General features: G+C 45.6%; 2 protein-coding genes, 1 non-coding gene and 1 pseudogene across 4 annotated transcripts; 2 read left to right on the top strand and 2 right to left on the bottom strand.

Annotated features, from left to right (window-relative positions):
• Positions 1-12,649: 12,649 nt before the first annotated feature.
• On the bottom strand, positions 12,650-15,870 carry LOC146180055 (uncharacterized; annotated as a pseudogene). The gene is made up of 5 exons (XR_014700949.1): positions 14,061-15,870; positions 13,823-13,969; positions 13,450-13,623; positions 13,117-13,305; positions 12,650-13,056 (listed from the first exon to the last, which is right to left on the bottom strand). The product of XR_014700949.1 is annotated as an uncharacterized LOC146180055 (transcript).
• Positions 15,871-19,545: 3,675 nt separating this feature from the next.
• Positions 19,546-44,769, top strand: LOC146180054 (uncharacterized). The gene is made up of 5 exons (XM_084579405.1): positions 19,546-19,703; positions 27,594-27,720; positions 30,745-30,884; positions 31,898-32,000; positions 44,241-44,769. Exons 1-5 carry the CDS (start codon positions 19,646-19,648, stop codon positions 44,632-44,634), a joined length of 822 nt encoding a protein of 273 aa, XP_084435531.1. The 5' UTR covers positions 19,546-19,645; the 3' UTR covers positions 44,635-44,769.
• Positions 44,770-60,037: 15,268 nt separating this feature from the next.
• LOC146180053 (uncharacterized) lies at positions 60,038-105,838 on the top strand. The gene is made up of 5 exons (XM_084579403.1): positions 60,038-60,321; positions 78,654-78,789; positions 90,029-90,177; positions 103,496-103,601; positions 105,474-105,838. Exons 1-5 carry the CDS (start codon positions 60,249-60,251, stop codon positions 105,685-105,687), a joined length of 678 nt encoding a protein of 225 aa, XP_084435529.1. The 5' UTR covers positions 60,038-60,248; the 3' UTR covers positions 105,688-105,838.
• A 24,062-nt stretch (positions 105,839-129,900) lies between these two features.
• Positions 129,901-129,973, bottom strand: TRNAK-CUU (transfer RNA lysine (anticodon CUU)). Its single transcript has one exon. It is a non-coding gene; the product is annotated as a tRNA-Lys (tRNA).
• Positions 129,974-134,651: the final 4,678 nt, after the last annotated feature.

Raw genomic sequence — 134,651 nt, 5'->3', positions numbered from 1 at the left:
CCAGCTCTTACAAGGTCTGCGCCCTCAAATATGCTTGTATCAAACCCCCTTGTTTATGAACCAGAAACTGGAGAAAAAAGCTCAGCGGCGTACGAATACTGCTCAGAAAGCGAACACGTGAGATTAAGAGTCCAGTCGCAATTAAACGTAGCTCGACTAATAAAAAAGATGTCCACCGTTAAACACATCGGAAGGCGCACAAATACATTCTTCAGTTATTGTGCACATGGTCTTGTGTAGCCAGGTAAAGTCCCGCGCCGCGTTTCAGGACATCGTACCTCCACAGACACTAGAGGACAGAGAGAAAAATAATCACGAACTTTCTGCAAAATGCGAACGGTAACAGGGGAGAAGCAATGCAATAGCCAGACATATCTAAAGCCGATCATATAGTCCGGGATCCTTAAATGTTTCTTATCAATGTATTTCTACAAGACAAAAGAATCGCAAGTGCTGCAGATATCATCGTCAACCGTAGAGATAAATGGCGCCGCCAAGCTAATAGAATTTTGGGAGTTAAAGACAACATAAATACGCCATTGTATCCACAAGAAGTAGCTGCATTAAAGCTCCGCATTCAGACGGCTCGAAAAAGCCCACTTCGAACGTTTTAACGCAACGAATGAAATTATAAGGAATTCTTTTTTTATGCTAATGAGCTCTTTTATTTACTGCATAAATATATTGATATGTTAGATCAAACTATAAATGTCCGCTTAACGCATCAAATATGCTTGTTTATGCGTCTAATGGGAGCTATAATCTCTAATCCTTTTCACGTGGAAAATCCGCGTCTAACGCGTTTGTTTTGTGGCTGAATTACTATTAAGGGGAATTTTATGCTTAACCTTGTGCAAGGCAATATTTTGCAGGAAGAAGAAGTACGACTCAGCTTTATTTTGGAGAATAGTGGTCTCGTACACGATTTCCTGACCTTGACATTACCGCAGTAGAGTTGTCATGGTTTTGCAAATTGAACGTTATATCACATCACGTCTCTGTCTCCTTCCCCATAAGGTGTTTTACTCTCAACGGTGATGTGTCATTTCTATAGCAGCTAAATTCTACTATAGCGTTGCTATCAGAGTTGCATAATATTGGTTAATTATATCTGCATCTCACAATCAGAAGGCAGTTCGCCATCACAACTTAAAGTATTGCCTTCAGAAAACACAGTCAGCCGAAATCAGTGGTTCGACATAAAACATAGTGTACGCATCGACGAGGTGCTTGTTTCTGCGGCTGGTCCGGAATATAGGGTTGAAGCGGCACGCAGCAGACATTATTTCATGATATTTGCAGCAAATAGCCACTAAGCTATTTTTTCCGCGCGTCAATTCTTGCTTACAGAGAAAGAAACACAGTCATCACTTTTGCGAGCTAAACGTTTCTGCGATATATTGATTTATTTTTAGGCGGCTGTATACAAAACTCACTTGCAGTTGTTTAAGAAAAAAAGAAGCAGCTGGTTCTCGAACAGATGCTCTCTTTGTACATTATAATGGTTACACTGAATTGAGACGTCATGAAGCGTACATTCAAAGGGTCATCGTCCTCAGCCGGTCTATACCCACACCAGGGCGAAGGCCTCTCCCATACTCCTCCACTTCACCCGGTCCTGTGCTAACTGCATCCACTTCGCCCCTGTAAACATCTTAACCTCATCCGCCTACCTAACCTTCTACCGCCCCTTTCTATGCTTAGCTTGCCTTGGAATCCAATTGGTTACTCTTAGAGACCATCGGTTGTCCTATCTTCGAACTACATGCCCTGTCCTTGTCCATTTCGTCTTCTTGATTTCCATTCGAATGTCATTAACTCGTGTTATTTCTCTGACCCACTCTGCGCTTAGTGATGAAGTCACAAGGCGAAGTTTACCCCTCCGGGAGTTTGATCAAGGCGTCCGTGCGGCACCATTCATTAGGCGCTTTTGCAAGTGCTGTACCACACATCATATAGAAAGAAGCACACTCACTGCAGCAGTCATCAGCGGCGTTTCAGATTGGTTTGCAGGAAAGATATGGCGCAGTATGTGTCACAATTCTCCGCGGATACCTTGACCGAGACGTAAAAAAAGGGAGGAAGGTGAGAAAAAATAGAGTGAAAGAGGGTGCCGTACAGAAGGTTCCGTACTACCGCGCAACAGACGCTTTCACGTCATCGCCATTTATTGGCCAAACGTTCATCCTATGGCCTAAATAAAGCTGAAACCATAGAGTAAACTACTATGTGCAAAAGCAACGTATTTACTTTCAAGCCGAACCTAAGCATATCCATGCTGACAGCTGTAGCGTAACTACAGGTTTAACCAATAGCTAAACCACAGTTTATTTTATTTTAATATTTATTGCAAACAATACGTAGGTTAAAAATTACTTCATCCGTTGGTTCGAGAGCCAAATCCATGCTGAAATAACTTCACTCTCCTGAGCGGCATTCTTAAAATGGAAATAAATTACCGCTGCACTGGAACGAAAACACGAGCAAAAAACGAATATTAGACCTGCTGGAGTGTTTTTTGCTTTAGAGAAAATAATTTGGGAGCGCGTGACTAGCTATAGAGCTATTAACAGTTTCTGTTTCTCCGTCAACAATCGCCGGCATGCCTGTGGTTTTCCGACGGCTGAGAAAATCCGCTTTATTTTGGTAACTGCTTACCAAACAATGTTCTGCGGTTGCACTAGCAGTTCATATTCTCTGGCGCAGTTCTTACTCTTTCTAAACAAAGCACGTTAATATTTGCCGCCTCCTTAGTCAACATTCCTTAGTATATTGACCTAGCTGTTGTTTCCTGCGAGCTGTTTAGAGTGTCTTAAACGAGGCGCGCGTTGAAATTAATTTCAGCACGTTGAACGCCTTTATTTGCATGAACATGTCTACTCCAAAAAGAATTCGGGACGTCGTTTAGATCGCGCTGTCTTTGAGGAAAGGCTAGCATATAAATTTATTTACTGCATCGTTCGGTTTAAAATGGCTGCCGCACGGTAAGGCACTATTCACTGCGCTGGATTGTGAACTTGTATTTTACTTTATGCTGCTTACTGCAGTTGAACCAATTGTTGGAAAATGCAGTGCAGCTTCGTCGTACGAGTAAGGAAAGAGCTTCCTCAATATGACAAATCATATTCTTGATTAGAAATCCTGAATATAAGCCTTACCGCCTTCATTATTTCAAACTACGAAAGCCGGGTAAAGAAACTAACGATTCTTAGACTCAATCCTGCGTTAAGTGATTTGAGACTAGTTTGAAATCATTTGAGAACTCTACCAACTGGCATAAACAAGCTTGTACAGAAAGGGCTAAATAAAATCAAGCTGTATTCAGTCACGTTCGGGATAAGAGAAAAAGCAGCCGGGAAGTGATCGCAACGTAATCATTAACTTGAGATAATTTTTCTGTATGCACTTTTTCACTTGATGCCCGGTCTTAATAGAATAGACAGGACAAGCGCTTTCGTCCTGTATTTTATGCTCTTTTTTCATCGGTGAGGATACGTCAACATTATTCCGGTAATTACTTTCAGTCAGTCATTTGCAGCAAATTGTGCGCATATTTTACACTTAGGTTAAACGCCTTCATGAGAGACAAAATGACGCGACGTCAATTGGGCGACGAGTTTCGCGCCTTAGGTCATTGAAAACTATTCGTTTGTGAAACTCATGCTGCTTATAGTAATGGCATAACCCCGCCGCTGTGACTCAGTGATTAAGACGCCCGGCAAATGAAGTGGAGTTCCCGGGTTCAAATACGACCCCCGGCAGCTACGTTTCGATAGACGCGAAACGGAGAGGCGTCAAGGAGCCGTTCTATATCCTTTTTTCCAGCTTAATAATGAGAAATCTACCTGCGGTTTGGGTTATCATCCCACATATTATAAGCTCAATTTTGAGGATGATATCACGATCCTGACAAATTAGGGATTGCGCGGCGAAATCTGTGAAGCCCAGCAGAGGTAGTTCAGAATTTTGTGCGAGACAACAGTCTCACCTCCTTGCCTCGAGGCTGAAAAAAAAGAAAAACGAACGAGCAATAAGACCATGGAGAGCATAAAAATCACTGCGGGTGGAAATCCTGTGCAGGGTGTCAGATACGTTAACCCATCGTAACAAGTACGATGGAGAAGGCATCAGAAGACAAAAACCATGCTCCAAACTTGTGCACTCCTTAGGAGAGGGGCCACAAAACACCGCGTTCTGTAGGAGAACGATTTGTGCATTTATCGCAATCACACTATACCCTACCAAATGATCATCACGTAACACCGGTGCGCAGGCGCGTACGGAACATCATGCATAGATATGCAAACTTTTTGTCAGACAAGTGGATCGAGGTTTTCTTTACACACGAGCTGGATTCCTCTTAATACAGTAGGCCTCGTACACTTCTCTACTTAGTTTGGACGCGACCTTTTTCGAGCTTATTGTCTCGCTGAAGGTTATAGTGTAATTGCGATGAATGTATAAATGTGACGCACCGTTGCAATAAGCGAGTTGAAGTTCCGCGCTTTGTCCTCTTGGTTTCTTCCTTGTCCCTTGCTTTTTACGTGGTTTCATGATTCATTCTAATCAGTTAAGTTCAGTCGTTCGGTCGTGTCCGACTCTTCGTGACCCTAAGGACCATGTCACGCCACGCTTTCCGGTCTCTCACTATCTTCCTAACATCGCATAACTTCATCTGCAGTGCCTCGAGGATGCCGTCTAACCATCGCGTTCGCTGCCTACCCCTTCTTTTCCCAACATCAAATCTTTCTCCAGCGACTCCTCTCTTCTCATCAGATGACCAAAGTAGCTGAGCTTTAACTTTAGAATTTGACCCTCCATGAGCATTCTAATACTAGTCATCAACTAGCCCGCCTCTCCCGAGAATGATTTGTGTATGCTTAACGAGGCTTTTCTTATTAGTCGAATCACTTATTCCTTCCCATACTATCCTCTTCGTCTTAATGAGTAGGAATTTCTGAATAATGTCATAGCACGGCATAAAATGGTGCTTTCAGATTGCCCAAATTTGCCGCCACTGAAAGTATTCTGAGGCTAAGAGTATATAGTACCCCACATGAATTCATTAACGCTCACAAGACATCACAAATTGGAAGTCCCTCTGGTAACGAAGCTGTGAGACACATGCTAATCAAAGTCAACATTAACCCTATATTGGACTTTGTGGAACAACACTCCTGGACCCCTTTCGGAATCAATTATTCATCAAACCGATACCTAAGTATATGCTTCGAGACAGACGCGATGGGAGACGAACAGCACGAGATTAAGCGTTGCAAGTTAAGTATGACTGCAATATCCTTGCAGTATAGTAGGTGCAGTTAGGCAAACCCACCACACATTGCACTGTGTGCGCTATCCTCGGCAGGAAGAATAATTACAACAGCGGCACTTAAAGGATCCTTAGTTTCAGAATCCTAAAACGTTGCCGTTACTCTAACCATCACGAATACATCTACGCACGCTGTCTAAAGTAGCGCCAGGCGTGCCGTTATAAATTTGTGCAAAGGCGCGGCAGGCAAGGGGGCAGCAGCAGATTCTGCGGTGCTGTGCTCCACAACATTTAATAAAATTGGTATGGGTCCCTGCTCACTCAGGGAATCTGAGGTACTAGGAGGCAGATTATATAGCCCGAGGTCTTGCGAACCAGATCAGCTCCTCAAGACTCGGGCGTCCTAACCATGTACCATGAGATAACTAGCTACTATAGGGATATAAGGCGACGTTTTCCGGTTACGCATGCTGACCCTACCACAGCACCGGCCACAATGCTAAGAAATATCCAGGCTTGAGCTCAAAACCCCTCAGATTTTCGTTTGTTATTAACGGGGAGTGTAATTTCGCATGCCTAAATTGCTAGGAACTGGCACCACAAGATCACATCTCATGAGGATGTGACATCAAGCTTCCATCTAGCATGCTCATCCTAGCTCCCTCCGGAGAGCTGGAATCAACTGCTCCTCAAGCAAGAAAAATAACCAGGAAGCTCTTCTTAACTAGACCTTGAAGGCCACCTTGGTATGGTGGCCTGCCGTGCTGTCACCCACAATCTTCTAATCATTGAAATTAAAGCTTTTCTCTCTCTCTCTTTGTGTGTTGTGCGATGTCACGTCACAATAAAGTCCCCAAGTGGTCGAAGTTACTCTTTAGCCCTAGGCTAGGGCACCTCTTTTTCTGTTGTTGCGAAGGCAACATTACGCCAGGTTTCTCCTCGTCGCCTAGCCGCTGGCCGGATGACATGAATGGCCTTGAACAGCCGTTGCATAACAACCGTTTCAGCCGAGTTCCGCCATATGGCGCCGCAGTCGACGCGGCACCGCTGCCGCTTGCTCCCGCCAGATGTTTTTCCACATGTCTTGAACTGAATGTCAAGGTCATCGCTGGACCTTTACCTGTCCCAAGCTTCTTTAAAGGGATCAGGTAAGAATTCTGAGGCAGGCTTATAGGCTTTGCACGCCCACATCATATGCTCGAAGTTGTCTTTCTCCTCGCAAAAGCGGCAGATGCGAATCACATCTTTATTTATGAATTACGGTACGTAGTTTGAGTTGGAGAAGGTCCCCATCTGTAGTTGTCTCCATATGACTTGTTGTCTGGTCAGGGGTTTATCGGGTGGTGGAAGTCTTCTTATTGCTTTGTAATGAGCGGTGAGGTCGTGGTATGATACGACTGGCTCACCTAAGGGTTCTGTTTCCTGATTTTGCGTCACCGGTCGGCCGGCTCATTCTCATGCTTATTGGTAGGCAGCCTCCTTTCACAGATTGCTCGCATGAGCTGGGGTCTATAAATTAGTTCGATCTCTCTCATGAGAGGAGATTCTCTCATTTCAGTGAGTATTTGTGAGGCGGGCCTGGAGAGTCTACCTCTAGCAAAGCTACTGATCGCCAGTTTGGAGTGTCTTACTATGGTTATTGCATTAGTAAATGCGATGGCCGCGGCGATGGCGGCCTCCTCCGCCACTTGAGGTCTGGATGTGGAAACCGTCTCCGCCATAACGAGTCTCACTGGGTTAATGCTGGGGTATGTGACTCCACATATCGCATATTTAATAAGGTATTCCGAGCTTTCTGCGGCCCCGACGTAGATCACATTCTGTAGCTGGCTTAGGGTCTTGTACAGGCTCTTAGCTCGTGCTTCTCTTCTGCCTTGATGTGCGTGGGAGTTCATGTTCCGAGGAAGATGTTTGATGGTAATCCTCTTTCGGATATCTCGTGGAATAGAGCGCCCTCAATATCTGTCTGCAGCAGTGGCGTAGCGGTAGAACATCCGCCTCGCATGAACGAGGACCGGGGTTCAAATCCCGGTGCCGCGTTATTCTCCACCGGATGAAAAAAAAAGAGAAGAAAAAAAATCCGCGTGTCGATGGAATTGCATAAACAGGTTTGGGGTGCGACCCGATGCCGGTGAACACCTCCGGCAACGCACTCCCTCACCAGAACAGGAGTTGGCCACCCTGGTGCAGTAATTGGCCGCAACCTCCTATGATAAGCTCCATAAAACCCCGGCCCTCAGTCACCAGCGGCTGCGGAACAACTGACCACGGCGGCGGTCAGACCTGTGACACAGCAGGGGGTGCTAAGAAAGCCTGGCTCCGCTGGACAGGCCGCCATTGGAAACTGACCTTGGCAACCTTTAATGCTAGAACCCTAGCTAGTGAAGCTAGCTTAGCAGTGCTGTTAGAGGAACTAGAGGGCATGAAATGGGAAGTCATAGGGCTTAGTGAGGTTAGGAGGCCGAATGAGGCATATACTGTACTGAAGGGTGGGCATGTACTGTGTTATCGAGGCTTACCAGAGAGGCGACAACTAGGAGTAGGTTTCCTTGTAAATAAGTATATAGCGGGTAATATAGATGAATTCCATAGTATTAATGAGAGGGTTGCAGGCATCGTAATTAGGCTTAATAAGCGGTATAAACTAAAGATTGTACAGGCCTATGCACCTAGATGTAGTTATGATGACCAGGCAGTTGAAAGCTTCTATGAAGATGTAGAATCGGCAATGCGAAAAGTAAAGACGCAGTATACTGTACTAATGGGCGATTTCAATGCCAAGGTAGGGAAATAACAGGCAGGAGACAAGGCAGTAGGTGACTATGGCATTGGTTGTAGAAATAGCAGGGGAGAGTTACTAGTTGAGTTTGCAGAGCGCAATAACCTACGAATCATGAATACCTTCTTCAGCAAACGGAAGAACCGGAAATCGACATGGAAAAGTCCTAACGGAGAGACTAAAAATGAAATCGACTTCATAATGTGTTCAACACCCTCCATTATGCAAGATGTAGAGGTAATCGGGAAAGTGCGATGCAGTGACCACAGGATAGTGAGGTCCCGAATTAGCCTAAATCTGAAGAAGGAACGCAACAGATTAGTAAGAAAGAAAAACCCATCAACGAATTAGCAGTGAGGGGGAGGGCAGAAGAGTTCAGGATCTCGCTACAGAGTAGGTTTTCAGCTCTAACTGAGGATAGCGACATTACCTTAGAGGCAAGGAACAATTATTTCAGAGATATCATTACTCAGTGCGCGGTAGTAGTAGGCGGTAGGATAGTTACAGAGGATACCGGCAAGCTGTCTAAGGAGACGAAATATTTAATTAAGAAACGCCAGAGTATGAAAGCTTGCAATCCAACAGACCAGATCGATTTGGCCGAGATATCAAAGCTAATCAATAAGCGCAAGGTGGCCGATATAAGGAAGTATAACATGGAGAAAATTGAGCATGCTGTAAAGAACGGGGGAAGCCTTAAAGCAGTAAAGAAGAAATTGGGCATAGGCAAAAACCAGATGTGGCGATAAGGGACAAGGCGGGCAACGTCATCACTAATATGGAAAAGATAGTTAAAGTAGCCGAGGAGTTCTATACAGATCTCTACAGTAGCCAAAGTGGTCAGGACCGTAATGAGATTGGCGGTAGGGAAAAACAGTCAGACGTTCCACCAGTGACAAAGGACGAGGTCAAGAAAGCACTAGAAACTATGAAAAGGGGGAAGTCAGCTGCAGAGGATTAGATAACTACAGATTTGCTGAAGGACGGGGGGGATATCGTGCTAGAAAAACTGGCCACCCTGTATACGCAGTGCCTGGTGTCATCGACGGTACCGGAACCATGGAAGAATGCAAACATTATCCTCATTCACAAGAAAGGGGACTCTAAGGACCTTAAAAATTACAGACCAATCAGCTTACTGTCTGTTACGTATAAGGTATTTACTGAGGTAATCGCTAATAGAATCAGGACAACTTTAGACTGCAATCAAGCAAAGGATCAAGCAGGGTTTCAGAAACGGTACTCTACTATCGATCATATTCATACCATCAATCAGGTGATAGAAAAATGCTCGGAATATAACCAGCCCTTATACATAGCATTCAATTATTACGAAAAAGCATTTGACTCGGCTGAAACATCGGCGGTGATGCAGGCATTGCGAAATCAGGGGGTAGACGAGCCATACGTGAAAGTGCTGGAAGATATATATAGTGGCTGCACAGCAACCATAGTTCTGCATAAAGAAAGTAACAAAATTCCCATAAAGAAAGGTGTAAGGCAAGGAGACACAATCTCCCCAGTACTATTCACAGCTTGTTTAGAGGAAGTATTCAGATACTTGGAATGGGAGCAGTTAAGGATAAGGGTAGATGGAGAATACCTCAGTAATCTGCGATTTGCTGATGACATTGCCTTGCTAAGCAACTCGGGGGATGAACTGCAAATATTGATTGATGACCTAGACAAGAAAAGTAGAAAGGTAGGCTTGAAAATCAATATGCAGAAGAGTAAGGTAATGTTCAACAGCCTCGGGAAGGAACAGCAGTTTACATTAGGTAGCGAAGTACTGGGAGTAGTAGGCGAATATGTCTACTTAGGACAGGTAGTAACCGCAGATTCGGACCAGGAAAAGGAAATAACAAGAAGAATACGATTGGGATGGAGCGCATTTGGCAAGCACTCGCAGATTATGACTAGCAGCTTACCGGTATCGCTCAAGAGGAAAGTATACAACAGTTGCATCTTGCCTGTACTCACCTATGGGGCTGAAACGTGGAGGCTAAGCAAGAGAGTTCTACTTAATTTGAGGACAACCCAGAGGGCTATGGGACGAAAAATGGTAGGGGTAACATTAAGAGATAGAAAGCGTGCAGAGTGGGTCAGAGAAATAACTCAAGTTACCGACATTCTAGTAGAAATTAAGAAGAAGAAATGGACATAGGCAGGACATGTAGTGCGAACAGAGGATAACCGATGGTCGCTGAGGGTAACAAACTGGATTCCAAGGGAAGGAAAGCGTAGCAGGGGGCGGCAGAAAGTTAGGTGGGCGGATGAGATTCAGAAGTTCGCAGGGGTCAAGTGGATGCAGCTAGCACAGAACCGGGTTAAGTGGAGAAATATGGGAGAGGCCTTCGCCCTGCAGTGGGTATAATCAGGCTAATGATGATGATGATGATATCTAGTCTTTGAAGTATTGTTCTACCGGTGGGCGTGCTAGACAGATGAATTATTTGGACAGTTTGTTGAGCTCATTTCAGTTCCTTGTAGGTATTGTGGAAGACGATTTTAGAAGCTCAGGTTGCCGCTGCTACGCCGTGCACGTGAAGAGGCACAGCTACATAAAAAAATTGGGGGAATCGAACCTCCATCACTAAGATACTGGGATCCCCACCCAAGAGATTTAACGAACTGAGTCATACCTGGGACAGTTTTTTCTGACATGGTTTTTATTACCTGGGACTGGGATGAGCGCATCTTAATTCTCCTTCTCTATCGTGAGGATGATACTAGTGAGGATAATAGGCTAGTCAACGGCGTATTTCGGCGTGCGTGTACTCAGCAAGAACTCTCATTTGGGCCTTTCTTTTCATGTGAGAGGGTGCCGTTTTAATCACCCTGTCATGACATTTGAATTCACGTTACCCCTATGCCACCTGCTGGAGCTGCCAATTCGGGTCGCTTCTTTCACACGGGAAGGTGATATCAGAATGAGCCATGCCAGAGCCATTTGCATTCTCGTTACCACTATGACACGAAGGCACGTGCATACGGCTTGAGTGAAGCGTGACTTTATATGTATGACCTTAAGTGTCCCCTAATGTAACACCTTACACGGATAGGGCGTGACGGGGGAATAATATAGCCGGTAAAATAAGCTTCCGCCTTGCTTTCGCAATTCAACTATGGTTAACCGGAGATAATCCACAGCCAACGTTTTTATTTCGATAGCAATACTCCGTCAGGATTTGGCGCGTCGCGTCGCCCGAGAAGGGCCGTGGTTGACCTTGAACATCCGCGAGGAAGAAGATGAAGAGAAGAAGATGACGAAGATGATGAAGATGACGAAGAAGATGAAGAAGAAGTAGAACGATCTCTCACCGGCCAACGTTTATAGATACTTTTTTAGTTCTATAACTCCTCGCAGCGCCCGTAGGAAGCAGACGGCCTGTCGCCGTCCCCGCCACCGCAGCGCTGCAGTCGCGGATTGAGCTAGGAGCTTGAGTGTCGTCTGCTAGCGCGCAGCATTTTGAACGGACATTCGCTTTCGAATCATCGTTGCGCGACTGCTGTGTTTTGTTTTCGGCTCTTGCCCGGATGTATTTGATAACGTATGTGTACTTAGTGCATTCTCGATCTTAGGGGCCCTATTCTGAGCAGTGCCAGAAGGGTCCGTTTTGTGCAATGACGAAGTGCATGTTTCTAGTCTGCTTCGCATGAGATGAATTGAAGCTTGCTACTTCAATGGATTCGAAATATCCACCAAAATAGTTTTCCGCGACAGGTTGCAGTGTAGCGCGTTTCGCGCAAAATTTCTTGGTTTTATTGCAGCAATATTAGTGAAAATGAAACCCCGCCGCTGTGTATCAGTGGGCGAGGCTACTGTCCTGAAAGCCGCGAGTTCGATTCTGGTGTAGGCGAAATTCTCTCAAGAGGCCCGTGCACTGTGCAGTACAGGTACACGTTCAAGGATCCCATGTGGTCGAAAATTATCCGGAGCCCTCCATAACGGTGCCCCTCATATCCCGGGTGGCTTTGAGGCATTAAACCTGACGATGTTGGCGGTGAATATAAAAAGTTGCAAAGTGTGGTCTAGCCGATTGCTCACCATAACACTGTGCACAATAATTTTCAAAGGCATTTGTCATAATCTATGTGGAGCACTACTTAGTATTCAATAAAATATATTAAAATCAATGTTTACTTTTACTAATTTGAATATTATTGTACGAGAGGGGCTCTTGGATTCAAAATAGAGAAATTTCATTTACAAACACATCGAACACCATTGAGAAATTTTGCTGCCAACTAATTTTTCACACAAGCTTGGCCTTCTTCGCTCCCTTTGAGCTCTAATGGCACTACTATTTAGCAAGCACTTTGCGCGCGCAAAGAAGTGCATGCGGGTCACCAAGAAGAAATGAATCAGTTCAGCGGTGAACTCCTCAGCATGCTCTGGGCAACCAACATGGTTTGTACCTTTTTTCGCCAGGGAATCCATCACGGTCTAAAACAGGTCGCCGATCTCCTCGCCCTTGCTAGCCTGTTTTATAGTGCGTTCTACCGTGTTTACACAGGCAAACATTTTTTCAGAAGGGTACGCCAGGCTGCCACGGACGTACTCACGCTCAATAATGAGCATAGCCTCACGCGGCAGGGAATCCTGCCTGCCAAGTGCATCTGCTCTGCAGGCTTCACATACTGTTTTCTTTTTCAGTTTAAAAGCCACATAGCCTGCCAAGTAGTACAAGGCTGTCTCTTCTGGTGATGGAACACTGTATTCATGGTCATTGGAAGCACTGGAGAGCTATATCAATGGTATCGCCATCACCTCCTGCTAGACCCGTTCTTTCATGGTTTTTTTCTAGATGAGGTCCTCGCGACGCTTTTCACCTAGGCTCTCAAAAGCACTAAGCAAGACACGATCAGATCCCGCCTCACAGTTCCCTTTCACAGCCACTTTAACAGGCGTGTAAAGGGAAAGCAGCCTGAAAAATTGGCTAAACTTGGTCACTGTAGGGTGGTCCTCGTCCCCTCCAAACGATTTCACCAGGCCGAAGAATCTCTGCAATAAAAAAAAATCATATTAGCATTTTTAGGCTTTTCAATGATGCAGTCTAATTACCTCTAGTGGGTCTTGGTTTAACTTCGCTGTGAGAATATAGCTGACACCCTTGTTATGTAGGAAGTCTATAAGGGATAGCACTGACATCAGTGTAACCCTCAGTGACTCAATTGTTTGATTTTTTGCAATGAGTTTTGCATTTCCCCTTGCTTCCGTCCTGTTCATCATGTCCAGGAATTCTTCCAAAAACTGAAATAATGTGTGTAAATGCAAAAGAAAGCAAATGTTGTTAAGCTACAACAGAAATGGAGCACTATACTATAAAAACACTTCCGTCTCCTTATAATAAGATTTTTCTGATTCCTTTATATTCAGTACACATAAACTACTTACCTTAATTTTAGGAGAACCTTTTCTTATTCCAGCCTGAGGAATCTTGGCATTCAGAATGTCGAAAAGATCATTTAGCAGCAAAGTGACTTTCTCAGTACTTGCTCTGTCAGCAAAGCCAGGTACCTTCAGCTGCCGGTAAACTTTTAACCCTGTCGCCACACTGCGGCTGAAAAGCTGAAAAACAGTTTCGTCATGTTACTGTAGCCACAAGTCAGCAAGCTGCAGAATACAGAAGCTTAACGTGTAGTCTGCCAGTCAATGAACGTTACCTACACTGATAATAGAAACTGTGTCGTGGTAGAATGCATACACAATATTTATTCTAGAAATATCAATAACAGTTGAGTGAGGAAAGGCATCTGAAATATCTTACTTGAGTTGCCAGACGAACATTCATGGTCTGAAGCCTCTGTGGTTTGACATGATATTCTGTCAGTTTTGGCACCACCTTAATGTCAGCCTTTTTCTCTGCCTCATAAAGCCACTCGTAGTGATGATAGTCCAGTTGATGGTCACCGATCTGCAATAAAATTGCATGCTTGCAGGGAAAAAAGTAAGGCGCGCATGCACTTTCAAGAGAAACGTAACAAGAACGCTTGGTTATATCTTACCTCTCCATACTTGTGCTTCATTAGGGGATTTCGGATGCACTTCATTATATGCAGCATGTCACATATGAAATGCAGAAATGCCGCATCAGGAAGGCACGGGTGCTCCATCTTGCATTGAGTCTTGCCAAGCTTTCCACTGACCCCAAGGTGCTTCCACATTGACTTATTGTTTCCAGCTCCATCACTGATCACAGCCAATACCTGTTCATCATGCTGGTGAAGCTGCAGAACTGAGTTTACCACTATTTTCGCAAGCACCCAGCCTGGTGCTGCTCCCTTGGTGGCATAGCTTGCAATGGGTTGGACCCATGAATCGAACATTGGATTGTACATTATGACTAAAGCATGGTCTGCTAGTTGTCCAGCATCCCCTTTGGCAACATCATCATAGTTACTAAATCTATCGAATTTGTAAGATGTTCGGTTGAATTCTGTTGCTTCTCGCAACTTCACCTCATCAATTATTATACATCCATAGGTTTGTTGTTCTGGTTTTCAAGTCATTTGCAGCTGAATGCTTTCGAGGGCAAATTTATTCAAACCATATTCACATGGCAGACCCCTCAGCAGCTGCACGAGACGGCACGTACTTGGGAGGGGCAGAACTTTCATACTAGAAAGGTCATTGTAGCCCTTTGGGCTTGTTAGCCGCAAGAGTAAGCAGACCATGAGCCAGTCGGCTGTGTATCTGTGACCTCGAGGAGATTTTGCTGCCTGCTGCATTACTGCTGTGCGGAGGGCCATTTTTTGCATCTCTGGCAAATCTTTGGTGATGTCATCCAGAGTTTTTGTCACTGCATTTTTCAGCTTTTCGCTCAGCCGCTTTACATCTTGTTTTTTTCGCTCTCGTGCTGCAGTGGCACGAATTAATCGCTTGCGCAGCACACTTGCTGCCACAGGCACCTTTTTCTTCGGTCGTGTAGACCTTTTTCTCTTCAAGCACTTTGACAAGTTGATGCACATAGCACATGTTTCTTTGTCTGCACTAGTCAAAACAGCACAGTCATTGTGATGGAGCGTGCTTCTAGCATTTTGGGTCACACTGCTGCGGTTGGCGACATCGATGTCAGAGCAACCACGGCAAAATTGCTTTGTGTGCACAATCCGCAAAATTGCCTCGACATCTTTGAAAGAAAAAACCTGAATGTCAGCATTCCACTTGTGCAGCAGTCTTCCATTTGCTTGGACAGCGTAAGTCAGGTCCTCACGGAACACGACACGTTTCAGAATGGTGTAAACACCTCCCTTCATTCCTGCGTCGTAAAATACAACTTCTTTGTACTTGCCCGCCTCCTCCTCAAGGGCCGCCATTCTCCAGTTTCTCGGGAGCTGTACTGACGCGCTTTTTTTTTCAGAATTTGTGCGAAAGAAATGCTTTGCACGCCCTCAGGCAATGTCTCGGCTGGGACCTCTAGGTGGGACTCCTCAAATGGGGCAATAGGATGCGCCGCATTGTTTTTTGTACGCTGGATCTTTTTTTTGGCGACCGCCGCCTCTTGCGATCTTTTGATAAATAGCTAGGAACGTTCGGGAATCGACACGGAACTGCGTCAGGTTTCAACGCCCAACACCCACGGTCCATCGCAACAATCTGGCCGTCAATGACATGCTTGTAGGTCTTAACAATGTCATCTGGCACAAAATGCACGTCACACACCTTGCAGGTCTTGCTGAGCCCTTTGTCTGCGCGTGGAATAGCTCGCACCCCCCTTCCGTGTAGCTGCGGATCAGATGGCGGCACAAAAAAGTGACGTTTCTCCGGGTTGTTCTTGTACCCGCTGGTTCAGCCGGGCACGAAACAAGTCGGCATTGTCGCACTTGAAAGCTGCTTCACGGCAAGCAGCCGTTCGTTGTTTTCAGTGCACTGTTGTTGTTGATACGGTCCACGTGTTCGCCGAGCGAACAGGGAAAAACGGATAAAAAAAAGCAACGACAACCACGCGCACAGGCCAACGAGTAACCGCAGGAAAGGAGTTGGGGCGCGCGTCTGAGGCAGCGCAACCAAGGCGAAACCCTCTACTGCAACGCCCTCTCAGCGCCCCGGTACAAGCAGCTTTCAGAGGGGGAGTTATGGAACTAAAAAAGTATCTATAAACGTTATCACCGGCAGCTAATGCTCTCGCTCTACATTCGATTCAGCTGTATTGAACCCTTCTCATTTATATGTGGGCTGGTAGCTTACGCTCTCGCATCAAACTCTTGAAGGATGACCTTATAAGTGTCCCCAATAACGTAGTCCCTTACACTAATAGGGCGTGATAGGGGAATAATGTAGCAGACAAACGAAGCTTCCTGCCATTGCTATCGCAATTCAGCGAGGGTTAACCAGAGTTAAAACAGCAATTTTTTTTCCTCTGAATGTTGATGATATTGTCCTTGCTGTAGTATTTCAAAGTAGTTACATGCATTCAGAACGATGTGTAACATTTTGGGTGCGTTCTAAGTGTTGCTATACTACACTATACGACTGGATGGCGATATTAAAGGGAAAGAGCCTGATATGGCTTGGAGGTGTTTGTTTCGTTCTCGCTGACTGAGCGCTTGAGTTTGCGACGCAGGTGTAACGTTTGCTGTTAACGAAACAAAATATGTCGGTTACGTTTCATTTTTTTTTTTATAGACCAAACGTACGAAGGAGGCCTTTTGGATATGTTAGGCTGAAGAAAGGCGGCTCATCCTCAATGTCTGCACGAGCGGTTGATTTGAACTTCGTGAAATGCTTTTTCGGAACCTATGAAAGTTATATAGAGATCTTGGTTATACTGCAAGATTTTTTGTCACCTAGTTGAGAGTGTGAATACGATCTATTATCAAGTATATTTTGCAGAAGTCTACTTAGTCCTCTGGCTTACTGAATAATAAGGTTGTCCTGGTTCTTTTAGCGGTTACGCTAATAAAAACCTTGTATTGTAAAGAACAGTAAGCTGATAGGTTTTAACCTTAATGTCCTTAATGTCATTGTTTACGAATTAAGATAATGTCAGAGTTACTTTCGGGGCAATGAGGCATTGGAGTGGCCAATTGTTTGTATAACAATCTCTTCACCGCCCTTCTGGAAAACTGCAGTTAACTGGTGCTCCTCATCACCTTTCTCCATTTTATTAGCGCCTCAGGCTTTCTTTACTTCGGGTTTCGTTACCGAATAAATACCTAATTGCTCTGCATTGAAGCCACTGTAATTAACACCCTGAGTATTTCAGCAACTGGACAGATTTGTTTATAATTCTGCAGCTTCTTCCCCTCCTCCTCGCTTCAGTGTATAAGAAGTAGTTGAATTTATTAACTATTAATGTCTCCCCACAAAAAAGAATTGTGTCTAAATTGATAATGAACCAGTCAGCGGGCCAAGTCAGCAGACAGTACACATAAATAAAAGATCTTCGGGAAATAAATATTGTGTTAAGGTTGGTTACTGTCCTCACCAATACTTCGACCAATATTTATCCTTCATCGCTAATTTTTCGGTCGAGCAACTAACGTATATGTGACACATTGTGGCCTTATAAGCATCAAAAGATGAGCAGTACCGGTGGCTAGAAGTAGCTTAATCAGGCTGACACATGAACAACGTGATGTAAGTCAGGACATCACAACAAAATTACGAAAAAGTAGAATGGAGTGGGGTCACAACAAGTCGTTGATCCAGTTCTGGAAAGTGGATAGCTGGCTTGAAGCTGCACACCTCGAGGTAATCTAGTGAATAGGAAAAATGATTTCATTGAAGCCATCACAAGTCCTTCGGTGGACTAACTCGCTCTACATTCCATTCAAAACTAAGGTCTCGAAGGGCGCAGTTATTTGATACGAGTGGGCAGTAAACATGATCCACCGACACATTCAAACGAGCCTTTAAGAAATGTAACAATTGGCTGAGTAAAGAGGCAGATTAGTGAAATACGATTTTTCATATTACACTACCGACGTATCAACTGATTTGCTTTTTTTGGTGATATTTAAAACACAACGCTGAATTCTATGCACATGCATAGGCACAGTCATTTGCTCGGGGCTACGGCGGCTCTATATTTGTTGTTCGCTTTTATGAGTGCAGGAGAAATGGAATGAGTCACGCATGGACGAGGAATGTTTTAGATAGTCGTAAAGTGTGTTCCTTCAAAGAAAACACAGCAGAAATATAGTCTAGAGGTTGAAACATGCTATGTTTGCTTGAAGAATATATGCACTTTTGTCGGAGCTACCTTCTACACAAATCAAAGTTAGGCAATTGGAGCACCTGGAAACAGTTGAACACATTCCTTATATTTGAGGCAATCTGCAGTCGTGTTTAAGAGTCATTACAAACAGAAATGCTGGCAATGTACATAAGGTGAATGTTAGCACTGGGCATATTCTACAACACTAAATAATTTCGGCTTAAATTCTAAACTATCTGCAAGCGAAACAATTATTTCTAGCGCACTGACAATGAAAACCCGGTTGATGACGGAGAATCATGAAAATTAAATTTTTTCTGGTTTGTCAGATCGACTCGTTCAATTTGCATGCACTGCTGCTGTAGTCACGTATTCGCGTACAGGTATACAAAAGTGTACTAATCAGAAATTCTGTTTGGCCGAATTGGTGGATCTTGAATTTAGACAACGCAAAAGCGCAAATACATGCTAGCATAAGACACAAGGAAACACCATGTAGCACAAGCAGATATGAGCGCTCGCCCAGAAAAAAAATTTAGTTGGAAGTCAGCGCTTGTGTCACGTGGTTCTCTCTTGAGTCTTGTGCTTGCATGCGTTTGTGTTGTTCGTTTCGTAAATTAAAAAATATACGCGTGCACTGCGAAGCATTGACTATGTGGAATAGCTCCTTCAGCAAAGAAACCATCAGTTATAACAGTAACTGGCGACTCCAGTGATGTTTAAATCCCCAAAAATGAAACGCTGCAATAGTCCCCCCAATCACAAAGGTTTCCTGGCGATAAAATGAACATCGACATTGAAGCCAAAAAACGTAGCTGATGACTGAGAGGGTTTAAGGGCTCAAGACGTCTGCAGCGCCTCGTTTGGCTGAACTAGGGAGGCCAACATTAGCCGAGAAATTTCCTAGTTTTTTGCACCTGTTATAACTTGCTTATTGAGCGTTTCGCCTTTGGTGCTGACATTTCGCTCCCATAAAGAGTCTAAGCATAAAGTGGGAGTAGTGCCAATGGCCAAAGACCGCGCTTATGAGGCCACTCCTGGTGCCTCAGTCCAAACGGTGAGGCCGAAGGGGGTCATTATTCGGAAGCACGCGGCAACTGCAGCCGCTTATGAGACATATAAGAAGTGTTCTTTTTGTAGCCACCGGCGTACTCCGCCCCCCCCCAGAGACATCACTTCATATGTAGCATATCTATGACGAGCTACCGTGGCTAGGTTATCACCTACGTGAGTGGGCGAGCTTTGGACAACGAGAGCTTCCTTTGTTATTTGATAACAATGCATGATGTAGATACATCCCGACGACCCGCATTCCTCACTATCATAGTGGCGACCCATTTAAAGCTTCATGTTAAGCCCCCGTTCACAGTGCCCCTCAGCTACTCGCCAGTGCAGTATCGCGGCAGCCGTCCCTTGAATACATCGCCTGTAATGGCCTCCTGGACGTCCACAGGAGCCGTGTTGGTGCTGCTTGCGGGAATTCAAGCAGGTACAGTGATCTCTTATCCCCGAACTACCGTTTCATTTTGTCCGGAAAGTTTTAAGTGCCTTTTTGGGGGGCCAGTCAGGAGAGGTAATTAGAAAACGCTTCAGCATGCGCTGGATTTAATGGAAACTCCGTCCAGGTGCAATGATTAGCAAAAAGCTCAATTAGTATCCATATCATGGCTGACTAGATCCTGCTGGTAGCAAATGCACTTTTTTTCTATTCAGCAATGTCTTCAGCAATGGCCGTTGATGAACCTCAGGGGGTAAATTTGCGTGCTTTGTGAAGACAACTTGTATGGGGGCATTGGGTGGAAAAAACGAGTTTATTATAAATACTTGGAAGGCGCTAAAGCGCAGAGGGCGGACAGATACGCCTCGTCCAGCCCCTCCCCCCACCAAAAAAAGAATGAGAACGCATAGGCAGAAGGGTTACAGGGGAGATAATAAGGGATCAAACAAATTGCAAGCAAGGGCAGGAAGTTGATTACACACTCAACTACTTATATTTGTATTAATTATGTGACATAGTATATCACAGTCTTATCAGTCATTAAAGTGAAATTACATGAATGGTAGGAGAAAAGGAATGCCTTTTTCAATGTGCTATCACCGCTGGCCACCTTGAGTTCGCTAGCTTCAGTATAACTGCCACCAGAATTTGCTTGTAGTCGCAGCTATTTTTAGGACGTAATAACTTGAAACGCAAGCGATCGGCACAACTACGAATGATATATTTGAACAGGGGATTCCTGTGGGGTTGTGGCAGGAAGACGGATACGAATAGATCTGGATTCCAGTGGAAACGTTTGTTAAATCACAAAACCCGAGATGGAATTTACAAAAAATAATTGAAGTAAACATTGAGAATGTGTGAGAAAACGCCTGGAGTACGCTGATATCTCTGCTAAACAAACCTACATCATTTTAACAGCTCGCCGCGACGTCACACCTTCGACTCAGGTTATACTCCGCTAACCTTACGATGGTTAGGCGCGACGTAATTAATCAATGTACCACGATAAAAGACTACTTGAAAAGTTTACGAGAATAGAAGACCGGGATGGAAACTATTCCCTTTCAAAAAAGTGCTACCACATTTATCTATTTTGTAAACCATGCTAGCACTACTAGACTAGCTGCTCACGTCAGGCGGAAGCCTCTGTGAGCTTATACATTTCCACCGCAGGAGAGGTAGCAAGTTGTATTATTTGGCGGCAACGCTTCTGAAGAAACGCACTTGGAATTATATGATAGCGGTAGTTTAGTTCGTGCTCAAGTATTGCGTAACTCATAGTTTATTCCACACAAACGAATGCTCAGTGCATCTGTGCTTTCTGTGAACAAAGTGCTTATTCAGCTTCCTATAATGACCCCGATGAATTTCTACTCGTTGCTCTCGCTGAGAAAGGGCAAAACGCACATGTGATGGGCAACATTTACAAAAAAAAAAGCGGGGCTGCTTTTCGATAAAAAACAAATCCACTAGTGTATGCGACCTCGTGACAAGACTATGTAATGACGACTGTTATTCCATGCATCCGTACCCTAACCGCTTCTTTTACTAATGAGAAAACATTTCTCGGAGCATCAGGGACGTGACCAGAGGCTGCTATCATCACATCCTGTCATCAGGGCGTTACCGCACAAACTGACACTCATCACCTCCAGGAATCGAACCACAATTCCAGAGAGAACTATACTATCGCCGTTTTATTTTTAAAAATACACTATCGCTGCAGCATATCACGCCTCATGTAAAAGGGTAACACAACTTCGCGCTGCGCAGTGACCAAAGTAGTCTTAATGAGGTTCCCTCTGCACAGCTCCTCAGTTATTCAAGATAAACACGTCATACTTATAAGCATTCTGGCCAAGTTCGGTCAAGGCTCTGTAGTATCGGCCGGCTCCACCAGGCGGTGTGATAAATTTGCAATGCATTCTTTTTACGGAGCATAACCAGATTTAAGTGATCTTTTGAATGTTTCTAAATTTCGATTCTACTCGGGGGATGAGAAGCCCCTCAAAACTTTAGACCCGCTCAATATGACGTGCGCCACATGCGTGCTGATTCTTTTGGCACATACAAATTTATTAGTTAGTCGGGGCCCACTTTTGTAAGGCGTACTTGGAACGCTTGGCTGAAAAAGTGGCAAACGGACAACTCCCGTCCTCCGGCACACCTTTATGACACTTTCAATATTGAGTAATTGGATCACAGGTTTCAAGTTTCGTCATCAACAGCGCCATGATTTCCGTTTAAGGGGGATTGAGGCACATATGGATATTTTAATAAGCAGATGAACGGCGCGAGCTATTGGCTTTGCTCATTGGATCGGGCAGGTACAAGTATATTGAAGAGAAGTCGAGCCACGAACAGGCCGCAATAATATGACACCTGTATCGAGACTCTTAAGTGTGGCTCTGGTATACACGATTTTACAAAGGGATGAAGGGTGCTGTCATATTGGGGAGTTGGGCTGCTCAAGTAGCACAGGAAATCGTTGACTTCTCCCCTTAAGAGCCCAGTCATACCGGTTTCCCCAAGGGGCGTAAAATGGTGTACAGCTTCAGCATAAAACAATGTACACATCCCGTCAGGTAAAATGCCCCATCTTTCACTCCTTTATGACTTTTGTTGGAGTTATTGTTCCATTGTCTATGATTATTAAGAGCGTTATCTCCTTTGTTCGAAGAACTCTCGTCCGGTGTTTGTGAGCGCTGATATGGCGCCTCTCATGGGCCACATCGTAGCCTCTTCTTATTGTGTTCAGTGAGAACGTCTGTCTAGAGGTTATCATCCACAATAGCACTGCCCAAGAGGCATCCAATAACACTGCACACGTTAGGAAAAACGCCTACTGTAAGAGCTCCAAGGAGTAAGAAAATTTATGCACCGTCAGAGGTAGCACACTGCTAGAAAATATCGCCCAGAGTTTGGTTAAACAATGAAACGAGATTTTTCTAGAGAGGACGAGAAAAGGGACAAATTCATTTAAAAAGAGGGCTTTAGGGCCTCTAGGCTTCAATAAAGTCGCTCTCAGCTGCAACCCTCCCTACGGTCATATCCCTGATCGTCCATTTCGTTCTCTTCTGATGAAGGGAAGAACAATCAGCAGTTGCCCATAGTTGTTGAAATACGAGTGGAGATGAGCGTTACGCAGGCACAAAGTTAATATATTAAAGTTATGAAGACGAAAGTTTGGAAGAAGGACACTCGCTCCTAGTCTCCTCCATCTTACGCTATAACCTTCGGTAAAACGGCGCACACATGAGCTGAATTAAACCAAGAATAGATTATCGAGACACCGTATTGAGTCTCTCAAGTAAAAAACGGGAGTTGGGTGTGCCTGCGTCTAGCACACCTGTACCTGATAGAATCACTCTACGCGTTTTTTTTTAGAACTGGTTTCGCAAACACGTTCCCTTGGCTCAGCCTCATGTCGCATCTGAACTACACCTGCCGTTGTTATTTACAGGGATATACTGTAACATTTGCGACTGAATAGCATTCTAAACATGTTTAAGTTGTGCCTTAGGAGTTACTGAAAAGAACAGGGAACGCCTGCAGGTATACAATGGCACTAGAGGATTTTGGCAGCTGTTATAATTAGACGCATGGACTGATAAGTGCATATATCTGCTTTCGTGCTTTGTGCAGCAATGAGCCGTGACATACTTTGCAACACAGCTAGTCCCGTAATATCATGAGTTTGTTAAGTCCACCATTCTCATACTGTGCATAAAACATGAGGCAATATACAGTTTCTTACATACACGTGACATTACGCACTGCTGCACGTTAATAATGAAACATGTTAGTGAACATTAGCTGCAGATGAAATTGCTAAAGTGAATTACGCATGAACAGGCACAAGGAGCACATCCCTTCATCAGAAGTGATGCAGTGACACAAGGAATCCAGCGCGGGGAAGTGCGCTAATGTGTAGAGTTGAAGCTGGTGCAAACTCCAATTTTTTGCATGGTGCCATGCAATATAGCAGAAAACTAAACGCTCCACTCTCCGCTTGTTTTAGAACAAGCTAGTGGTCACTGCACTGGTTGTGTGACAAAGGGGTGGCGCGGTTTTTAGTGAACACGTCGACATATGCTCCTGGTTGTTATCGTACTTTTATTCGCAAGGTGGTTAAAAAGAAAGTTATCGTTGGAAGAAAGTTGTGTGCTCTTTCTTTCTCTTTCGCCGGTAATTGTGATTTGTGCTAATCCTTTTGGTCGCTACGAGTTCAGCCATGCCGGCATGCCATGAACTTTTGAATTTGAAGGCTTCTTTCTGGTTTGTTGAAGTGCACTTTTTTCATGATTTGTTTTGGCCCTACACTTAATGTTTTGGGCGGCTCACTTGTCTGTCTCTATAGCTAACGCTAAGAGATTTTATACGGACCTACAATGACTTTTAGACCGCACCCCATCATCAGACGTTGTTTTTCTCATAGGAGACTGGGATGCTAAAGTAGGGAGGGAAGAAATATCCGGAATTACAGGCAAGTTCGGTCTTGGTGAGCCAATTGAAGCTGGGCAGAGGCTCGTAGAGTTTTGTCAAGAAAACAACCTGACCATAGCGAATACTCATTTTCAACAGCACAAGAGGCGCCTGTACACATGGACTTCACCGGACGGTCTGTACAGGAATCAGATCGATTATATTATTTGCCGGCAGAGATGGAGAAGCGCTATACTAGCAGTAAAAACAAGGCCTGGGGCCGATTGTGGCACCGATCATCAGCTTCTTGTTGCCAAGATTAAGCTTCGATTGAGGAAAATGCAGAAAACTAGAAGGCCTTTCAGGTATAATCTGGATCAAGTTCCATTAGAATATGCTGCGGAAGTAAGGAATGGATTTCAAGAATTGCATCTAAAAGACAAAGAGCCCGAAGAGATGTGGACTGATGTTCGGGATATAATACAAGAAGTTGCTACTAAGGTAGTTCCAAAGCAAGAGAAATGCAAGAAAGAAAACTGGTTATCTGAAGAGGCTTTGCAAATAGCTGAGGAAAGGAGGATGGCAAAAGTTATGGGGGAAAGAGAAAGATACAAGGTTCTCAATGCGGATTTTCAGACAATAGCAAGGAGAGATAAGAATGCCTTCCTGAACATACAGTGCCAAGCAGTTGAGGACAACAGCCAATTAAGGAACACAAGAGCTCTGTATAAGACAATCAAAGATATCAAAGGAAGCTTCTGTGCTAAGCTGGGCGTGATAAAGGACAAACGAGGCAAGGACCTCACTGAAGCCGAAGAGATAAAGAAGAGGTGGCAGGAATGCACAGAAGAACTGTATAAAAAGGACCCGAATGTGCAAACCCAACATAAGACGGTTGTGATCACTGATCTCGAGCCGGGCATCCTGAAGAGTGAAGTTGAATGGGCCATAGCCAGCCTTGCTAAGAACAAAGCTAGCAGAATTGATGGCATTCCAGCTGAGTTGCTTCAAAGCCTCAACCATGATGCTGTTAACATTCTGCATACATTATGTCAGAAGATTTGGACAACCCTGCATTGGCCACAAGATTGGAGGAGGTCAGTTTACATCCCCATTCCAAAGAAAGGCAGTGCCAAAGATTGTTCCAACTACCGCACGATCGCGCTTATTTCGCATGCTAGCAAGGTGATGTTGAAAATCCTGCAAGGTAGGCTGCAGCAGTATGTGGATCGGGAGCTTCCGGACGTGCAAGCTGGGTTTTGCAAGGGCAGAGGAACTAGAGACCAAGTTGCCGACCTTCGCTGGATCATGGAAAAAGCAAGAGAGTTCCAGAAACCCATCTACTTCTGCTTTATTGATTATGCGAAAGCGTTTGACTGCGTAGATCACAGCAGATTGTGGCAAGCTCTCCAAGAGATGGGAGTTCCAATTCACCTCATCTGTCTCCTCAGGAACCTGTACGAAGGGCAAGAGGCCACAGTCCGAACTGGGCATGGTCTTACTGATTGGTTTTCGATTGAGAAATGAGTGAGGCAAGGCAGCATACTGTCGCCTTGCCTATTTAACCTATATGTAGAGTGCATCATGAGGAAGGCCGGTCGGGATGAGTCTTCAGCTGGAGTGAAGATTGCTGGAAAACGTATCAACAACCTTAGATATGCGGATGATACCACTTTAATGGCAGAAAGTGAAGCGGAACTCAAGAGACTTCTGATGCGCGTACAAGAAGAGACTGAGAAGTTTGGGCTTAAACTGAACATTAAAACGACAAAGATCATGGCGTCTTGCCCTATCAAGTCCTGGAGCATCAAGGGACAAGAAGGGGAAGCGGTGACAGATTTTCTCTTCTTGGGCTCCAAGATTACCTCGGAAGGAGACTGCAGCCATGAAATTAGGAGACGCCTGGCTTCTGGGAAAGAGAGCAATGGTTAGCCTTGACCGCCTAGTAAAGAGCAGAGACATTAGTCTGCCAACCAAGATCCGTCTTTCCAGTTGTGATGTATGGATGCGAGAGTTGGACTGTGAAAAAGGCTGACCGCCGAAGAATTGACACGTTTGAATTGTGGTGCTGGCGAAGACTCTTGAGAGTTCCTTGGACTGCCAGAAGATCAAATCAGTCAATATTGTCGACCATAAACCCTGACTGCTCATTGGAGGGTCAAATTCTAAAGTTAAAGCTCAGCTACTTTGGTCATCTGATGAGAAGAGAGGAGTCGCTGGAGAAAGATTTGATGTTGGGAAAGGTTGCTGCTCATTGGAGGGTCAAATTCTAAAGTTAAAGCTCAGCTACTTTGGTCATCTGATGAGAAGAGAGGAGTCGCTGGAGAAAGATTTGATGTTGGGAAAGGTTGAGGGTCGCCGGAGAAGGGGTAGGCAGCGAACGCGATGGTTAGATGGCATCCTCCAGGCACTGCAGATGAAGTTATGTGATGTTAGGAAGATAGTGAGAGACCGGAAAGCGTGGCGTGACATGGTCCATAGGGTCACGAAGAGTCGGACACGACTGAACTGAACTGAACTGGTATCATCGTTGGGACTACGCACCGGGGTAAATATTTCGTGTTATTCCGACGTCTGTGAGGCTGCTTTAATTTCGGCCAGCGTGTGTGTGCAGTGCTTGATATCGGGGTTAGACACTGGTGGTGAAGCTAGTGGCGGAGGGGGAAGAAGTTGGTTCATGTTACTGAGTAAAGAGTATGGAAGATAGACGAAACCTTCATTTGCCCCCACGAACTAACACAGTTAAGCACCCATTTTGATCCTCGAGAACCTGTAATTGCATTGACATGATTATGATCGCTGTTTCTTTCGCAGTGCAAGCTTTTCCTAACCGTCAATTAAGTATTATTTTGCAGTCTGGACAAGCGTAGGTTAAGGATGGCTCTCTCCAGTCACGGTTTGTGACCAAATGATCATTTCCTTGTCCACAGTATTCCACGAAGCACGACACTTAAATGCGCTTGCATTGAATCCAGATTTACTAATTAATAAAGACTGCTCAGTATCTTGCCTACAAAAACTAAACTAAATTAAAAAATACTGTTAAGGCGCATCTGTTTTGAATCACTTATTATTGAGATTTGCTTCAGTTATCACTGATGATTGTTTTGCAGTATATTCAGTACTTTTTGTATAAGCGCCAATCAATGTTCTGTTAAGTTTCTTGATAATCTGTTCGTCAAGACACATTATTTGTTTCTATGCTTTATTGTATTCCAGTATCTCCAGTGAGAATATTCATTCGCAGAGTGCCTACATTTAAGCGCATATTTTAAGTACAACAACACTGTTTAACCTGAGTTTTTAATCTTAGCGTGTAGGTACCACGGACGGAAGTGCTCGTGAAGACTGCTGCTAAAGCCATCGCTTGGATCAGCAGGCCTAAATAGTTCTTGTATTTCTTTAGTGATGATAAAATTAGTGTGTTATATTTGTTGAAATTTTAATTTGCAGTGGCTTGCGACAGACAGTGCAACTTCACTAAGGCCACTACATGCTACTGGAACCTGGCTCTCGCTCATGGAGTCGAGGTCTTTAAGCCGGAGCACAGTGTGGACTTCCTTCACAACATCTGTACCACGTAAGTTGAACTACATCAAGCTGAAAATGAAGTGCGACAATGAAGCGCTTTTGTTTCTGTTTTGGGTTTCCTCTGCTCCTTTGAAGGCTACATTTTCCTGTGATTTGTGAAACTTAAGATTGTAGACGCCAATTTAAAGAAAACACAACAGCCATTTCGCCTCCTGTACCCCAGCCTTGTTCACAGCAAAAACGAGAAGCGGAAACAGAGGCACAAGTTTAAGTATGCTTGAAAATGAGCACAGGGGGCGTGCGCAAGCTTTATTACAGATTTCCACAGTTTAGGTTCAAGGTGAGACTGGTCGTTTCTATCGTCAGTGCCCCACCGCGATGGGAAAGGGGTTAGGGAGCCCGGCTGCTGTGCCCAAGGATGCGGGATTGTATCCTGAAATCGGAGACCGCTTTTGTATGGACGCCAAAAGAAAGGCGCCCGTGTGCTGTGCGATGCCGGTGCATGTTAAAGGAAAACAGGTAGTCGAAATTTTCGGAGCACTCCACTACAGCTTCCCGCATAGCCTGAGTCGCTTTGGTGATGTTAAACACCATAAAGCAGCTAAATCTTTTTTATCATCAAATATGCCATGTGAAGGTGACGAGGGAACGTCGCTTGTGTTTTTTCGCCTGTCTCTGCAATGTAAAGTTTTATGATTAACTCAGACCAGAGAAGGTTTCACGCAGCTTTCGATTTAATGAGGTTTGTCGGGCGCTTTCATTCTTGTTAAACCTCAGTGGGCCCAGATGCGCCGAAGGAAAGGAAAAACCACCTTTTGCAAGAGCGCTGTTTTATTCTCGGAACGTTAGTCACCCTTTATCGAAAAAACAACGCGGTGGTTTTGCAGTCCTCTATCGTTCGTAGCTTCGCAGCTTGGACAAATTAAAAGCGTGATTCCTGGCAGGCTTTCACTGCGAAAGCTTTAGTAATGCCATGTCTGAATCATCAGAGCCATGAAAAACTACGAACATGCCTTTTTCAGTGGATAGTAACCAGGTGACAGACAGCGAGACTCTAGAACCTCGAACAGACTAGAAAAATGACGAGCGCCCCTCTGCCAGGTGACGATTTGCAGGTGACATGACCGAGAACTGATAGGTCGGAGTTGGAACGCCGTGCTATCGTGTTTGAATTTGCGGTTATATAATGAAAACGCGCTGGGAAGTCGGCTTTTGTAAAATTTAATTCTGTTCGTTGCGAAGAAACGTAACCTAAAATTCAGATATCATTTAGCGTAAGTATAATTTTGCCTCTAGTTGGGGCGTATTGTACAGCTATTGACAAAATGTTGCGAGATGCTGGAGCACCGTTTTGAAACTACGTTGCCGTCACAAGGCGGCGATATGATAGCGTCGAGATTACGCGGGGTTATGACTAGGCGCTTGCGCGTCCTGTACACGCCAACTTGCTAACCTGATGGCTCGTATCGCTTGAGACTACTTTTTCCGTGTTGGCCGCTTTTCGCCGCACGCGGCCGTCATTCGCCATTTGTAGTATGCCTCGATGTTGCCCACGCGCCGCTTTGAACGGCGGCGCGCGGGCAACATTGAGGCACCTTAGCCATATGGCCGCCGTACTCGGCTCACGGCCCGGCGACTGCAATCACGCAAACATTCATAGCGCACATCGCGTTTAATCTTTTTAAGGAAATAAAGAATTGTATTTATTTTCGCTATAGTGATATTTAACCTCTTCCCTGAGAGTGGAGCCGGGTTTTGAAAGTAGTCCGGTGTAGTATGATATCAGTCTGCTTTGTAGTCGATTAGAGTTACGATAAGGAAAAAAAAACAGCTCTTTATTCTCGCCTTAGAAAACAGGCTAAAACGCGATAAACGCCGTGAAAGCACCCGTTATCGCCGGCGCCGGGCCACGCCTGCGGCTACGCTCAGAAAAAGCATCTGCCCATGCGAAACGAGCTATCAGGCTGGCAAGCGGATACGCATAGGATGCGCATGCGCCTAATCCTCACCCAGCGTAACCTCGACGCTATGGTATCACCGCCTAGTGACGCCAACGCAGTTTTAAAATGGTGCTCTGGCATCTCGAAAACTTTTGTCCATGACTGTACAGAACTGCATTTCTGACAGAGGCGAGGGAGGCCTGTAAAGCAGTGATGACCGCTGCAAGTTGCTTTCACGTGATGGTTGCAAGTCCGGTAATAACAATTGAAGAGTATAGGAGTCTACTAAGGAAACTTTTATTGGGCTGACTTGACTTGGGCCCACAAAAGAACTAAGCTATTCGGCGGCGATGATAACAGCGAACCTGCTTTGCGGTCGTCGAATTGCAAATACCCGTTGCATTCAGCACTGCTCAACCTAATGTAGGCGTCGAAACATCTATATAAACCAGCCGAGAGATAATGGAAAAGTCCGGATTAATAACGATGCAGTTGTATTCGCCGGCGATCCTTACAGACTAATCTTGCAGCACCCAGCGCTACAAAGGAAGTAGTCAAGGTGCTTTTCCCGATAACGGGCAGGAATAAACAAATAATGCAAAATCGGTCCGTGCACTACAATAGCCGTGATAAGGCCGTACACTTTCAGCTTAATTGGTTCGTGGTCAAATTTCGTTCTAGTAGCAGAACTGTGACCCCACCGTGCAAAATTGAAAACATCAATTAATGGCGTACAGTTTACTCTAGTTCGAAAGAATAAATTACAAAATATTATTTTTCGTTTGCATGCGTAGTTTGTGAGTTAAGTGGTGTATTAATTTGCACTGATTGTGAATATTGCACGTATATGCAAATGCGCCGAGCGTGGAATGATAGCCGTGTGTCAAGCACAGCTTTCCAAAAAGCTGAGCCAGCCAGTTGAAATCAGCAAAGCGGAGGCATGATTAAAACATAATTACTTTGCACTCAGATATAGGCGGTATATGTTTTTTAAGTGAAAGGCAGAGCGAAAATAAACAAAAAATACAGCAAGTCTACAAGTGAATAACACTCTGGGCGAAACAAAAGGAATTCGCTCAGAGATGTTCGACACTAGAGTTGAAGCTCATTTGTTCCTGTCTCTCTTACTGCAGCGAACAGGACCTGCCAGAGGTTTCTGAATGCAGCGGTTTCTACGACGGCTGCGGCAAAGAAGAGAAAGAGTGGTTCAGAGACCAAGAGAACGGCTACAGATTGATGCAGAAAAGAATGACAGATGCCATCATGTGCAAAGGTTAGTGCACCAGAAGTTTACTCAGAAGTGAAGTCATCTTCACTGAGAAAAATAGTCATCTCTATTAATGTGCTTGCTTATCTAGACAACAAAGCGATAGTCTCTAAAATGTGTTATATATTACACTTTGCTTTACACATTTAATATTGTACGGTTCGTTTTGACAGTCAGAAGAAATTAGACCTTTTTAGCGTTAGTGGTTCCCTGAAAATAGTGTATATTTTGAAAAAAAGAAACTATACAGAGCGGCAGCGAGCAGTGGATGACATAGGAATATTCAAAGGTGAAAATATAATACAAGAGCTTCCATTTTTTTTTTTTTCAGCACGACTTCAAGTTGATATATTGTCTTAAATTGAGACCGTTGGAGCATTCGAAATCTGATTACTTAGATTTCTGTGAATGCTGTGTAGCTTTTCTTCCAGCCGTATTGAGTAATTACTAACGAGTAATAAACATCACTGCGCTAGAAATATGACGTTGGTATTTCCAGGAAAACGTTCTGCGCAGGTTCCATACATTCACTTGTTAACACTTCACCGGAAGGCCAGAGGTAGCTAGCCGTTTTGCTGACTAAGTTGCGCCTGCACCCTTACACAAATTGTTTTATTTAAGGTGGTCTCATAAAGTTTGCAGTGGATGCTGAAAATATTCGTGCATATAACATAGCCGGTTTGTAATTGAAGACAAACGACAGCTCATATGCAAGCATGGCTGATATTTGCTCATGGGCCCGACCGCACCTACATGGAGCCTTTCTACTAGCACACTTTCTTTCGCTTTTAAGACCTCTACTTGTTACACCTCGAGAGCGAGCTACGAAACTAAAATCTTCAGCTTCAAACACTGTGCAACTTGATTCACGCTGATACTCTGAATGCCTTATGACGTGCGCTGTGTGTCCCGAATGCATGCGACGAATCTGTTCATTTTAAGTGATCAAACTTTGCTCCTTGAATCGCAGTTGTCTCTACTGCGGCAATATATTTCTCTTATTTTCTTACCTTGAACAGAAGCACGGCAGCTGATTATTTGCATCAACACGACGGCACTGGAGAACTGTGAGGTGGCGTTTGCCGCCGAGTACTCTACCGAAAACGCCCGGCACAACGACATGTAAGTCGATATTCCGTTGAGAAGGTTCCAACTTTTTGAAATTATCGCTAACTTGGAAGCACTTGTGTGATTCCAGAACAGCTTGTCGTTGTAGCTTGCTCAGAGATAAGCGCTCAGGCTGCAGCCGACGTGCAGGTAAGCACGCTGTTTGCAATATATGACCCTTAACCCGCAGCCTGCTGCAAACCGAAGCTCTGTCGTGAGCAGAGACCGCAGTCATATGGTATTTTTTAGCATGCTTGTAATTCTGCCGAATACAAAAGGCTACCAACCTTAAAGCCACGTCATCGAAAGCACTTGGTTCGACTATAATACGATTCACAAGCTGCTGGCAGCACTACGAAAAATAAGGGCGACATAGGCCAATGAGGGTGGTGAGCACTGCGTGACTGCGCTTGTAATCTTCTGTGCCGTCGTCAGCGATAGGCGCGTAGCATCACAGTCATGCAATACGTGCTATCGTTATTGGCCTATATCGCTCTTACCTTTCGTATTCCTGCAAACAGCTTGTGAATCAGAGTATATATTCGTCGCGCTTTACAAATTCTCTGTTCACAACCGGGCGTTCAAAGCGACATTTAGAAAAAGTTAACTAGTTTTTGACGATCAGCTGTTCAAGTAGGTGGCATTAAAGAAAACAGTGGGTATCTTACGTGACTTCTAAAAGCACTGAACTGTATCAAGGTCTTAAGAATGCTTGAAACTTTCAAAATCTTGGTGAATCTTTGCTGAGAAACTCTGTATATACATCTGCATGCTGCTCAAGTCTGTATACGCAAATTGGAGGCATATACCAGGAGGTCAAGGAAAAAAGTACATGCACGCGAACCAGGATTCGCACAGTGGCGCCATTAACTATTTAGAGCTCAAGTGTCTCTTAAGTGTCTTGCAATTGTTTTTCTCTGCTTTACTAAAGGGAAATAAGCAGATCAATGCAATTTAAAATAAAATATATGCATGCAAAATTTTTTTTTGAGTTCAGGGCAGGATCCGCACCGAAGATGTGCGCAAGCCTGAGCGTTGCTATGCTGTCCACGAGATGTGTCAGCGGCATTCCACGAGTGACAGATACTGCGTCTTCCCTTTTCTATAAACTGATTACAAAACACCTGTAACTTTGATGCGTTCAACGAAACGCTGGTTGTGTTCGACAGAGGGCCCGCAAAGTATAGTATGCAGCACCAACGCTCAGGTTTTCGCATTCCTGCACTTAAGCTTCTGCAGGGCTCTCAAACTTTTCAGGCTGATTTTGGTTCATTAACCTTCTTTACAAGCTTTCTAACCATTCCCACTCATTTTTTTGTACCAAACCAGACCCTTTCCCACTCATTCACGATCAAACATTTCAAATGTATCGCCATCTGAAGTTAGGCCTACATCACCGGAAGTCGAGTAGCGCGTGACCCCCTTTGGACTTCGACATCCCTGCCTTTCCTCCTTATCTTCCTTCTCGTCCTAGCCTCCCGGCTATTCCTTCTCATTGACTTAACTGGTTCTCATTGCGCGTACGGCCCACCCCTCACGTTATCATGGTTCTCACGTCTGATTGATTCAAAAGATGAATTCCACACAAAAGCAGCGAACACTCTATAGAAACCCTGGATATAAAGTCTTGCGCAGTGAATAATTTGCAGTACATAATAAAATTTAGTGGCTAGAAACAGATTTTACAGGCGGTCGCTCAAGCAAAAAAATAGATGTCTATTCCACACCAGCATATTCAGCAGGCATCGATCTCCACATTCCAAACCATAGACCGCGACTCTTAGACCGGTTGATTCGAACACCTGACACTGAACCGGAGCCCTTTGTTAAGCGATAAATCTCATCAATGCTTCGCAATTGTAAACGCAGAAAAATGCGATGTCATCTGCATAAGCTAAAACCTTCAGTTTGTGACCCATAATACGAAAACCACTAACTGTTTTGCTTGCTGTTCATGACACTTATACAAAGCGGTTCCAAGTATAGAGCGAACAAGAGCGGGTACAGTGGTCATCCTTGTTTAACAGAGGGCTCGATAGCGACATGTTGTGATAGACAGCCATTTACAATCGATAGTGCAGGCCATTCTTTGCAACAAAGGCGTATTTCAGTAGAAACAATTTAACCAAGATTGGCATGAACCAAGAGAGAAAAGAGGACGGAATCAGACACACTATCAAACGCCTTTGCCAGGTCAATTGGTCAACTGCTCGTGAGCGTCACTGTAATATTGCAAAACGGTATGCGCCACATGTAGAGTAGACTATATTGACTACCTCTCAAGCCACATGTTTGACGAGGTCCAATGAAAGTAGACATTACAATTGTAGCCGATTTAAGAGGATTTCAGCGAAAAACCCGTAATCAACCTTTGAAAGCGTGATAGGCCTGTAGTCGTCCACAAATTGGTGTTTGTTTTTATCTTACGTTTTTGGTAATAAGGCAATATGGCTTTTGATAAAAGATTGAGGAATAGACCCGACATTAATACTAGTCTCAAAAATTTGTAGTAGGACGCGGGAGAGAGCAGATATCATACACATACAATTACATACGATTGCTCAATGTATTGTAAAGTACACCTGATCAGGACCCAGAGTTTTGGAAAGCGGAAAATGGTCAATTGCAATTTTCACTTCAGTTAAGAGGAACGGAGAACGTATCGCCTTACATCCATCCTCAGAAAGCGGCTTAATCATAGAAACAAGGCTGTCTACATGAACGTAATCAGCATTACTTGTAGTGGCAAAAAAAGAGGTGTATTGATTTGCAACTCAGTTACTATTGCATCAGAATTAGTGAGCAAGGCTCCACTACAAAAGAATTCAGACTCGTTTGGCAGCCGCATGACGACGCTCATCAAGCAATTCCTGTCTAGTTGGCTCCTCAGACTGCAAATAAGGATTGCTACGGGACAGCACACGGGCCGCCCGAAAGCGCTCCACGTCGAGCTTTTGAAGGTGGCATTTCACAATACCGATTTCTCCTGTGTGTAAGCCAGGAGCCTCACATTCAAGCTTTTCAAATTACGAACGCTCTGCAGCAGCCATTTTTCTTCGCGGTTTTTGAAGTAAGACCAGACTGAAAAAATCTCTAAAGCTATGTCCCGAAATTGTTGCTTAAACGATTTCCAAGCCGCAAATGAATTTCAAATGCAAAGGCTTCCCAGTTAACAGCAAAACATTAAGGTTATACAGCGTCCACTGCGGCTGAAATTTTGGACGGGAACTTCCCCAATCCGCGCAGTGACCATGCAATGATGAAGAAAGAAATCTGCCTGTGGTTGCATGAAATGTGCCGTTTAAGAAGGTCTGCGGGGATGTAAATGCGATCAAAGCTTGAATGTGAAGCTGCTCTAATATATGTGAATGTGAATGACAGTCTAGTATCAATTAAACCTGCGTTTGCAGTGATACATGATGAAATACAAGGGCTCCTACCAGCATTTTTACCAGGCACAGTATGGTCATGTGGGACGCATTATCAGTTAAAGTCACCGATCAATACCAGATACGATCGCAATCAAGAAAATGAGCAATATCATTTAAAAAAGCCTATCTTGCCTGATTATTTGAAGCATCAGTTCAGTTCACAATGATAAACCGCCACGATTAACCATGCAGCCCAAACTCAAAACATAAGACGCTCTTCTTTGTCAACCTGGTGCATGTAGTCAGAAACAGACGGAATCTTTTTAAAGAACAGAAAGAAACCCACAGAAAGCATTACCTAGAGAGACATGCAGACATTTAAATTTGTTAAAAAAGGCCACAGGGCTGTCTCCATGCCCAGTGCACTTTATTTCTTAGTCTCCTGAACTACGATGATGCCTAGTCGACAGCCCGAAAACAGCGGACGCAGCTGTAGCTGTTTCTGCCTAAGCCGGAGGCAACACCCGTAGAGAGTTGCAACAATCAGGTGCTGAACGCTCGCCATGGTGACCAAATTGCAATTATGTCAAGTATCCGCGATGTCTGGTGCCAACGTGGCAAGTGCTCTACCCTTGAACTGGCACCCTTTCTAATCGACTTGAAGTGGCGAGGAGATTTCTCCTCCTTCGACTTCCCGTGGAGGGAATTGTGTTGTGTTGGAGGCAGAACTCTCTGCATGCCACGCTTGGAGGCCACACTTGAACATGGCACATCCAAACTGCACTTGACGTCCCTACAAGGCTGGCAGCTAGCTTCCTTGTGGGTGCATCAGACAGTGGCATTAAGAATGTCAGCAACGTAGACACTCGGCACCGGAGCCACAGCAGCACATTTGTCTTTTGCCTCGCGCACAGCACATGCACGTGCACCAGACGCCTAGTCCGTTAGGCTCTGGCACACATCTGCTGACCGCGGGATCGTGAAACGCACATAATTCTCCTAGTACCCTGAAGATGATAGCAGCGATGACAATGACGCTGCCGTTAGTGATAATGATAATAATGACGGTAGCGATAATGGCGGCGGTGCATTTATTCGACAATGACAATGAGAGCAAACGTGATGCACTGTGTGCAGCAGCAACGCTATGGCATTTGCATTTTTGCTGTATATATTCCACAGTGCTCTCGGAATTTGTTTTGATGCTTGAACGTGCCCAAGCCTTGGTACGTTTCTCTCCTACGTACGATGAAGTGCGCTGTATCTCCGTCGCTATAGTGTCGCGCCTACTGAGATTGTTTAGTTTGCAGGTTGTCATCTTCGCCAGTAGACACTTGCTCTCTTATTCTTTTTTTGCTTTATTCCGTTTATGATCATTGCAGTAAGTCTTTCTAATCCATGAGAATTAGAAGACTCATTAACACAAAAAATGTGCGGCTGAAAACTTAAGCTCGGCCGTTAAGAGCATGACGCGATACCAAAAATTGTAGCTATCAGCGACTTTTGATAATCCTTCTTCACGTTTCATAACTTTGCTACTGTAGCATAGCCGCGGCCGATAGGCCACGGCAAGAACGGAACGCGCGTACTCGCTTGGGAATGACGCATTTAAGACACGGCGTTTATTGCAACAGAGGGTGGTTATATATAATCCAGGGGCGAGAGAGAATGGAAAGGGACCCCCCCCCCCCCATGGCGAGATAGCAAGAAAACTTCACGCTTGCGCAGTGTGTGACCCGCACTTGACACAGCACTGTGACACAACACTTCTCCTCCTAAAATCGGTCAACTGGTTTCCTCGTCCGCGTCGAGCGTCGTAGGACTTGAGTGGGTTCGCTTGACGCTACTGCCCCGGATGACGGAAGTGACGGGAAGGCGCCGTCAGCACGGTGATCCCCAACTGCAGGCGGCGAAGCAGATTCTTGGAGTCTCACATACAGCTGTGATGCGGATTCCTCTGGCCTGAATGTAGCACCGTCCAGGCGCGCGTCTTCCGCAGTGTTGGGTGACTATGTTTCTGTATGCCGAAGACGTACCTGGTCCACGTGCAGCCGGACAATTGCTCCAGGCGTTTCTACTGTAACCATTCTGGTCTCAGGCGTATATGGCACATCACCTGGTATCCATTTTTCTCCTGTTCCGAATTTTGCGAACGTGCACATGACTCTTTAGTTGGGGCAGCCACTCCTGGCTATCCAATGGTGCGTCTCCGCTACCCTTCGGGAAACACGTATCCAGGCGCGATCTAATCTGGTATCCTAGAAGCATCTCTGATGGAGACTTCCCGCTCTTCTGGGACGTCCTTCTGTAATTGATGAGTAGGCGCATAAGTTTGTGCTCCAATTTGCCTGCCTCCAACTTTCGGAGACCACCTTTCACCGTTCGGACAGCTCTTTCGGCAGCCCCATTAGACTGCGGGTGGAAGGGGGTGGTCCTAACGTGCGACATGTTGTTGTTCTCGACAAATGTTGCAAATTGACGACTAGTGAATTGTGTTTCGTTATCGGAAACTCTCGTTCTGGGCACTCTAAATCGGCTGAATATGTCTCGCAAACAGTGGATTGTAGCTGTCGTGGTTGCTTGCTTCAGAGGGAACGCTTCTATCCATATGGTGTGCGAATCCATTAGCACAAGCACCCTCTTGCCTTCTATCGGCCCGGCAAAATACACATGGATGCGTGACCATTTCTCAAACGTTTGTGGCCAGCTAGCTGGTGGAGCGGCTGGCGGCATGGGCAAGTTGTCGATGCAATTTATGCACTGAGCCGGCATTTCCTCAATCTCTCGGTCTAAGCCTGGCCACCGAAACAACGATCATGCAAAAGATTTCATCGGCGAAGACCCTTGGTGGGTTTAATGCAGCAGTTGCAGCAATCGTTTTCGCGCACCGGCAGGTATAACCACTCGATGGCCCCAATAAATTAACCCATGTGCCAGGCAGAGCTCAAGTCGCCGGTGAAAAAATGCCGCCAGGCACGGCTCAAGGCCTTTCGAGCTTCTAGGCCAACTTTGTAGCACGTAATGCTTGACGCGATCTAGGATCGAGTCGATGGCTGTAAGGTCTTTAAGCTCTCGTGTCGTGATTGTGCCTTCGTCCAGGCTGTCCAAAGACAACACGTGCTCTTGCAGCTTTTGGGGCTCGATGCTAGGACCGAGTGGTTACAGCGGAAGCCTGCTGAGGGCGTCCGAGTTCAACAGTTGCCTTCCGGGAGTGTACTGAAGTTTGTAACGATATCCTCCGAGATAGAGTGCCCAACGTGAGTGCAGGCTGTAGCCATAGAGGGTGTCGGGCGGTCGGCCCTTAGCAATCCGAGGAGAGACTGGTGGTCTGTAACCAAGTTGAATTCACGGCCCAAAAGATAGTCTCTGAATCTCGTGACCCCAGGCAAGCGCCTCTCGCTCCAGCTGTGAGTAATTCCGCTCAGCTTTCGTGAGAGTCCTTGAACGGAATCCGATCGGCCTGTTGACGCTACCTACTGTGTGAAACAGTACTGCGCCAATGCCGTGTGGGGAAGCGTCGCATTCTAGTTTCAGCTCCTTTAACGGGTCAAAATGGGCAAGCACTTCGGCATCCTTGGCATTGACGAACGCAGTTTCCTGGGTGTGGTTCCACAGCCATCGCGCATTCTTTTCTAGTAACTGGTATAATGGGGACAACATGGTAGACAGGTTCGGCAGAAACCTTGCATAAAATGTTAGCATTCCGACAAAAGAACGCAGCTCGCTCACGTTACGAGGGCTTGGTGCTTTCATGATAGCTTCCACGTTCTTTTCCGTCGGGTGAAGACCGAGACGATAGTAATGGTGTCCAAGATAAGAAACCGATAGCTGGCTGAGATTGCATTTGTCGTATCGCAGCTTTACTCCGTGCTCTCGAAATCGCTGCAACACTGTTTTCAGCCGAGATCCGTTGTCTGCCGCCTTTTCAGACACCAACACGTCATCTAAGTATGCCTGCACTCCAGACAAGCCCACCAGAATGGTATCCATCTTCCTTTGAAATATAGCAGGAGCAGATGAAAAGCCGAACGGCACCTGTTGTAACAGAAGAGCCCTTTGTGCGTATTAATCACACATAGCTTGCGTGAAGCTTCGTCTAGCGGCACCTGGTTGTAGGCATCTTTAAGGTCAAGTGTACTAAAAACTTCACCACCGCTCAACGACGCTAACAGGTCTTCAATCACCGGAAGGGGATACTGCTCAAGTGCACAAGCCTGATTCAAAGTGGCCTTAAAATCCCCGCAAATCCGGACTGTGCCATCTTTTTTAAGCACTGGTACAATGGGGGTCGCCCAGTCTGAATATTTTACGGGCGATATTATGCCTAGTGTCACTAGCCGATCCAACGCTTTTGCCATTCTGTCTCTAACGCTCTTAATCTCTAACCTCTTAATTTTTGTGCCTCTATAGTCCTGCATATGTTCATTAATATAGCGACATTACACGGTTATGTTAACGATAAATCAAGGATTTACAGAGCTCCGCTTTAAATCAGCCGCGTTTCCCAAAGGTCCTGGAAGGTTATACTCTCGCCTCACCCTCCCAGAAGATGTGATACACTTGGGTTAACAGCGCCTGCCACTGAGAACATGTCATTTGATCCCTTGACGTCCCACAACTGGTAGAGCATATAGGACACGGCCATGCGACCTGCCAGCTACCGCCAGCAGTCCTCATCATGCCCATTGCTTTTTACGCACAACGCCGAAAGCGAATTTTCCGGGGAAAGGTCTTTAGCACCTTCGTGCTAAACGCGCCCTGATTTGGTAACGCCGAGGTGAAGAGAAAGCGAGCTGAAGTGAAGAAAATACCCTCCTTATTTTTGCGGAGGCGAGGGAAAAACATATCGAGAGATTACGAACGCCTACGTGTATGAAGGCGAGAGCTCGCCTCACCGCGAACGCCGATTCCCACCCTTTCTCCTGTGGTGCGCGCCACAACGCTGCCGGCAGCGTCATGCTCTCTTCGTGCTCCACTCACAACGCGTATTGCAACCCTCATCTGCAAAACGCCAACTGACCTAGGCCTCGTGGTGTAGTGAGCGGTTAGGGCACACCACCGGAGGCACATACGTCGGTTCGAATCGCTGTCGCTATCTACGAAATGGATGCGAATAGGGAAGCAAAATGGCACGACACCACCAGGAATGCTATGCGAACAAAGGATGCGTCACAAAATTTAATGCTAAGGAGGTCATAGATTGCGCCACGTGGAGGGCCTTTGGTTATGCTTTGAGAGCAAACGGCGCACAAGACGGGACAAGAAGGAGAATGGTCCGAGCTTTTTGTGTCGGCTGTGCATGCCGGTTATCCCACTCGCCACTTCTTTAGCTCGGTAACAGCTGGCGCAGTTGCTGAGGCAACTTTGACACGAGCGAGCAGCGACGGATGAGGAGCGAGGAAGGACGGGATATTGTGAAGAACATGTGATAATTTGATAAAAGACGAAGAAAACCACGTTTGGAGAAAGAAGAAGAGGAAAACGTGAAGGCTGGCTCGAGGAGCGCTCTGGCACTCCCGGGCCCGACCACCGATCCGAGTTTATTGGACGACAGGAGAACAGGACAGGGTACGGCCGGCAGGCCCCTCGTTTTAAATCTAATAACGAACCATATATTAAGCACCCGAACCATACCCCTTAGGTCTGGATCCCCGGGTCAGGCCTGGCAGAAGACGCACCGCTCCGAGCTCCTTGGACAGCCGATCGGCTCCGCTGCTCGCCTGTTCTCCCCTGCCCGTGCCTTGCGCTCCTCGAGCCAACCTTCACGTTTTCCTCTTCTTCTTTCTCCAAACGTGGTTTTCTTCGTCTCTTATCAAATTATCACATGTTCTTTACAGATATCAGGCATTTATTGGGCCTCACTTCGACATACTAGGACGTCATATACGTTTGCCCAATTACCACAATTAATGAGAAGAAGGTGTGCAACACAGTCAGCACAAAAGGAAGACAGACAACTACAAACGTGCAGTTGTCGCCGTCTTTCTTCCTTTTCTGTTGCCTGTGTCGCGCATCTTTTTTTGAGACGATGAACCAACTAGCCCCCTAGGGTGCATTCCCACAAATAATTCGAAGCGTGATGTCACATCCACTGACATGACTTTTGATATAGCCATTTCCGGCGACATGTTCTGCCTTACTTGAGTGATATAAAGTTTCCGCCCTAATAGAACGAAAAGGGATAAGTGAAACATGGTCTCCAATTAAAGGTGACGGGTACAAGAGAGGGAAACGTGCGCAAGGTGCCTCACAATGATTGGGGAACTCGTCAATGTTACCGTGTCGTGCAATTTTATCCTTTACAACAGCTGCTTCAACCGGGGAAAACACTCATAATAATGCATATCATGTCCGATGAATTGCTTCGAATATGGGTAAGTTCGACAGCAATAATGTGCCCATTCGGCCTATAAGCAGATGGCGCTAGCAATCGGCACCATTGGCGTGTAGCAAAACTCCACATTGGCACATTATCCGAAACGATTAGCGTCCGGCGTGGTACCCAGAATAACAGATAAGTCAGTAAATCATTAGATAGGTTGAGATTAGATGAACAAAACGGTAACCAGATGGTCATAGGAAATGTTTCTTCAATCGCATAAGTTTTCGGGATGTGCAATTCTAGACGGAGCATTGCAAACATGCATTGACGCGGCATCTGGCGAACACAGCGTGGTCTGGATGCTGTCCTTTCTTTGATACTAAGTCCATCTCCTTTACTCGCTCTTTCAGATGTATTTTTAACAAACCAGGCAGTCACTAAAGGATCGACTGACGCAACTCCTTAGAATGACACAGCTCCTGAGGCTTTATGAGACGCAAAAATGTTGTATGGATGAATGTTATCTCCCAAGGGCTGTTGCTAGTTGAGCATATCACCTTTGCCCCATTGGGGCTTCTTTTCCACATTTGCACATGCCCTAGTACAATTTCACCTTGAAATTTGCACTTGAGTGCCTTGGGTATTGTCTTTCACGACTGGCGTCGCCATGGAGACCTCTGTGTGGCATGCATTCCGCAGTTAAGCATGACGGCAAGATAAATTATGGTGGCGGCAGTCGAACATTTGTGAAGCCAGAAGGCGAAAAGAAGCCTTGTGCCGCACGGTGATATAAAATGGCAATACATAAGTGCCTCTGGTGAATGAATACCACTATAATAGGCGTGCTGATATTTGAAGCGTACCTCCAAACTGCTGCGTTCATAGTAAACGTACTCTGAGATCGCATTAGGCCGGTCTCTTGGTAATGGCAAGGTTTGCTTTTATTTATGATGTTTAACGACCCAAAGCGACTCAGGGTATAGAGGAACCTTCGCGGACGGCTCCGGATATTTATACTACCTGGGGCTCTTTAGCATGCGCTGACATCGCACAGCATACGGGGTCCTTGCTTTTCGCTTCCAGCCAAAAGCAGCTATCGCGGCAAGGGATTCGATTCCGCATGCGTGGGCACAGCAGTCCAGCATCCTAATACTGCACCACAGTGATGTAGCTTATTAAGAGAAGGTTGATCTGTTGTAAATGATAAGCCACGCACTTTAGCTTCAATAAAAAAAAAATGAAAATTAATTTCATGATAGACAGGCATGTCTAGAAAGATAACACGCATTAAGGCAGCATTGCCTTCAGCAGACGCGCGGCAATGGATCAGGTTGAGCCTGTTCGTTTGAGTTTAGCATTGCTGAAACTCGTGCATCGAACAGGACAGGAGGCCGCATCTTCCTTTTTTTTTGTCCTCTGCACAATTCTCATTTTTGGGTGGTGATGGTCACGCGATGCCGAAGCGTGGAAGGTGCGTCACGGGAAAGTGAGTGGCCGGACATGCTTAATAGCGAAGTAAGGATAGGCAAGAGCAAAGGGTGCCTTTAGCGCAGTTCCGTGAGCTTCGACATGGCGGTCTGTGACAGCAAATGGCGCGGCAGTGCAGTTTTGCTTAAAGTCACTGACTTGAAGTGTCTTTAGTTTAGCTTCGCTCCGTTAAGCAGTGGCGATACCGCTAACGTTAGCGGCCTTGAGTACGTGTATAAATTAAACTTCGATCAAAGAAAATTGGGTATGGGGTGCAGGGGAGTCGAACACATGATCATTGGATCCCAAATCAGACCCAACAACCCAAAAAGATGCACGTACGTTCGAAAAACTTAGTTAAAGCAGGTATTTATCAGCGGCGGTCCCGTATAACGTGGTTAACATGCAAATGCACACAAATGAGAATATGAGATTGCAGATGCGTAACTTAAGAGATCTGTGTTTAAGGTAGGAAAACTGCATGTAAGGGAAATGAATTGGAGAACAGGCAGAGCCTAGCAAAATTGTATAGCATTTCCGTGTTCTGAAATTGGCGTTGCGTTGTTTCGCCTGGGCAAGTAAACCTGTTTCCTACCCACTACCTCCCCCAAGCAATATCTCGGAGGCAACACGCAAACACCGAAGTGGGTACTTTCGCTCGTTATAACCAGGCTTAAATAGGGTTAAACCTCACCCATTTCATCATTTTATCTGTGAGTGCCATCTCTATTTAAAGTGACGGAATGTTATGAGTCAGAGGTATTTCATGTTCGCCATCAGGTTCACCGCCTGTCCATTGGATATTTGTTATAGTTGGCTTGGTTAAGGGTGAGAGCTAAAGCAATTTCATGCTTAAGAACCAGAATATTTTAGGAACATGCCTGTCAATTCGCTCATTGACTACATTAAGTCTAAATGATTTTTAGAGCAGCACCAACAGGTTATGGCAGTGTATCAATGAAGGAAAAATCTGTTGTGTTGCTCCTGCTTCTGAGTGTAATGAACAGCTGCATTACTGCCCGCATAATCGAATGTGCTCCATATACCTAACACCAAAATATTGTGTCATCCGTTTCACTATTCCTGTCGTTACAGAGCTGCGAAGAAGCTGAGCAAGTGCTTTGACTATTCGCTCAAGACGTGCACTCAGAAGAAGATGACAGCTGTCGAGGAGTACCTAAAAGATATCGCCAAAGGTGTCACAGAGCTGTACACATACAAGGAGCCGTTGACAACTCCAGTCCCTCATTCATCGACTACTCAGGCTTCCACCACCACTGAGTCTCCGGCTTCAACTACTGCGGGACCCACATCTCACGAGCCCACGACTGAGGGATCCACAACTCACGAGCCCACGTCTGAGCGACCATCAACTCAGTCTCCGACACAGGCTCCGACGACCCCGACACCGCCTAGTGCCGCCCCCAGCATGCACGCAGTGGGCGCATTTAGCTTCATCGCTTTCGCTTTGTTAGCACGTGGTGCGTAGGGACTCTAATGGGTTTAGCGGGAACTTTGGCTTGGACTGCCACAGATCCTTGCGAATATTATGTCCATCTGCAAACTATCATTGTTGTGAGTTGAAAGGTTTATTTTCACACAATAAAACTGGAAGTACAAATGACACGATTGTATTTATGTCGCAGTGAAGTTCCGTGGTTGGATCGTTTTGCCTTGTGCATCAGGGCTGCGCCGTTAGAGAGGGTATACGTGTGGCAGTGGAGGTTTCTTGCCCCAGAGGCGCCCCGTGACTGACAGTATCGAGCGAAAACTTGCGTACAGGAGTTTGCGAGAAGAATAACTGAATATTTATATACACAGCAAACATTTACAACATGTACAACAAAGATACAAGGTGGAACTGGCTAACAGGGAGATATTCCCACCTCGATATAGCCGAAGATCTAGAACATCTAAACCTGGCCTAGAACTCCGGAATAGGCCCGTGGTTGCGGTTTTACACCCCCTGACTGTAGAGTCCTAATTTTGACAACGTCCAGTCAACACAAACGTCAACCTGATTTGTTCGTTCGACGTACCGCTCCCACTTCAACCTTAACAGGACTAAATTCTCGCCCCCAAAATAAGCACACTCAGAAAATCATCAAATTGCTTACAAAAGAATGTCAACGGGAGAGAAAGCCAAGGTGATTTGGCTGCCGAATCACGCGTCCCCTCTCTCAGCGGTAGAAAAAAAAGGAAAAGCAAACCTACTAGGGTCACATCCTTTCTACAATCCACTGTACACCTTGCCGTTGCAACGTCAGAGTCAATGAGTACAATTGCTACCCCTGACCGACAACCGCCGTCTCTCACCCCTCGCCTTCCTTGGCCTGCCATGTTCGCTACCTGACTTAGCAGGGCAAAAAAATGATAAAAAGAGCGGTCAGTGGTCTGGCCATCGCTCGCCTGTCGCCATGGGAGCACCGGTGCTTGCCACCGGACTCCATCAGGCGCTTGCGTGAATGGGCTTCTTACCTGCAACTGCGGGGTCCAGAAGGCGCGCGCAAGCTGGTATGCGCAATGCCGTCTGTATATCCCAGTTCGGGGACTCACTGACTGTCTTTCAGCTAGTAATGCTCGTTTTCCTAAACGGCTTTGCGTCTTCGCCTGCCGCCTCGCGGCGCCCTCCTGTCTGTGCACCGCCTGCGTCCTTTCATGCTACAAGACTGACAAGAGGCGCTGGGCTCCTGGCCATATCCTTTCCCCGACTTTCCGCACTAATGCGTTGGGCCCGTTGGCCCCTTACAGTCGCTTTTATTGCGAAAGCAATAAAAAAGCAAGAGAAGAAGAAGAACGCTCGGTCACCCGCAGCTAGTGCTTTCGCTCAATACTTGGTTCAGCAGCGTTGGACCCTTGTAATTTTTTTCAATGTCCCCCAGTGTGTTTTTAGCTTTTGGCAGAATGCCTACAAGCATCACTTCTGAAAACAAGCGCACGCGAGCGCTACATTGTACATGGCTTCAACTCAACCTTGTTGTTTTAATTTCCTATTGCCCTTCTATGTATAAATTTAACCCCTGTTTAGAGCAGCTAGACCAAGAGTAAAGTTCAAGTGTTAAGAGTATGTAGTAGAGTATGGTTGCGAGAAAGGGTGGATGCAGCGGAGGAAGGAAGTGGGCTTGAAATGCTCCCCCAAAATGCTGCAACTAAAAGTGCCTCAGGGGACAAACGCTTCCCGCACGTTTGGCACAAGCGCGCTGCGCGACACGATCCCGATACGCTTAGATTGCGAACCACTGACATTAACTGTGGAAAAATTTTAACTTAATCATTATAGTGTCATGCACCTTATGCAGTGGTTTTAGTTTTCGCGAAGAAGTTGTAAGTGATCCCTCTACCCCGGAAAATCTCTAAGACTGACTAATCAATTAACGTCCCTTACCCCATTGAAGATGGCAACATACGTAATTTCATAAAATGTTTAGTTTACCAACACACTTATTGATCTCAAAATAACGAAGTTAGCGTTCGTTAAAAGGCGCCGTAAAAGGGCTGCAGTACAGGGTCTTACTTTGTGGGATAGCTCCTCATTTTCAGTTATGGGGTGACCTCGAAAAAGTGCCTTTCCGCAAGTCTAGAGGTAACGAAATTGCTGCGAGTGACGTTTGTATATATATCGGCAACATAAAAAGGATGAGTATTCACCAATGTCATGGGCTTGTCTTGATCAAAAGAGGAAACCTATAGGATTTTGTAAGTCATTTGAGAGAATGGTTTTAGTTTACTTACCTGGAACAGGCGCTTTTTTCCCTCCAGAAGCCCGGACTGGAAGCGCAAAGGCTGAAGTGTGCGAATTTGTATTGACAGCTGGCATTAGAATGCGGGATTCCAGTTGAATACAGGACTGCGTTTGCCAGCCAGGTCGTTGAGCTAGCGACTGGTGATACGTTTTCTTCTCGCTTCTTTATTATCTGGTTAATAATGAGCAGTAGAACTGCAGTTAAGGTGTCCTAGAGCATAATGACACTAAGTATTTGTGAACTCAAATATGACATTACACATTGCGCTAACTTGTACCAGTGCCCACAGAAGCTTGGTTGCAAGCAGAATGGTTTTAAAGCTTTTGTCTGTGCAGCTAAATCACAACCCAAATAAACATGTTCAGGCCACCGCCTCTAAGTGTCTCTTTTCACGTTTTGAAAGTAGTCCCATTTATGTCTCTTCGATTTTCCTCCTGCGTGCCGACTCAAGAGATACGATCACCTAAGTGCTTCTAACAGTTATGCAACTGTCATGCTACATACAATAAAATTATGATACGTTTAATCGACTGCGATTCAGAGCTACATTAAGTGTATTACAAACTACTCGCATCCCGCAACTTTTTGGGGCAATGTTCAGGATTCAAATTTGTATAAATGCTTAAATTTTAATTTGTGTAAACTTCTTCGGCAGCTCAAGCTACGCATGAGCGTACGCGGTAGCAATCTTATAGCAACAAAAATACGTCACCTTTTCTGTACAGTAATCAAGAAACTGTGTAGGGCAAGGTACTCGCTCAAAGTCTGCGTTTATCCTCATAATATGTGAGCTCCTTCACGGTGTTAAGGTAGCGTGTCCGGATGAAAACGTGGAGATGAACAGTGAAATTGCTTGCCTGTGTCCAAATACAGCATATAGTAATGTTGGAGCGATGTTAGAACGTAGAAATGACGTCAAAAGCCCACGGACAAGGGCAGAAATCTGTGGGAGCTATGACGTCATGAATACGTCAAGACAATCCTGATTGATTGGCCTTATCGTGACACCGACGCATGACACAGACGCGGTTTTTGAAGCTATCAGGTTTTAATACTATCGCATTACAAGCACCGAGTTTAATTTGACTGCACATGACCTGTTGTATTCTGTCCATCCCTTCCTGCACAATTTCGCAATGTTTTTGTAGCATGTATTAGGTCGGCAAACTGCATTGCTTCTATATAGCTGCGGTCTCAAGTAGACTGTTAGCAATACGGCGAAGCGAGCTTCAGGAGCATGGATTGATACGGATGTCTGCTTCGGCACTAAAATCCCACATAGGCGTCCCTACGTGGCTTCAAAGGAGACGACAGAATGCTTAGGAGGTGTGGGCAGGTGCCGGCTAGGATGATTAATTTGAGATTGTGGCCTTGTCTGCCGCCAGCGATAAAAAGTATTTTGTTTGAAAGGCATTTCACAAGCTTTCGCATCTGTGACAATCTTTTGGCATCGGGAGGGGCTAAAAAGTGCAGCTTAAAAAAGAGAACGGCAGGGTACTGAATGAAGTTGAAAACAATGTGGAATCCTGTATCGGTACAATTCTCCGGACAAAAGAAGGAAGAATGGACTAGACTAAAAATTACTACATAGAGTGTTAAATTTTTAAAATACTCCGACAGCCAAGCCTCTTTCTTGGATTCTAAAAATACTAATGGGGCATGGGGTGGTGATGGTTATGATGAATATGCAAACCATTTATTTGGTCCAATCAGAAGGCTGCCGATTTTGGAGGTAGAGGCCTTAGTCCATGGCTCTTTGGGCGGCTTCCGGCAGGGCGGAGAGTGCACCCTCATTAGCAGCCGTTCTATATCAATCCAATGCTGAAAGAAAAGGTGCAAGAATGGCAGAAGGAAGAAAAAATTGCAGGGGTGCACCTAAGCCTGCTTACGTGCACAAATGGGAAAGCATTTCGATTTCCGGGCTTTGGTATCTGCGTCACGATGCTCCGTGCTATTACCTAGTTGCTGTTTCGAATGGTCCAATTCAAACGCCGTCAAATTTTGAGGCAAAGGAATCAAATTTCTGCGGTAACCCACCTACATTTGGTAGTCGACATTGGGTTGGCCATAGTAAAGTAGGTTAAACAACGATTTTGGTCAAATTTAAATAAATTCAAATTTTGGAGGCCCAAGATTGCCAAGATTATGGGTGGTAAGCCTAAATTTTCAAGTAACCGCTAAGTTGGTCATGCATGTTGACGAATTTGGACAGGGTCAAATCTCCGCTGTCAAGGGAGGCCAAAATTCGGGGGTGACCCATCTGAGTTTGGATGTCAACACTCAGTTTGCCATATTCATATTAGTTTAAAGATTGATTCTGGTTATATATTGAAGAGGTCAAAGTTTGAGTTGTTAGAACCGATGCTTGGGCGAGTTTGTATGTCATTTCGAAGAAGAGCAGCGCGACTTAGACGCCGACGAACGACTTAGAAACCCAGACGACTGAGAAAAGGACAAACACAGACAAGCGCTGACTTGCAACTGATGTATTGTGCTTGAAATATGAAATAAATACACCCGGTTCCAAACAACAAATGAAAACAGTGGGGCGATCACACATGTTCATATACGTCCAAAACGCATAAATGATGCTGCATCATCACGTCCCAGCAGCTTGAAATTCTAGTTTTTTAGCTGACACTGCCAAGGAGGGACTGCTGACAAAGGCTTCCTTTGACCAGGTGATCTTCGCGGCTTCGAAAATTTGTCGAGTTAACTTGTTTTTGTGGCAGTGTGGATACTCCAAACAACTGCTTTTGTCCACATGAAATTTGATGCTCCAAGTTTAAGTAAAAACAAAAAGATGGAGCTGACAGAATCTGCCAGGGTAAAAGAAAAGACAATAATTGTTTTATATATCAACAACTTTTCCTATAGACAAAAAAGATTATCAATCAAGACAACGTCAGCGTTGCTTTTTCGGCTCCCGAAAAGATTGTTAAGTTGTGCAGATTTATTAATGCCGAATTCGTACCACAAACGTGCCCCATAGAGCATGAGAATCATTTCGTTGCATGACAAGAAGGTGTCATTTGCTCCATCCCTCTGTCATGAAGTAAACGTTACGCCTGCTAGACTGGGAGATGCTTTAACGAGTGCCTAAGGGAGCACAATGGTTTCGATAAAGTTAAAGGGAATCTCGGCATCCACTCCAGAGACTGTGACAGTAAATATTGCCAGCCATACTTGCATCAAACAAATGCAAGAATTGAAAGTAGTTAACTCGAGAAATTGTTGAAGCCGCGGATATCACTTGGTCAAATGACGCCACTGTCAGCAGACACTCCTTAGCGGTATCAGCTAAAGAATTACAATTTTTAGCCGCTGGAACTTATAATGCTGCATCGTTTGCGTGTTTTCTCATGTGCATGAACAAGTGTGATCGCCCCTATGTTTTACTTTTGTTTAGAGCCGGGTTATGTATTTCCACGTTTCAAGCAATAAACATCACTTGCAAGTCAAGGCTTGTTTTGTGTGTCCTCCTTCTGTCCACGACTAGGTCGCGCTACTCTTCATCAAAATTTCGCGTGTCCGGGGGGCGCATTTTGTGCGTATCCCAAGTCGATTTGGAGGTCGCCATTCAATTTTTCGTATTGTGAAAGAAGGCCAGGTCCAGACGGCAAGGTCGTGAAGGCAAGGCAAGGTATGCCGTGTCAGCGTTTAATCTGATGGAGAAAACCCAAGCGTGCGCCAGAGCCGGCGCCGCGGGACGATGATGGGGGTATGTACAAGAGGAAGAAGAAGATCATGGTATGTACAAATGAAAGAAGATCCGTGGAGAGCTCACACAATCTGCGCGGGGGAGGGGGGGGCGGAAGCGGCCAGCCTGGTCGCTCCTAACAAACCGATGTACCGCGGCGCACAAACGGCTTCAAGCGAGATACATGAACAATTTCAGTTCCACGGTGGAGTCGGTCAGCTGGGGGATCAACAGGTGTGACTTGGTAGTTTACTGGGGAAGTTTGGTTGATTACCTTGTAGGGACCAAGATAGCGGTGCTGAAATTTATCACTAAGGGCAGGGGTGCGCAGTGGTGTATAGAGCAGTACTTCGTCACCAGGACGAAAAGAGACTACGCGATGCTTCGAATCGTAGCGACTCTTGCGGTCTTGCTGGCACGCTTCTGTGTTGAGGCGGGCAAGATGACGGCATGTGGCCACACGGGATAAGAACTGGGCTGATAATGATGAGGTGTAGTCGGGCGTAGAGAAGAAGGAAGTGTCGAGGATTGTAGTGGGAGGACGGCCGAAAACGAGGAAAAGTGGGGAGTAACCGGTAGTCCGCTGTACTGCTGTATTATAGGCGAATGTGACGAATGGTAGAATAGTGTCCCAATTTCGATGATCTGGTGTGATGTACATTGATATCATGTTCGACAAGGTGCGATGAAATCGCTCAGTCAGACCGTTAGTCTGGGGATGGTAGCTTGAGGTTGTCTTATGGAGGGTCGATGACGCACGAAGAACTTCGGATACGACTGTCGATAAGAAGGCCGTCCCGCGGTCACTTAGAAACACCCGAGGAGCGCCATGACGCAATACAATTGACCGCAAAAAGAAATTAGCTACCTCTTCAGCGGAACCAGTCGCTACAGGGGCCGTCTCAGCATAGCGTGTAAGGTGGTCGACAGCTGTTATAATCCAACGGTTACCACCATTGGAGAGAGGTAGGGGACCATATAAGTCGATGCCGACTACGTCGAATGGTGTGGCGTGACAGGGAAGGGGCTGTAGAAGACCAGCGGGGAAGAGGTCGGCCGCTTGCGACGTTGGCACAGGTGGCAGGAAGCAACGTATTTAGCTACGGTGGTAGACAGGCCAGGCCAAAAGAATCGTCTTTTTACGCGGTCGTATGTTTTGTTAAAACCAAGGTGACCTGCTTGTAGCGTCATCGTGGAAAGCCGCTAGTATACGTGGGCGAAGCACACGCGGTACGACTGGGAGCCAGCGAGTTCCATCAGGATAATACACGTAGCGGCGTAGTATGCCATCTTCAAGCTTGAAATTGCGAAGCTGTCGGCGAAGCCTAGCGTTGGGTGGGCTCGAAGCGCCGATAAGGCGGTCGATGATGGGCCGACAGTAGGCATCAGCTAATTGCTGTGAGCGGAGAGCGTGCTTGTTCTCAGAGTCGTCAAAAGAAACTGCCGTAGTATGCGTCGGTGGAAGCGATGATCGGCTGTGGTCAGAGGTGGAAATGCATTGTGAAGAAAAACAGCAGGCTGATTCCGAAACCGGGCAGCGAGAAAGAGCGTCGGCGTCTTGGTGTTGGCGGCCCGATTTATAAACGACGTTGAAATGGTATTCTTGCAGGCGTAGAATCCAGCGGCCAAGTCTGCCTGTCAAATTTTTCAGCGAAGGTAACCAGCAAAGAGCATGGTGATCGGTCACAACTGTGAAATGCCGACCATATAGGTAAGGGCGAAACTTTTGAAGAGCCCAGACGACGGGGAGACATTCCTGCTCGGTAATGGTGTAGTTTTTCTCAGCTGGAGCCATGGTCCGACTGGCGAAGGCAATCACTTTCTCACGTCAAGTTGCATCGCGCTGCAGAAGTACAGCGCCAAGACCGTGACCACTGGCATCAGTATGCAGGATGGTAGGAGCGCTGTCGCTGAAGTGGCCAAGAACTGGATCTGATGTGAGGGCGTGCTTTAGGTCGTTAAAAGCAGTGTTGCACTGTTCAGTCCACACGAAAGGGCTGCGCGCTTTAAGTAGTTCATGAAGTGGCGCAGCAATAGTTGCAAAATGTCTTATAAATCGCCGGAAATAGGACGGCAGGCCGAGGAAACTGCGCAAATCTGTAGTCCGTTGCGGACGAGGAAAGTTCAAGACCGCGATTATTTTTTCAGGGTCTGTGCGAATGCCGTCATGGCTAACCAGATGTCCTAATATTTTGATTTCCTTCTCTGCAAAGTGGCACTTCTTGGTGTTGAGCTGAAGGCCCACTGAAGCAAGACACGTGAGGACTTCATTCAGGCGCGTGAGATGGTCAGTAAAAGTTGACGAAAAGATAACAATGTCATCCAAGTAACATAAACAGGTTCTCCATTTGAGACCACGAAGTACAGTATCGATCATTCTTTCAAATGTTGCGGGTGCGTTAGAAAGGCCGAAGGGCATAACATTAAACTCGTAAAGTCCGTCGGGAGTTGCGAAAGTGGTTTTTTCTTTGTCATCCTCATGCATAGGTATTTGCCAATAACCTGAGCGGAGGTCCAATGTCGAGAAATATTCGGCACCTTGGAGAGAGTCAAGGGCATCATCAATACGCGGCATCGGGTAGACGTCTTTGCGGGTAATTTTGTTGAGTGCGCGATAATCAACACAAAATCGCACCGATCCGTCCTTTTTTTAACTAATACTACTGGGGAGGACCATGGGCTTGTTGATGGACGAATAATATCGCGACGGAGCATTAATTTTCTTTTACTTTTCTTTCCGAGAGAGAAACTCGATAAGGTCGTCGGGGTACAATTGAGTTACCTTCGATAAGGATGCGGTGATGTGCAACACTAGTCCGTCCCAGTGGTGGGGAAGTGGCATCAAAAATGGCTTGGTGGGCTTGAAGCAATTGCAGCAATTCTTGTCGTTGGTGTGGCATGAGGTTCGGATTGATTGTCTTCGACAGCATGGAAAGAGAGACTTGCGACGAATCACGTTGCGGAGGTAGCGGGGCAGTGAGCACCATCATGGATATAGGGTGAGCATCCACTACGCATGGCAGGGATGTTCCTTTAGTCAGCACGAGGGATTCACGGGAAGTGTTCGTGGCAGCTACTATTGCTGAGCTGCTGCGGAATCGTACAAGACTTGATGGGAAGGCGATTCCACGTGCAAGATGACGATGAGATGGTGCGATGAGTACATCCCCGTCACTGATGTGTTCGGAAACAACGGAGCTCACAGTATTTCAATTAAGTTAAAAATTATTTTGGTTAAATTCTGACGAAGTTAAATATTGAGACTATTAAGGCCAACTTTTTTGGTGATCCATAGAAATTTCGAAGTCACCATCGTGTTGTACATACTCTAAATTAGATTGCTTGTCAAGTTTGTATTATACAGGTTGCGCATCCTATGAATATCTAAGCGTTCGTGGGGAAACACTCTGCCGACGCGCTCTGCCCACGCCACTCATGACTCGAAAGTGTTTCGCTTTAAAGATGTTAGAGGATCAACTATCCTTGAATCACGTTTCACGAACGTAAGACAACTGCTGCAGCCGCCGTCGCTGCCGCCGCTTCAATCTTAGCTCGCTTCTGCGCTTGTTAATCCACTCGGCAACGCAGTTGTCTGGTTTCTTTTTGCTCGATGGCCTCGGCAGCCTGTTTGGCACACAGCAGCGGTCTCTGTCTTTCACAACAGACAGCACGCTGCCTTTTATTGTCATGCCACCAGGTGGATTCGTACGATACTATGCTCGCGAACTTCGCGCACTCTCGCTCAGATGGCGCATGTGTAAAGCGTATTTACGTAGGTTAAATGAAGCAGCGGAGCAGTATTGTTGAAACCCTCCGCCGGGCCGGCGCAGTGGTTACGGCGCTCGACTACTCTTCCCAAGGACGCGGGATGGAATCCCGGCCTCGGCGGCAGCTTTTCGAAGGAGGCGAAAAGCAAGGCGCCCGTGTGCTGTACGATGTCAGTGCACGTTAAAGAACCCCAGGTGGTCAAAATTTCCGGAATCCTCCACTACGGCGTCTCTCATAGCCTAAGTTGCTTTGGGACGTTAAACACCACAAACCAACCATGAATGAAACTTAGTGAAGGCGCTGATATTCAGAGCACAGCGGGAGAGTGCGTTGCAGTCGGAGCTAGACCCAAGCACATAACAGTTTAATGAGGAGGACGGACGATGTTTACTGCACAGTACAATATTGTGCTGCAGTTTTACACGATGCCCGATTAGCTGCGGTGGTAGATTCTGGAGACAGGCCGCTGAATTGATGACGTGTTGAATCATTTCCGCTTGGATGATGAACGTGAGCGTGTGACTGGGTGGAAAAATGTTCGGTACATTCATTTCATTTTAATATTTGCGTCTTTGTTATGATTATGACGGGCATCGCGTGTTTTTATTGATCATTGTTAAATTTCAGTCCCGATTGGAAAGTCAAATCAGAAGGCAATAGATTTAAGTTAAGGTCGTTAGAAATTAAACGACCAGTTTTTGGGTGATGAGGTTTTTAGAGCTTCCTAATGATTCTTTTGGAGAGATAAAAACACATCCAGAAAAAAGAATTAGGAAGCAGATGACAAGGGCGTTCAAGAGCTGGAAGCACTTCGATTTATAGCTGTAGAAAATAATGCCGGAGTTCTATGTAACCTGAAAGGGCCATCAGGTTTGCGTGGCATGTAGAAACGACGAATGGCATTTCGCACATCCTAAGGAGAGTATTTTGGGGTTCTGTCCGACATATAGATGATGTTTTGAAACCTTAAACATGTGAATTTGGGTTTACCAGTCTATTAAAAAAAGTGACCAATTTGAACTCCTTATATCTATAGGCAATGCATGTAAATGACTCATTTTTTACAATTAAGGCGGCATGAAGAAATACGCAGCTGAACAGACAAAAAACACAGAATTGAAGAAAGACACATAAAGCCCAAAGCTGCACTGACAACTTACTATTCACAAACGGGTAACTTCCTTTTAGTGCGTCGTACCTAGGCCAGAGGAGCTTATCTGTTCATCATAGGGCGCGCTCAGATTAAGTCGCGGTAATGTTTCTTGCGGTGCAGCTGCCGTGAGGCGCAGATTACACTGACGCATGTTCAGTACCTACTTGCGCAGATGAATGACCTTCGAGAATGAAGACAATGGTGTTTGCTGCACATCAGAAGAATTTAAGATCAAATGTTCGGGAGCTGATGACCGGGAGGTTTGGCATCGGAGAAGTCGAGCTTAAGATCTTAAATTAGGGAGCGGTCCCTTACGTCACATTTTGTGATGCAGGAAACGAGCTTCGCTCCACTGGGTGCGGGCGAGCTCTGTTTACTTTTCTCTGCAGCACGCAATCTTTGCCGGCCCAAACGGGATGGGGTTGGGTGGACGGCCGCCCGCCTTTCCCCATCTGAAGTAATTCCGCATCCGTTTTTGGGTTTTCACGGCGAATAAAAAAGAATTTTTGTGCGGTACTTTTTTTAAACAGGATAAACAAAAAAACTCCTAAGCTTCACATCTGCGGAACCTTCTCGGATTTGGGTTAGGCGCTGACCGTAATACTGTTGTATGACGTTATCCAGCCAAGTCCTTCGACTGCCAGCCTGGTGTTCCGTTGTATTTTATGGCTCCGGATGACCACAGGACATGGCAGACCATCGGGGAAGGCCTTTGCCATGGTCATCCTGCCTGTGCGTTGCACGGAGGCATTACAGCCGCGGAGCGCTAATGTACTCTGCAGCTAGAACAATGTCTTCTTAACTGCAGCAAAACAAGGAAATGACAGTGGTTATCTCTGGTAGACCAATTATAGTGTATTTACTGGCCTTATTTCGTCTTTTTTTTTTGATTCGGCGTAATTAACGCATCTTACACTATAGTTAAATCGGTTCAAATTTTGCGCCACTTTGGGCCTGTTGCGCGGTGGTTTCTGGTGTACGTGCAGCACCATCTCAGAGCCACTGCGTCTAATGGCTTATATTTGACCGCAATTAGCTGCAGTGCAAATGCCCGCTTGATTGCAGAGGCCCCGAGTTTAAGCCTATTCATTGTTCCATTTGCGAGCCTCACGTACAATGGCGGGGTTATGCCCTGCTTGAATCTGATTATAACTCAGCGCCCGCCGCGATGGTTCAGCGGTTAGGCGCTCGACTGCTTAATCCAAATACACGGGTTTGAACCCAAGCGGTTCAAAATCACTGCAGATGTTTTCACTGTGAAAACACTACAATAGGTTATGTCGTAGAAAGAGTGTGATTTTTAGGATATTTCTAAGAACAAATAGTTATGACATAAAATTCAAAGAACCCGTCAAAAAAAGGAACAACACTCAGGCTAAAAGCAAGATTTGTGATGCCACGACTTTATTCCAATTACGGGAAAAGAATTCGAAAACAGTATGACCCACCATTGTATAAAAGCTCACCTAAAGACCTTCTGGAATATTGCCTACCGAAATAAGCAGCTAAAGCTTACGTTTTAAGAAATAGGGCACTTTCGTCATGCATTGTGTTCTTTCTTGCATTTGGTTATTTGCCTCTTCCTTGTCAGCATATTCTGCCATGTGAAAAGTATTGCAATTTTCGTGATCTCTCACTTTCATATTCTCTCACCTTTTTCTCATTCCAGTGACCATGACTTTCACTTTAGTTACGAAAAAAAATCTGACGTTGCGTTTCAACCCCGCCGGGGTGGCGCAGTGGGTACGGTGCTCGACTACTGCTCCCAAGGATGCGGGACCAAATCCCGGCCTCGGCGGCCGCTTTTCGATGGAGGCGAAAAGCAAGGCGTCTATGTGCTGTGCGATGTTAGTGCATGTAAAGAACCCCAGGTGGCCGTAATTTCCGCAGTTCTCCACTACGGCGTCTCTCATAGGCTGAGTCGCTTTGAGACGTTAAACCCCACAAACCAACCAACTAGACGTTGCGTTTCTGACTTGATTTCTTTTGAATTGTATTTATGTGCCTTTTATTTCAGCTTTTCATTACTCACCAGAATTGTGCGTGAAAACTGATACTAGGTTCGTTGATATTTCTTCTTTGTGTACTTGTACTTATATCTTTGTAGCTCATTCACATGAATGTTATCGATATTGAGGAGGATCACGCTAGCCTTTTTTTCTCGTTATGTGGCATCAAACTTATATTATCTGTATACATTGCGCTGGCTTTTCATGGCAGGCACTGCTTTTGCTGGCCCGCCCAGAAGCGCCGATGTACTGCTTAGATTCGCCAGAAAAACACTAAATGTTGTGTACAATGAGGCTTTACTATTGGTGTTATTACTACGCCCAGTTACGTTATTCTAAGATGTAGCACATTTTAAAAGCGGCGCTTGTATTATAGTCGGTATTCAACCACGGAAAGCTGTAATTACCATAAAATACCCGTGTGAGACAATGGGCTGCTTCCAGCATTAAACTTCGCTATCCCCGCGTAGTCTCCTCTTTTTTTTTTTTTTTCGAACGGAGCAGTCGTGTCTTGCTTCAAAGTTAACATCCGCCGAAAGCGCTTATCTCAACTATGGTTAAGCACTGGATGGAGTCTTTGCTATCAGTTCCTGCGGCGGCCGGCTACAGTGAGCCGCATTCGTTGTTTCTTTTGTTCCTGTCATTTTTGCAATAGTGGAAGTATGCTACCCTCGTGGTGCTAGAAGGCCTTATTTGGAAATATTTGCTGGCGTGCATGCTTACGTTATGTTTATCGTAGTTGCGGAATAATGGTTCCTTAGATGCAGTAACTGGTTGTTAAATTGTTAAAGCATAAAATCCTACTCTATACAAAAGACAATAAATTAAAACCAAATTCCAGAACCTACATTGGTAGCTTAGGAGGAAAAGGATATTGATTCAATAAATTACGAAAAAACAAAAGCCGTTAAATATTACCATCACCAGTCATTATCGTCGAGGCGTTGCGATTAAACGCAAAATAGCAGCTGTGAATGGAAGCGTGGAACAGAAACTGAGTGGGAGTGCAAGTATACATAGCGGCGGCCGCTATGTCTAGGCACTGTGATTTGAAAGACATTGTTCAAGGAGCAGCCTCTAAATATCTGATTTTGCGATATATGTTTGAGAAAGTGATGGTTGTGAACTTTTTGTACATCAACATCAGTATCAATCGCAGTTTGCTAAATTAAGAAAACTTGATTATGTAGAAATATAGCGTAGCTTGCAGGCATGATGCTTAATTGAAGATATGTACGCGAACGCAAGTACCTTAGTGCAGCTAGCCAAAGTGATCAATTAGCCTTCTCTCGATACAGCTTTGAGTTTGTAGTAAAGTCGTCTACAAAGTTTTTATTCATTCTTCACAGGTTAACCATCCCCTCACCTTCTCGTAGGGAAGCCTACCGTCATTGGTAATGCCCAATGGATTCTTCTAGAAAGGCCAAGTACTTTCTTCGACCATACTCAGCCGTTTTTGAGCCATGTGGAAAGTGCATTACTTAACACGCGTTATCTGCTACGTGCCCTCCACTTCCAGATTCGGGGATTTTTCTTGAAACTGCTGGAAGTATTTGTAGCACTCATCGCCGATATATTCTTTGCGTTGCATCGGTTTCACAAATGGTCGACGGCGTTTGTGGCATGTGCATAACTTCAATGCCTTTTCAAATCGAACGAAAGAGGAATAGCGTCGCCAAACGAAATAATGCATATATACTGTCGCACATTCCTACAGTGGTCGGACAGGCGCTGCAGTCAAAGCAACAAAGTTCCCACAGCAACGAAATATATGGATGAAGTCTTCGATTTTCACAAAAAATGTCTACTGTACACCTCGCCATTAATTAATTTATTGATGTACAAATTCTGCTATATCGTAATAATCGGACATTGCAAGAGTGGCAACAGAATTTTTACAGGAAATACAACAGCGGCAGAATGAGGCAGATGATGCCACAAGTGGGCACAGTAATTGTCATAAGAAAATTGTATTAACATTATATTTGCATCAAGGAAGTAAAAATGCACAAATGTGCTCGAACTGACTTCCGAAAACTAATGTAGCTCACCATCTAAGTTCTTCCAATTGATCAGAGGTATGATTGTTCATTTAGGTCGGTATTATTTCATACTACGTTAAATTGCCTCTGACTTATCCTCTTGGCTCACCAAAGTCGATCTGTCATTGCAAGTCAGCTTTTCTGAACTGCACACCCCTTCTAGAGAGAGCATATTGTGACCTTTACGCGTATTCGTGGCTCGCGGTTGATAAAGATAAGTGCCGGGGTATCTTTTGGATTTTTTTTTTTTGTGTTTTTCCTTGGCTCCTCTGAGTAAGTGTGTACGCCTCCATACGATGCGAGATAATGTGACATACCTGCTTATCAGCTCTGGCCCAGAACACCTCGCAACGTTCGCAAAAAGGTCAGCAATCTATGGTGCGTAATGCGCTATCTCGATATCCCGCTTGACGACGCAGCTATTTCTCTGGGAACGCCGTTGCTAAGCGCGGTTTGTTCGAAGAGTGCGTCACATCAGCGAATTGCGCGAGGACGCACCCTAAAAGGTAAAACGCACTTTAGAAATGGGGCCATATATCGCAAGTTAACGGTGACACATATTCCTCGTACAATTTCCGTCGAGTGACCTCATCTACGAGCGACTCGGATTGTGCTACGTTAATATCGGCGAGTGCAATTATTCAACGAACACTCAGTCACAGACATAACAGACACAGGATCTCGTTTTATGATGGCGGCATCGGTTGTGGCGAGGCTTTCAAGTGCAGCTCTGATTTTGGCGACGGTCGTACTGGGCCAAGGTAAGGAAAGGTTATCAATTTGTCTTCCGATCTTGCTGGGTATCCGTCTTTTTCTTGCCAGGATTACATTTGTGTTATCAATAGCGTGTTATTGGTGGTATATGTATTCAACGTTCTGTTGATAGCAAAGTCACAAGAGGGCGTTTCATGCTCACGATGGGAGCAGTAATAGGTCAAATGAAACATTTTCAACAAATTGCTGAAGAAACAGGATAAAAGAAAGTGAAGGCAATAAATTTTGCTGCTAAATTGGGTATACGTTTTCTTTTTGGCGATTTGATGTTAGAGTGCTTCCCAGGCAATGAATACTCAATATAGTGGATAGCCCCACTGCAGTGGCGCAGTTGTTAGGGTACTGGATCACGGTGTTCAAGGATGCGGAATGAAATCATGGCCGTGGCAGCCGGTTTCGACGGTTTCAGAAAGATAGGCGTCCATCTGCTGTGCAGTGCCAGTGGACGTTAAGGAACCCGAGGCTCTAGAAGTTTCCGAGGCCCTCACCTCCTATGTATATCATTGTTCGAGTCGCTTTGGGACGTTAAACACCACAAACCAACCAAATAATCAAACTCAAAGGCGGTGAAGCCCCGCTAGTGCGGTTTCGAAGTTCTAGGCTCTATCCTCCGTCTTTTGCTTGGATTCAGCGATTCGTCTTTCTTATCAGCATTGCTATCCCGTGAACAGTTATTGGCAAAGTCTGCGAAGTTGCGGAACTTTCTGCGTGGAATGTATCGTAGACAAAGCTTGTTAAATAGAAACTTTCTACTCTGTGAAACTAACGTGGAGAGGTAACTATATATCAGATATGACTTTGCGTATTGTGGTAGTAGTACGAAGAAGTAGTAAAAATATATATTACACATACTCAGCAATCTCCCTTCGATGTCACCAGGAGACTATGGAGTAGATACAGCAATGGGTGATGAAATTTGCTTACCGTAAGGACAGAGCCTCCACAAAAAGGCTGCGAAAGACACTGTTTTCTTGTTTATAAGCCTTGATCGAAGAATAATTTTCCGAGCAATTCGAAGACTGTAGAATCGACGACCTGGTCGACGGGAAGCTTGAGGAAATAGAGAAACGTTGAGCACACGGCAGCATCGAAGGTCGTATACCCCGCATCTCCCGTGCACGGAGAGACTGCTTAATCTACTAGGCCACGGCTGAGAAAAATTGTATAAACTGTCAGTAAATGTGTAAAAGGTAAATTATCACATGAATGAGCGCACCTTATATTGTTCGTGCCGAATCACGTAGATGAAATGCTTCTTCTAACTGAAAATTGTTTTTATGCTTAAGCTTCTCTTCTCAGGGAATTACTCATTGATTTCAAAATACTGCAGGCCTTGTTACCCAAGCAAGAGGGTCACAAAAGATAACAATTACACACACAAATAAATACAAAACATAGCACAATTTGGCAAGAACAAAGGAATAAAAATAGTAATAATAAAAATATAAAACGGGACCGCGTAAGAATCGCACTAATACGTTATTATCGTTACGAAGGGTGTTTGACTTCGGAGCGCTGAACAAAAGGTCGAGAGCACAGGAAGCTGAGCTGGTCAACAGCTGCGCCCGGCACGAGAGTCTCCACGTCTTTCTCAACGTCTTTTTCCCTGTCTTCTTCTGTTTTTCCTCTTTTTCATGCTTGCTACACTTCCTCCCGGGACAGCCGAAGCCGCCCTGGGCGAGGGAGTTAGTTGTTTCCACGGGATTGGCACTGTTTCATCCGGGCGACACGAGTGACATCAGTTGTAGCTCAGCGGCGACCAGTTGCGGTCATGCATGCGATTTCGTAATTCAGATCACTGACGTGGTCGAGGACAACGTAAGGGCCAGCGTAATGCGCCAAAATTTTCTGGGCTCAACCACGTTTCCGGAGAGGTCGCCAAACCTGCACTAAGTCTCCAGGTGCGTAAGACACATGGCGATGCTGTCTGTGGTATCGAGCTTTGGAACGCTCTTGGGAAGACAGATTACGCAAACGGGCGAGATGGTGAGCTTCTTCGGCCCTACAAAGAGTTTCGGCGATGCAAGGTTCGCCATGGACGGAATAGGGAAGAATGGTGTCGAGACAATACCGCGGATCACGGGCATTGAGCAGAAACAACGGGTTGTAGCCGGTCATCTCATGTGTTGCAGTGTTAAAGACAAACCTTATAAACGGGAGTATGGTATTCCAATTCTTGTGATCTGATACAATGCACATTGAGAGCATGTTGACGAGTGTACGGTTGGTGCGCTCCGTCAAACCGTTGGATTGAGGATGACGTATGGTGTGGAGTGTCGAAAGTGTGACTAACACAAACGGAGAAGCTCTTCCATGACATCTGCCGTAAACTGGCGACCTCGGTCACTGATGATGACTCGCGGAGGTCCATGGCGCAGGATGACGGAACGGAGCGAGAACACGGACACGTGGTGAGCGGTGGCTGTAGGTAGAGCGGGATGTGCATGAAACAAGAAAGTGTCGAAACCCAGGTCCTTATTCCCATGCAGTACTTTCTGCAAATGCGTTATCTCCCCCGCCTTCGAGTCCCCGCGCTTTTAGAATCCCTTTGTCCTTTTCCCACTGCGGACAACCCTTCTTGACGACGCGCCCCTGCTCATTTCTTGGAACATTGGAGAGGGTTGGGAGAAGATGGGGGGAGAAGGAGGGAGGCAAGGAGGGGGAGAGTAAGGAGGGCGTGCTACTCTTTTTTTTTTGCCTTTTGTTAGTGTTGGTTAGTTTGTTCTCGACCGTGCGCGCCTAGAGCGCTCGCGGAGGAGAGCCGAGAGCGCCCATTCATGCGGCTGTATGATGGCTTGGTGTCCATGTCACACTCAAGAAATCGGCAGCTACTTTTCAAGAAGCGCTTTATTCCAATGTTCAAGGAAGGTGAATCGTCAAATATGGGATTCGTATATAATTGTACTTTCCTAAGATACACAGTTCTGTTCCCAAGCCTAAGCGTTCGCAAATCGAGTTGTCTGTAATTTTAAAGCGCGAAGAAAAGCAAAAAAAAAAATAGAAAGACTCTACTAAGAGCGCACTTGCTTTTCCCAAAAAGAGCCAAATTTGAGCACAGAATTAGGCGAAGTTCCGCTGCAATTTTTAGTTTGCTCAAAGATGATCAAAGCTGACACTCATAGCCTTCCAATATGTTGCTGTGGATAAAAAAAATAAAACTCCATTTGCTTTCTTTCCGCCAAGGTGCTTTTGGCTCTTTTCGAAACAAAAAAGAAACCTCTTAAATTGGCCTCAAGATAGGTTCGTTTGATTGCAGTGGACAGTGCAATAAAGATTAGACAAAAACCTTGGGCTTTGCTATTTTGTTTTTTATCCAGTTGCACTCTTTCTAAACAAAAACAAAGCGTTTTGAACTTTGACACGCCGGGAGGCTTATTAGACACCAGTAGTAGCCGCATGACATGTTAACGTATCTTCTGTTACAGTGTTCTAACGTCATGGACCACCACTACTTATATGCACTTAGTCGGTTAACAGCCAACAGCTGCTGTTTTCGACACAGCAAAAAATGTTGTCAAAATCAAAGGCTTTGCTGTTTCTTAAGCATAGAAATTATTTGTACAAAGCTCGAAGAAAGAATGGGGAAGAAAAGGCCATTTTCCCCCTTTTCGCAGAACCCAGACACCTGGTCCAGCTCTATACTCCTCCCGCCCTCAAGCGCCTTTCACAAAAAGAAAGCAGAAGAAGGAAACGCGCACAGGCTCGTCGCCAAGACACCCACTAAAAACCATTAACTTCTGTGGGGGGCGGTAGGGCGCTGACCCCTGCTTTCCGGCTTTTCCAACTGTGGATAAGATGGGTGGGGTGAGAGGAGATTGTGAGCATGGGCAGCCGACACACGGGAAAACACACGCGTGGCACTTATTTCACGGGATTTGGGCACTGCGGGGAGAAGGCAAGGAACCCATAAGGACGATTCCAACTTTCTCTAATGCGCCACGTGGTGGAGTCACAGGATGCAGCAGGCCCTGTGGAGTGGACGTAGCACGTTTGTGTCGTTGGCACTCAGTGCAGCTCGCCATATATTGCTCAGTTGTCTGGCGCATTTTCGGCTAATAAAACCGGTTGCGGGCACGGTGGAGCGTTCGTGCAGAGCACAGGTGACCAGAAGTGGGGTCGTCGTTCATGGCAAGCAGGATGCACGAGCGGTAGCTCTCGGGAACCACAAGTAGGAAATTCGTGCCGGTGCTTGAGTAAGCCTTTTTGTACAGAAGGCGATCACGGAGACAAAATGGGCTGAGACCTGTGAAATACCGCGTCGCCGCAAGCAGTGGCTGGAGGCTTATGTCGGTCTCTTGTGCAGTCCGCAGAGCCGTGGTGTCGGGAAAGTCGGGCACGATGGAGGAGATACAGTGATCAAAGTCAGCAGAGTCGCATTCGGTCTGTATCGGCGTGTTTGCGGCCACTCTTAAACTAAACAGTGAAATCGTTCTCCTGCAGACGAAGGGTCCAGCGTGCCAGACGACCAATGGATCACGACGGTTTACCAGCCAACACAGGGAATGATGGTCCATCACAACTTTGAAATGGCGTCCTTATAAGTAGCACCGAAACCCCTGAACAGCGAAAACTACAGCGAGGCACTCCTGCTCCGTAACAGTGTAGTTACGCTCAGGTTTGTTGAGGGAACGGCTTGCATACGCAATTACATGCTCGCCGGTTGCCGAACGTTGCACGAGCACAGCGCCAACACCAATCCCAATTGCATCAGTGTGGACTTCCGTCGGAACGGAGGATTGAAGTGCCGCAGTAGGGAGTGTGACGTAGGCAGAAACTTTAGCTGGTGGAAAGCCGCGTCACAATCTGAAGTCCAGTCGAAAGGGATGTCCTTTTGTAGAAGGGACGTCAGATGGTAAGCGACGTCAGCAAATCTTGGAATGAATTGTCTAAAGTAAGAACACAGCTCCAGAAAACTGCGGAGCTTCTTCTGAGTCTGGGGTCGTTGAAATGTGGCAACTGCTGCAGTCTTCTGTGGACCTGGTCGAACTCCATCGCGATCGATGAGAGGTCCGAGTACCAGCGCTTAACGCTCGCCAAAACGGCACTGTTTAGAATTTAGGGCGAGGCCAGCCTTCTGCAGGCAATCTAAAATAATAGCGAGTGGCGTGTTGTGTTCTGTAAAAGTCTGGCCAAAAGTAACAACATCGTCTAAATAGCACATGCAGATTTCCCACCGGAGGCCATGCAGTATTGTATCCATACATCTTTCAAATGTGGCCCGCGTATTACATAGGCCGAAGGGCATCACAATAGATTCAAATAGGCTATCCGGCGTAACAAATGCAGTTTTTTTCCTTGCCAGCAGGGTCCATCGGAATCTGCAAATACCGCAATCGCAAATCAACCGACGAGAAATAAGATGCAGAGAAAAGTCAATCTAAGGCATCGTCGACGCACAGGAGAGGATAAACATCCTTTTTAGTGATGGAGTTGAGTTGACGGTATTCGATGCAGAACCTCCATGTTCCGTCCTTTTTTTTTACCAATATCACGGGAGCAGCACAAGGACTGGAGGACTCCTGAATTACGCCCCTGTTCAACATGTCTTTAACTTGCTCGGTGATCACATTGCGCTCTGACGGCGATACGCCGTACGGCTTCTGGCGGATCGGATGGACTGATCCCGTGTCAATCCTGTGGCGTGCGCGTGACAGCGGAAAACGTTGGGAGCTGTCGGACTGTGCGAAATCAAAGTTCCGCTTTCCCAGCTCCTCTTCCAGATGGTCGTTCAAGTACATGCAATAATTACTCGGGCAATCAATATAATCAGTAACCTTTTATTAACGCGATCGCATTAACCTCTTTTCACCGAGCATGCGGTGATGGCGGCCGTCCACTAACGTTGGTCCTGTGAGCGAAAACCTACAAGCATGGCACTGGGAAGGGGTAGCTAGCACCTGAATGGACCAAACACTAACCGGACGTGACATCACTTTTGGCGGGAGCTGCCAACTAGGGCCTCCCCTTTCACATGAAAGGGTTGTATTCAACGGACTTGTACATTCACGTTATCCCTATGCCACGCTGGCACGTTCATACGGCTCCGTTAGAGCGGAGCTTTATATGTGGGCTGGTAACCTACTCTATCGCGTCAAGCCCTTAAAGGCGGATCTTAAGAGTCCGCCGTAAATCTTTTACTCCTGTTGTTCCATAAGTACTCATTAGCGTAAATCTTAAAAAATGACATGAAGAACCACCAGATGTGATGGCCTTGCATTAGCCAAAGCCCTGTTTAGCAAAGCCGTAAGAACGTGAGATCAAGTTCGGGCGAATGAGATTAAGTTCGCAGGGGTCAAGTGGATGCAGCTAGCACAGAACCGGGTTAAGTGGAGAAATATGGGAGAGGCCTTCGCCCTGCAGTGGGTACAGTCAGGCTGATGATGATGATGATGATGAAGAACGTCCCTTCATAAACTAGTGGCAACATTTTTAACTTGGGACGCTTGGAAGGATGAATTCCGATCTCACCATCTCACCTCAAAGCTGAAAGTCGAATTTTCATTGCCTGCCAGATCGGCTATTTTTGGCGTTTTTTTTTTTGGTGTCACACAACTGTGTGACTACTTAGTGCGTGGCCATGTCACCAGCCGGCTACCAAAGTCAATGACACGCCCGTAATTTTACGCTGTCAACACAGACAGTGCTGACGTCGCATTGTCCAAGGAACCGGGACTTCAACGCTGTGGCGGTAATAGTCAATGTTTTGTTTTTTGCGGACGCCCTATGACTTCCCATAGTTCTGGATAACTGAATTCATGGCGCAAATTATGAAATTCTTCATCTTTATGAGAAGAAAGCAACGAAGCATACTAAAGGAAAAAGTGGCAGAAGGAATGCACGCATTTATTTACAATATATATATATATATATATATATATATATATATATATATATATATATATATATATATATATTGATATTGATATTATATTTATATTTATTTATTTATATGTTTAATTTATGGACTCGAAAAACGAAGTTACTGAAGAGAAAAAGCAATCGATTGCATTTAATGGAAAGCAAGAGAACCAAATTCAGTGATTCGTAGGAGCTTACGAATAATAATGCTAGAAAAATAGGCTCCTCGTAGTCGGTTACCTTAAAGGTGGTGCGTAAAAGAGCGCCATCAGTCAGTGACACTGGAGGTCTCCACTGGCGGCATGTGACTGTCTATCTACTATTTTCTCATAAATCTACATGATTATATTGCCGCCTGCCTCTCGGAACTGAGAAAGAAGAGAACGAAACTGAGGGCTGTGTGTGGAACTGATCGGTTCAGTGTTCGCTGCCCTGTACTCGTTTACAATATTATCACTTCAAATTTTCGAAGTAAAAAAATTTCTTACTATTTCCTTCCGTCTGCGGCCATTAGATTTCTTCTTATGTATCTAAAATGGTGCCCATTATTTTCTCCGCATTTTGTTTGCGAAATGTGGCACTTATTTAACGCACATGAAATGAAAATATATATGTAATCATCTCAGGCTGCACATACCATGTTCCCAATGTTGGTGCTATGTTGGCAATGTCCTGATCCTACATTGGGCTGGGCATTGTCAACGCAGTGTCTATATTGGGCTAACGAATTGTGCTGCATGTGCAGAACCTTTTCGGCTTGGAGTTTTCCTTTGTGTATCGAAGTTGACAAAGATATGCAACGCATAGCGTGATCGAGTGGCAGCTAAACGATTGGTTGCGTCGATAATACAAGGGTTTGTACGAAAGACTGGGAAATTGCCCACGATAAACTTACAGGTTCTAAATCGCTTCACTGTTAGTATTTTATTGCGAAAGCAATACTACTCGCACTTTCAAGCCTTCGCGTGATCCAGCCGCAGTTACGTCTTACACACGTGATGCTGTGAAGTCACACCCCACGTGATCCACGGGCCAGCAAGAGCTGCCAACTTGGGTCTCTCGTTTCACACGGGAGGATTATGTCAGAATCAGCCTGCTAGGACTCTGGTGTTCACGTTACCCATATGGGCCAATAAGGCACGTTCATACGGCTTGGTTAAAGCGGGGCTTTATATTTCGGCTGAGGAAGAAGAAAAAGAGAAGAAAAATGCTCGGTTAGCCACAGCTAATGCTTTTGCTCAATATTTGGTTCAACAGCGTTGAACCGTTGTAATTTTTTTTTTATTTATTTGCATTTGGCATGCCTCTCGGCTGTACAAGCTTAGACTGCTTGTTATTCTCGCAGCCTGCTTATTACTCTTTAGCGTAATTCCCCTTGTGAGAATCTCAGTTGAGAAAACTCGGCGACACAAGACTGAAACGTAAAGTAAAGTATGGCGATAGACAACATTAACTGCGTAAGGATGAATACTGACGACGTTTCCGCCAGCGAACGATGATATATAAACGGAGCTCAACACTATTCCAATTTCTTCATTTATGACGAGTGCCAAGGCTTTCAAATTAAATCAGGAAGCTCAATCGGTAAGACGAGCATAATACTATTCATCACCCCACGTTATCTTTATAGTACACCTGACCACCTAATCAAAGGAATTCAGGAAAAAATATTGAGGATTCGGGCTCCAAGTGACAAAAACAAGAAAACCTTTGCTGGAGCTATGTGGACCCTGATATGGAAGTCTGTCATTCCGTTGATGTGGACAGGAATCAAATAATTTTGCAACTTTGCGAATGTCTAGTATAGTTGGAATAAATTTTTATTTAAACAAATCAGTTATATTTTGTAACCTTTTTACAATGCGTTCCTCAAGCTTTCAGAGCTGTAATATCATTATGTAATACTGTCAGCGTTTAAAGAGACACTACAGTGGTTTTGTTATGACAGACCAGAGGCTAGTCGAGTTTTGTCAGAGGCTGGGCAGAGGCTAGTAGAGTTTTGTCAAGAAAACAACCTGACCATAGCGAATACTCATTTTCAACAGCACAAGAGGCGCCTGTACACATGGACTTCACCGGACGGTCTTTACAGGAATCAGATTGATTATATTATTTGCTGGCAGAGATGGAGAAGCGCTATACAAGCAGTAAACACAAGGCCTGGGGCCGATTGTGGCACCGATCATCAGCTTCTTGTTGCCAAAATTAAGCTTCGATTGAGGAAAACGCAGAAAACTAGAAGGCATTTCAGGTATGCTCTGGATCAAATTCCATTAGAATATGCTGTGGAAGTGAGGAATCGATTTCAAGAATTAGATCTAGAAGACAGAGAGCCCGAAGAGATGTGGCCTGATGCTCGTGATATAATACAGAAAGTTGCTACTAAGGTAGCTCCAAAGCAAAAGAAATGCAAGAAAGCAAACTGGTTATTTGAAGAGGCTATGGAAATAGCTGAGGAAAGGAGGATGGCAAAATTTATGGGGGAAAGAGAAAAATACAAGTTTCTCAATGCGGATTTTCAGAAAATAGCAAGGAGAAATAAGTATGCCTTCCTGAACATACAGTGCCAAGCAGGTGAGGACAACAGCCAAATAAGGAATACAAGATCTTTGTATAAGACAATCAAAGATATCAAAGGAAGCTTCTGCGCTAAGCTGGGCGTGATAAAGGACAAACAAGGCAAGGACCTCACTGAAGCCTCAGAGATAAAGAACAGGTGGCAGGAATACACAGAAGAACTGCATAAGAAGACCCGAATGTGCAAACCCAACATCAGACGGTTGTGATTACTGATGTAGAGCCGGGCATCCTGAAGAGTGAAATTGAATGGGCCTTAGCCAGCCTTGCTAAGGACAAAGGTAGCGGAATTTATGGCATTCCAGCTGAGTTGCTTCAAAACCTCAACCATGATGCTGTTAACATTCTGCATACATTATGTCAGAAGATTTGGACAACCCTGCAGTGCCCACAGGATTGGAGGAGGTCAGTTTACCTCCCCATTCCAAAGAAAGGCAGTGCCAAAGATTGTTCACACTACCGCACGATCGCGCTTATTTCGCATGCTAGCAAGGTGATGTTGAAAATCCTCCAAGGAAGGCTGCAGCAGTATGTGGATAGGGAGCTTCCGGACGTGCAAGCTGGGTTTCGCAAGGGCAGAGGAACTGGAGACCAAATTGCCAACCTTCGCTGGATCATGGAAAAAGCAAGAGAGTTCCAGAAACCCATCTAGTTCTGCTTTATTGATTATGCGAAAGCGTTTGACTGCGTAGATCATAGCAGATTGTGGCAAGCTCTCCAAGAGATGGGAGTTCCAATTCACCTCATCTGTTTCTTCAGGAACCTGTATGAAGGACAAGAGGCCACAGTCAGAACTGGGCATGGTCTTACTGATTGGTTTCCGTTTGAGAAAGGAGTGAGGCAAGGCTGCATACTGTCGCCCTGCCTATTTAACCTATATGCAGAGTGCATCATGAGGAAGGCCGGTCTGGACGAGTCTTCAGCTGGAGTGAAGATTGCTGGAAAACGTATCAACAACCTTAGATATGCGGATATACCACTTTAATGGCAGAAAGAGAAGTGGAACTCAAGAGACTTCTGATGCGCGTACAAGAAGAGAGTGAGAAGTTTAGGCTTAAACTGAACATTAAAAAGACAAAGATCATGGCGGCTTGCCCTATCAAGTCCTGGAGCATCAAGGGACAAGAAGTGGAAGCTGTGACAGAAGGTGTGATTCTTCTTGGGCTCCAAGATTACCCTGGAAGGAGACTGCAGCCATAAAATTAGGAGACGCCTGCTTCTGGGAAAGAGAGCAATGGTTAGCCTTGACCGCCTAGTAAAGAGCAGAGACATTAGTCTGCCAACCAAGATCCGTATAACTCGTGCTATGGTCATTCCAGTTGTGATGTATGGATGCGAGAGTTGGACTGTGAAAAAGGCTGACCACCGAAGAATTGACGCGTTTAAATTGTTGTGCTGGCGAAGACTCTTGAGAGTTCCTTGGACCGCCAGAAGATCAAATCAGTCGATATTGTCGACCATAAACCCTGACTGCTCATTGGAGGATCAAATTCTAAAGTTAAAGCTCAGCTACTTTGGTCATCTGATGAAAAGAGAGGAGTCGCTGGAGAAAGATTTGATGTTGGGAAAGGTTGAGGGTCGCCGGAGAAGGGGTAGGCAGCGAACGCGATCGTTAGATGGCATCCTCGAGGCACTGCAGATGAAGTTATGTGATGTTAGAAAGATAGTGAGAGACCGGAAAGCGGGGCGTGACATGGTCCATAGGGTCACGAAGAGTGGGACACGATTGAACGACTGAACTGACCTGAACAGTGGTTTTATAATCTGCTAATACTCTAGATTTTTGAAGCCGATTTTCTTCATCACGTCTTTTAAGTTATTTTTCAATTCTGCATAAAACGCCTGCGCAATCGCAGACTGAAAGCGCGAAATTCAAATATCCCGCGCCCCGCATGACTCTACATAGGACAAAAAAGAGAAAGAAAGCTCACTTCTCCTTCTATTCTACGTCACTTTGAGTAGCCTGAAGCATTAAGAGCCACCCGAGGGTGCTTTCGGTGTCGCTCTTCCTTGTTTTGCGCGCGTTGCGGATGCACAAAACATGCCAACTTAATGTTTTGCCCCCGATGCAACACAGCTCCTCATGTGAGCGGATACACGAACAGCTGTGGGCACGACGATCTAATCTTCAATCGTTTCTCGCAATGTCGAAAGCTCGCGACGCAATGCGGCAATTCTGAAAATAGAGATCAATTCATGCCAACCAAAGGAGATATTCTACTCGAATCATTATCGTGACTGGGACTACGTGTAGCTTGTTCCTAATGCATTTTTGTTGGTCTGTACAAAAGAAAAAATGTAACGTAAGGACACATTCAGAAGATCCCGTTAATACACTGTTCTCGAAAGGAGTTATATACTGGCTATTTACTGTAGCTAATGTTTGTGCGGAAGTAAAAAGCGGCAGATAAAAAATTGCTGGGGTGCAACTATCGTTGAACCAAGTTTCAGGACCGTTAGCCATCGGCCGCAGACGAAGTTTCTGGTTCCGCTTCGACCTTGGCTCGCGTTCGCGCTCGGTATGCTTCTAAACAACCAGCTAGTCCGGTTTCTCTTTGTTCGTTCATCACGGCAGTCTGTCTCGCACGGCGGCGGTTTCTCTCTTTATCGAGATGGGTGTTTGTGCATTGCAAACATACTTAGTTTAAACGAAGAAGCGGCGATATTGAACTTCCTGAATACGACAATGTTCAACGCACAGCGCGGTAGTGCGTTGCAGTGGGAACATAGCACCAGATGAAAAAACATACTCAGCCGTGGCTGTTTACAGAGTCTTATTCCTTGTCCTCATGGTTTTCTCCATATACGGATTAGATAATCTTAATCAGCTTTCTTTCATTCATCATCATCATCATCATCAGCCTGACTATACGCACTGCAGGGCAAAGGCCTCTCCCATATTTCTCCACTTAACACGGTTCTGTGCTAGCTGCATCCACTTGACCCCTGCGAACTTCTTAATCTCATCCGGCCACCTAACTTTCTGCCGCCCCCTGCTACGCTTTCCTTCCCTTGGAATCCGGATTGTTACCCTAAGCGACCATCGGTTATCCTATCTTCGCACTACATGTCCCGCCCATATCCATTTCTTCTTCTTAATTTCCACTAGAATGTCGGTAACTTGAGTTATTTCTCAGACCCACTCTGCACGCTTCCTATCTCTTAATGTCACCACTACCATTTTTCGTTCCATATCCCTCTGGGTTGTCCCCAACATAAGTAGACCTTTCTTGGTTAGCCTCCACGTTTCAGCCCAATAGGTGAGTACAGGTAAGATGCAACTGTTGTATACTTTCCTCTTGAGCGATACCGGTAAGCTGCTAGTCATAATCTGCGAGTGCTTGCCAAATGCGCTCCATCCCAATCTTATTCTTCTTGTTATTTCCTTTTCATGGTTCGAATCTGCGGTTACTACCTGTCCTAAGTAGACATATCTGCCTACTACTTTCAGTACTTCGCTATCTAATGTAAACTGCTGTTCCTTCCCGAGGCTGTTGAACATTACCTTAGTCTTCTGCATATTGATTTTCAAGCCTACTTTTCTAGTTTTCCTGTCTAGTCATCAATCATTATTTGCAGTTCATCCCTCGAGTTTCTTAGCAAGGCAATGTCATCAGCAAATCGCAGATTACTGAGGTATTCCCCATCTACCCTTATTCCAAGTCTTCCATTCCAAGTCTCTGAATACTTCCTCTAAGCAAGCTGTGAATAGTACTGGGGAGATTGTGTCTCCTTGCCTAACACCTTTTTTATTGGAATTTTGTTACTTTCTTTATGCAGAACTATGGTTGCTGTGCAGCCACTATATATATCTTCCAGCACTTTCACATACGGCTCGTCTATCCCCTGATTTCGCAATGCCTGCATCACCGCCGAGGTTTCAACTGAGTCAAATGCTTTTTTGTAATCAATGAATGCTATGTGTAAGGGCTGGTCATCTTCTGAGCATTTTTCTATCACCTGATTGATGGTATGGATATGATCGATAGTAGAGTACCGTTTCCGAAACCCTGCTTGATCCTTTGCTTGATTGCAGTCTAAGGTTGTCCTGATTCCCCGTCCTTCAGCAAATCTGTAGTCATCTGATCCTCTCCAGCTGATTTCCCCCTTTTCATAGTTTCTTTCATTCATTCCTTCACATTTGAGCCTCGTACGTGAGGTGTGGGTTCCCGGTCACAATAATGTGACAGTCAATGAGGTATCGGGAACAAGGATGGGGTCTTCGCTTCAAGGATCAAAGGCAGCACCTCCATCAGGTGTCAAGTAGTGGTGACAAGGCCGTTGACACCAAAAGAAGACGCAGGCTTGATGGTACTGAAATTAACTCTTTATTGGGCTGACTTGCGCCTGCAAAAGAAGTAAGCAACTCGGCGGCGGCGATAGCAACAAACGTGCTCGTCGATCGTCAAACAAAGACTGCTCGTCACACTCGTCAACGCTCAATTTAAAGGCTGCTCAGAACAATCTAGATAATGTCGTAAACTGCTAGTAGCACAAGCTGGAACATTATAGAAACATACGCGAGTGATCGGAATCTTCACGACAGATCTCGGCGCATCGTTCGCGACAAAGAAAATGATAACGCGTGGTATCGCGACAACGAGTATGAACAAACACAAGGGACAGAATTGATACGCGTGCCAGAATCACAGGGATAGGCCCGCATGCCGGCGGCTGTTAAAAACAACAAATACAGTTTTGCAGCAATATATTGATAGTGAGAGTGAGTTCATAATTGGCGCACAACAAAAAATGGGAGGGCTGGATTAAGGCATTCTTTGGCAAAGAGAAAATCGCGATTGAGCTCAAAAGTCTGGACGGTGGCGGTTTGGCCGCAGTGCCTCGCACGTGTCAAATACTAATTGGTGGAAGACAACGGACGCCTACTAGACGCAACGGGGCAAGAAGGGCGGACAAAAGTAAGCAATTTGTAAGTGTGACTTTCAATGACACTGAACCGAAAGATAACCCATATTACCGACGTTATCTTTGGGAGCAACAATATAAAATAGCCTTGACATCAATATGTCTTACAAAAGATTTAGAGAACCTACACACAAAGAAAATCATTATTAGATATCTATTTTAGTTCAGGGAAGAAGCATATGAGCCAGAAAGAAATAAAAATCGCTGGTACGAGTACAATATTTTGAGGGTGCTCTGACGCAGACGCCGAATCCATATTCTAAAGGGGAAGCGGAGAGTGGTATACAGTGAACAAAGGGCGTAACAACACATGGCACCCAGTTTTTGACGCCTACAGTCCTTACACAATATAAGTAAACCGTCGGACAATTTTTACTTTGCGTGTACCCTTCTTATAAACCCACTAACAGCATGAAATGTCTAAAGTATTTCTATGCGTCTAACGTTGCTACAAGATATGCCAAGAGCTGTTATCAAGCAGCAGGGAATCTAGTAATATGTCTGCTTTTTCACATATGACATCAGGACTGAAGATAGGCTCATATTCTGCAGTGTTACAGCTTATGTTTAACACCTGAATGAACATGGCCAGACTTCAATGGTTGATAGAGAAGTGGCAGAGTCCTCGTCTCAGAGAAACCTTCGAATCAAAATTATAGACGATTTTGTTTTAACTAAACACTAGCTAATGAAGTAGAGGGATGAGTGCAGTATGTGTAGATCATGAAGTTTCGACTTACATTCTCAAGCATGCAATAAAGCAGTGGTGTCAAACTTAAAATACTAGGAGGACAGAATCAGGAAACTTTTATTTTCGCGTCCCAGGAGCTAATTAATAAAAGAATGAGAACAAAAAATATATAAAACGATGAAAAAATTGAAATAAATTTGAAACGTATCATTCGCAAACTTCACTTTCTACTTTTTCCTGCAAAAATAGAAAGCGGCGCATACTCCCGTCTACCTAGACCCTGGACAGCCGTCTCTTCAGGATGGGAGAGTTCCTCAATGGTTGCGACGGTTGATATCGCGGTCACTTATTCTCGAAAAAAAGGTAGACTAATTGATAAATATGAGGGTAGAATTTTTTGAGGTCAGCTGACGCCTGTCCAACGATTTGAGCCGATTAAGGGGCGTATGCCTGTTTTCATTTTCATAAAAGAATGAGCACGTGAAAGCCACGTTTCGTTTATTTTGTTGGGGAACCAGTCAGGTAGTGCAGAGAGAGAGAGGGAGAGAGAGAAAGGGAAGTTTATTTTGGTATCTGTAAACAATTTTTTCAATTTGTGCTGTTCCTTCTTGGCCTATTAAAGCGGACAAAATTTCCTCACTATACGTACTCAGCCATATGGTGAGACTCAGGCCGTTTAAACTAGATTTAAAAAAGAACACATATGTGGTTGCGATAAATCTCCAGCTCTGTGAACCTCCAGAAATCATTTAGATAATTTAATTGAATTGAAAAACGCAATGCCATTCTGGGATAATATGCAAGAGATATCGAAAAATAAAACTTAATTCGAAACCACAATTTTTATTATACCGCACTTCACCATGATTTTCTTTTTTGTCATCTTTTAGACATATTCTAATTGATTTACACTGGCTTACAAAATGAGCATGATGGACCGACATAGTGAATTCGTTGTGTCTGCAGAAGCCCATTTTTGTAAATGATGGTCCATTTAAGAGAAGTGTATGGAGAGGCCGAGTTCGAACCGGAGTGGCACTTACTCTTAGTGATGCGCCCTCCTTTGCCTCTTATTTGGATCATTGTTGACTTGTTATATAGTACTGTGCATCGCGTTAACCTGCAGCCGTTTTCTAAGTGATCTCTGTAGTTAATTTACACAGGACATGGTTTCAGGGTAAAAAAAGAAAATTTATAGGAGGAATCTAATACCCCTTAAGAGCGATAATGCGAAATCCTTTGGGGCTAGTTCTACTGTACTGTTTATTTAGCATAACTTAGGAAATGACACAGGGGCTTATGCAGAAGTAGCTTATGCACGCGCATGCGTGGGCCGCTTCGGAGAGTTGGCCGATCAAGTGAACAGGAAAGCCTCTGCTGGAATTTCATGCGCGTGACAAGTGGATTCTGTCTAGAACGCCGTGTAACTTTCATGCGTTCAAAGGAACGCTAGCTGTGCTCGATGCAGTGCTCTGTCCCCGAAGACAAAGTCTTCTTTTTTAAATTAATTTACAATTTACAAGAAACAAATATAAAAAGTGACCTACACCTTATTAGACGTAGGTATCCATCATTCCGTGGTGTCAGCCTAATTGCATGAGGTGCCTTACTGTCCTTAAAGATATAAAGAAAAAAATATGAAAAAAAAAACTAAACCGCGGATTGCAAAGGCAGTGTTACCAGGAATATCACTGCAAGACTCCCAGCTTTTGGTCTGTCATTATGTGCAAGGCATGCATGAACCGCCACATTTTTTTTATTACTGAATGACACTATACTGTCCACATGCTCTACACACAGCTACGTCCTCAGCTCGTGGTGACGGGATGCGATGTCCCTTTCCGGCCTCTGTGAAAAGAAATGCTTTCGTCTTAAAATCAGACAAAATATGGAGATGTCTAGTATCCCGCATTTTAATGAGATTACGTATACATTGTCTCATTACCAAACGTGTTTGTAGACCAAGCCAGTAAAACTCTGCAAAAAATTTAAATTCTCCTCGTTGCCTTCAAACATGTTCTGTATTGTTCTAAAATATGTACTGCATCCATTCTTTATTTTAGAGAAGTTTTCAAGAAATGATCCGCCAAAAAGACCTCCATCATTGGCTCTCTCGCGTAGCTTTCTCTACCTTTGTCTCCTTAGTCTAGAGCCCCCTGAAAATAAAATACAAAGAAAAATAGAAGTGAAGAAAACCTCACCAATGCAGGGAAAATGTTATCCACATACGGTATGATCAGCATGCTATATTTAGTGAAGTATAGCGCAATATTTGTATGGTACGGCTAAAACCCAGTGCAATCGATGGCTATATCTTAGCTTAAATATGTTTTTCTGTGAAAGTAGGAAATGTCGCACGCTCAGAATCAACGGAAGACAAGTTTTCGGAATGTTCACCGGGGGCTGAGCTTTTGAAGCGTTACGTTGTCTTTTTTCGGACTTAGGCTTGGAGTGCCAGTCTTCCTTGCACAAAAAAAAAAAAATCCAGCGGATGACGCTCGTGGACAAGGAGTGAATTCGCACAAAGTTTATAGTTTTAGTGCAATGCGAAAATATTGCAGCTCTAATTCTAATATGGTGTTTAGTGTGAGTATCATGCTTGCCGCTAATTTTTCTTTCTGTGCCATTCGAGGCAAATCACAGTGTTTGTAATACCGGACTAATTACTCACTGACATCCAAGAGCAGCCATGCGGCTACCAAGGAGAGCTAACAGCTTTCACTGAAACTTCGTATTTAATAAAAAACTCGTCCTTGTCCGGGGATCGAAACCGGGACCAGAGCCATCGGTGACAGTAGATGAGTATTTACTTGCTCACTACAAACCTACTCAAACTTAGAGGATGCCTCTAAATATTCTACCGAATTACATTGCCTCTTTGACCGAAACCACTAAATTGGTACTTCGTGCAAATGACGCTCTAAACTATCATATCTGGGAGGCCAGCTTGATTGAGGCTCGCCGACCAGACCGGTGACCATCCGCTATGCTGTGGCCATAAAGCATGTGGTTGCTAAGATGTTTTTATGTGCCACATGACACGCTTGACTAGTTAGCTGATTTCACTTAAACATCCATCCTCTGGCTTACCAGAACTGTACTTCTCTTATTGAGTACTTGGTGTCTAAAACATTAAAACATTCCCCTAAGGCAATAGTAACAAGCAAGTGTTATTTGCCTTATTTATTTATGAAGGAAGGCATACAAGTTTCTTTTAGGACTCAGCATTGAGTTATTGACGTGTAAAACTCTTGTTTCGCACCCAAGGTGAAAAGAAGTACGAATGCGACGTGGAAGGCCTTTGGATGTGCTACTCTCACATTGGAGACCTATACGGAATGGTTCCTCTGGCGAACAATGTTCTACAGGACAAAAACGATTATCTGCGGTACTTCTGCAGAGAGTAAGTCATTTTGTGTTTCCTTTCATGCCGATGAAGCAGTATGCCGGCCATGTGTGCACTTACGCAGGCATATGTATGCATAAAATTAATTCAGCTCGCATTCTGAGCAAATAATAGCGAAAAATAATATTGTGTTAAAGAAATTCGGGAACTTCCCCTCCGAATCGAATAAGAAAGAGAATTTGGCCTCACGCACGATCGAACCAGGAGCTACGAAACCAGAGGAAGTCTTTTCGAAGCTCTAAGCTACTGGGTCATTATTGCAGCTTCTCAGCATTATTGCAGCATTGTAAACTTTAGCCCCTGGCGCGGCGCCTAAGGTACATTTGTCTTCAATAGCTTTAGTACAATCATTTTGAGCCGCGACCATTTGCGAAAGCCACTGGAGGCTCTCATATAGTAAAAGGGAGCCCTTAAACATTCCGAAAGATACTGATTGACCGATCAGTCGGAAAGAAAAAGGTAACTGAACGCAGTTGCAGCTTCGGTCACATGGATAAGAAGGATGGTTTACAGCCAGCACACACAAGGATCTTAGCTATCTGCTTGATGTTTCCCTAGGGCAAAGCAGTTTGGTGATAGAAGGTAATAAAGAACAGCGCGAAAACGAAGAGGAGACCGCACAACACAGGCGCTGAATAGCAAATGATAGGTGCAGCGTCATGATATGCTACAGCAAAAGAAGCACAGGCGAGATATTTAAGTCCTTATTCACAATTATGATAGGTGAAGATTGTGCAAGCACCCCGTCGATCATGCTGCACAAGAAGGAACTTTTCTACCTAGACGACTTCCTTCATCCGTGATTTCACAGTTTATTTCCATGCATTTTGTCACTTTTTATGCCTACAGTGATGTGCCAGTTTTTTTTCTTTTTGCAAACAAAGTGACAAGAAACATTTTGCTGACTATTTTAAACTTTTATCACACGCGCCTTTTCTGCGTTAAGGAATCCCAGCTTTCTATCAGCCTGATAGCAGCCCTACTCCTTATTGTGACGATTAATTTGTTCTGTTCGTAAATAAATATCAGTTGGTAGTCAGTGCCTGCAGTAAATTTCTTAACACCTGTTCCGTCCAACCAGGGGTCGGCGCCAACTGGTTCGTTCTCCAGGCAGGGGCCCGTTGCACCAGCGGTGCTCTTCCGTCAGGGACGGATGTCTTGGGCGAGGCAAAAGGGTCTTGAACGGTTGATCTTAATTATGAGCTTTAGGTCCACCTATTTACATATGTACACTTTTACCGGATTTCAAAGACATAGCAAACAACTGGAACTGGTTGTCTGTCTTCCTGGGAGAGACTCCAGAACTCAGCAGAGCCGATGGTGCAGAGCACCGACCTAAAACAGGACTCAACCAAGAACCCCCAACGAACCTTCGGCAACTTCCGTTTACACCTCGGGTACACACCCCTTGGACCGAGCTATCCAATCACTGGCAAAAAGCGGCTTGAGTGGGCCAAGAAAATTCACCCTCGCCCCATTCCCGGTCACCGCTGTCCGCAGCGCTGCTCCCGCACTGAAACAGTACCGGCAGGCGACTAATGGAGCTTCTTTTCTTCTTTTTTTTTTAATTTAGTTTAGAGGAAGTTGACCCTGTGAGAACTCGCGAAGATGTTCGTTCCCACGCATCTACGCTCCTAACCTGTCTGACCATATCCGCCGACGACGCCTGTCTCCTTCGCTTCCACACAGGAGTGATTAAGAGACGCTGCCGACGCTTTGCGGCGCATTCCTTCGAACGAGACAGGGAGCGGCTCCCGCTTGCCATTCAGGGACTCGAAGGGGATTAAACTAAGCAATGCCCCGCCGTCTGAGCGCCAGGCGCCGGCTTACTCCTCAGCCGCGTCAGCTTCTGTCGTCTTCGCTGACCGATATCCGCTACCGCCACGGGAGTGATTAAGGGCCGTTGCCGTCGCTTCGTGACCCTTCTCCGAACGGCTACACGGAGGAGCATACATGTCCCATTCCGGAAATCGAGGGGGTATTAACCCGACAATGCCCCTCTGCTTGGGCGTTAGGCTGCACGCAAACTGACGATCACCTACAGGCCCTCCCCAATATTTTACAATGGGCCCAAATGGCAGTTTTAAAATTAAAACCATCAAGGGATCGGCCTAAGCAACGACACCGCCTCGATCGTGGGGCACGTAGTAACAGCACACAAAAAATTGGCCCCAACAATTCGAAACAAAATGCACACACTCAAAAATGTTGCATGAGCGGCTCGCTTCTTGATTGAAGTCCGAGTTCGCGTATCATGGTCAGTTCACGCGCAAGTACGTCCAGCTCGCGAACACACCAGACACACATGACCGGAATGTTCATTTGCACTCATCTGAGAGCGATGTGAGCTCCCTCAGTCGCACCAACAGCCCCTGTGAGCGTTTGAGCCACCGTGCTAGTCTGAATAGACAGCCTTAATGCTTTGGGATTACTCGCTAGGCCGCCGCCACAACGGGGTGAGCACTCGATGGCTTGTACCCTCCTGGATCGAAAACACACGGGCCATCCGTTGGTTCTAACAAAGATTCACGCAGTTGACCCGAGGAGGGGTTCTCCCCGTTGCGCGGCGAAAATGAGTCGAGTGGCGCGCATGTAGCACAACACTTTACCTCCTGTTCGTACTAGTGCAGCTGGATTGTATCCATTTGCGCTTTGCATCATGAATAGGGCTGTTCCGCAATCCGGCCTTCCCTGTGCGAGCAGTACACCTGTCGCTTGGAATTGTGTCTGGTGTAGAGCACAAAGCCCCTTTACTGACGGAACAAACCTTCCGATTGCCGCTCACTGCTTTACGTGCGCCTTCTGGCTTGATAGTATCCCCTGAGTATGAGCTTAGCTTGCAGTCGACTGATGACTGATGTTCGTCTGATAGCACGCTCCTGTTCACGTTAGTGTCGCGTGTGTCGAAATGAACATTTTCAAACCCTTTCTGAGGTTCGTCCTGCTGACGCGTACAGCTCAGCCCCAAAGACGATGTACTAGTGCCCTCGCGTCCGGCCCCTACCGTCACACCGCTAACCTGAACCATTGTATAGACAGGGTTAGCAATATCTGTCTCCAATACACTAGCGGTGTATTCCACTGGGATGTTTTCTTCTCGCTCACCTGACAAACCGGAGGCCTCAACCATGTCATCGGTAAAAGAGCATACATGCATTTTACTGCCGTCCTGGCTCTTTTCAGCCTCCTCATTCTCAATGGCATTGGGTTTTTCGTGAATGGCTAGCTCGTTTCCGCCGCCTGCCTCTAGGGGTGACGCTAAATTTTGCAGTATTTGCACACTGCAGGACCCTTGTCTTTGCTATCGCTTCCGCGGAGCCCGCCTCTAAAGCTTGCACAATTCGACGCCCGGCCCACCAGCGTTATCTAGGACGTCTCTGCATTCCGTGACACTCTTCTCAAAGGCTCCTGCTACTGGGCAGGTGTCGCTGCCCCCTGGCGCGCTGCTCACACCTAAGTGAGCTATATGTGCTTTGGCGCATTTTTCTGTCCCAGCAGAACGTTGTTTTACAGCGTCGGTAATTATCCTCGGAACGTTTCGTCTGTGCTACCTCGCTGAATACTCTTAGCTGTTTGAGCATAGCTACCTTCCGATCCAGTTCCTGCGTTCTGTTACCGTTTTCTTCAGACCGAGTTCTAATTCCCGAGGCGTTTCCCCGTAGAGAAGTGCCTTTCCTCCAGTCACTTTGGCGAGCCAGAAGCTCCTTTAAACGCGCCTTCTCTATTTCCAACTGGCTCGCCATATCGTCTAGCATATATAGGTATACCCTACCGGCTCGAACACACACAGAGGTGCGAACAATGCGACTGAAGAAACTGGTTTCGAAGCGCCGGTCCCCATTGTCGGCTCCCTGATGTTGGCGTCCGCCTCCACATTCACCGCACTTTGCGATGGGCTGCCCCACGCAGCTGGCCCTGTGTTCGTTGTCGTCGCCTTGTTGTGGCTCGCCGGAGACCAGTGAGCCTTTCTTCCCGGAGCGTTGCTTTTCGTGCAGCCTCGCGTTGTTGGTCCACTGCCGTGGTCCTTGCAGCTGCCTCTGCTTCCGATGACTGGAACTTGCTTGCTGTCACCGTCCGTCTTCTCCACCACCTTTGTCTCTACTTGACCCGTAGAGACATCCTGTCCGACTGCGCCAGTAACTTTCTTACCGCAGTCAGCAAATAACTGGAATAGGTTGTCCTGTCTGCCTGGGAGAGACTCCCAAACTCGGCAGAGCCGATAGGTGCAGAGCACCGACCTAAGACAGGACTCAACCAAGAACCCCCAACGAACCTTCGGCAACTTCCGTTTACACCTCGGGTTCACACCCCTTGGACCGAGCTATCCAATCACTGGCCATAAGCGGCTTGATTGGGCCAAGAAATTCACCCTCGCCCCGTGCCCGGTCACCGCTGTCCGCAGCGCTGCTCCCGTACTGAGCCCTGAAACAGTACCGGCAGGCGACTCATGGAGCTTCTGTTCATCTTTTTTTTTTAGTTCAGGGGAAGTTGGCCCTGCGAGAACTCGCGAAGATGTTCGTTCCTACGCATCTACGCTCCTAACCTGTCTGACCATATCCGCCGACGACGCCTGTCTCCTTCACTTCCACACAGGAGTGATTAAGAGACGCTGCCGACGCTTTGCGGCGCATTCCTTTGAACGAGACAGGGAGCGGCTCCCGCTTCCCATTCAGGGACTCGAAGGGGATTAAACTAAGCAATGTCCCGCCGTCTGAGTGCCAGGCGCCGGCTTACTCTTCAGCCGCGCCAGCTTCTGTCGTCTTCGCTGACCGATACCCGCTACCTCCACGGGAGTGATACAGGGCCGTTGCCGTCGCTTCGTGACCCTTCTCCGAACGGCTACACGGAGGAGCATACACGTCCCATTCCGGGAATCGAGGGGGCATTAACCCGACAATGCCCCTCTTCTTGGGCGCTAGGCTGCACGCGAACTGAAGATCCCTTACACCTGTGTTATGTGATGTCTTCGTTTTCTCGCTGTTTTCTTTATTACCTTCAATCGTGTACCAACTAGCCCGCCAATATGCTGTCTGAGATTAGTGATCACAACTTACTATTCGTGACCACTTGCGTGCTTTATGGATGGGCTTTACGCAGAAGAAAACGAAAGTCACAAGGTATTGTACACTGGCTCCTTCCGCTAGACCTTCTACGTTGTATGGATAAAAGTGAAATACTCGCGAAGAGAAAGAAACGAGGAGAAGCGTGATTTGCCACTGTGTCCCCAAAAACGAGATTGGTATAAGCACGGCAAAAACCAGAAACTTTAGCCTACCTTTTTTACCGGACCGCGTGCTTCTTTGATTTGCGGACTACCACCTCTTTTTGGTGGTGGTCCGCACAATATCGACTGATTTGATCTGCCAGAAGATCAAATCAGTCGATATCGTCGGCCATAAACCCTGACTGCTCATTGGAGGGTCAAATTCTAAAGTTAAAGCTCAGCTACTTTGGTCATCTGATGAGAAGAGAGGAGTCGCTGGAGAAAGATTTGATGTTGGGAACGGTTGAGGGTCGCCGGAGAAGGGGTAGGCAGCGAACGCGATGGTTAGATGGCATCCTCGAGGCACTGCCGATGAAGTTGTGTGATGTTAGAAAGATAGTGAGAGACCGGAAAGCGTGGCGTGACATGGTCCATAGGGCCACGAAGAGTCGGACAGGACTGAACGACTGAACTGAACTGACCTCTTTTTGGAGCAAACGCTCCACAACGCCAATTTTCGCGGAGGTCATCGGGTATGGTAATTTGCCTTTTAGCCAGAAGAGCGCTGAGGATGGCGTGGTGATGCCACAGTACGTGGCGCATTACATCTGCGGCCGCTGAACAATCGCCGTCGCTGCGCAGCGCGCAGAGCCCTGCTTCGCGAAGTGTGGCTACGTTATGAACCCCGTAACTTGTCAATCTTTTTAAGACAGAGATAGTCTGTCACTGGGTGTTCATGCAGGAGAGCATTGCATGGAGGAGCAGGAAAAGAAAAGAATTTTGCATTTCTTTGGCCAAACTTATGTCAGAAATTGTTAGAAAGAGAACATTTTAATAAAAGAAATGTTTATGGTCGCCTTTCGTGCCTGTTTATGGTCACCTTTCGCCTTTCGATAAGTTTTAACAAGAGCCGTGAACACTTCCGCAGACCCTTCGAAAGGGCGCTTGCAGCTTTGTGCTAAGTGTACCATTATTCATCTCTATGCCAATCGTAACTGCTTCTGGCGGGAACAGGTAAAGTTGTAATAAAGAAGCAAGCATAGCAAGATTAGGACATTTGCTTGAATATCCCCATGCACTATGTTGCATTCTTCGCCTGCTGCTTCACAACTGTCTAAAACAGGCCAGGCTTTAGTGTTCACTTAAGAGTGCAAACTTAGAATACACATTAAAAACGAGAGCTTAGCTAAATCTGCATTGATACGTTACAAAACTTACACGACTATGTTCTTGGTAATGCAATGCTCGGAATTTTCCTGAGAAATAAAAGAACTGTCCAATAAAGTGTACTTGAAACAAGTGTGAACTCATAGGGGAGCAGAAATCGGATAGAATGTCCTCTATCGGGGATCAATGTATAGGTCAGGGCAATTTACCCGAGCACTGGCGTTAATTTTCTTATTTGCAATAAAGGACAATTACCGCCTAGAATCACGATAATTTGAAGGAACTACAATCGCAGGAAGCTTCTAACAACTGCATCAGGAATTTTGAGGTTAATAATTTGAAGATACGAAAACCTCGGTTAAAATTGATGGTAATTTTTCGGGCTACGCATCTTCCGAACTTAAAATGAGCTCCCGTTGCGAACCAAACGCAATCTGTATTTCATGCGATGAAAATATATCTCATAGCTTAGAGAAAATGATGTAGCCCTACAAGGGAGTGAGATAGTGTACACGATACCCCATTTTTACATCATTATGTGCTTATTCGTGCTTATATGTAAGACTTGCTTCGAAAGTAGAACTTTATTGTCATACATTTCACTCGTTAGACCACATTCAATGTTAGGTCGCACCCAAACTATACGGAATATAAAAGCGCAAAAATATGCAAATGAACTATTCGAAAACCTAAGAAGAAAATTTTGATTAGCGTTACTTCGCCCCTTCATCTTTGCTCTACGAAGAAACTCAAGGATCCGGTACAAAGTAATTTTTTTTCCAAGGACATCATGTGATCAATATATTGGGGCTACAGCGGAGCAGAGAGGAAACATGAAAGAATCGTTTTCTCTGCTCAGAAAGATCTAATCAATAAAAATAGAGAAACAACATAGAAAACACTCAAAATACGCAACAAAAGTTTCGACATGAGTTTGATCTGGACGCACTTACACAAACTAACAACAGTTTCGTAAAAAAAAAAAAAAAAAAACCTAGACAACTTAGTGCATGTCTTAAAAAAGTTTGCATGTCCAAACTTTTTCACCCATTCGAATCAGTTATAATAGAGCGATTTCACAATGCAACACTGCGTCTGCGCGTCTTTATCGTGAAAGAAGCCAAACGCCATCGCCGTGTAGTCCTCCGCGGCATCGCCTACATGGCAGCTTAGTTTTTGCCCTGGTGGACATTATAACCATTCGCAGCACGTTTACTTTGCATCTTTTATCCAATTCAGGTAAACAAATCACTATAGAGGTTCCCGGAATGTAGCACTGATTGCAGCATATGTGCACCTGAAAGGGTTTGCAGTTGTTTCTTTGAGTGGGGCTACAGCGGTGGCGCGAAGCAGCGCTTGTGACTCCAGGCTGACGTTTAGAGCTTCTGCAAGTGGCTACAAATATGTCCTTGACCGCAAAAGAACATTGCAATGCAAATCGATGCACACGGTTGAACGCATTAAGACACTGTTTGCATTTTGCCGCATATTCTGCATTATTTGTTTTTTTTTCTATGTATATACATGTATCATTTAGCACGTATGTTAAAACAATTGTCCCTAGTTTTCTCCCGTTGTCTACTTAAAAAGTAGCCGAGTTTTTGTTGATGGTTTTTTGTAAATATCTACATAAACAAATTACTGCATTCACGAATTTCTTGCTCCTTCACAAGCAAGAAAGCTGAGTGAGAACCGCGAGCTTTGCTGCCTTCTATAATAAATTGTGTAAGAGGCCAGTGTTCAGTGTCAATTTAAGAATTAGGTGGAAATCAAGAATACTTTGAGTACGCGAAATTAGATTAGAACAAATTTATGTTTGCGGCCCGCAAATGTATTTATGAAGGAATTGGTACAGGGCGATGTTTTTAAATGATATTACATTTGATAAAAGGGCAGTTCCGGGCGAGAGAGCCTGGAGATTGCCTCTGTGTAGACTTGAATACATTAGGCTGATGAGTTGACTATTTTGGGGCTACGGCCGGGAAAAGTGAACAAGGGGGTTACATTCCGGCGTGAACGTCAGGTTGCCCGAATGGCATAAAAGGTAAAAACAAAACAATGCCCAACTAAACAAAAACTGTTCCTCGTTTGTAGGGTTTTATGACTAGGCTTCCTGACTTCATCAACACAGGGATAATTTTATCCCTAGTATCGCAAAGTAAATTATAAGGGATGAATATGAGCATCAAGCACCCGCTTCCATTATGAAGTCCTGAATATGAAAATAAAAACTTCGCACCTCATTTACACGCAACATTATTTCAGTCAGAAAGGGGTCAAAATACGGCTGCATGAAGTACAAGTAGATTGAACAACCGCCTCCGTTTTGGTGATTTCAGTGTCTTTATCCAAGATTAATGGCTCATAAATGGCATTTAAGACGTTCAATAATTCCTGTTTCCCAATATATGCTGATCAAGGGGTACTAGAAAGTGAAATGTTCTGGACGATATTTTCTCAGGTGCTTCTAATGACCAGCGTCTACAATATTATTAGAGACAGTCTTTTTGAAGAAAATGAAACATTTTGGGCGCACGGATGTAGAAGCGCATGACGTCACTAAGGTGAAACGACTAGCCCCCAAAATCCACTATAAGCGCGAAGAAAGACTATAATACTTGCAGCCGCCCCCGACCTGACGACCACAACTCCCAAGATGCAGTGCGGCGGCGGTGGCACAGCGCAACTGACTGAAGTGTGACCAGAGTGCACTCATTCAATTATTCTAAACTAACGTAATGAGTAAGCAGATAAAATTCCGATCAAGCTGATTAATGAACTTGGTCCAAGAAATGTAAAATCTTTGAAAACAGTCATATACGAATAAGCAAATTCCGGACAGTTGACGGCTGAGTGAACTGAATTTGTTTTAGAAAGGGAAAGGAGAGAGGATGTACATAACATCCTACAGGCCGATTACAATAACATCTTCTATATACAGGTTGGCCATACATGCGGTTAAATTAAAGATGAAATCATGGATAGAAAGTAAGAAGACACTCGGAGAGCTTCAGAAAGGCTTTAGAAATGGTAGGCGCTTAGACGATAGCCTGTTCGGGCTTACCCAATGGATCGAAATATCTACAGTGGAAAATAGACCTTTGTACCTCCTGGACATAAATAGGGCGTACGAAAACGTAAACAGGGAACTCCTGTGGAACATCTTAAAATAAGAAGGTGTCAGTCAGGAGATAACAGATTTCCTGCAGGAAATATACCGGGCCAACAAAGTCGAAATTACATGGAAAGGGACAAGTACGAAAACTGTCAAGGTATGCAAAGAATTAGGACACGGTTGTTCCTCTATCACCACTAGTGCTCATGCTTTCTATGATAAATACGGAACGGAGGATACAAGGAAGTAACGTAGTGTTTAACCTGTCATATAGACTAGGCGAAAAGGTGGTAGAGCAGCGCCTCTCCGGTTTAATGTATGCAGACGATATTGTGCTGTTAGCGGATAGCCATGAAGACATGCAAACTCTAGTTATTAGTTATGTATTGCAGAGACGAAGAGGACGCTGTAGGCTTCAGTTTTAGAGCAGTTAAGTCGGGTCTGTTGATTTTCAACGGCTCAACTGATCAAGGTCATAAAATACAAGGCCATTAAATACCCATAAGTGGAAGACTATAAATATCTCAGTGTAGGGGTACACGAAGGATTGGCATACATTAGAAAGCACGAGCGATCACTTAAGGCCAAAGGGAGAAGAAATGCCGGTATAATGAAGCATAGGGAATTTTGGTATACAACAGACATCAGGTGTTGAGGAGTACTACTTGAAAGAAATTATGATTCCTGGGATTACTTGAGGAAATACGGTTTTGTGCCTAAAAGCAGAGGTGTCCTTGACATTAGAAATAAATCAGAGAGCTGTTGGACAATTAGCACTGGATGGTCACGGCAAAACCACAAATGAGGCGGTACAGGGAGACATTGGCTGGGCATCGTCCGAAGTATTGGGAGCTCAGAGTAAAATATTATATGAGGAACGCCTGAGGAAATTGGACAGTAACAGATAGGCGGCTAAAGCATTTAAATACCTATACCTAAAAAGCGTTGACTCACAATGGAGGAAAAAAAACTAGGAAACTAAATAGTATGTATGCTGGTAACAAGGAGGAAGAAATAAAGAGCTTTAAGCAACAGATGAAAAAACTCGAGGTAAAAAAGGAATAAATTCGGTGGAAAAGAAACAGTGGGGAACTATACCGAAATTGGAAAATGCAGATCAGAAAGGAAGCTTTTTTTGATAACTCAAGAGGCAGTGCCCTACTTTTTGAAGCTAGATCAGGGTGTCTTAGAACTCGCAGCTACAAAAAGAAATTTAACACAGAAGATCACACATGTGCAGTATGTGGTAAATCCACAGACACAGTTTACCATCTTATACTCGAATGTGATGCTAATCATCCGGATGCCGATAGAGCTACAGTCACCCTTCCTGATGCACTGGGGTTTAGAGATACCTAGTAGCTGGGAGAATGACCCCGTAGTGGAAGCTAGCAAAAAACAATTGGAAGATGGGTTGTTTAAAAGCAGAAAAGTAACATAATCTTAGTAATGTAGAAACGAAAATTCAAAAATAGAATTATGGTATAGTTAAGCTGTCTAAAACAATAATTAACATATAGGGGAAAACATGAGCATAATAGCAACTGCTATCCACCCCGTTTCAAAAGAGACGCTCCTATATTGCATCCATGCATTCATTCGATGCACCCATCGTTACTAGAACGTTGGATGCACCATAACTTTTCCACGCACCCTGATGAGAACAAATTTGCTGTTGGTTTGTTTTATCAATTACTAATGAGTAGATGAGTGGAATACATTGTACTGCAATTTTATTTCGCTATTTCCAGTCTCAAGGTTGAGCAACAGCTCCCCGCAGAACCAGAATGCAAAACACGCTTCCCAAGCTGCTCTGACGCTGATAAGAAAAAGTTCACGAGAATGGAGGCAGGCTACACCGCCCTCCGTGAAGCAATTAGCACTTCCAACCAGTGCGAATGTGAGTACTTCAAAATGTAATTTTCTGCTGACTATTTTTCAGTGCTAAGCTGCGCAGATGACATATAAAAATCAGATAACTGAAGGCAGGGAGCATTCGTCTCGAGTGCAAAGAAAGCCTTGCTCAAAAGCATCCAGCATGAAGTCTCCATCTCGAAAGAATATCCAGTGGATGGCATTGAATATTGTTAATTGTTGATAGTGGCTGGTCACGTGTTCTTGGATTGTGCATGTATATAGAAAATGAGTACAGACTGCTTGTTTCTACATTCCTCGACAAAGGCCGCACCCGGGCCGAAATATATATATATATATATATATATATATTTATATTGTGAGCCTTCCGTGGATGTTCTTTAATTTGTACATGCCATGATCTTCCTCTTTCATTTGTACATACCATCATCATCGTCCCGCGGAGCCGGTTCCGGCACGCGCCTGGGTTTTGTCACCGGATTAAAACGCTAGACAAGGCATCGCTGGCCTTGCCGTCACGACCTTGCCGTCTCAACCTAGCCTTCTTTCACAAGTGGTGGAGGTCGAATTCGATCCCCTTGCTGCCTCTCGCTGGAGCTACGTTCCGGTCGCCGTTTGGCAACTACCACCATAATCATGTCCACCGAGAGCAATCCCGACCCGGCCGGACCCTCTACCTCTGCGGCACCGATACCTACGACTCTGCCCACACGTCAACGCGACCCACCGCTGTTCGCTGGTCGTCGTGACGAAGACGTGGATGACTGGCTTGACACATATGAACGCTGCAGTGCCTATAACTGGTGGGACGATGCTTTAAAATTCCTCAACGTTTCGTTCTATCTAATTGAGGTCGCCAGAAAGTGGTTCATTAATCGCGAACCCCACACTACTAACTGGACCACTTTCAAACAGCAATTCCGCCAATACTTCGCCGACCCGGCAGTTCGGACTGAGATCGCGAGAAACAAGCTCGCTTCCCGCCTTCAAGGTCCCGATGAATCATATGCGTCTTACATAGAGGCTGTTCTTGCACTTTGTCGGCGCATTAGTCCCACCATGACGGAACCTGAACGTGTGCACCACGTCTTAAAAGAGATCAATGCTATGGCATATCACACCTTAGTTGCCCAGAATCCTTCAAGTGTTGATTCAATTATTACGACCTGTCAACGCCTCGACCAGCTGCAGTCCTCTCGATTACAGCCCGGTTTCGCAACTGGTCCGACTTCTCCTGACCTTGATCTGCGGGCAATCATTCGAGCAATCATCCGCGAGGAGCTTCAAGCCCTCAATCCTTTCTGTCGACATGGGTGCGATCATTCTTCCGCACCTCCTAATGATGCCGTTCTCCGTAACATGATTAAAGAAGAGTTAGCTACCATCAGCCGACCTATGACATCCGAACCTTCTGCAATCCGCCCAGCGCCGACCTACGCGCACGTCACTGCATCCCCCCCTTCTTTGGTTCCCCCGCCCCAACCAGCACCAACATACAATCACGTCAATGCAATGGTGATGGCTTAACCTACACAACCCAATTACGCACCTTGGCGTCCCCCCCGACCAGTCTGCTATTACTGTGGTATTAGAGGACACATATCCCGCTTCTGTCGTCGCCGCCTTCAGAACGAGCGCCGTGGTTACGACACCTTCGAATGCGACATGCCTTCAACCCCATATTATCAACGCCGGTCTATTCCAAGCCCACCTCGACGATCCTCCCCACCTCAAGTACCTTCCTCTGAGCCTCGTGGGAACCATGTATCCCGACGCCGGTCCACATCCCCATACCGCCACTCAGTTTCCCCTCTCCGGCCCGCAACCTCTATCCCTGTCCGCCATCCGGAAAACTAAGTGTTGCAGTTTCCGGAGGTCAAACTGCACTCTGCGAACTTACTAAAAGTCCTCCTGATCGCCCGTATAACGTGATTGCTGTTATCGCTGAAGATTTACCGGTTGAAGCTTTGATTGATACAGGGGCTGCAATTTCTGTCATTCACGCTGATTTGTGCTACCGTTTGTGAAAAGTGACAACCCCATATGATGGGCCTGAACTCCGTGGAGCCAATGACGTCCCTTTGCGACCTTCAGCGAAGTGCACCGTACGAGTTGTTATCGACGGCATCCGCCATCATGTGCAGTTTGCTGTGCTCTCACCTTGTGCGCATCTCATGATTTTCGGATGGGATTTTTTGTCAACCGCTTCAGCGTTAATTTCTTGTGGCGACCGTATTATCCATATGACAGACAGCGATTTTTCATCTGACTTTTCTGAACGACATCATCCCCTCGTTGCCGCCGCTGATACTGTTTTGCCTCCTCAGTGCGAAAAACTGCTTACTGTTGTTTCTGACAACATCACTGACGGGGACGTACTCATCGCACCATTATATAGTCATCTTCCACGCGGCATCGCCTTCCCGTCAAGTCTTGTCCGGTTCCACAACGGCTCAGCGACAGTAGTGGCCACTAACACTTCACGTGAATCCCTCGTGCTCTCAAAAGGAACTTCTCTGAATTGTATGGTGGATGTTCAACCTTTTTCCCTGATGGTGCTCACCGCCCCTCCGTCTCAGCAACGTGTTTCGTCAGACGTCTCTCTTTCTGTTCTCGCAAAGACTATTAATCCTAAACTCCCGCCGAACCGACGCCAAGAACTGCTGACATTGCTTCGACACCACCAAGCCATTTTTGATGCCACTTCCACATCTCTGGGACGGACTAGTGTTGCGCACCATCGCATCATTACTGAAGGTAACTCTATCATTCGCCGACGGCCTTATCGGGTTTCCCTCTCTGAACGAAAAGTAATTGAAGAAAATGTAAATGACATGCTCCATCGCAATATAATTCGTCCTTCAACAAGCCCATGGTCCTCCCCAGTAGTGCTAGTTAAAAAAAGGACGGCTCGGTACGCTTTTGTGTTGATTACCGCGCACTCAACAAAATTACCCGCAAAGATGTATATCCGATGCCGCGAATTGATGACGCCCTTGACTCCCTCCAAGGCTCCGAATATTTCTCGACCTTGGACCTTCGCTCAGGCTATTGGCAAATACCTATGCACGAGGACGACAAAGAAAAAACCGCTTTCGCAACACCCGATGGCCTTTACGAATTTAATGTTATGCCTTTCGGACTTTGTAACGCACCAGCGACATTTGAAAGATTGATCGACACTGTACTTCGTGGCCTAAAATGGAGAACCTGTTTGTGTTGCTTGGATGACATTGTTATCTTTTCGGCAACCTTTAATGACCATCTCACGCGCCTGAATGAAGTCCTCACCTGTCTCGCTTCGGCAGGCCTTCAGCTCAACACCAAGAAGTGCCACTTTGCACAGAAGGAAATTAGAATATTGGGACATCTGGTCAGCCATGACGGCATTCGCCCAGATCCTAAAAAAATAATCGCGGTCTTGAACTTTGCTCGTCCACAACGGACTACAGATTTGCGCAGTTTCCTCGGCCTCGCGTCCTATTTCCGGCGTTTTATAAGGCATTTTGCAACTATTGCTGCACCACTTCATGAGCTACTAAAAGCACGCAGCCCTTTCGTGTGGACTGAGCAGTGCGAAACTGCTTTTAATGACCTCAAGCACGCCCTCACATCAGATCCTGTTCTTGGCCACTTCAGTGACAGCGCTCCAACTATCCTGCACACCGATGCCAGTGGTCACGGTCTTGGCGCTGTACTTCTGCAGCGTGATGCAACATCGCGTGAGAAAGTGATTGCCTTTGCCAGTCGGACTCTCACTCCAGCTGAGAAAAACTACACCATTACCTAGCAGGAGTGTCTTGCTGTGGTCTGGGCTGTCCAAAAATTTCGCCCTTACCTATACGGTCGGCACTTCACAGTTGTGACCGACCACCATGCTCTTTGCTGGTTGTCATCACTCAAAAATTTGACAGGCCGACTTGGCCGCTGGATTCTACGCCAGCAAGAATACCATTTCGACGTCACTTATAAATCTGGTCGCCAACACCAAGACGCCGACGCTCTCTCTCGCTGTCCCCTTTCGGAATCCACTTGCTGCTTTTCTTCCCAGTTCATTTCCACCTCTGACCAGAGCCGACCATCTCTTTGCCCGACTTATATCACAACCGTTTGTTTTGACGACTCTGAGAACAAGCACGCTCTCCGCTCACAGCAATTAGCCGATGCCTACTGCCCTCCTATCATCGACCGCCTTATCGGCGCTTCGGACCCTCCCAATGCTAGGCTTCGCCGACAGCTTCGCAATTTCAAGCTCGAAGATGGCATCTTACTCCGCTACGTGTATTGCCCTGATGGAACTCGCTGGATCCCAGTCGCGCCGCGTGTGCTTCGCCCACGTATACTGGCGGAAATGGACATGGAAAAGTCCTAATGGAGAGGCTAAAAATGAAATCGACTTCATAATGTGTTCAACCCCCGCCATTATGCAAGATGTAGAGGTAATCGGGAAAGTGCGATGCAGTGACCACAGGATGGTGAGGTCCCGAATTAGCCTAAATCTGAAGAAGGAACGCAACAGATTAGTAAGAAAGAAACCCATCAACGAATTAGCGGTGAGGGGGAGGGTAGAAGAGTTCAGGATCTCGCTACAGAATAGGTTTTCAGCTCTAACTGAGGATGGCGACATTACCCTAGAGGCAAGGGACAATAATTTCAGAGATATCATTACTGAGTGCGCGGTAGAAGTAGGCGGTAGGATAGTTAGAGAGGATACCGGCAAGCTGTCTAAAGAGACGAAAGATTTGACTAAGAAACGCCAGAGTATGAAAGCTTCCAATCAAACAGACCAGATCGAATTGGCCGAGATATCAAAGCTAATCAATAAGCGCAAGGTGCCCGATATAAGGAAGTATAACATGGAGAAAATTGAGCATGCTGTAAAGAACGGGGGAAGCCTTAAAGCGGTAAAGAAGAAATTGGGCATAGGCAAAAACCAGATGTATGCGATAAGGGACAAGGCGGGCAACGTCATTACTAATATGGAAAAGATAGTCAAAGTAGCCGAGGAGTTCTATACAGATCTCTACAGTAGCCAAAGTAGTCAGGACTGTAATGAGATTGGCGGTAGGGAAAAACAGTCAGACGTTCCACCAGTGACGAAGGACGAGGTCAAGAAAGCACTAGAAACTATGAAAAGGGGGAAATCAGCTGGAGAGGATCAGATAACCACAGATTTGCTGAAGGACGGGGGGGATATCATGCTAGAAAAACTGACCACCCTGTATACGCAGTGCCTGGTGTCATCGACGGTACCGGAACCATGGAAGAATGCAAACATTATCCTCATTCACAAGAAAGGGGACTCTAAGGACCTTAAAAATTACAGACCAATCAGCTTAATGTATTTACTAAGGTAATCGCTAATAGAATCAGGACAACCTTAGACTGCAATCAAGCAAAGGATCAAGCAGGGTTTCGGAAACGGTACTCTACTATCGATCATATCCATACCATCAATCAGGTGATAGAAAAATGCTCGGAATATAACGAGCCCTTATACATAGTATTCATTGATTACGAAAAAGCATTCGACTCAGTTGAAACCTCGGCGGTGATGCAGGCATTGCGAAATCAGGGGGTAGACGAGCCGTACGTGAAAGTGCTGGAAGATATAGATAGTGGCTGCACAGGAACCATAGTTCTGCGTAAAGAAAGTTACAAAATTCCCATAAAGAAAGGTGTTAGGCAAGGAGATACAATCTCCCCAGTACTATTCACAGCTTGTTTAGAGGAAGTATTCAGAGACTTGGAATGGGAGCAGTTAGGGATAAGGGTAGATGGAGAACACATCAGTAATCAGCGATTTGCTGATGACGTTGCCTTGCTAAGCAACTCGGGGGATGAACTGCAAATAATGATTGATGACCTAGACAGGAAAAGTAGAAAGGTAGGCTTGAAAATCAATATGCAGAAGACTAAGGTAATGTTCAACAGCCTCGGAAAGGAACAGCAGTTTACATTAGGTAGCGAAATACTGGAAGTAGTAGGCGAATATGTCTACTTAGGACAGGTAGTAACCGCAGATCCGGAGCACGAAAAGAAAATAACAAGAAGAATACGATCGGGATGGAGCGCATTTGGCAAGCACTCGCAGATTATGACTAGCAGCTTACCGGTATCGCTCAAGAGGAAAGTATACAACAGTTGCATCTTGCCTGTACTCACCTATGGGGCTGAAACGTGGAGGCTAACCAAGAGAGTTCTACTTAAGTTGAGGACAACCCAGAGGGCTATGGAACGAAAAATGGTAGGGGTAACATTAAGAGATAGAAAGCGTGCAGAGTGGGTCAGAGAAATAACTCAAGTTACCGACATTCTAGTAGAAATTAAGAAGAAGAAATGGACATGGGCAGGACATGTAGTGCGAAGAGAGGATAACCGATGGTCGCTGAGAGTAACAAACTGGATTCCAAGCGAAGGAAAGCGTAGCAGGTGGCGGCAGAAAGTTAAGTGGGCGGATGAGATTAAGAAGTTCGCAGGTGTCAAGTGGATGCAGCTAGCACAGAACCGGGTTATGTGGAGAAATATGGGATAGGCCTTCGCCCTGCAGTGGGTATAATCAGGCTGATGATGATGATGATGATACTGGCGACTCTCCACGATGACGCTACTGCAGGTCACCTTGGTTTTGACAAAACCTACGACCGCGTGAGAATACGATTCTTTTGGCCTGGCTTATCTTCCACCGTTGCCAAATACGTCGCATCCTGCCCTCTGTGCCAACGTCGCAAACGGCTGACTTCTTCGCCCGCTGGCCTTCTACAACCTCTTCCTTGTCCCACCACGCCATTCGACGTAGTCGGCATCGACTTATATGATCCCCTACCGGTCTCCTATGGGGGTAACCATTGGATTATAACAGCTGTCGACCACCTCACACGCTACGCTGAGACAGCACCTGTACCGACTGGTTCCGCGGAAGAAGTAGCAAATTTCTTTTTGCGATCAATTGTATTGCGTCATGGCGCTCCTCGGGTGCTCCTAAATGACCGCGGTACAGCCTTCTTATCGAAAGTTGTTGCCGAAGTTCTTCACGCCTCATCCACCCTTCATAAGACAACCTCAAGCTACCATCCCCAGACTAACGGTCTGACTGAGCGATTTCATCGCACCTTGTCGGACATGATATCAATGTACATCACACCAGATCATCGAAATTGGGACACTATTCTACCATTCGTCACATTCGCCTATAATACAGCAGTACAGCGAACTACCGGTTACTCTCCATTTTTCCTTGTTTACGGCCGTCCTCCCACTACAATTCTCGACGCTTCCTTCTTCTCTACGCCCGACTACTCCACATCAGTACTTACCCATTTTTTATCTCGTGTGGCCAGATGCCGTCATCTTGCCCGCCTCAACACGGCAGCGTACCAGGAAGTCCGCCAAACTCGCTATGATTCTACACATCGAGTGGTCTCTTTTCGTCCTGGTCACGAAGTACTGCTTTACACACCATTGCGCACCTCTGGCCTTAGTGACAAATTCCACCACCGCTACGTAGGTCCCTATGAGGTCATAAGCCAAACTTCTCCAGTGAACTACAAAGTGACGCCTGTTGATCCCCCAGCTGATCGACGCCACCGTGGAACTGAAATTGTTCATGTGTCTCGCCTGAAACCGTTCGTGCGCCGCGATGCATCACTTAGTTAGGAGCGGCCAGGCTGGCCGCTTCCGACCCCCCGGGCAGATTGTGTGAGCTTTCCGTGGATGTTCTTTAATTTGTACATGCCATGATCTTCCTCTTTCATTTGTACATACCATCATCATCGTCCCGCGGCGCCGGTTCCGGCACGCGCCTGGGTTTTGTCACCGGATTAAAACGCTAGACGAGGCATCGCTGGCCTTGCCGTCACGACCTTGCCGTCTCAACCTAGCCTTCTTTCACGATAATATATATATATATATATATATATATATATATATATATATATATATATATATATATATATATATATATATATATATATATATATATATATTAAACGCGTGCATTCTGTCGTTTATCGTACACGGTCGTCAACATTTAGGGTGAACATAATGGAACGCATAACTATACGTATACATATTGTTACGGGGATCTACTTTATGTAACTGCACTGCGATGGCCTGAACTCGACGCTGAGACTTCAGTAGCCGTGCAGTGTCCACTCTGTCAGCGTCGTCCTCTTTTTTAATGCTTTTTCGTGCCCGTGTTCCTCGGTCGTCGTCTTCGTCAGTGAGCACATCACTTTGGTCCCGCGCTTCCAGGTAACAATATATTCATATGTATACGTATAGGTAGGCGTGTACGGTCGACAGATCCCATCGCGTTCGGCGGTTTTGCTGTCGGCTTTGGTTACTGGTATCAGACCGAAGTGCGACCGAATGAAGTCTCCACCTCAAAAGAATGTCCAGTGGATGGCATCGAACATTTTGGCCAGCAGTTCGCATACCTATACGTGTACATATGCATTTATGCATATGTATAGTTATGCGTTCCAGTGTGTTCATCCTAAATGTTGATTACCGCGTACGATAAACGTCAGAATGCACGCATGTAATCTATATATATATATATATATATATATATATATATATATATATATATATATATATATATATATATATATATATATATATATATATATATATATATATATATATATATATAAACAGTGAAGGTTAATCCGACGTTTCGGCCGGGGTCCGGCCTTTGTCGAGGATTGTAGAAACAAGCCGTCTGTCCTCATTTTTTATATACGTGCACAATCCAAGAACACGTGAACAGTTACTATCGACAATTAACAATATCAAAATAAGATTCCAAACGAGTGATGTAATGGCGGTGCAAGGTGTATAGACAGAATGACACGTGTTGCGCCTAAATCATGTAACTTAATATCTGGCACAAGAAAAGTAAGATATATCCCTTCAAAGGTTGTTGTCACTATCAGCGCACAAAACACAAAATATCACTAGGTTATTATGAGTACAGTTCACGTCACACTCAATCATGCAATATTCAGGAGGGGGAGGGGGGGATTCATCCCCTGAAATGTCAACTTCATTGGTAGGGGACTCTCGCAGATATCACGTCAGTACAATTAACCAGTGAAATATAACTGTGATTGAGCGCGGTAAAGAAAAAAAATGAATATAATAAACAGTCCCTCAAATCGCGGCATGGTGAAAAACTCGATTGTGTGCTCAATGCGACGGAGATGAAGAGAATCAGTTAAAGAAGTTAATTGTTCTGCCAGTGTAGATTACACAAGGAAACGAGGGCAAGCTTATTAGATAACATGTAATGATCAGTCCATGTTATGGCGGGAAGCAATATGCACGAAAGAAACTGGCAAACAGGAAAACGATCAGTGCAAGTAAAGCATGACACTCCGTGAGGGGTTTCCGGCTGTGACCGTAAGAACGCAACCGAAGAGGAAAACAGTGCAAAATGGAGCCAATATCTATTAAACATAATATATTTTAAGAAGCTGCCAAAGGTGCTACTATTTAGCTAAAATGCTACGACTAGAGACTAGTTAGCGTGCCAATGTATTCATTCAGACCACCAGAAACCATGTTAAACATCTGTATTAGGAATGATTCGCGAACTTCGCATTCATGGTGGGTTCTGAAACCTGATTCCGATAAAGTTACTTGCATTTTTTTTCAAAGGGGTGCTTGGTAATGTTTACATTCTTAGAGATAGGAAGGTTAGGCAGTGTATTACAGTGAGCTTTATGATTATTAAATCGGTATCTAAAGGGTGTTTCGGTTTGGCCAATGTACTGAATTTTACAGATGGAGCATTGAAGCATATAAATCGCGCGTTGTCCGTATCGCATGAGAAGTTGCCCCGAATATATACATTAAAGTTCGATGCAGTGCTGAATGCTTTCACCGATGTAGTCATTTGTGCACAAATTTTGCACTGTGACATGCTACAAGGATGGCAACCGATTGGTACAGTAGGGCTAGCTTTCTACGAAGTTAAAATATCACTGAGGTTCTTGTTACGGCGATAGACAACACGGGAGGCATGGTGACAAATTTCTTTTAGACGCTCACTTTGCATGAGAATACTATAATGTTTCTTTAATATGCCTGCAACGTTAGGGACCGAAGCTTATTACGTTAGCACACGAATGATTCGTGATTGACCGGATGGTTCCTTTTCCGCTATGAGGAGAGCTTTGCGACCAAGAAGGCTTGCTCGTTTTACTGCATCATTTATTAGGCGCTCTGGATATTTGCGTTCGATTAGGGTGCTCCGAAGATTGGCACAGTGAAATTCAGCGGAAGTCTTGTCCATATGGGATGCTAATCTTCCAGTATTTAAGTTGGCTGCTGTCCAAGTGCAAGTGCTGAGGTCTGTCACTGTTTTTCGGGTATAAACCAGTGATTAGTTTGCCATTCTTTATTGACGCTGTCACGTCTAGAAAAGCAATAGTGGTTCCAAAAAAAGAATGAGAAAAGTTTATGGTCTCATGCACGTTATTAAAGCTAGAGATGAATGATAGAACCCACCATTAACCCGAAGTTCGCGAATCATTCATAATACACAGGTTTAACACGGTTTCTTGTGGCCTGAATGATAACAGTAGCATCTTTGGCAGCTTCTTAAAAGATGTTATGGTTAATCGATATTGGCTCCATTTTACACTGTTTGCCTCTTCGCTTGCGTTCTTAAGGTCACAGCCGAAAACCCCTCACGGGATGTCATGCTTTACATGTACTGGTCTTTCTTTTGTTTTCCAGTTTCTCTCGAGAATATTGCTTCCCGCCGTAACATGGACTGATCATTACATCGTATCCAACAACCTTGCACACGATTCCTTGTGTAATCTACACTAGTACGAAAAATTAACTTCTTTAACTGATTCTCTTTATATCCGTCGCAATGAGCACACAATGGAATTTTTTACCATGCCGCGATTTGAGTGACTGTTTATTATATTCTTTCTTTTCCTTTACCGCGCTCAATCACAGTTATATTTCACTGTTAAATTGTACTGACCTGTATCTGCCACAGTCGCCTACCAACGAGAATGACATTTCAATGGATGAATCCCCCCTTCCCCTCCTGAATATTGCATAATTGAGTGTGACGTGTACTGTGCTCATTCTAACCTCGTGATATTTTGTGTTTTGTGCGCTGAAAGTGACAACAGCCTTTTAAGTGATATATCTTACTTTCTTTGCGCAACATATTAAGGTGGATGACCTAAGAGCGACACGTGTCATTCTGTCTATATACCTTGCACCGCCGTTACATCACTCGTATGGAATCTTGTTTTGATATTGTTAATTATCGATAGTGCCTGGTCAGGTGTTCTAGGATTGTGCATGTATATAAGAAATGAGGACAGACTGATTATTTCTACATTCCTTGACAAAGGCCGGACTCCGGCCGAAACGTCTGAATTAAGTTTACTGTTCTTCTACCGTGTGTCATCTCCTTTACGTTTATGCATACCGGACCCATTTGAGCTTCAACCCCCTCCCGATATATACTTACTTACTTACTTCCTAGAGCGACAGTACATAGCGTGAGCAAGCTAAATGTAACCAAACTTCTTATTTATCGATAAAGGATAATTGGTGATATCTCTATTACCTGATCCAGAAGAAAGCTTCTTTTAGAGCATTCTAGACCATTTTCGGAGACGGTGGACAGACAAGGGTGCATCCATCTACTGTCTCAATAGTGTAATTATCCTACGCTGGCCTCAGATGGTGTAGCTGGTACAAAAAAGGGTTCCGGGTCAGAAAGGTGCTACGTGAGCACCCTTGTTCTTGTTTGAGATGACAAAATGTGCTTTCGTATGCAGCGCTATCATCGATGAGGCTTTGAGTGCGCACTATCGAGAGATATAAACAAACAGCTGGTCACGTGATAATATGTCAAAGGCAGTGAACACGCAGCTGAAACGGTGCCTTGCTTCAGGCATTGCATGCAGGTACGTTTGAAGAGTTTTAAGACTCCTGAATTAGTACACAATTTTTCGTGAGAATATTCAAAGTAGATAATTAGTGCGGAACAATTTTTCACCTGTGGAGAAATTCCTACTCAGTTTAAGTATGTGAAAATCATATATGATGTTTTTTAATAATGCCAACGTATTTCCTGTTATTATCCCACACACTCTTCCTGATCATTCCTCGGAAAATTAAATTATTAAACGTGTAGTTTCTTCAATCTTCAGAATCCCTTGCCGACCATTAGGAATGGAGCAGTGAAGAAAGCGGTAGAGCTCCATTTTTCCTCATTTCTCTAAATTTGCTTTAAGATTATGCGTTAAGATTTTGCGTCATTTTTGACGGAACCACGAAAATCGCTCACCGGAGAGGCGTCTACAAAAGAATAGGTGGCAGAGTGGGTCACACGTCAACAGGTCCCGGAGTAGTGGCGGCAGGGAAGAAGGGAGACTTTCACATAAACAAACATAACTGAAGGCGCTCTATAGCTAGGGATGAGACAATTCAGGGCCAAGAAAACATAGAAAATGCTTTTGCATGCAGACAGCTGTAAAGTAGGAGCAGCATGTACTATATCATCAACTCTTCAGGGGAACAAACCAGGAGGTAGCTGCTATTTTTAAATACCCGTTACGTCATACGTGGTCGCAAATTCAAACGAATTAGCGCACGTGCAGTGGTCCCTGGAGCAGCTGCTTCACACGGGAAGTATATTTGCTTACTCGCACTGCCATATCAGGCGCATTGCCGCTCCGAATACAGGAGCTTCGTGCTAGTGCGTTCACCCTAACTGTTGACGATCATGTACAATAAACGTGAGAATGCACCCTTTCTTATTTATTTATTAAATACTACAGACATACCATTACCAAGCAGGAGAACTCTAGCACAATGAATGGTATACTGCTTAATCAACCGTAATAGCTTCTGTGAAGCGAAACCTAATGTATCATTTTAAGTCTAAAGCCTTTAATGGCTCATGCTGGCGTGGCCAAAATGTGTCCCGCTTTTGCGGCGGCTGTGATTGGCTGAGGCGGGATGACGTCATAGAGGTCTGGACCAATCACAGAGCACCACCACATTAAGTGCGAATGCGTTCTTTACATGGCCATATGTCAATAAGTGATCAATTACTAATTATTACCTGATTAATGAATGAATAAGTTCCTTTTACTAATTATTGATTAATTAAGCAATTCATTGAATAAAACATTACCTACGTAGTGACTAAATAATTAAACAATTATCTAATGTCGAAAAATTTAAACAATTATTTACTAATTAATGCCAGTTGCGTAGCAGAATGACGAACTCGATCAGGCATTCGCCTTTCACTATAGTCGCTAAAATCCCTCGTAATTTTTGTTTTCACCCAGCTGTCGCCAATCTGCGTGAATGCCTGAACCTCGACGTGATCCGCCGTTGCGAAGCATTCCCTGATGGAGGTGCGACGTTTGAGGAGAACGAGAGGGCAAAAATAAGGTAAGAAGAGTAAACCACACTGAAGTTACTTTCTGATCAAAAATACATAGCTTCCAGGACAAACTACTTCAGGTTGGTACGTCCACAGTTTTTTACCGTTCACATAATGTGTTTTGTAAATCTGAATCATTAACGCGAAATTTTTTTTTTCTCCTACAAACAATGCAAGCTGAAAAGAAAAAGTGAGCACAGAATTTAGTGCATTGCGAAGCTTTCGCATTCGAATACGGAAATCTCGTACAACACCTTCTTGCCTGACTGTATATGGTGCAGCTCTAGGTCAAGGGAAGCCAGAGACAGCTGTGTTAGTTTATGTTGGTGCATGGTCTGCTGAAGCAGCAGTGTAATCCCATATCGAGCAGCTCTTAGAAACCGCGTACGTTGCATAATGCCCTCAGACCAGCAGTTTCAAAAAAGCGGCATTCAAGGACTTCAAGGCAGGTACGAACGGCAGCTAACGGGCGGATATTCATTGTCAGTCTGTTCAGCCGTACATTTCTAATGCAATGTCGGGAGAACAAGAGATGCATGCCTGAAAGATAGATGTGAAAATACAAGAGCCATCTGTTTGCTCGAGCAGGTCAACCGCAGCTTATAATTATGCCCTATCTATCGATTCTATGGGGTCATTTCATTTGTCTCGGCGGTATTGCTAATGAATGCTAGCCCTCGTTAGAACAATCTGTCTGGTAGAGCATATCAACCGCAGTTTATAATCTATGTCATATTTAAATAGATTTTATGTGGTCATTGCATTTGTCTAGGTGGTATTACTAAATCCTGAAGCGGAAAAATCAACTGCTATGGAGTGGATGCAGCGCTTGCTGACTGCTGAAGTTTTAATGAGGGGCTTCAAGAAATGCACAGAAACTTCAACAGCATGCCAGTGCTATCACGAACCCCGTGTGAAATATTACGCAGGAAACCATTACCTTGAAGTTTGCACACGAGTCTTTAAGAATATATCTGCCTATTCCCTATAATAAATATGTTTCCAATATTTCCTATCATCTTCGATCGTGGGGACAAAACAGAACGCTTGTTCTCGAAAGTAGCATCCCTTTCCCTCTTTGCTGCTGCAGTTCTGACAACTCAGCTCAAAATTGCTCGAAGTATGACCCCTATTAAGCAACTTGCAAGTTTGACTAGACGCACATTTAAACAACGTCCACAATGGCTGGCATACACCTTAACCAATCACAGAAGAAGGCTGTGTTCTGTTCGTACCTTGCAAGCAATGTAGGGTCAAATGTGCCTAAGAAAACACATCCCTTTGCCTTTTGTTGAGAAATGTTCTGGCTTACTTTTATTCAAACTGTACCACCAAAATAGTTTTCTCGAAGTAAAAAAAAAAAAGTCGCCTGGAACGTCCTCTTTTCAGGCAGGTATTCGTTTTATTCACGTTTTCTGCCCAGTCAGCTCTGTATCCCCTGCCTTTTTTTTAGCGCTCGTTTTTTTACAGGCATGTTTACCAACCAGCTACATTTTGTACTTTTAATACAATATCTGCCCATTCATATTATTTGTGAGCTACTGGGACACTGAAAGCGTGTTTTAGGTAAACGCGCGCTTACAGAACATGCCACTGGCTGAAAGATAAGCTTGTGCATTGCGGTCACGCTGCTGAATTGCCTTCTCAGTAATTGTCCTCATAAGGTCAGTAGTGATTGAGTCTCGTTGAGCGGCGTCTTGGAAAGCATTTTAGTAAACTAAAAGCAAAAAAAATGGCAGAAACACTAGAATTAAGGTTTTAGGAGAGTTCTTGAGTTGTACGCTACAATGTCAAACATTATAATGCTTTTCGGGGCTGACTGATTTAAATGTTTCGACTTTTCTAGAATTTATTGTTGACAGCTAACTTTTGGTTTCTAGGGGTGCCCAGAACTTGAAAAAATGCCTTGCAGAGGCGGTGAAGCCCTGCGAGGGAAAGCAGAATGCCCAGGCCATTGCACAGCTGGACAAGATTGCCACTGCCATCATCGATCTCAGCTCGTTTTCAGATGGCAAAAACTCTGCATCCAAGACAAACGCTGCGATGGGGGTCATGGTCTCCCTTCTGCTGATCTTTTTTCGCGGTATTTATTAGCAATGATCAAGAATTACTGACGTCATTGCTGGGCCCACATTACGCATTTTTGGATGGATGCAGAAATGTATAGCTTGGCGCGAACGGCATAATCATGCTGCCACCATGAGAGTTTGCCACTGTAGCAAATAAACAACTTTACCATGCAATACTCTTTGTTCTTTCTTTTGCCCCCTTCCAGAGGTTGAGCCACACACCATGCAGAATATTGCAAGACATAAACTTAAGACATAATGCGAAAACAAGATCACTTTGTCACATACCGCACTGGTACACTCCGACAAGCTTACATGCAATATGGACAGCAAAGAATTGAAAACCAGCTACCGTATATTCTGAACAAAATGTAATCCTCAGATATCCATACCCATTCTCTAACAGTCGAAAAATAGAAACTGCAGTGCCGTGTGGCGATCTGCTCTAATTTAGTTTTATTAATGCGAAAGCGTTACTTCGCTATGTTCACAAATTTCTGTCCGCAGGCCGTGTCCGCAGGCCGCGTCCGCAAAATTGTGTCCGCAGCATTCGCGAGTAATTGAGAAGTGGTAGAGTGGTGTCAATCGAGAGTGGCTGACGTAATGTTGCTGCAGAAAGAATAATTAGGTCAATAAAAAATTAGGTAATTATTTACAGGCAAAAAAATCCAAAAGTTGTCCGGAGCAGTTGTAATTGAGAAGTGGTAGAGGTTTATGAGGGGAGTCAATCGATAGAGAGTGACATATTGTTGTGTCCGAAATAATAATTATGTCAATAAACTAAATAGGTAATTATTTAGAGGCAAAACACACAAAATCGTGTCAGCTGCAGTTGGGAGTAATTTAAAAGTCGTAGAGATTAATGAGTGGTGCCAATTGATAGATGGTGATGTAGTGTTGCGTGCGAAAAAGTAATTAGGCCAAGAGGTGCACTAGCTAATTATTTAGAGGTAAAAACGAAAAAGTGTAGGTGAAAATAGTCTCATTAGCGAATGGCTTGGCGCCACATTTGAATCTATCAAATACTAAAATAGTTAATTGAAATCAGTCAAGGTGACGTCAAGGATGTAACGTCACGCAACCGTAAGTAGAGTCGAAAAAGGGCATACAAAAAATTGGCGCGCAATTTGAAAGTTCCATACACTAAAATGAATAAACAAGAAGTTAATTAATTTGATGTAGATGACGTGACGTCACGTAACCGCAAGTAGAGCCAGAAAAGGAAATAGGAAGGGATTGGCGCGCCATTTGCAAAATCGTGTCCGCAGCAGTTGTAATTGAGAAGTCGTAGAGGTTACTGAGTGGCGTCAATCGATAGATGGTGATGTAGAGTTGTGTGCGGAAAAATAATTAGGCAAATAGGTTAATTAGGTAATTTATTAGAGGCAAAAATGGAAAAGTAAAGACGAAAATGGTCCCATTATTGAATGTCCTGGCGCCGCTTTTGAATGTATAAAATACTACAATAGTTAATTATATCATTAAATTAGAGCGCCATCAAAGATGTGACAACGCAACCTGAAGTCGAGTCAAAAAAGGACGTAGGAAGAGATTGGCGCGCAATTTGAAAGTACCAAAGACTAAAGTTGTAAATTAAGGCAGTCAATTATGGTGATGTCAAGGGGTGACGTCACGCAACCGGAAGTAGAGCCGAAGAAGGGCATAGGATGGAACTGATGCGCAATTTGTAAGTACCGAAGACTAAAATGAGTAAACAAGAATTGAAGTATTGTGACGTAGATGATGGGACATTACGCAACCGGAAGTAGAGTCGAGAAAAGGCATAGGACGGGATTGGCGCGCAACTTGAAAGTACCAAAGACTAAAATAAACAAGAATTCAATTAACGTGACGCAGAGAATGTGACGTTGCGGTACCGGAAAAGAGCCAAAAAAGGACATATGAAGGAATTGGCGCGCAAGCTGAAAGTACCAAAGGCTAAAATGGGTAAACAAGAAGTGAATTAAGCAAGTAGAAGCAACTAAAAGCAACCAGAAGCAACCAACAGCAGCATCCGCGCTTTCGCGTTACTCCAATAGAGATTCTGCCAAGCTCTTTACGTTTTTGAAATGTCTTGTATTTTCTCGTGAAATTCTTAACATCATATTGTGTTCCTTTTTTCTTGCGACGCCGGTTGTGATGCCAGAAAGTGTCTGCCACACACACACAAAAAAAAAAAAGACGTGAATGGTGAATGTCTGTATTACTCGCATAATTTTCATTTGTATTTCTGGATGACTATATCTTGCCTTATTTCACCGATTTGCTGAGCCTACAGCGCTACTGGATGCGGCGTCACTGCCGCTAGCACTGTTCTTTGTAAGAGCTTGGGTGCGGTTTCCGTCAAGCCTACGATTTCCTTAGCTTTCTTGCAGCGCTCCCAGTAAAACGTTGTTGTGCTGAACGAATAAAATTAGAAATTGTTTTGAAATGGAACATCTGTAATACCCACTATAAAATTGTGCGTACATAATGTTCGGGCCTCAGATCGAGGGATTAACGTTAGATTTAAATACATGAAGTAGTACATGCTTCGTCCCTCAACCCCCCCCCCCCCCCCCCTTTCCGGCTCTGAGGGAAGGTGGCAGAAGTGGTAGCTATATTTTGTTTATACCCAACACTGTCTTTTACATTGTACTCGGTTATTAGTACATAAACTTGTTCCTTAAGTCGTTAGGTCAACTTTATTTCCTGGGCGATCATGTTATGTCTCGGCGGAAAACGTTTGGTAGTTCTATTATCTGTGATTCATTGTCCTAAAAGCGTCATACTCTCTGGTGCAAACAGTAGGAGAAGGATGTGGTTATTTATGCCACCACTGCTGTTTCCATTTTACGCTAGTGTGCCTATTTTACGCTTCTTGTTCTTTCGGAATATGCTTCACCAAGTCCAGCTACAAGTACTTTTCGGTCTGTTGGATGCTTGCCATTAACACAGATTACTTAAGGGCTTTGCGTTTCTCCTTATTCAAAAGCGGGTGCCACGATCAATATCGAATCCTTGTTCTTTGGATTAGCGGTCGAGCTCTTTAACCCTAACTACCAATTAGCTACCTCTTAAGGACACAGGATTGCCCTAATACGAATGGTATCCATGAAAGCTACGATAATACTTTGGTACCCGCAAAACATTTATTATGGCGAAAGCCGTATATATGGCTTATGAAACGTGAAAGTTGACACCGGAAGTTGACCGCAGAGAATATCCGGAAAATGTTGTTGCGACAATGGCCCTGTCACGAAAAGAAGTTTGCGCGCTTGGCTGGGGATCTTATGTATAGCGATTCGATCCTCAATGTAGAGGACAATTTTTTTCTTTAAGTGGCAGTGCGAAGGGCGTTTCCTGATCCCAATTTCTGATCATAATTTCTGTACCTGAACTGCATGAGCCAAGTCTTTCGTCTTAAAAGCATAAAAATGGCTGTGGTTTAGCTCCGGTTAAACCTATTGTGAAGCGAAAGCTTAAGCATTGTTACACATGGTAAAGCTGTCTATTCAGCAGACAGCTTTTCTCTGGTTATGTCTAGGAAGAGATTCTAGTGATCCCTAAATACGTTTCTCTTGGTTTGAACTTGGCGTACTTCCAGTCCATGGCGTAGCTGCAAACTCAATATTGACGTCGGCGATCATGTGTCTTATAACGCAGCTGCTCTTAAGCTCTTCAATGGACCGCAGTATAGACCGCGTCAGTTGACCTTGACCTTGACCTTTGGTAGGAACATAGCTACACAAAGTGGTTGTGGCTTAAGTTCCAAAATCACCTCAAAGATGTCGGAAGGTCGTCGGAAGCACACGATAACCTTGGATTTGTTTCGCTTAGTGAAAAAAATGGGGGGGGGGGGGGAGGGGTGTTAAGCATGGCTTGACTATAGTGATAGAGCGAAAGCTGATAGTTTTTTAGCGATAGCCTCTGTAACACTGCCTCTTCAATCCGCGTTTTTTCATAATTTTTCTTATAATTGCTTCAGGAAATGAAAGGCGCAGTATCTGCCACACTTGTTCTGTTCACACCTGATCCGGTACTGTATGGCAATAATATCAATAATTGGTTTGCAGGAAGGCAAAGGCGCTGTATCTCACATTTTTTTGTGGACACCTGCCCGCACCATCAGGGAAGGGAGGAAGTTGGGAGAGAAAACGGAAAGAGAGAAAGACGAGCCAAGATGGGGGGCTATGGAATAATTTTGGCCACCTGGGGATTTTTTTGTTTAGGTTTTTGGCATTCAGTGTTTTTCGAGGTCAAATTTACTACCAGTGACGGTTTGAAAACATGGCGTTTGCATAATAAGGTGGCTGATCCTAGCCCTGATGGGGCTGGAAAAGGTAAGTCACCACCGCTTGCGGCGGGGTCTGGCCTGCCACCGAATTGTATCTTTTGTAGGCCGTCATTGTATCCGTCATCTATTAGGTGGTGGACGACGGCTATTGCGGCGCTCGTCTTTCTCTCCCACTCATTTTCTTTCTTCTCTACTTTCTCCCTTTTGTCTGCACGAGGCAGCGAAGGTGGCTCAGCTACAGAGCCAGTAGCAGGCGCGTGCATTCTCTTTTCCTTCTTCCTACAGCCAGAACAACTTATAATTTGTTCACAAGAAAGGAAAGGCGCTGTATCCACCACACACGTTCTGTTGACACCTGAACCGGCATAGCAAGACAACTGTTTTTGACCTGTTTTTGAAGTTTTTGACCTTCAAATTTTTTCAAGGTCAAATTTGCTTCCATGCTGATGGCTTGAAAGCCTCTGGTAGTGAAGCTTCTTCCAACACCTCTTGAATGAACAATTATTATACTTTTAAAATGCGAAAAATAGAGCCCGAGCCCGAGAGCCGAAAATAGAGCCTGAGGAAAAATAGAGCCTGAGGAAAAATAGAGCCCGTAAATCCACGCGCCATGTTTCCGTTAGTTCACGATTGCTTTTAAGATGTTGAATGCACCCATGCTGGCCGTGCACAGAATCGCTGGCATGCCGTCATCTAATAGTTATGAAGCGATATTCCTCTTTCCTTTCTCAGCTCAAACACTGTTTTTAATAAGTATTGTGTAGCACTGCAAGTATGGCAACAGAGGCTCTGACGACTTTAAAGTACTCCCATGAACAAGTCAGTAGCGACAATACGGCCCGGGCAAGAAAAACATAACGTTGCTAGGTGCGAATGGTAATAAACTATTGAAGGGAATGTATCAGATCTTCAAAATATCAGAAATAAATTTAAGGGTTCAACGCCGCTGAACCAAATTTTGAGCGAAAGCATTAGCTATGGGTGACCAAGCGTTCTTCTCTTTTTTTTTTTTGTTTCTCAGCCCAGATATAAAGCCCTGCTTTAACCAAGCCGTATGAACATGCCTTAGTGGTCTGAATGGTGAATGGTGAACGTGAATGGTGGTGGTGGTGGTGACAAACGTTTATTGAATCAAAAAGGGGTAGATGTATGCATCGGCCGGATCTATGAACATCCAGCCGTTACAGGTACTGGGTGGGGTCCCTAGTACGGGACCCCAGTGGCGTCGGCCGCTGCCCGGGCGCGCTCGACCAAGGCCTTTTGGGCCTGCAGGTCATAGCAGCCGAGCAGGGTCGCCTCCCAGTCCTCCCGAGTGGGGTTGGGGTGAGGAGTAATAGCTGGGTTGAATGGGTAAGCCCACACCATGTGGTAGATGTCCGAAGACTTCTCCGCACAGTGCGGACAGCTGCCCGTGAAGGAGGGATTAAAATGTTTTAGTGCTGCCGGGCACAGCAGTGTTGGTATAAAGACGGAGTAGGAGCCGCTCCTCCGTCTTAGATAGACCTTTACTTGGGCGAGGGTAAAGGCTATGACAAGATTGATAATAAAGAACAATGTCTTTAAAAGAATACGCGGGTTCAAATTCGAGATCCTGATCTAGGGGGTCGAGATGGGAAGCCCGGAAAGAGAGCGCGCGGGCAGCAGCGTCGGCTGCCTCATTCCCCTCGAGACCCATATGAGCAGGAGCCCATACTATTTTCCGGTAAGCGGGGTCCCCGGTGTAGGTGCAATTTTGAAGTAGTCGGTAGGCTAGGTATGGCGCCCAGCCTTGCTCGACGTTCCGACAGGCCCCTCGCGAGTCGGAGATAATTGTTTTAGAATCAGTGTGGGTAGCTGCCAACGCAATGGCGACCTCCTCCGCGTGGGTTATGTCACGGGCGCGAAATGTAAGACTGGTGGACCACTGCGGCCGTGTACCATCCCCCATGGTGGGGGCCGGAGGCGTCCACGTAGTAAATGCCGGGTTTTGACCCATATTGGCGGCCCAGGGCTTCCGCCCGCGCCAGGCGCCGGCCATTGTGGTCTTGACGTGTCATGTTTTTAGGAAGAGGGCGTACGTGGAGGGCGCATCTCCACTCTGTAGCGTTCGGTCCCTGGCCGGACGCCGAGCGCGGCCGGGCAGCGGGCAGGAAGGAACTGAGACTTGCCCCGATCCCGGCACAATAACAACAACCCTTTATTTCACGCCGTAGTGGAGGACTCCGGACGGCGTCTCTCATAGCCTGAGTTGCTTTGGGACGTTAAACCCCACAAACCAAACCAAACCTTTATTTCACGCGAACAGCATCTTATATAGCAAGCACACATGTGACCAGTGACGTCACGGACAGACAATGTTTCAGACGCGGCACAGGCGCTATCAGCACATCTCCCCTTTTCTCTGAAAAGATACACTGGCATTTGCAACAAACTTAGCACTGCCACCAACAAAGGATGAACACTTTTTAACGGATGCAACCAATGCTCAAAACACAATAACAGTCAGTCATTGAACCCATATCGGTCTGGCGGTCGGACATGACGGCCAAATCGTGTTCTATATCCAGGAGGGCTAGTTTGTGGCAAGGGGGTATGGGATGGATCGGCAGGTGCCTTCGGTTTAGATGGATTAGTTTCCTGTTCCATTTCTACCCGACTATCATATGCCTGCGGAAACTCATAGCTACCTCCTCCTTCCTCGCAGTCATTCTGCTGGGAAACAAAGCGAACCAGGAATTTCCTGTTTCTTTCTAGAACTACACCCGTAGAAGTTCTAACTACATACGACCTCGGACGTTGTGCAGAACGCAAGACTCGCGCTTTCACTTTGCAGTCTGTCACCCATACTTCCGCTCCTGGTTTGAGGATTGGCAGCGGATGAGCCCTATGACGACTATTGAAGTACCTACGCTGCCGCTGTCGGATGGTTACATCGCGATCTCTGAACTCTTTCAGGCTCACCTTCTGGAGCAGAAGGCTCTTGGGAGGGACAGGGACTGTTGTGCGTAGCCGCCTGCCCATCAGAAGCTCTGCAGGGCTTTTTCCCAGTGGCCCTGGGGTGTCCCTGTACGCTAGCAGCGAAAGATAGGGGTCCTTAGCTTTTATAATAAGCCGTTTAATTGTTTGGACCATCCTTTCTACTTCCCCATTTGCCTGAGGGTATCTGGGGCTCGTCGTCACAGTGCGGAAGCCATAGTCGCGAGCAAAAGACTGGAATTCCTGAGATACAAATTGTGTTCCATTATCCGAGATGACAACCTCTGGTATGCCATGTCTTGCAAAGAAACTTTTGAGGTGCGTAATGACAGTGACACTTTTTGTCGAAGATAGCAAGGCTACCTCTGGGTATCTAGAAAAATAATCTACTACCACCAAATACCATTTTCCCTCAATATGGCAGAGATCAGCACCTAGCTTTTGCCAAGGACACTGTGGAGTGGTTGTCGGAATCATTGGTTCCGACTTTTGTTGCCTGTGCTCCGCGCACACTGGGCAATCAGTTACCAACGCTCTCAGCTGGCAACTCAATCCAGGCCACCATACGGACTCTTTGGCTCGAGCTCTGCATTTCTCGATTCCTTGGTGACTCTCGTGCAAGCGCCTCAAGACCTCTGCGCGTAATTTTTGTGGAATCACCAGCCGCACACCTTTGAGTAGCACGCCTTCAGCGACTGTCAGCGTTGCTCTTTCCTGCCAGTATGGACGCAACACCATCGACAGTGATGAGAACTTGGGCCAGCCTTCCAGGCTGAATTTTGTGAGAGCTTGACAGACTTCATCGGCTGCTTGCTCAGCTTTGACTCATTCAAAAAGGCTAGCCTCGACGGCATTTGTCAAACAGCCCGAAACGAATTTCGCGACTTCGCCAACACTCAGCGCATGAGCATCAATTTGGTTTCCCTGAATCGGGGCTCTAGACAATACATCTGCAGTAACGAGGCTCTTACCCGGGACATGCACAACCGTAAAGCTGAACCGCATAAGTCTCATGCGAAAGCGCTGAATACGAGGAGGCAAAACATCTAAAGGTGATTTTCCCAACAACGTTACAAGTGGTTTGTGGTCGGTTTCAAACACAATTTCAAGACCTTTGATGTACCCTTCGAATCGTTCTGCCGCCCAAGTCATTGCCAACGCTTCCTTCCCAATCTGAGAGTATCTGGTTTCGGCAGGCGTCAACGAGCGTGACGCAAATGCAACAGGTCTTTTTTCATTGTTTGGTTGAACTTGTATCAATACGGCCCCCAAACCGAATGATGACGCGTCAGCGGAAAGAATCGTAGGGTACTTTACATCATAGTTAGCCATGACGCGCTTCGAAGAGATAACGTCTTTGACGTACGACAGCGCTTGCTCTTGGGCTGGTCCCCACGTCCATTCGGAACCCTTCAAAAGCAAGTGACGTAAAGGCGCCGTTTTCGAAGCCAAATCTGGTATGAATCTTGCCAGATGATTAGCCATACCGAGCAGCCGTCGAACGTCAGACACGTTAGCTGGCGTCGCCAGTTCTTTGATAGCACGAATTTTTTCAGGATCCGGCTTGATGCCATCTTTACTAAGCACACAGCCAAGAAATTTTATCTCAGTTACCCCAAAGGCACACTTTTCTTTGTTTAGCGTAACACCGGCACTGGCGAGACGATCTAAAGTTAGACGCAGGCGTTCGTCATGTTGAGCCTTGTCGTCACCAAAAATGAGCACATCATCCATTAGGTTTATCACGCCTGGGATTCCTTCAAGTATCTGCGACATTTTCCTCTGAAAGATCTCGGGTGCCGACGTTATTCCAAACGGCAGTCTTTGAAAACAGTATCGCCCAACTGGCGTTATGAACGTAGTTAACAACTGGCATTCGGGCGACAACTTAATCTGAAAGAAGCCAGAGTTGGCGTCCAAATTCGAAAACACAGACGCACCACCTAAAAGACCGAGGCTATCATCCACAGTCGGCATGACATAGCGTTCGCGAAGTACACTTTTGTTTAATTGAGTCAAGTCAACGCAAATACGAACCGCTCCAGATGGTTTGAGTACTGGCACAATTCCTGCACACCATTCTGTTGGTTCTTCTACTTTGCGGATCACGCCATCTCGCTCCATATGCTCGAGCTCTTGTTTAACTCGGTCACGCAAAGGTAAGGCTATGCGACGCGCAACATGAATTGCAAAAGGTGTCGAGTTCGGCTTTAGTCTAATTTTGTATTCTCCTTTTATCGCTCCTAGAGCACTGAAAAGCTGCGGGTAGGAAGCTTCGACAGCTGTTGCGCTACTGACCGAGTCCGCAAATTTAATAACTTCCAGAGCCTCAAGCGCTGGGAGACCCAAAAGTACGGAGCGTAATGGTGAGACCACGTACACAATTTGCTGTACAGTGTTTTGTTTCCACTGGATAGTGGCATGAAACTTTCCCAAAACATTCAGTGGCTCATTCGACGGGCCTGTTAGGGTTAGGTCGCACTTTTCTAGCCTGGTAGGTAAACCGGGAAACGTCGAGGGCACAACAGAAACTTCGGCACCGGAATCAACTTTAGCGAACGCCGGAGTGCCGTTAATGACGACCTGTACATACCGAGAATTAGAGTACTCCCCGTTCACTACGCCAACGAAGAACGCCGCCTTGTCCATATGGAGAGAAGAAAGCTGTACCTTCTTTCCATCACGTGCAGCCTTTTTTCGACATACAGCTGCGAAGTGTCCGGAACAACCGCAGTAGTTGCATTTGGCTGCTTTTGCCGGGCACGAGGCTCTGGGGTGCGTTCCTTGACCGCAGTTGGGGCATGACCCGGGGGTGCCTGGTCGGTAGGACTTGACTCTGGGACGCGGACCTTGTATTCCAGATGAATAGTTCTTTGACGAGCTGTCCGAGTGCTGTCCTGAAGAATACTTTCTGGGCTGCCCTTGGTTGCTGACCGCGTCAAGATTGCCGGTCGCCGTTACCAAGGGTTCGTCGCCGGTTTCTCGCAGTTGCAGCTGATGTCGTTGGACGGTCTCCTTTAAACGCGCTTTTGCCAAAGCGCTGGTGAGAGTCAAATTCGCATCCATTTGAAGCGACTCAGAGAGCTTAGCGTCCCTGAGGCCGACCACGAACCTGTTGCGAATCATGCGTTCCTTTTCCTTGTAGTCGCACCGGTCCGCCATCGTGTGCAACGCGGTAACGAATTGGTCGACTGACTCTCCAGGTTCTTGAGTGCGACGGTGAAAGCACGCGCTCTCATAAACAAGGTTCCGTGCGGCGACGAAGTGCTCGTCGAACTTCTTTTTGACGACTTCGTATTGCTTCTGTTCTTCAGGTAATGAAAAAGTAGAGAAGATTTCTCTTGCTTGCCTGCCCATCGTATAAAGTAGCGTCCGGACCTGCGCTTCTTCATTTCGCTCATTTAGGCCCGAGGCGAAGCGGTAGTCATCAAAGAGTTGGATCCAAGAAGGCCATTCGGACGTCCGGTCGAAGTCAAACCTTGGCGGAACTGGAACCGCGAACATTCCGTGGGAGGGCTTGGCTGCGTTGTCCTCTGACATGGCGCCCGTTGAGAAGTTAAGGCAACGCCTCTCAAACGCCAGAGGATCCCACTTCTGACACCATGTAGCGTTCGGTCCCTGGCCGGACGCCGAGCGCGGCCGGGCAGCGGGCAGGAAGGAACTGAGACTTGCCCCGATCCCGGCACGATAACAACAACCCTTTATTTCACGCGAACAGCATCTTATATAGCAAGCACACATGTGACCAGTGACGTCACAGACAGACAATGTTTCAGACGCGGCACAGGCGCTATCAGCACACACTCGAAAGGGAGGCGTACACGATCTTCCATAAGGGTAGTATGTTGGATGTGTAGCCGGGCAAGGAGGCGGCGACCCGACAGTGTCTTAGAAAGACGTGTGTATTGGTTGGTTAAGTGAGCCTCTCGGATTTCCCGGAACCTATTCACCATGCCCAGGCCGAGTAGACGCTGGTTGGAGGTGTTCACGGGAAGATAGAGGGCTCTCTTAAAAATTTTGCGCAGGACGACTTCGAGTGCATCCTCGTCTTGTTTCCGAAGGTGGAGGTAAGGAGTCGAATACAAGATTCGACTGGTCACGAATGCATGCGCCAGCCGCAAGGCGTCTTTGCACCGCAACCCCCCACGTTTGTTAGAAACCCGGAGGACCATGCGGCCCACCTGGTCCCCCACCTTACGGAGTTTCGCCAAGGTAGTGTCCGACCGTCTATGTTGATGAATAAAGAGCCCCAGTACCCGGACTTCTGTGCGTTCAGGAATTGATCCTGTCTCTAAAAAGGGCTCAATTTTGGCCGTACACTTTGGTGAGGGGCGTATGTGTACAAATTCAGATTTTTGAGGGGAGCATTGAAGGCCGCAGCGGCGAGCATAACGGTCCACTATGGTTGCCGCTTGCTGCAGGTTGGCCTCAATATCTCCAAGAGAACCTTGCGTGGCCCACAGGGTGATGTCATCGGCATACAGCGCATGCTGCACACCAGCGACAGCACCCAACTGGGCCGGCAGGTGCATCATAGCCAGATTGAATAAGAGAGGAGACAGCACTGCACCCTGTGGTGTTCCTCTGGTTCCAAGTTGGAACGGGCCATGTTCGGTGTCCTGGATTTTAATGTAGGATTGGCGATCTGTCAAAAATTGCCGAATGTATCTGAACGCGTTGCGTCCGCAACCGGTTTGTGAAAGATGAGTGAGTATTACCTCATGAGTAACATTGTCGAAGGCTCCTTTCAAGTCTAAGGCGAGTATGACCCTGTCGTTGTGAGGGCATTCGACCGGGTCAAGAAATTCCCGATTAAGTTGTAGCAAAACATCCTGTGCGGACCTGTACGGGCGAAATCCGAACATGGAGTCTGCGAAGATGTGTTGATTTTTCATGAACTCGGACAACCTGTCACGCACCATCGTCTCCATTAGTTTGCCCGCACATGAGGTTAGAGAGATGGGTCGAAGGTTGTCCGTGTTGATAGCTTTGCCAGCTTTTGGAATGAAAGTGACCAGAGCAGTCTTCCAATCAATGGGGAGTGGCGCGTCCCCAAGCCAAATTGAATTGATGTAATCCAATAAGGATTGATAGGCCGGGTCGGGTAAGTTAGCTAGTAATTTGACTGTAATTTTGTCCCAACCCGGCGCTGTGCCACGTTTCATTTTCGCAAGGGCCGCCCGCAGATCGTAGAGCTGGAACGGCTGATCCAGCTCAGCGTTCTCCGAACCTGCATAAGAGTGAGCCGGTCCGCGGGGGTCCTGGGTAGTGCACAAGTATTGGTCCCGCAACTTGTGCGCTAGCTGAGTTGTGTTGCCCTGAAAGCTGTGTATGGCACGTTGTAAATGTTTCTGAGTTTCTGTGTGTGTCTGCGTTAGGTCGATAAGAGTCCTAGCAGGCTCATTCTGACATAACCATCCCATGTGAAGCGAGAGAACCAAGTTGGCAGCTGCTGCCGACTGCTTGAGTTGGTAGCCCAGCTCTTACCCTAGTGTCACGTTGAATCTGACGTCACAGCGTCACGTGGGTAAGACGTTGCTACCGGCCACGCTACGCTGAAGGATCGAAACCTAGAGTAGTATTGCTTCCGCAATAATATCACCGCGTTGCACAAAATTTTGAAAACAATTATTGCGGCCCATTGCTTCATAATTGACCAAAGCGGTCTACCTTCCCTCTAATGTATGTGCCTACTTTCCGCTTCCACGAGAATGCAATGCCATTCGGGCTTTATCGGGCAAAATGCGCTGCGGTAGAAGGAGCAACCTACTTGTCCTATCCTTGTCGAAGAAACTCAAAGGAAGGCAAGTACGTGCTGCTCCGGACCCCAAACACAAGGTTGCTGTGGTGCCTTACCTGCACACTCTTTCTCACAAGCTCAAAAAGATTGGGCAAAAAGCAGGTGTCCATGTTGTCTTCTCTGCGCCCGACAAGATACCAAGCTTTATCGCAGAGTAAATGCCCCAGCTGTGCTTGTCCTGTTAGGCACCAGACACCTTTCGTTCCGTGCGAACTTGCTGGGGATTATTAAATTGCTCTGCGTTGTGGTAAGGCTTACGTAGGGCAAACAGGGCGCTGCATCAATGAACGTCTTAGGGAAGACTCAAATAATGTATAAAAGAATAACTTGGGTGTCCACTGCCTAAAGTGCCCCTAGCCATCCTATGAGCGTTCCCTTCATTAACGCATAGTCATTGCGAGAAATTCGCATCAGATAACACGCGAAATAATAGAAGATACCCACAATCTGAAGGGACAAGATTGCGTCAGCAAACCCTCCACTGCGCTAACGAAAAGTGAGTTACATCTTTTAGCTCTTAGTGGCTTTTTTTTGCACTGGTTGTTTTAGGTATTCTGCCTTTAATGCGCCCGTTGGCTTTTATCACTTTTAATTTTATCGGTCCTTCTAACGGCCTTTTGCCTTTTTCTGCATTCTGTTTTTGTGTCATCGCATATTGTTATTTGTTAAAGCCACCGTCGTTCCATGATGTTGTCTAGCTTGTTGTCTAGCTTTGTTATGTCCAGCTTTGTTATCTCGCGTCTTTTCAACTTTTGCTGCATTATCTTCTGTCGCGTGTAAACCCAGCAGCTGTTACCCATGCTTTTGCGCCCACGTTTCGAACTTCTATATTGTGTTGCGCTGAAGTAAAATAACCAATTGAAGCCAGCGCTGTGTTGTAGTCTTTCTTTGTCCGTGTGTCAGGAGAGCGGTGTTTTGTTTTCCTAAGATGAACTACCAACTAGCCCCGTTCTTCCACCCTTGCAAGCTACTCTAGTCCTACGTAAAGAACGTAATAAAATCCCCATAAGCACAGATGTCAGGGACTATGAAGTATAATACATTATTCTGCGACTGCCTTCTGTCACTGCTTGACTATGTAACTGAGGGGATGAAATGCCAATAATGACTAAAGACGTAGGCAGGCCATGAGGTAGATGATTGGAAGATAGTGTGCATGAAAAGACAATCACAGAGAAGGCCGGACGGGACAAGCGAATTCCCGTCCTGTCTTCCTTCCTGATTGTCTCTTTACGCGCACTACTTTCCAATCACAATGAACCAGCTTGCCTAGCAACGTATCCTACTAAACAGATCAGTAGGTGTAAATACAATGTGCAGAAGATGAATTTGTCTTAAACTGTCTAGAAAGACCACAGGAGTTTAAGATAGGTAGCCATGCGCCGCAAGAGGTGAGCAAATATGTCGACTTAGGATATATAGTGAATGCAGGTCCTAACCACGAATAACATTATTTACATGGTGCGCATGTAGCAAGTTCTCTGTGATCATAAATAGCAGTTTACTAGCATTCCCACCGGGTGCGTGAAACTATTTTCATTATTATTTGAATGCAAAAAATCTATAGACTTGGGCTTAGGTAGTATACTAGTTAAATTTAAAGACTTTTCGTGGAGTCGATTATTTACAAATAGTATTAAAGAAGTGCTTATTAGGGCGACACAACCCCGTGAGCTCCATCGATGATAGAGTCATCGAGACATGGTGGTCGTTCCCACTCATTGGACTCTCCTTAGTGACAATGGCAAGAGTGGGCGAGATAGGGATCCGTCGAGCCCAGTTTTCATTTCATGCGCGCCGGCGTGCGCTGATTTTGTGGGTGAGAGGAGGATAATGTTTTGAGCGCCGGCATATTCCGCGCTAACGATGCTTGCCTAAAAATTGCAGTATGAAGAGAATTGATGGGGTTAATTCCTATTGCTCCTGTGCGTCGTCTGGTTTCTTTTAGCTTATAGCTTTTCATGGCCCTTTAGAGGAAAGTATGTAACTACTGACACTTTCCAGTAGTAATATGTGGTACTGATACGCAGAGGCTGCCGAAAACTGCTGAACCTAAATTGAGGACAAGAAAATAAGCGATGTAACGGAAATTAGTAAGTGTAAGGTTAAGGTTAAGAGATCAGAAGCCTCCTTTGTGGATGACGTAAAAAAACGCGAGATAGTGACATTCAAGTCGAAACCAAGCGTCATCCAGTATTCATATTGGTATATATGGAACGCTTGTGTTGCAAGGAAAGAGAAGCGTAGGGCGTGGGGGTAAAATGCTAGTTTGGCGCAGAAGATAAGTAAGTTTTCGTGGATTACGTGGATGCGGCTTGAGCAGATCTGGGCTATTGGGTGCACTGTGGAAGAGGCCTCTACCCAGTAGTAATGATTGAGCTGCTACTGATGACGATGACGTCTTTAGCCGCCGAATAAAGAGCTCCTGGCTTAAGCAGGGCTACACAAAATTTGGGGGCCTAATAGTATGGACGGCCATTTTCTGCTGCGTGCGATTGCAACACTCTGTCATTTGGCAATTTTAAAAACTGCGACATCCGTGCTCCACAAAACATGTTCATCGAGCAGTTCGGTGACAGGGCCTGCTACAAGTCTTCATACAAGTGGACAGGTGTAGAGTGCGTATCGATACTAAGGTCGTCGTTTTGGAACCGATTTACACAGGCAACGGTAGACGGATATGATTTATGTGTTCTGCTGACTACACCAGCCCTTCGGAAAGCTATATGTCATAAAATATTAAGGCTACATGGAAAAAACAATATTGCAGATGTGTCATTTTGCTGACTGTGCGTAAAAATAGCGAAGTCTCATACTACTACCTCTTGCTATAGTCTGTTACCAGACCTGCGGTTGAGTTGACAATTTATCGTTGGATGGTTGTATGCCCGTCCATTTCCGACGAAATACACTTCTAGGTATTGTCAGCACGAAATCAAGGAAGCCGTTCAAACAATAACACAATGAATAATACAGATCAATTTGAGGCGTAATGTGGCTTTCTGAGCTGATTGTCTTGGTCGTAGAATGACTTCCCAACTGGGTCTAGTATTTTCTGATTTAGCTGAACCTTAATGACTGCGATAGACCATGCATAATTGTAAAAACTTTCACAGCTAACCTCAGTTTACGATTTGATATTTGTCAGATTGAACGTCCCATATTGACTAAGTATGCAACGAAATAAACAGTGCAGAAGGGCGAATATAATTTTGACTGCATTTTCTTTACCTTGCACGGACATCACTCACTTACAGGCAGTCCGCTATATGGCTCAATAAGAAGGCTGCTGCAGCGACCAGGATTGAACGTAGGTCGCCCTGTTCACCAGTCAAACGGCGTAACCACTGAACCATATGTACCGAACCCACACTTCATTTTCGTTGCTTCATATGCCCGATTTGGACAATGGCAGTGCCGTTCTTAGCCACCATACAATTAAGAAGAACAAGAAGAATAAAAAATTCCTGTCATTAATGTCTTTGAAAATGCAGCAAAAAAGACGAGGTTAAAATCTCACACAACTTCCACCGAATGCTTTCGAAGAGAACATTGTCTTGTGGATCGATGAGTGCAAGTACCCATCGCATCACTCCCTGCACTTTCAACAAGATGGTGCTCAGTCGAAAGAGAAGGCCCAGTGCAGATGTAGGGGATTTTCCTTGTTGACAGAAAGAATCCTCTGTACCGATGTCGCAGAGTCCGCGAATTCACTTCTGTTTTCATGCTCTTTGCGTCGCTTCGGTGGGTGTCGTCGTGTTAGGTAATAGGTATGGGCAGTCAGTGATTGATCTCATAACATAACTACTAGCTACTGCTATGTAAACTTGCGAGAGAGAAGAACTTGAAAGCCGTGACAGGAAATCGCCGTTGTTTTTAACACTACATTAGATTAACCATGCACAAGGCGCGCGCAGCATGTGATTAAGCACGGATGGTTGTGATAGTGGCTTATGTTTGCTTCCCGATAATGAAGTTTGCAATGGAAACACGCATTTCGTGTTTTTTTTATAACGTTGTTTTTTGCCTCAGGGCATGACTAATAACTAATGACAACTAATGACTAATAACAACTAAAATGGCTACCTCTGAATATACTTTCCTTGCGCAATTCTGCCATAGCGCTTCAAGTGATTCATTCTGAGTATGCATCCTTTAGGAAGTGAATCTTTTCGTGTATCCTGCCAAGGTATAGACTGCGAAAGTTTAAGGCCTTCGAAAATGCGTTTATTGGTTGAGGTAACTGTACCATACGAAGGGAATGTTTTTTGATGCCCTCCTTGAAAGCACGATATTTTAACGTCGTCTACTCTCGCTTTATCGGATCACTTGTGTTTCAAGATAATCACAAAACTGCAGACGCTATTCGTGAATCGCACCGTTATCTCGACTAGTGATAAGGACAGGGAAATAAAGCTGGCACGAGGGTCATGGAAGGTTCGGAGCATCAGTTGCAATCGAGACAAGGAACAAGACACTGTTCATTGTGATGGACCATTTTTTGCCGAAATTTGCAGGTGCAGGCTTATTATTAACAGTTCTCCAGTTGGTGAAAGGTAAGAGTCCCGGGTTATATTTTTATGGCCATAATCAGGTCGTATATTAAGGTAACCAAACTAAACACTCAAATAGTAAAGCTTGCTAAGGTTAACAAATGTTCTGTGTCAAATAAAACGAAAAAAGTTAAAGATGGTGGAGAAAAATTGCAGGTGTGGGGTTGAAAGAGGGAAGAAAATGCATTTTCTTGGATGAAATATGCACATATGTCTTCGCAAATGTGATGCCGCGCATTATTCAATGCTTACGCATCCTGCGATTTGCTGTAATGGCTCGGTCTTTGTTAGTAACATGCAATAGCTTGACGCGTTTAACAGTTTGAGAGCTGTCGAGATGTTCCTTGTGAAGCAGGCTCCCCGGTAACTTTCCCGCATGACCGCAAAGACTCACTATGCGCAAAGCTCAATGATACAAACGTATCATAGGAAAACTGTTACTGGCAAAAATATTTCTCTGCAGCTTCATAGGCAGACTGGCCTCTGGGAACGGTGTCTTTTCATATCGCTTCTCTTGCTCTGTTCCCGGAAGAAACGGATAGTCGCTCTTCATGATAAGATTTCAAAGCTGGACTGGAGTATAGCCACTCAAATATCTGTACGGATCGCCGGTAGAGTGTCGCCTGATATCAACGCTCGAAAAGATGTTCCGCTTGCATCCTCGTCGATGAACACGCGGATATTTTCCACGCGAGAGCGAGTAGTTCACAGAATCTTGCTGGAGCTGAAGTGAGTTTCGGGTTTTGAACGTCATATGTTACAACATATTTTGAGAATGATGGGCAGAAAGAGCTAGGCGATATGGGAGGGCGAAGTGCACCTTCAGAAAGAGCTAGCCACCTGATTTAGGGCCCAAAATGCTTTGCCAGCTTTGCCGTAGTTAGTGCAATCATCTCATGGCCTTCAGCTGTAGAAGAGGCATACGACCAAAGAGCAAAGTAAGCTTTCATTTTTGGGAAGCTTAGTGCCATGATATGACATAAATGTGATGGAAGGCCCTTCTCATTTCTTTCAGCTCAGCTAAAAAATTCCACAACGGCAACAATTTCAGCAATTTGAATTCCACACAGTTAGCAATGCTGTACAAAAGCAAACACATTTGCCCGAAGGTGATGATGAACTGAACAGTTGTTTCAGGAATTCAATATTTTAAACCACCCAGTTGATCAATTGTGAAGCTTAGTATTCATATATATTTCCAGATTCTTTAAGAAAAGCTACACGCGGCTGGTCATAGTATATCTTCGGGCGTCCAACCCTAGCCATGTACCTCTTCATCATAGTCTACGATGCCCATCTTGGAGGCAGGGTGTCGTTATCACTTGTGCTATGATCTACCGAAAGCATAAACTTGCCTTTGAGGTGCAAGTTGGTGTCTGGATGAATTTTTCCGAGCATTGTATATGCGTTTGAGCCTTGAATACATGGTGCCCTATCTTGCCACCATTAGATGGTAGTTTCTTTTTCTGCTTTATGTGATAAGCGCGATATCTTAAAAAAGTATTTCGACTAAAGCGATTCGCGAAAATTTCTAGTGTAATGAGCCATGTGAGTGCACTCAGCGATTCACCACAGTGCACTTAGCGATTCCCCAGGGTATTGAGATTACTCTGGGATCATCAACTGCACACTCTGTCCTTCGTTCAGCATGCATTTCAGATGTATATGGGTTAGGCAAATATTGCGCGTGACATTTGAATAATTACAAATTAAAAGCTTCAATCTGCCTGCCCCGTAAACGCTGCTTCCTGTGATGTGTGATGTGAAATGTTCAGCAAGAACACTTATTTAGGCGAAAGCTCTTCTTGGCTCCTCAGTGGCATGGGGAGAACGAACTCCACACAAAGTGCAACCTCGTACTGCATGATCAGTTGCATAAAGAATAATGAGTGCAAATAATTAATTACAAAAAACTGGTTAAGCAACAGAATAATGTATGAATAATATAGGAAGTGTAGAATTAGTGACAGTTATTGATATAGTGAAAAATTAATAAAAACTAGTGATGTAATCACAGAGTGAAACAATGATAATAGCTAGCGATTGCGATATAATAGTTGTGCCATTGGTGATTATAGTGACAGATAATTACAAATTGACGGTGAAATATTGTATTGTTATGCAGTGTCAAGACATAAGAGCATATTTCGTTGAGTCAGCGAAGCGCGAAGTAAACGCGCACGTGGTGTCGTGTAAACATTCGACAACACTGAAAAAATGCCTCCTTTTGCGTGTGAGGAGAGCGCGCGTAGCCTTGCGTGCATATGGTCACCCCCTCCCCATCACTTGGCGGCGATGATGACCCAACCTGCATGAAATGGGTGCCTCCAGAAGGTTCGGCATAAGCTGACCAATGACGACGCGCATCTCGACGGGGAGAGAAGACGCTTGAACAGTGGAAGTTGCGTGTATGTGGCGCCTGCCTTGGTGCATTGTAGCAGAAAGTCACGGCACGTCCCATCTATTGCGGCCGCGGCCCGTCGGCAAGCTTTCCAGTGTTAGAGCCAGTGTTTTAGCTATTATCAAGTGCTACTGCTCGTCTACGTCTGAGTCTACAGACATCAGTTTCTTAACACTATAGAGGCTAGAAATGTTCTAGCCTCTATATTAACACCAAGAAGCAAACACAGAGAAAAATTTACTAAACTAAACAAATGCTTAAGCCACCGCAAAAAACATACAAATAAGTGAAGTAATATTACGGACTAATAGAAAAAAGCTAATATACTCCAATGCAAAAACAAAAACAAACACCAGGCATGAACGCTGCAAAATAGCACCTATGTGTCCAAACACACTCGTGTGCTTACAGCAACACTATGCGCAAGGAACATGCATTGAGTTCATAGCTTCAATCTATTGGCCAACATAAGCAGTCCTTAAAAAGTCCTGTTGCTTCTTCGACACCACCACAGACGGACGACTGATCCACGTATCATCATGATGCTCTATGAAAAAGCTTCTATATTTTTCTGGTTTATCTTAATGAAGAAATAGAATTATTGTGCTCTCAAACGCATTTTTTGATTATAATTACTGCAATAATTTAATTAAACAAGATCACATAATAAAATTTCTTATTCCGCATCATCAAACACTGCTCTTAGCATTTCAACGCCTCTTAACCTGTTTTTGATCTCTTCATTTTTCGTTCCTAATTCATTATTATATATATATATATATATATATATATATATATATATATATATATATATATCATCAATACTAATGAATACCCAATCACAACAACCGCAAAAAAAACATGATGTATTTTTTTGCGCTGACCCCGAGTATTTCGGGCCAGACCCCGAGTATTTCGGGCAAGTGGTGCTTATAACTGTAACTATTACTAATACTACGACGCCGGCAGCTTTTTGGACAAAGGAGCTCAATAATCTATTACTTGAAAATTCCCACCGGTTGAGTTTTGTCCGTCAGGTGTGAAGTATCTCTGTTAGCACTTTCCACGGTTGTCAAGTCTGCGCTTTCAGATGCATTGCTTGCTCATCCAGGCGTTTCATAATAATAATAATAATAATAATAATAATAATAATAATAATAATAATAATAATAATAATAATAATAATAATAATAATAATAATAGTAGTAGTTGGTTCACGGGAAGGGAAAGGCGCAGTATCTGTGACACTTGTTTCTGTGGACACGTGAACCGCGCCGTAAGGGAAGGAAGGAAGGAAGGTGGGAGTGAAAGTGGAAAGAGAGAGAGGAACCGTAGTGAAGGGCTACGGGGTAATTTCGACCACCTGGGGATCTTTAACGTGCGCTGACATCGCACAGCACACGGACGCCTCTTCGTTTCGCCTCCATCGAAACGCAGCCGCCGAGGTCATGTTCGAATCCGGGTGCTCCGGATAGTATTCGTTTCATCTCTGAGAAGAATTCTTGCGGCATTGACGACGGCTCGAAAACGGTGTTCGCTCCTTTTTTGTACCACTTTCGATAGCGCGCCGCTTTTGAAGGTTACGTGTGTGCGATAGGCCGCTCTCTGATTGGCCACGGGAGTGTGACGGCATAATGCAATGCACAGTGCGTAATTCATTGCGCAAGATAGGTGAAGGCAAGGTAGTTAACAAGAAAGATGTTCCAGTTGGCTACTGTGCAGGATGGGACAGAGGACAGGAACGCTGAGTAACTTTATTACGATCCATAATACAACAGCGCAAAAAAGGAAGACGAAACGAAGAAAAACGTAACGAGCGCTGACTTTCAACTAAATTTTATTACACACTTGCAAACATTTAAACACCTTCTGCCGAGGCAAGATAAACACAGACTGCCACTGATTATTATCAACACAAGTTACGCCTAAGTTTCCACAAAGGCGCCCTCAAAAAACCCCACAAACCAACCATCAAAAAACAGCAACTCACGGCTGTCAAGTGATACTAACGCTTATTGGACGCATGAGGAAACCCCTCTTGACAATATATTAGGCTTCCACGACCTCCCTTACAGTTTTCTGTGTGTGCGAAAATGACGAATGATTGAACTATGGTGGCACGTGTAATGTTCTGTCGTATGGTTGGTTGGTTGGTTCACAGCAAGGGAAAGGAGCAGTATCTGTCACACTTGTTTCTGTGGACACCTGAACTGCGCCGTAATGGAAGGAAGGTGGGAGTGAAAGTGGAAAGAGAGAAAGAGGAGTCATAGTGGAGGGCTACGGAGTAATTTCGACCACCTGGGGATCTTTAACGTGCGCTGACATCGCACAGCACACGGAAGCCTCTTCGTTTCTCCTCCATCGAAACGCCGCCGCCGAGGTCGGGTTCGAACCCGGGCACTCCGAACAGCGATCGGGCGTCTTACCACTGCACCACCCCGGCGGGACTGTTCTGTCGGAAGTTGGGGTTTTTGCTGATTTAGGTTTTTTTGGAGGGTGCCTCTGCAAAAACATACCTGTAATCGGTGGTCATAAGTTACGTTTTTTGTATGTTTCTTTGAAAGAGAGGTGAGTACTGAGTGAGAGGTAAGTATATGCAAGTGAGTATTAACGGCTCGTCTCCTCTTTTCTTTGTTTCGTCTTCATTTTTTGGGCGAAAAGGAAAGAGGGGTATGAAAGGGAAAGAGGCGATATGAATAGGGTCCGGAAACAGACGTAATAAAAATTGTGGCAATGGCCTCCTGACATATTGGTGTGCTGACCTATTTGTTGATGTTCTGCTACAGATGCTAGAAATGGCGTCGCTCGCCAGTATAGTAGTTCGCAAATGCAGCAACCAGCGTTGATGATCTCTTCGTGCCGCTGCAGGATCAAAACCAAGTTCTTTCTTTTTCTTTATGATTTAGCAAGCATTCGCGCACATAATCGCTTTGCGACTGAGTGGATTCTCCTCTTCTTGCATAATAAAAAATTCTGCCTTCCTAGTATGCGTCTGGATTGCGCTACTTACATTAGCCCCAAAGCCTCCTGTCATAGTATCTCCTTCAGACCGAAATTATAAACCTCTTTCAACAATTGTTCAAGATTTTGCCTCTTAAAAAAAGGCGCCTGCATTCCGTCGAAAATGTGTAGCTACTCTGAAGACAGATTGGTACGTCGTCTTGCCTTGGCACTCTGACGGGGTGTCCTATATTTTCATGGTCCTCGTGGCGTTATTTCTCGTCTTCAGAAAGAAGTGCCAGTAAACGAATTCAAGGAATATATAACGGGTACCTTATATAAAAAGTCTCGAAATCCTTACAATGTTCTGCTTCTTTCGACCGTCCTGTCCGCCGGTCAGGGCCCACCGACAGGAGCAGAGCTTATGACAGTTTTCAGGTTGGGTTTACAATGTCAGCAGCACGTGCAGTCGTGAGTAAAAATATTAGCACAAGTGACGAGCCTGCACAGCTGTGATATCTCACCACGCGGCGCTGCGGTTCGCAGGCGTGCGTATCGGTCTCCGTTCTCATTTTTGCAGCATAGAGGGAGGGGGGCGGGGGGGGGGGGCAAAAAATCTTTATCAAGCGAGCCACCGCCGGGGCGTCAAAGTGCTGCCCTTACGTGACTGTGGAAATGGCATTTCTTTTGTGGGGCTCCGCAGCCCCTTAAGGTGTTTCAAACCGCGCGCGCGACTTTCTATTTGTAGTTTGTTTGCACGGGCAGCGCGAGTGCGCATGAGCAAGCAGATAATCTTGGGGGGCGTGATGTTAGCGGCGACAGACGAGGGTAAATAAGCGCGTCAGAAGCGAGGCGCGGGGCTTTTTTGCGCCGGCGGAAAGGCCGGCGCGGGGCAACCGGCGAGCGTCATGGGCTAGCAGGGTGTGCACGGACGACCGAAAGAAGATCGCCGACGCGAAGATGGAAGCAGTGCCTGCAGGAACAGCCTAGGCGTATTTCTGTGAGTTGCTGTGCCGCGAGGGGCAATCTTTCCTGTGTCGCCGTTAGCGCTTTGGCCCTATTGCTCGTTTTATTCGCTCCGCAGTGTGTGTTGTTTCGCCGCGGCAAGGACCTGACATTCTTGCCGCTTTCCGTTGTTCTATTGTCGCGCGCATGAACAGCCTGCTCTCAGCGCAGTAGCGCCTTATGTTTCTCTGTTTTGGTTTTTTTGTTTATCCGAAATAAACCGGTGTTATTAAGTGACTGGATTTGTCACTCGTCGGGCGAGACCATGGCTCGCGGACCCGTTTTTTGAAGGCGAGGCCTTCATCTGGCGCCCAACGTGGGGCCCCAACCCACGACCCTGAGATTAAGAGTCTCATGCTCTACCGACTGAGCTAGCCGGGCATCCTGGAGGCGGAAAGTGGATGGCAAATCGCTTACCGGTTGGTACTTGATGTCCTGGGGCCGTGATTAACGTTCCAAGGGGCCGCCAATCACCTCTGGTGCCGGGGCTGTCTGGGCCAGAGGAGACTTCTTTCCTCGTCCCTTACGTTGCTTAGACTGACGTCTGCAGCAGCCCCATACCCTGGCCGTCGGGTGATGAGATGACCAAAACACCAGGCTCTGTGTTGGCCACGCTCCTTCGCCCGCATTGTAGCAGGCAGCAGCAAGAAGAGGCCCGGTCCAGCCTGCCATAGCCGGCAGTCTGCCAGTCACCGGAGGAGGCCCGTTCCGGCCTGCCACCCCTTGCGCTCGGCCACTCGCCGGAGGAGGCCCGGTCCGGCCTGCCACCCCTTGCGCTCGGCCACTCATCGGAGGAGGCCCAGTCCGGCCTGCCACCCCTTTCTCTCGGTCAGTCACCGGAGGAGGCCCGGTCCGGCCTGCCACCCCTTTCTCTCGGTCAGTCACCGGAGGAGGCCCGGTCCGGCCTGCCACCCCTTTCTCTCGGTCAGTCACCGGAGGTATGGCTGGTACCTCGGATGGCACCGATGTATGGCATGAGCCACCTTCACTGGTTCCGGAGCTCCAGGATCTGCCCGCTCGTGCAGCTCTTGAAAACTGCGCAAAAACTCGAGCAAACCCTCGTGTTCGCCTTACGTCCTGGCACAAAGCTCATCCTTGATGCGGATGACGTAGTCAGGCGGCAAAAACTCTTCCCGAAAACGCTGTACAAAGTCCTGTTTTGTTGTGAATGGCCGCTGTCTACGCCTCCAGGTTGCTGCGGAACCTACTAAAGCTACAGGAATCACGTGTGACCAGAGCACTGTCCGAAATTGCCATTGCCATCTGATAGTCATCGACTTCATGAAGAAAATCGCAGATTTCTTGTCGGCGTATCCTTCAAACCTCGGCACGAGCAAATTTAGCTGCAGATGGTTATCGCGATACAAGGGAGTGGGCGTTAACGAAACTGGCTCGCTTCCCATCCCTTCTCTAAATTGGGCCTTTGACGCAAGTAGCTGGGACAGTAGGCCCATAATTCCGCTTTGAAAATCCGACAGTTCACTTTTCCGGTCTCCTAATTGCTCTTGCATAGAACCCGAATGGTTGGGGGGTGGAATTTCATCTTTCAACTGGGCGCTTGCGCCAGGTAAGTTGAGATTATCCGCCATAGCTACGCATGGAAACGTGGAATGTTCTCACTAAAGTTGCGACACTCGCGGGGAAACCAAAGCTCGAGCAAAAATCACGTTGGGCGCCAGATGAAGGCCTCGCCTTCAAAAAACGGGTCCGCGAGTCATGGTCTCACCCGACGAGTGACAAATCCAGTTTCTTAAAAACACCGGTTTATTCCGGATAAACAAAAAAAGCAAAACAGAGAAACATAAGGCGCTACTGCGCTGAGAACAGGCTGTTCATGCGCGGGACAATAGAACAACGGAAAGCGGCAAGAATGTCAGGTCCTTACCGCGGCGGAACAACACACACTGCGGAGCGAATAAAACGAGTAATAGGGCAAAAGCGCTAACGGCGACACAGGAAAGATTGCCCCTCGTGGCACAGCAACTCACAGAAATGCGCCTAGGCTGTTCCTGCAGGCCCTCATTGGTGCACTTTCATCAGCACTCAAGGCGTGCGGCCGCTTCCAGACCTTTATCCTGGACTTGCACAGGGCGTACGACGAAAGTGAGGAGACGGGCCACTACTGGCGGAGGTTTTCGACGCTCTTGCACACAACCAATTCCTGATGAAGCTTTCCATAGTCACCTCTCGACTGACCCTCAAGACGGTGCAGTCCCTGTCCGTCCTGGTTGCCCAGTGCAAGCCGAGCCTGGTCGAGCTGCACATTGCAAGCATCGACATCATCCCTGACATGGTGATCGGTGTGCTTCACAAGATGCTGACCAAGGATGTCTTCCTGCCGAGGATTAGCGTCAGGTGCTCTTCCTGGGATGATGTGGTGCGAGCGAGCGCAGTCATAGATGATGCCAAGAAGAGCAACCGGGGCCTGCTCAATAAGGCGGCGCGGTTCGTGATGAGCTTCGACGGAGGACTGGCCGCGCAGGCCGAGCATCATTGTGCGACCGCCTTCGACGAGCTGTGGTGCACAGCATCGCTGCGGGAACACCTAGTGGCACTGTCGGGGAAACCCGAGCACCAGGCGTCCTTTGCAGTTCGACGTTGGGGATAAAGTACTCCGCCGCTCGCACCCGCTAAGTGATGCTACAAAAGGATTTGCCGCCTCTCTCGCTCCTCGATGGACTGGTCCTTTTGTAGTAATAAAGCGCCTTTCGCGTCTGGTTTACATGCTTCGTCATGTGCAGGGTGGCCGGGAGATCGGACCAGTCAACGTCGCCGACCTGAGAAAGTACTACGAGCGGCCAGAAAGTACGTAACGGCACTCGGGTCTACCAGATGTGAACCACCTGGACCATGGTCTGATGAATGCCACAAATCCAGCGGATTCCTTCAAGCGGGCAGCTCGTCAGAACCAGCATTGTTTTTGTACTCCTCCCAGTGCCCTTCTTTGTTTCGTTCTTAGAAATCTCGGGAGGTGTCCCGTGTTGAGAGGGGGGGAGTGTGGGGCTCCGCAGCCCCTAAGGTGTTTCAAACCGCGCGCGCGTCTTTCTATTTGTATTGTGTTTGCACGGGCAGCGCGAGTGCGCATGAGCAAGCAGATAATCTTGGGGGGCGTGATGTTAGCGGCGACAGACGAGGGTAGATAAGCGCATCAGAAGCAAGGCGCGGGGCTTTTTTGCGCCGGCGGAAAGACCGGCGCGGGGCAACCGGCGAGCGTCATGGGCTAGCAGGGTGTGCACGGACGACCGAAAGAAGATCGCCGCCGCGGAGATGGAAGCAGTGCCTGCAGGAACAGCCTAGGCGTATTTCTGTGAGTTGCTGTGCCGCGAGGGGCAATCTTTCCTGTGTCGCTGTTAGCGCTTTGGCCCTATTGCTCGTTTTATTCGCTCCGCAGTGTGTGTTGTTTCGCCGCGGTAAGGACCTGACATTCTTGCCGCTTTCCGTTGTTCTATTGTCGCGCGCATGAACAACCTGTGCGCATGAACAGCCTGTTCTCAGCGCAGTAGCGCCTTATGTTTCTCTGTTTTGCTTTTTTTGTTTATCCGGAATAAACCGGTGTTTTTAAGAGACTGGATTTGTCACTCGTCGGGCGAGACCATGGCTCGCGGACCCCCGTTTTTTGAAGGCGAGGCCTTCACTTTTTATCTCTATTTTCATGTGCAACGACGGCTAATATCTTGCTTCTTTGTCGTCAGCAAAAATAAATTTCGTTAAACCTCTCCCCTCCCTCGTACAGCTCGCTGAACCCACCTAAACTTTCCGAGATCACTATGGAATCACATCAGAAATGCGAAAGCCTAAGCTTTGCTGATGCACATGATGCATCCCGTTTGCTCTCATTATCATTATTAACGAAATGCGTCGTCATTATCATTGCTAGCGTCATCTTTGTTATTATCACTAACACCAGCGTTATTGTCATTGCTATCATCCTAACGGTAGACAAGAAGAATATGCCGTGCAATTCATAATCCCGTTCGTGCAGCAGTTGGTTAAAGCAGTCGGCTGGGCAAGCAAGGGATGGAGGTCCGATTCCCGGTGAAGGCAAAATTTACTTATTTATTTTAGCTATCTTCTTCAGGTAGACCAGTAGAATTATGACGATACTTTTACAGTCTCGGTCGTGACAATTGATTGACGATGTCTCGTATGACATGATTATGGTGCTGGGCATCCACAACGTTTGGAAAGCGTGGATGGTATTTAGGCACGTGGAAGAAATTGTATGATCTTTCAGGGATAACTTTATTGAAAATGTGAGATTTTTCAACGTAGTCAGCCAACGCAACTTGAGTGGACGGATATTGTCAACGGTTGATCAACATGCAAACGATTTAATATACCGTTTTAGCCAAAGGTACGCTAACGATTTTTATACCTGCATGTACTTTGTTGACAGCCATTAAAGAAAAAAAAACATGGGCTTGGAGCCGTTTGTTAAAGCGCTCTGCTGGGGATCCAAGGAACGGACTTTCGATTCCCGGTTGAGACAGGATTTCTTCAATTTTTACTATCTTCCTAACAGTAGACAAGGAGAATTATGATGTGCGACCGAACGAATGGACGCCAACAGTATGAGCCAATAAAGGATTCCACATTATTAGTGAAGAACGTAAACTACACGGTATACTCGTAGTCACACTCTTCGTCAACCGCAGTACCACGCGTTGTAATCCGGTGATCCGGTGATACACGACTTGTGCTAATGTTTTTTACCCGCGATGGTGCATTTTTACAGTTCTACTTTGGCTATTATAAATAAAGCAAGGAAACGGAGGCACATAGACGATGGAGCCACACAGGAAGGCTTATGAAACATTCAGGCAGCCATTTTCAAGCAGTCTTCAGCGTATTTCTACCAGCCAGGCGTAATATGTTTACACTTAACACGGGTAGAAAGTAGGCGAGGGCGCTAAATACCCACTACAAATGGCCTACTTGGAGAAAAGTCAACATCAAACCACATTTTGCAGGGCAAAGGGTGAAGCAACTGAAATTAGAAAAGATCTCGTAGCATTTTGAGATTCGAGCAGTATGCAGCTTGCCTCAACGCTGTACAGAG

This window comes from Amblyomma maculatum, chromosome 9, assembly GCF_055883805.1.
Source record: "Amblyomma maculatum isolate TAMU_Amacu chromosome 9, ASM5588380v1, whole genome shotgun sequence".
Taxonomy (NCBI): Eukaryota; Metazoa; Arthropoda; class Arachnida; order Ixodida; family Ixodidae; genus Amblyomma; species Amblyomma maculatum.
The sequence above is the reverse complement of the archived record's forward strand: the minus strand, read 5'-3'. Positions and strand labels throughout refer to the sequence as shown.

Bases quoted from the DNA above. Each gene is read 5' to 3' on its own strand.
- LOC146180054 (XM_084579405.1), top strand. From the start codon at position 19,646: ATGGCCTCCTGGACGTCCACAGGAGCCGTGTTGGTGCTGCTTGCGGGA. The intron at 27,721-30,744 runs GTAAGTTGAACT...CTCTTACTGCAG, and splicing joins CTTCACAACATCTGTACCAC to CGAACAGGACCTGCCAGAGG. The intron at 32,001-44,240 runs GTAAGTCGATAT...CTGTCGTTACAG, and splicing joins AACGCCCGGCACAACGACAT to AGCTGCGAAGAAGCTGAGCA.
- LOC146180053 (XM_084579403.1), top strand. From the start codon at position 60,249: ATGATGGCGGCATCGGTTGTGGCGAGGCTTTCAAGTGCAGCTCTGATT. The intron at 90,178-103,495 runs GTGAGTACTTCA...GTTTTCACCCAG, and splicing joins CACTTCCAACCAGTGCGAAT to CTGTCGCCAATCTGCGTGAA. The intron at 103,602-105,473 runs GTAAGAAGAGTA...TTTGGTTTCTAG, and splicing joins AACGAGAGGGCAAAAATAAG to GGGTGCCCAGAACTTGAAAA.